This window comes from Macrosteles quadrilineatus, unplaced genomic scaffold (assembly GCF_028750875.1).
Source record: "Macrosteles quadrilineatus isolate MER2022 unplaced genomic scaffold, UCM_ALF_1.0 Scaffold_3__2_contigs__length_128488019, whole genome shotgun sequence".
Lineage (NCBI taxonomy): Eukaryota > Metazoa > Arthropoda > Insecta > Hemiptera > Cicadellidae > Macrosteles > Macrosteles quadrilineatus.
The window spans coordinates 46,984,594-47,101,092 of record NW_026542596.1 but is presented as its reverse complement, the minus strand read 5'-3'; the positions used below and the strand labels follow the sequence as shown (position 1 = coordinate 47,101,092).

The 116,499-nt window shown below is 34.3% G+C and overlaps 4 protein-coding genes and 1 long non-coding RNA gene across 12 annotated transcripts; 3 read left to right on the top strand and 2 right to left on the bottom strand.

The window, feature by feature from the left end:
* The first annotated feature begins 14,947 nt into the window (after window positions 1-14,947).
* On the top strand, window positions 14,948-73,726 carry LOC128988617 (facilitated trehalose transporter Tret1-2 homolog). Of its 5 annotated transcripts, XM_054410074.1 has the most exons (11): window positions 14,948-15,006; window positions 22,799-22,852; window positions 53,950-54,006; window positions 58,556-58,691; window positions 59,556-59,704; window positions 60,964-61,137; window positions 62,066-62,242; window positions 65,565-65,744; window positions 66,399-66,809; window positions 70,958-71,168; window positions 73,150-73,726. In XM_054410074.1, exons 2-11 carry the CDS (start codon window positions 22,799-22,801, stop codon window positions 73,236-73,238), a joined length of 1,638 nt encoding a protein of 545 aa, XP_054266049.1. In that variant the 5' UTR covers window positions 14,948-15,006; the 3' UTR covers window positions 73,239-73,726. The 5 variants fall into 5 exon arrangements, with proteins under 5 accessions (XP_054266049.1, XP_054266047.1, XP_054266048.1 ...); XM_054410072.1 differs by lacking the exon at window positions 14,948-15,006 and having other exon boundaries at window positions 22,671-22,852; XM_054410073.1 differs by lacking the exon at window positions 14,948-15,006 and having other exon boundaries at window positions 22,672-22,852; window positions 62,066-62,233.
* LOC128988619 (gustatory and odorant receptor 63a-like) lies at window positions 67,942-70,951 on the top strand. Its single transcript, XM_054410079.1, has one exon. It carries the CDS (start codon window positions 68,577-68,579, stop codon window positions 69,870-69,872), a length of 1,296 nt encoding a protein of 431 aa, XP_054266054.1. The 5' UTR covers window positions 67,942-68,576; the 3' UTR covers window positions 69,873-70,951.
* LOC128988626 (uncharacterized) lies at window positions 71,060-74,886 on the bottom strand. The gene is made up of 3 exons (XR_008490410.1): window positions 74,782-74,886; window positions 73,137-73,321; window positions 71,060-71,149 (listed from the first exon to the last, which is right to left on the bottom strand). It is a non-coding gene; the product is annotated as an uncharacterized LOC128988626 (long non-coding RNA).
* Window positions 73,859-82,110, top strand: LOC128988618 (facilitated trehalose transporter Tret1-like). Its single transcript, XM_054410078.1, has 7 exons — window positions 73,859-75,006; window positions 76,653-76,788; window positions 78,439-78,615; window positions 79,488-79,636; window positions 79,908-80,240; window positions 80,891-81,202; window positions 81,710-82,110. The coding sequence occupies exons 1-7, from the start codon at window positions 74,959-74,961 to the stop codon at window positions 81,971-81,973; spliced, it is 1,419 nt and encodes a 472-aa protein (XP_054266053.1). The 5' UTR covers window positions 73,859-74,958; the 3' UTR covers window positions 81,974-82,110.
* Window positions 82,111-83,190: 1,080 nt separating this feature from the next.
* On the bottom strand, window positions 83,191-106,227 carry LOC128988616 (neutral ceramidase). Of its 4 annotated transcripts, none has more exons than XM_054410069.1 (15): window positions 106,187-106,227; window positions 96,765-96,865; window positions 94,840-94,983; window positions 94,030-94,206; window positions 93,286-93,413; window positions 92,048-92,246; window positions 90,617-90,823; window positions 89,214-89,342; window positions 88,576-88,770; window positions 87,755-87,979; window positions 86,927-87,022; window positions 86,258-86,425; window positions 85,439-85,551; window positions 83,836-84,004; window positions 83,191-83,253 (listed from the first exon to the last, which is right to left on the bottom strand). In XM_054410069.1, exons 1-15 carry the CDS (start codon window positions 106,203-106,205, stop codon window positions 83,245-83,247), a joined length of 2,079 nt encoding a protein of 692 aa, XP_054266044.1. In that variant the 5' UTR covers window positions 106,206-106,227; the 3' UTR covers window positions 83,191-83,244. The 4 variants fall into 4 exon arrangements, with proteins under 4 accessions (XP_054266044.1, XP_054266043.1, XP_054266045.1 ...); XM_054410068.1 differs by having other exon boundaries at window positions 96,765-96,871; window positions 106,187-106,207; XM_054410070.1 differs by lacking the exon at window positions 106,187-106,227 and adding an exon at window positions 97,739-97,929 and having other exon boundaries at window positions 96,765-96,871.
* Window positions 106,228-116,499: the final 10,272 nt, after the last annotated feature.

Sequence of the window (116,499 nt, the reverse complement as noted above, 5' to 3'; positions counted from 1 at the left end):
CTAGCGGGGCCTTGCTCCAAAGGCCAGTCTCTAAGGAACCATTACGAGAAGGGCCAAGTCATCGTCACAACGTCACATCTGCCAATCCACCTCTGAGGTTGAGGTAGCTTCTCGTTCTCATTGAAGTTACGAACATAGATATTAAGGAGGAGGATGAGACAGAGTTCTCAAACTAGCGATACCACCTTATAATGCTGTGGGAGGAGTCTGTATAAATAAAATGCCTCCGAAACTCACGCTGGATATAGTTATTATGAACTTGAGTCATAATGAAAAACACAAAATGTTTATTCTTGAATTGTAATCATTTTGAAAACTAAGCAAACACGTCCAAGAAAAAAAACCAAAACTGATTATTGAACTATAAAACTTGGAAACATGCTTTTTAAACGCATGTTTCAAATATTAATGTGGGACAAGAATTGGCTTAGGTACATGCCATTAAAACCTGATGATTCTTTTATAAACACCCTGTATTACAGACAAACAGCCAGACATAGCTCGTATTATGATAGGATATACCTATGAACCAATGAGAACGGTGCGGTGTTGCCAAATCTAATAATACCAGCTGATTTGAAAATATAATTGCTTTTATATTTTAAAATTAGTGTTGTCAATGGGCGATGTGGCAACGTCGCACTAGCCTTGTCTTGTGATTGGCTGCCACCAACTGCAAACTAACGTGCTCGTGGTCCCGACAATAACATATTAATTTTTGTTTGGTTGATATTCAATCTATCAATGTAATCTGCAATATATTCTAAGTTTTCTTGTTAATGTCATGTTGGGCCCATGTTTTATAATTCTAGCTTACTTGTGTGTAAACAATTTTGAAATTTTTGTACAATAAATTGGCTGCTTTAGTAAAAATAAATAAATAAACAGGTTTATACATTAAAAATTCGAACAATTTCGGGAAGTGAACTCGCCCTTGAGATAATAAAACCACAATGTGGCAGAAACTGATGCAGCAATAAACATCAGTTGAACCGTTGTGTTGAGCTAAGCTATATCCGATATAGTTAGTTTATCGAATTTTTGGACTTTTCATTATCATAATTATTACGATGGTATTCCATTGGTGTAAAAAAATAAACATTAGAATGAGTTTATTTTAAAGACAAATTCCGTTAAATGTTTAACTCATTTGATGTGCATGAGCATGATGGGATGGATTAGGGCCTAGAACATTTTTTCAGTTTTCATCAGGCTATCAAGGACATCAAATTTCGTTCCAGAGGAAGTCGTTCAAGTTAAAACCCATCGATGCCCCATTTAATCACGCACAAACGAAAAGACGAACAATAAATAAACATTACAAAAACGCCGGTACCGGGAAACACGAACGCAGAGTGCAAGTCTACACTCTATTCCGATAGGCTATTGAGTCTAGACCTGCCCTCCGTCCGCGTATGTGATATTTTACATGAGAAAGATTTTTGTTGAACTAGCAGACACTAGTCTAACTCGGTACGTAGTTTTTCTGCACCAGGATTTTTTTGGATTGTATGCTTGACCGGTGTGCGTTGTCTTTGACAGTTAGTTGTGTCTGACTATTCGGGCGGCAGCTGTCAAAGCAAGAACGGAAAGTAATTTTATCTACTAACTAGCTGTGTACCCGTTCTACGCACGGGGATCTTATAATATTCAGTTGAAACCTTCTTATATAACGAACAGCAGTTGGTTTGCATATTTTAAGATATGCTGGCCAAACTATTATACATAGCTTCATTTTATGTTGTTTTTTGTTGTTCCGGATCGGTATGACAATCAATAAAAGGTTAAATTACCTCTGTGTCTGCCGGTCGATCCTATAACGGTAGGCTTACTTTTATTTTTACTATCTGATCTCGTTTGCATGGCTCAATCACGTCCTGGTTGAAGTTCGTTCGCTACGCTCACTCACCTGTATGTTGGAGCTCGTTCGCTGCGCTCACTTTCCTTCAGGTTAGCTCGTTCGCTACGCTCACTTGCCTTCAGGTTAGCTCGTTCGCTACGCTCACTCGCCTCCAGGTTGCAAATTAGCTGTTGTCATAAATGTAAAAGAAATAATAGTGCTAGTGCTGCACCCTGTTGGTAATCCTTGTAACTTTAATGCTATTGAACATCACAGAACAGAACCAACTTGTTTAATTGAAACAGCTGTTAAGATTCAATAATTTCATTTCTCATAAGGTTAACATGGGCTTCCAGAAATTCCACGTCAAAAATCGACAAAAACTTGATTTTCAAGGGTTTACTGTTAAATATCTAACTGTCTCATATTCGATGAAATACGTCTAAAACCATCTCATATATGTATAGTATTTGGAAAATAAGTTTCAGGCGGGACAGTGCTATAGTTATTGAGGAGTAGTTGTAATAAAGTGCGTATTTTAGCGTTACCAAGAGAATGACAGATAGACAGACAGACAGACAGACAGACAGAAATTGAGATAAGGTTTGATTCGGTTTCTCTGACCTATGAAATGTAAAAATAACCAAAAAGTTCATTATTCTAAGCAATGTACAGACAAAACTCTAATTTTATTTATATAGATACGAAATCAAACAAATACTGATTAAAATTTGAATTGGACCATGGAAAGGGGGAACTCATTATAGACTATGTCATTGAATATGAATAGTACCAGTAGATATTTATCCAATTGTACAATTTGAAGCCTGTTGTAGGAGTATCTTAATCCTATTGTAAAATTTGAAGCCTGTGTAGGGAAGGTTTTTAATTTGAAATGCGAGTCCTATATTGTGGACTGTTTATATCTCATAGACAAATAAAATTAAATATAGACCGTCAGCATCGCTGCGGTTAGCGTAAGCTCTGGCGTCCACCGCTGGGAGCGCCGTGTAGTTGCGTACTACTTTACCTACGACAGTGTTTTAATCCCCCGTTTTGGGATTCCATCATAGTTTTATGACTAAATAAAATATAGAACTCCTTTGTGGTGTCAGACAATACCAAAAATATAATAAATACTAATGATTTAAAATAAAACAAACAGAACCAATACTTCTTGTGGACTTTAAATGACAAAACAATTGTTGTAAATAAACTTATCCTTCATACAGATGGAGTAATAAGATTGGTAGGTACTGAAGTACCACAGACAAAAATAATTAAATGTAGACTCAGTCGTGCTGCGGTTACCATAGTTGCCTTAGTTTCTGGCGCACACCGCTTAGAGCGCCATGTAGCTACGTACGTTGTAGCGCGTACGCCGTAACTACATGGCGCCCCCAGCCAGCAGTGTGCGCCAGAAACTAAGGCAACTATGGTAACCGCAGCACGACTGACAATCTAATACTTTTAAAATTTTAAAATTTTTACTGTATTTAATTCTTTTGTCTATGGTAGTACCAAAAGTAAAGTGAATTACAATTACACTTACAGCTACAAGGGAATAATAAATTGACTGCCAGCCGTTCTCAACAGTTCGTCTATTTACCACTATAATACTTACTTTAATACTTATCAATGATATGGCGACCATACAAAGTAGGTATTACAAACTGGTCTAATTATCAGGATAGTACTGTGGATAGTCGTAGTACTCACTAGTGCGGACGCTAATCCACACCAGGGAGTATCGCATCCACAGTACATCCCTATAAATATCCACAATAGTTAGCACTTACATCGCTGTTAGGTACAGTTCATCCAGTCACCGCTAGATAGCACTTACTTCGTCGTTCTCAACAGTTCGTCTGGTTACCGCTAGGTAGCACTAAAACATAGCTTTTAATGTAATGTAATATAATCGTTAATACAAATTGTATTAAGTACAAAAAACAAATTTGGACTTAGCTAAACACATAGAAAAGTTTTTTATTTAACACCAATTCACTATTGTCTGAAATAAAATTGCAGTACTTCGATAAATAAGCCGTTTTACTTTTTGACACTCGCAGTGATCTTTGTGTAGCTCGCGCATATTTAAAGGTCCAAACTTACCTTTGTTGTATCCTGGACCAACAACTTTATGACAAGTCGAGAGTCGAATAATATTGTGACTACGATTATGGGTTCGACGATTGGCTTAATCGGGCAATTTGCTGTACGTCATATGATTAATAATGGGAGATTTTGTAAACCTTTAAATTAAATTAAAGAAGGCCTGGCCTAATGTTAGTTAGTTGATTTTAAAAATTATTATTCAATCCTTTGTCCATGTTTTTAACATATTTTGTTAGCTATTTTTAAAATCAACATAGGCATATTCATAATTAGAAACCTTGAATAATCTTATAATAGAGGGACACATGATAAGGTTATTTTGGAGTACTTTTTGTCTGAGATAGTTTTGACTCTCTAGCTTCTGGTAGGTGGTTTCCAACTAATCATATTTCTTGTTAGAAGAGAATCTTGAGCAAATGAAGTTAAGGTCAATCCTCACATCATTCTAGTCAAAGTTCCGTCACAGTTCAGTCTCAGTTACATCCGCAATTCCTCAGACAACTGTCCGTCAGTTGGTTTCAGCTTCAGTGAGTCTTTCGTCACTTCGTTTAAGGACTTCACAACCCTTTACTACCACATGTTTTGTTACATTTACATGTAAAAATACATTGTATGCGTTCCGCTTTCACTAACAATTCATGTTATTGCATTTTTTCTTATAACAAACAGCAATGGTTAAACGAAACAATAGATTAAGGACATCCACAATAGATTTATCACACAATATAATAGTTTTACACAAAAGAATAAATCTGAAAAATATTCTAATGTTGGTTGTGTCCGGCTAATGCATAGCCGGTAATTTGTTTGTTTGTTAGGACATTTGATGTTAATTGACCAAATAGTTTACCCAAATAAAAACTATATATATATAAACTATTGCTCGTTTTATAAGGTCACAACTAAATAGTGAAGATAAATTGTAAAAATAGCCTAGCATAATTTAGTCGTCAAAATTTGCACAATAAAAGCAACAAACACGAAACACACATAAAGTAGGCATACGGCTCTTATTTTGTCTACCTCTAAACTCTCCATCATAGTGTTAGTAAAAAAATTGTACATTGCATTACAAACGACATTTTTTTTGTTTATTAGTACAATTAAAAGACTAAATATAAAATAATAAGTCTTGAGGCGAAACGTATTCACCTTACACACTCGTTCAGTACATGACTAAACCATCGATGTATTATTATTCATACCTATGATAAACCAGCCACATTATTCATCAAAGCAATTTATATTTTCAATGGATAATTATATTTTTTGTGTATTTTTTTATTCTGACACTAGCTGTGTACCCGTTCTACGCACGGGGATCTTATAATATTCAGTTGAAACCTTCTTATATAACGAACAGCAGTTGGTTTGCATATTTTAAGATATGCTGGCCAAACTATTATACATAGCTTCATTTTATGTTGTTTTTTGTTGTTCCGGATCGGTATGACAATCAATAAAAGGTTAAATTACCTCTGTGTCTGCCGGTCGATCCTATAACGGTAGGCTTACTTTTATTTTTACTATCTGATCTCGTTTGCATGGCTCAATCACGTCCTGGTTGAAGTTCGTTCGCTACGCTCACTCACCTGTATGTTGGAGCTCGTTCGCTGCGCTCACTTTCCTTCAGGTTAGCTCGTTCGCTACGCTCACTTGCCTTCAGGTTAGCTCGTTCGCTACGCTCACTCGCCTCCAGGTTGCAAATTAGCTGTTGTCATAAATGTAAAAGAAATAATAGTGCTAGTGCTGCACCCTGTTGGTAATCCTTGTAACTTTAATGCTATTGAACATCACAGAACAGAACCAACTTGTTTAATTGAAACAGCTGTTAAGATTCAATAATTTCATTTCTCATAAGGTTAACATGGGCTTCCAGAAATTCCACGTCAAAAATCGACAAAAACTTGATTTTCAAGGGTTTACTGTTAAATATCTAACTGTCTCATATTCGATGAAATACGTCTAAAACCATCTCATATATGTATAGTATTTGGAAAATAAGTTTCAGGCGGGACAGTGCTATAGTTATTGAGGAGTAGTTGTAATAAAGTGCGTATTTTAGCGTTACCAAGAGAATGACAGATAGACAGACAGACAGACAGACAGACAGACAGACAGAAATTGAGATAAGGTTTGATTCGGTTTCTCTGACCTATGAAATGTAAAAATAACCAAAAAGTTCATTATTCTAAGCAATGTACAGACAAAACTCTAATTTTATTTATATAGATAGATTTGAAAATTTCAATACTTGCCCCTTTGCATATACTGTAATAACAAATATTAAAACTAAATAAAACAATCTTTGATATTTTTAGTTTTTACGCTACATTATCTGAATATTAGCGAATTTCCCTATAGGGAAGTAGCTATTACCGTAGGTCTCATGGTAAGACCTAAGCCCAGGACCGATTTACTTTTTCATTTTGATGTCCCCAGAGGCCAAAAACACCATTCGTTCAAATTTTTATATATCTATATATAGAGATATATATATATAAATATATATATATATATATATATATATATATATATATATATATATATATATATATATGTGTCCATCCGCACGATAACTTGAGTAATTTTTGTCCGATTTTGATAAAATTTGGTTTGAAGGTGTAAGGCGGGATAAACTTGAATGAGTTCGCGAACCAGCATGATCGGACTATGGGAACGGGGGTTTATGGGGGGTTTTATGGGGTAAAAATAGGTTTTTCCCATTTTTGACCCTAAAAACACAAAATTTCACAATTTCTTTTAAAACCATTTTGTAGAGCTTAAAAAAACAAATAATTGAGTATATTGAAGCGTTATTATGCGCCTAATTGTTACGGAGAAAATTCAAAAAAATTGTAATTTTAAAATTCCCATGTTATTCTTATGGAGAACAAGTCAACTGTTGTAGTTTGCTTGTTTATGAACATATTTTGATCAAATTTGGAAAATACATTAATTTCTTACTAAACCACAGTACCTTTTAATATTTTACATTAAAAAAAACCGTTTTACCCTCCCTATTGCAGCAAACCTAAGTACTCATTAAATTAATTCTGTTTAAATAGGGAATAAATGTGATATTTTTAAGGAGACATTTTAGTTAAAATCCAATCAGGCAGATGGAAATTCGCTAAGTCTGCAGGTTTGCTGCGGCCGGGGTATTATTGATATTCTTGTTTGATGAATACAGATTGTTGGGGACCTAAATTATTCCGTTGGTAATACTGAAACTTATAAGGAAAAAGAAAGCTCATAATAGAAAATATGTAACAAAATAACTGCCATATTTGACAAATATATTCCTTGGGTAAATTTTAATTTTAGAAACAATTAAGGTGGCTAAGGCACTAGTTGAGATAACAATACCATATACTGTAGTTCAAATAGAAAATGTGTATTACTTACCTTCATTTACAGTAATTTGTTTGCATAACAATCGATACAATGTTAGTGTTACGGAAATCCGTATGTAAAAAAGTAGGAAATTCTGTCAATTCAAAATAATGAAAATTAATAAAATATCTGTATCAAAATATTGTAAATCGAAATTCAAACTTTAGACTTTGAGGATTTTTAAAAAATGTACTCGAATCATCCCAATATGTTATAGGCATTTAGACTTCAACGGCCGTAAAAACATCTTCCGTGAACAGTAAGTTTTCCGAAACACAAACAGAAATGCCAAATCACATGTTCACAAAACAATTTTGGAGCAACGGGACCCAATACACTTCCTTGGGGAACTCCTGCTTGAATTCCGTTCTCTACACATTGTTCACGGCGGTGGTAGGTTAGTTCCGCAGATAATGACCCTAGGGCCATAAATGGGTAGGTTAGTTCCGCATTTGAATCTGGTGGGCCCCTTAAGTAGGTAGGTTAGTTCCGCATTTATATTGACAAAGGTGGGTTACACTTCATTAGACAAACGTAATTAGCCTCACTAAAAGCCGACGTAGAATGAATATTGAACATATTGAAGTTGAATATCCAAAGATTGGATACGCTTGTATCCGATAAGTAATTCGGAATATTGATGATACAAACTCTACAAATTTTAGGTTTGGGATGTAAGGAAATTCACCTGTTTCATAAATGTTAACAAAAATTACCTTAGTAATAATACTGATTTGACTTTTTAGTAATAACGAGTTGTTGGCCCGTCCTACGTCCTAAGCACGGGAATCGAGCAGTCCATTAAAACTGTATATAGTGTATCTATTACTAATTCAGGCATAGTTTAATCAGTTCAAAAATGATAGTAAAGAAAAAGCTTCCAAGATGAGTTAAAACATGTGATCATTGTTATTTCCCCAACCTTTCCTCAAAAAGTCGAATAGTAAAATAATTCTCATACGTTTTTTTTTAAGATTCCTGAGCTTCGATTCGTATACAGCAATGGTTATAGAATCTTACTGATTTTCTATAATCAATGACAAAATCTCAGAGTAAATAAACTAACCTCATAAATCTATAGAATATTTTTTATTCAACCAGCTGTTAGTTATAACTAATTATATTTCACTAAAACAAACTAAATATTTTAAATACTGCTCAAAAAAATAAATTAAAACATCTATTATTTTACTATGTATATTTAAATAAACTTTCATTCTCTTACCGATTACATAAACCTATCAATGGTTATATCATTACACATAGTATAAATAAGTCAATTCTACGTATGTCATTTCATTTTCATCCAAAAGCTGAATTTGTGTCGAAAAACGCGGAATGTTTACCGTGTTGTTATTATACCAAAAGCTAGAGTATAATGTTAGCGTCGGCTGCTAGAATTTTTAAAATTTAAAACTTAATTTCCAAAAAACTGAAACCCTAAACTAAAATTATGGCTTTGACATTCCCTAGTTCTCAAAATTATCTTTCTTTCAACGCAAAAATCATGAAAATCCGTCAAGTGGTTGATTCAGAATCGTGAAATAAAAAAACCCTATCACGTTTTAATATTATAGATAGAAGATACTGCACAGATACCGTACACACTAGGATTAGTTGTGATAATAGCTATGTAAAAAATCTATGAACATCTATTTTATGTCGTTTCAAAAATTAATGTTATTGTAGCAACCAATCGAAGCAAATTAAACTGTGACAGACTGTTAGTGCAGGATATCAGTAATACTTGATGAACAATAATATCTCTTTAAGAAAAATTAAATTTGTAATCAGTATAGGTTTAGGCTATGGGTAAGACGGGAATAATTTTTCGAAAACAGTAAAAACAAGGTCAGATTCTGAAATATGATACAATATTTACAATATTTTACAAGACGTGTTTATTATAACTGTTATTATCAGCGTAGGTCTTTCCATGAGTTGCATACGCTTTTAGTAGGGTCTTTTAAACTCATAGAAAATTAAGACTACTAGTTTTAATATAGCTTCTGTTGTACCGGAACTAGAAAACTGCTCGATTTCGAGCAACAGGTGCAGTAGTTTTGTTTTATATTTTTAATTTGTTATAAGATGCTTACAAAGTTTAAAGTTTTTTTACCCATGACAGGTTTAGTTTACCAGTTATTAGCATTTTGTAACATATAAGTATTTAAGCAACAGCTGGTGTAGTGGGATTTTTAGTTTGAAGATTGTGGCTTCACAGGGCAGGTTGTTGGCAATACACAGTTTAATGGTACATACCGAGTTGATAATGATTTGACTGGCTGGGATCGGTGCAAGAAATATCTGCGTCAGCTTTGATACAAAACTAGAGACACTGAAACATGCTACTTCAACTTTAACTCATTCAGATCTTGCTTATTTTTATGGATTATTTCGGTTGACTGGCTTTTTTGTACGCTTCACTGCTCTTTAGAATTTCAAGAGATCTATTGTTTAAGCCGTCAAATGCGGAACTAACCTACCAGATTATAACCCACCCTACGGGACCCGGATTAGTGTAGGTAGCAAATGCGGAACTAACCTACCCCCTTCACGGCGGACCTTCCTGAAAATCCTAATGTCGAGATTGCAACCTTCGCTGATGATACTGCTATTATAGCCTCTTATGAAATCCCTGCGATAGCATCACAAATGTTGCAGACTGGGCTCGATGATCTCTTAGATTGGCTAAGAAAATGGGGGATCAAAGTGAATGAGAGTAAATCTGTCCATACAACCTTTACAACAAGATCAGACACGTGTCCTCCAGTTACCCTAAACAATGTTCAAATCCCACAGTGCAATGAAGTTAAATACTTGGGAATTACCCTTGACAGAAGGCTTACTTGGAAACCCCATATCTGGAACAAGAGAATTTCGTTAAATTTAAAATTCAGAAACCTTTCTTGGCTATTAAATAAAAACTAGTGTACCTGTTGCTCGAATTCGAGCAATTGCATTACAGGCGACTCAAAGATTATGGAAATACTCAAAATCTACACAACAGTTAGATATAATCAAAACCTTTTGTAAATATCTTAAGTATCTTTTTTCAAAAAGCTGATCTTGTTTTTTTAGTGTTTTCTACCAATTTTTCCCTCTCATAGCCGCATTAGGTTGTATATGATAACGATTATTAATTTAAAAAATAACATTATTTCTATTTCTTCTACTTGGTTGTGTTCTATGACTTTTTCTATGTTTCCATTGTTTGCAAATCGGTTATTTCAATGATTGCTCAAGAAATGTAGAACAGTGTTAATTCAGTTTTATTTTTAGCCTATATCGAATTGTCCAGGATTTCTCACTCTTTTCCATTCTAATAATCACACCAACCCAAGTTTCGTCTACAGATGCAATATGCCAACGAATATCACCTAGGTACAATCTCCAAGAAGTTGTAAAAAGGGCAGAAACCAACCCATACAATAGATATAAGTTAACTCCAAAAGAAATAATTTTAAGAGTTACTGTGATAATAGGATTTTCCACTGATTTGGTAATAGAACATTATATTGCAAAACATGACACGATTCAGAAGAAAATCAATTTTAAAATCAGAAAAATCCTTTTCAAATACTTCATTTTGACAAATTCAATAAATCACAATTTAAACATTTAACAGCTGTTGCATTAAAAAGTGTAGAATTATGCATATGGTCGTAATGTAAACAAATCTGAAGAGGCAAATTTAAAGGCTTCTGGGGCAGAGCCCCAAGGGAATTTACCTCATTCCTCTTTTGATGGCTCATCTACAGACCAAGACCTTTCTTTAGAGACCCCTACCAAGTTTCTACGCCCAGCCGTTCTCTCCAATTAGCTGGGACAAAAACCCAGTTTTTCCTCCATAAGAATAACATGGGATGGGAATTTAAAGGCCACGGGGGCAGAGCCCCAAGGGAATTCACCATGTTTCTCTTTTGATGGCTCATCTACAGACCAAGACCTTTCTTTAGACACCTCTACCGAGTTTCTACGCCCAGCCGTTTTTACAAAATAGCTGTGACAAAGAAAAACAGTTTCAAATTCATATATAGATGGTCGTAATGTAAACAAATCTGAAGAGGCAAATTTAAAGGCTTCTGGGGCAGAGCCCCAAGGGAATTTACCTCATTCCTCTTTTGATGGCTCATCTACAGACCAAGACCTTTCTTTAGAGACCCCTACCAAGTTTCTACGCCCAGCCGTTCTCTCCAATTAGCTGGGACAAAAACCCAGTTTTTCCTCCATAAGAATAACATGGGATGGGAATTTAAAGGCCACGGGGGCAGAGCCCCAAGGGAATTCACCATGTTTCTCTTTTGATGGCTCATCTACAGACCAAGACCTTTCTTTAGACACCTCTACCGAGTTTCTACGCCCAGCCGTTTTTACAAAATAGCTGTGACAAAGAAAAACAGTTTCAAATTAATATATAGATGGTCGTAATGTAAACAAATCTGAAGAGGCAAATTTAAAGGCTTCTGGGGCAGAGCCCCAAGGGAATTTACCTCATTCCTCTTTTGATGGCTCATCTACAGACCAAGACCTTTCTTTAGAGACCCCTACCAAGTTTCTACGCCCAGCCGTTCTCTCCAATTAGCTGGGACAAAAACCCAGTTTTCCCTCCATAAGAATAACATGGGATGGGAATTTAAAGGCCACGGGGGCAGAGCCCCAAGGGAATTCACCATGTTTCTCTTTTGATGGCTCATCTACAGACCAAGACCTTTCTTTAGACACCTCTACCGAGTTTCTACGCCCAGCCGTTTTTACAAAATAGCTGTGACAAAGAAAAACAGTTTCAAATTAATATATAGATTCAAAATTAACAACAGAAAATAAATTGCTATTATATAAAACTATTCTGAAACCAGTGTGGACGTACGGTATCGAACTGTGGGGGACATCCAGTGAATACAATCTGAATTCTGAACATCATCCAAAGATTCCAATCTCTAAATAAGTTACTATACAGCCGCATATGTAACTAAGGGATACAAATTCTAGACCACTGATGAGCTAGAGACTTGAAAGTTTCGGTGGTCGTAGGTCTAGTGCCCAAACCCCCGGGAAAAATCCGAAAAGTCGCATTTTCAAATTTTAACCCTCCCGAAATTTCGAATTTCCCCCCCATGTTATTCTTATGGGAAATAACATTGAGAAATACCGAACTTGGTACGCTCATCTGAACCGCTTAGAAACGTGCTAGAGACTTGAAATTTGGTAGTATTGCAGTATGGGATCCTACATTAACGGTGTAACTCGTAAAAACACAATTTTCAAATTTTAACCCCCCCAAAAATCCAAAATGGCGGACCTCTGAAAACAAAAAAAACACGTTTTTTTCAACTGGATGTAGCTCGAAAACGGTAAGAGCTAGAACAGATTTGAAAGAATTTTAGCGAAAGGAAATTACATTTTCTACAAAACCCTCATCGGCGTTTTCCGAAAATCGCACTCCTTAACCTTCAAAAAACGCCCTACTTTCAAAATTTAGTAAATTTCTTTCAAATTTTTTACGGTTTTTGATATTTTTTCATACTTAAATATTTTTTTTTTGCAAACATTATTATTGCTTTGTAATTTCCTTACTTAACTTTAAATTTTACTCATTACATGTTTTTTCGTTACTTTTCTCCTTGACCCCCAAAACTTAATTTTAATGTCAAAATTTGAAAGTTTTTACAAGCCCCGTGTCATTCTTATGGAGAGTAACATTGAAATTTGATGACTTTGTTATGGTCATCTGAATCGTTTAGAAACGTGCTAGAGACTTGAATCTTCGTAGTATTGCAGTATGGTATCTTACATTAACGGTGAAATTCGTAAAAAAACCATTTTAAAATTTCAACCCCCTAAAAATCCAAAATGGCGGACATGTAAAAACGACAAAACACGTTTTTTTCAAACGAATATAGCTCGAACACGGTAAGAGCTAGAAAGGATTTGAATGAATTTTCATGGTTAGGAATTAAATTTTCTACAAAACCCTCAAGGGCGTTTTCGGAAAATCGCACTCCTTAACCTTCAAAAAACGCCCTACTTTCAAAATTTGGTAAATTTCTTTCAAATTTTTACCGGTTTTCGCTATTTTTTTCATACTTAAATATTTTTTGCAAATATTATTATTGCTTTGTAATTTCCTTACTTAACTTTAAATTTTACTCACTACATGTTTTTTCGTTACTTTTCTCCTTGACCCCCAAAACTTAATTTTAATGTCAAAATTTGAAAGTTTTTACGAGCCCCGTGTCATTCTTATGGAGAGTAACATTGAAATTTGATGACTTTGTTATGGTCATCTGAATCGTTTAGAAACGTGCTAGAGACTTGTAAATTGGCAGTATTGTAGTATGGGATCCTAAGTTAAGGGTAATATTTACAACCCCCCCCCCAATGTTATTCTTACAGGTGTATAAGTCTAAATCACGTTTACCCATTTCTAGATTAACTGGATGTCTGAAATTTGGCACGATTGTAGGTATTGCGCCCATTACGGAAAGGTAAATTTTACAAATACATCCTTCCCCCAAATATTAACCCCCCCCCCCCAGCCACAATGTTATTCTTACAGGTGCACAAGTCAAAATCACGTTTACCCATTTCTAGATTAACTGGATGTCTGAAATTTGGCACGATTGTAGGTATTGCGCCCATTACGGAAAGGTAAATTTTACAAATACATCCTCCCCCCCAAATATTAAACCCCCCGCCCCAATGTTATTCTTACAGGTGCACAAGTCAAAATCACGTTTACCCATTTCTAGATTAACTGGATATCTGAAATTTGGCACGATTGTAGGTATTGCGCCCATTACGGAAAGGTAAATTTTACAAATACATCCTCCCCCCAAATATTAAACCCCTCCCCCACCCCAATGTTATTCTTACAGGTGTATAAGTCAAAATGACGTTTACCCATTTCTAGATTAACTGGATATCTGAAATTTGGCACGATTGTAGGTCTTGCGCCATGGCCTTTTTGTATTAACCCCCAACCAAAAAAGTGGGCCTGGGGGTGGAGCCCCCAGCGAGCCAAAGGCGAGTCTAAAGTTCTAAGACACATTATCCAGGCACCATGGTTCGTCAATAACGAAGTGATTCACAGGGACAGTCGAACCCCAACAGTCAAAGAAGAAATTTCAAAATTAAGTGCCAAATACTTAAAGAAATTAGAGTACCATCCTAACTACCTTGCTTTAAATTTATTGGACAACAGCAACTATACATACAGATTGAAAAGAGTCCATGTTTTGGACTTAAGTAGTCGTTTTTAGACTTTAAACTTTGTACCAAATATGCAAAGTTTGTGTGTTAGATCTATTGTTGGATAAAAACTAACTACTGTGTTTAAATTTTATCAAATTTGCTTATTGTTCTATTTTTTGTTGAACAGATTGTAAATTTTAAAAAATGTAAAAAAAATGGAGCAAAACATTGGTATACCTGCCAAAATCAGCTGTCAGGATCAGGTGTGTGGTAGAAGTTACCATCCGATTGTTGCGTTACATGTACTTATGTAACTATAACGGGCAATGTAACAGGATCCGTATTGTTGACATTATGGCTTCTGGACATTTAGAATTTCTTGGTTTGTTTGGCGGAACTTTATCCGCGAACAGTCGGCCGATCTCCTTGCGTGTGGTTGTAGGCACACACCAGCCGAGGTAAGAATTAGAAGGGTAAAAAGGTGTATAAATCAAATTATAGTGTTCGTTTAATATTTTGTTATTACTATATAATTTTAAGTAAAATTGAACAGAAAATGTGGTATGAGGGGTATAACCTTTTGTGGAATCCTACTGTAAAGGCCCGGTGCAAGTAGGTCGAAAATTAAGGTACAATTAAATAATTTAAGATTTTTGACAGCAATTTTAATTCAAAGTTCAAATGTTTCCCCGTTTGATGTAATCCTGAACATTTAAAACCTGATTTATTTGTGAAAATTCTATAACAATAATATTTAATTAGTTTTTCTAAGACGTGTACTAACCCAAAGGTCATGTTTTAGGGGTTTTTAATGTTTTGTTACACTGTCAAAATTCTGATTGCAATTAATTATCATCTAATGATCTGGCAAGAGGTGTTTATTTATTCTAGCTCTCTATTTAACTTTAATGTGTTATACTGTACTTCCTTTTCTTCCTACTAAGAATCCAAGTTTGTTTCCATTGGTCTCTAGGCAATATCAATGCACAATAAGATTTCACTTTTTCATTTGCATTTTACGCGTTAAAGATATAATACGAATCTATCTCTACGAGTCTATCTTGGACAGTTGTAGTCCAAAACTATTTGATATATTTATCAATCTTGTAACGTTTTACAATACGACAATATATGAAATACATTATTCAAAGGTCATTGACTTCAGGTCCAACCGACCCCGGCCACTTACTGCTGTAGATCTTCGTTTTTAGAGAAATTTGATTTTCGGTTTGCTAATAAAATACGTCAGTATGATAAATATTTTTGGGCATCACTCACTTTATTGAAATCAGGAGAACGCAGTCCTTGTCAAATCACAATCATACACAGTTCATTGCACATAAACATTGATGATAAAAAATATACAAAAATAAAAATAAAACTAAATTTAAAATTTCAGACAGTTTCAGATTTTAAATCTAAAATTTCAGATTTTTTTTTTTTATTTTTTTTGTATATTTTTTGTATCATCAATGTTTATGTGCAATGAACTGTGTATGATTGTGATTTGACAAGGACTGCGTTCTCCTTATTGCAATAAGGTGAGTGAGGCCCAAAAATATTTATCATACTGAAGTATTGACCTCACCTAATATACCATGTCGTTTAGGAATTAAAAAATACGTTAAAAATAATTAATTTTTAACTACACTTATCAGTTTTTTAAAGGCCGTATACAGCTTTAATGTAAATAAAATAATTACTCAAAAGATGCAGTTACTTACTTACATGATCAATCACTGGTACTTTTAACCCATTTTGGTACCAAAAGCTCTTACTTCCTTAATCGGCCTGTGGTAGGTTACATTGAAATCCGCCCTGGTGAGAAGTAGACGTCCTTCCTAAAAAATATTTGAAGCCTGTTTTTTGTGTTTCATGTTGATGACGTTTTTTACACTAATCCAAGAATTTTCACTTATATGTTAGGGTAAATGTTAAGATTTGTGTTTTACTATACTATGAGGACAAGCTATTTAACAATTAGATAGATTCGTTCGGCAAATAATTTTGCACAGGTTAAATAACAAGGAACAAAATAGTAAACAACAAAACGCCCTCTACAAAAAACTGGTTCGGGCTAACCTTAACATGTTTTCAGATAATTTTCATAGGATGATAAATCCTTAGAGGGGATGTTATTTGACCCAATTGGCTTTTATATTTCACACAATAATGCAGAATTATCTTTTGGAAACCAGTTGATTCATGGTGATAACGTTTATGTCAATTTTGTTGATTATTTTTCATTGAGCAGCATAATAATAATATAATAAATTATGCTTGACAACTGAGTTTATTTTCGAATAAAAAGTTGCCTCTTTTATTTCATAAGAGATTATTAAGCTAGTACGTATTTGTCTGCCTTTCTTGAGTTGCCGAGACAGTATGAGCTCCTTCAAGTTGTGGTATACTACGGCAAAACACAACTGTTTTTAGACTGCCGCAGAACAAATTGCAGGCGTTCCATACTCGCTCAATATAAAATGTTATTGTATTTCTCCCTGTAACAAAAAACAACGGTTGAACAAAACAATCGATTAAAGACCCTCCTCATAAATTTTATCATCATCATAAATCAAAAGTATACTCTGTGTATAGTCAATGGTAAAAATTAAACTTGTAGGGCAAAAATAAAACTCCTAATTGAAAATACTTGACAAGATAGCTACGAAGTTTTACAAATATATTTCTTCTTGTTTAAATTTTGGGGAAAATGTTTTTTGTATTGGTTGGTGAAATCATGAATTATTGACACGAATCAATTATTCGGATGTATTCTTTAGCCCCCAAAACATGGGTCATCAGCTGCTTGAACAACAATCAAATTTCAATAACAATACAAATATGAAGGTCGTTGGTTTAATTTCAAGCTGATTACTTCTTGATCAAAATCATTTGTCATTGGGTGATCAATTAGTGATGCTTTATGAGAGGCTATCTAAACAATAGATCGATGTTAGGCTAGGGTTTGGGCTGTTGTCTCACGAAAAGAATAATAAATGTCACTGTCATAGATACATACAAATGAAATACAATAATAAAAAAACAATTGAAATTGGTGTTCCATACCAAAAAGTGTAAAACCAGAGAGAAGGTAATAAAGTACATCTTTCTTGTCTGTTAAACCTGAGTACCTGTAGTTCAATGTTTATTTGGACCGCTTGTTAAGGTGAATTCTGTAGATTTTATAGTTCCTGCTACGTCTAGACATTTTCAGAACTTTCGTACTTATAATGGACAATAGATTTTTAATGTAAATTAGGCTTCTGTCGTGTATATGTAAGTTACATTTAGCGTTAGTTACGTCATATAGTAACATATACATATACATCATATAGTAGTATACATACAGGGTGAAAGAGTAAGAACCCCCTCTTATATTGTTCTAAGTAAATATACAGAGATATCCTTTTGGTGGTCATAGCGGTGGTATAGCGGGATGTTTCACTTTATGATTTAACATTTTTTTGGGGGCAACTCAAAATTTTTAATATGAACCCCCTTCAAGTGACACCTCATTTTGGAGTGTTTACAAGAACTTAAAGAATGGTGAAAATCAGTTCAAAATTCAAAATGGTAGCCAACATTACAGTTGCGAACCAATATTACCATTGATTTTCCATAACATTTGACGGGCTATCATTTTGGATAGAGATGAAATAGCAAACTCTGGTTTTCACCATTCTTAAAGTTTTTATAAACACTTTAAAGTTAGGTGTCATTTGAAAGGGGTTTACATTACAAAATTTTGAGTTGCCCCCTAAATCCCCCCTTTTTGGGGGACATTTAAACATTTCAAAATCATAAAATGAAACTTCATGCCAAGATCGCAAGACCACCAAAATGATATCTCTGTATATTTACTTAGAAAAATATCAGATAGGGGGGGTCTTGACTTCTTATTCAACCTGTATAGTAAATTACATACAGGCAGAGGGCGTTCATGCATTTATGTCTAGCCTATATATTTCAATAAACTATCTATAAGTAAAATGATTTTTTATTTGTTACTTTTTTATGACCTTTGGTATTATAACTAGAAAATTACATGAACAATCTTAATTTTCCATTGGTTAAATGTCTAAAAAAACTAATGGGCTGTTAGTTTACCTTTTCGGAGTTTTGTCTATATCAGCTGTGACAAGTTGCAATAACAGAACAGGTTATCGTTGATTTATCGAGCCGAACCTTGGGTTTGATAAACGTTGCATTTTAAATAAGGAATGTGCAAGGTCAGTAACGTATGGTAAATCATACTGTCCATTGATCGTACTAGTTACAATCAAACCGGTATGAATCAACAACTTAACACAATACTATTTAGTCATTCTAATCTCACTTTCATTTTTTAGTTGTATTTAACTACGCTATTGTAGTCTTAAACGTTTTTTTTATGGGAACAGTCCAAACCATACTCTTGTTGCTATTTAACGTCAAAATGTTGTAACTACTATCATCAATTGATAGCCCAATGAAAATCACCAGTCCAACATCGTATCTGCCTGGAATCGAACCAGTGGCCTTCAGATTTGATAACAAACACTAGAACCACTCGACTGCAAACAGTTCCAATTGTGAAAGCGACCCTGAACTTAAGTTGGAAGTTATTGCGTAACAATGCGATCGCATTTCCGGTTTATAGGATTGTACCTAAACGCATTATGAGTGTCAGTTTCCGGTATGACGCAGGGCAGTACAGTTTAGGTTGTCAGTGCTACCTGGTGGCGGAGGAACTACTTTTTGTCAACATCTCACTCTCACGTGATCTTTGTAAACACAGGCAGGCGTGTCACGTGAACACAGCCCGTCTGTGAACACGTTTTAGTAATTTGACGGATCGTAAATTCCTTTTCCCCTTTGAGTGTCTTATGTAAGTTTAGAAACGGTAATTTTGAAGTTTAGGTTTTGGACCCAGTTACAGTAGGTCGATTTAGTAAACAATTTAATACCTTTTTTTGTGTTTTGTAAAGTTTTGTTTAGTAAGTAAAATAATTGTTTTTTTCCAATAGTAAGTACGTAATTGACTATGTGAATATCCAGTAGGACTAGTTATTTTACTAGGATTTAGCCCGGAATTGTTTTTTTTTCAAATTACTTCAAGCTAGTTCTGAAAAGTCGCTGAATTAAAATTCCTCGATGATTGATGGGATTTGAACTCGGGTACCCGGGGATCGAGGTCTCGTGTCCCGCCTCGTACTACTAGACCAGCTCGATCACCGTAGTTCGGTTGGTTACGAAACTAGTTTATAAAACGAAAGTAAATTAGCTAATGAGAGAATAAATCAAGGTCTAAGTGGAAAAAATTCTAATAAAAAATATCTCTAACCCACAAATTAAATGTACTGAGTACAAACGGATGGATAATAAACAAATTGGAAGTTAATCGATCAACATTGAATCAAATCAATTGCAATACTGATCAACTGTTGCAACATTATAGAAATCATTCTTTCATTCTTTATTTTCATTCTTTCATTTTTTCATTAATTCTTTGAAAAATCATAGGTTATCAACACGATTTCTGAAAAAGTACAGGATGAGTTTCAAAAGTTTCAATTTAATTTGAAACGCAGCCTCCTTTTAGAAATTAGATTACTGGTGCACACTCAAAGCATATTAATAAATTACGCATATCTTGGAAAAATATAAAGTTAAACAATACTTTCTCCATATACTATGGTATGGGGGGAGAAAGTAAAAGTATAAAGGTAGGTTTTTTAATGACTGAATGTTTGAATTATCAAATAGAATATACTCCATGCCTCCATTCACGGTATCCTTATGAACACAATATTCAATTATCCGCCAGTATCATATACAATTATTTCTGAACAAGTTTAAAATTAAATTGTACACCTTTTGGGTTAGGTTAAGGTTATCACTGTCATATTTCACATTTTCATTACTTAATTACACTTACTAGCTATAGTTACTGAGTGAACTTACTAAAAGTTATGTTTTATTAATTTTAATTTAATTTTAAATGTGTTAATTGAACAAATAATCAGTCCACCACACTTATGTAAATTGAGATGAGTTTGTTTAAAGAAAATAAACCACATCTCAAACCCAAACCTCTGGCGTGGATACGAGAAAAAAAAAACCTGTTCAGTTGTCAGGAAAAATTTGGAAACGCACCACCTGCCTTAGCCTTTCATGCACCGGTAAATCGGTATGTTTCTAACACATTTATATATTGAACTTTATTGGTGAATTCTAATCCAACGAAAACGAATAATCCTTCAAAAGAGAAAACTATAAATTTATATGGCATTTCTAAATAACTCTATAAAATAAACTGTTTACCCTCTTTAACTGGTTAAAAAAGTAAACTGAACTTAGATTTTAATAGTTTCTCTAAATATAATTAATTAATTTAAATGGTTTCATACCATCTGGTACCAATAATTTTGAGTCAAATTTGTTACAAGTTTATACTTTAATTACTTTCTTATTAAATTGTGACCATACAAAGTAGGTATTTTAAGACAAGTATAAAATGGAGATGAGTGTAGGATGAGTAGCGCGATCTTGTAGTCTTGTTGGTGACTAAGGCCGACATTCCTTAGACACAGCTGTTAATTAATAGCCCATACAGCCAACTATGGGACCTACAGTTTATTGTGGAATCCAAGCCACATTTTTTCCTTGTAATTGACGAATTGGTCTAATTATCAGGATAGTACCGGTACTGCGGATAGTCGTAGTACTCAATAGTGTTTACGTCAATCCACACCACGAAGCATCGCATCCACAGTGTATTAGAGCTTATTATTGCAAAAGAGCTTTTAAAACCTAAAACATCCATTAAATATTTTAAAGAGATAACTTATTTCGGTTTATAAAGTAAATAGTTTGCTTTTAGCGTATTAATACATTTATCACAAAACGTTTTAACTTAACGAGCTGGTAGTGTTAGTCATAACAATAGGTATCAAACAAGGGCGAAGCTATTAGTTTTATTATATAGTTTTCCTCTTTGCAATACTGCAATTCAATCTTTTCTGCCACTGACGATCCCATATTGGCATATCTAACAAATTTCCAGGTTTTTAAAACTACAAGACAGTTTAAATACTGTAGTTGAGTATCAAAACCATTTACAGTTAAAACTAATACAGTTTTAAAGATTTTTTACGAAATGTGCAAGTGGCTAATAAGCCATTTATGTTGATTAAAACATATAAGCTGGGCATATTACCTCCAAACTAGTAACTAAAATGATAGTATATATAAATAAACAATAGAAAAAATAAACTTCCAGCTTAAAGATGTAAATAATAAATATAGATAAAGATTTAAACAAAATATGTAATTATACATACGCTCATAAAAATCTGTAAAAGGCCATAACGTACAATACAATGTCTCAAACCCTAACTCAAACGGATAAACCGAGTCAAAAATGCCAAGCGTTTAAAGATTTCTCGAATTTGTAACTATTACACCACGATGCAGTGGATGAAATTCTAAAATTAAAGATTTCTTTGATTGGCTACCATTTTTGGCTCGGTTGTCCGTTTGCGTTCGGGTTTGTGACATTGTATTCCACTAATAACCAATAACCACCTTTTATTTAATGTGAATACAAAACTATGTCTTCTGACTCTGCGTGAAGGTCCCTTTATGATGTAGTTATTTACATCGTTGTGCCTAACTGAATAATAAGTTAAAATGTTTTAATGCTTAGTAACTTTGTTTCAAATCTTGTAACTCCTTTATGAGAGGAATTAGAGGTTAACTGTAAGAAAGGACCACGAAGTCCTAAGTTCGCCTCAATAAAGAAGGATTTTCATTTATCTTTATCAATAACTATTAAGCCGCCCGGGACCTTATTCACCCTGTATTGTTATTACTTATTATGTAATTTTGTGTCCCACGAGTCCATTAGCTAAAGACCCACGTCCAGTTTGCTCACACGGGAATCTCTCTTCCATTATCACAGGTTGTGCAACCAAAGTTCAATGGCTTCGTCAATAGAATCACAAAGGAAAATGATCTCAATGGTGAAAATCTTCGAGACAAATAGAATGAATGATAGTGGAAGATTTCATGTTGACATTAGGTTATCAAACCGGTGATAAGCAAAACCTTCTATTTAATCGTAGGTTTGTATGAACGCGGTCTTGTTACAATGTGGCAATGTAAAGAGTGTTAAGTTTGTTTGGGTGCGAAATTTGCCAGATAGCCTGTTATCTGTGTTCGTGCCTTTACACGTGTAAATAGCTCATGTCTGAACCATGTTCGCAGATGTCCCCGGAACCATGCCTGCTTGAGTCCGAGGACCAGACATCGTATGGTACGGTGAGTGTTACGTAATATGGATCTTTTATTTGCTCATTATGTAACCTAAAAGCTATGACCTCTTGAATACAAACGTCATATCACTTTGCGAGGAACCAGTTGTTACGAATTCCGGTGGCAGAAGTGTTTGTATTTGGTAAGTGTTTTTTGCTATTCGACAGTTATGATGTACACTCGAAACATGATATTACTTAGAACTTCCTCTTTGTTCAGTGTAGTGTAAACTAAAGAATGTAAAATTGACTTTTGGGTACTGTAATGAAATTTACGGATCAGCTGTAGCCACGTTTTATAAAAAAAATGACGTAGAATGTGTGTAAATTAAGTCTCGAAACAAATCTGTATTTTTAAAACCGAAATAGATAGAAACATTCTGTTTGTAGAATTGATTCTTAACAAAGGTTCCGCAATTTTTTACACCAAAAACATTGTTTAACCCCCCTAACAGGGTAGTGGGTAGGGGGTGACTTATTTTTTCAAATAGCTACCTATAGTGACCCCTCATTTTGAAGGGAAACGGACAGAGGAGCGCAAGTCGTAAAACTGTCAACCCCTTGGATGAAGAATTCGTCGGGGGTAGGACCAAGGAGCGCAGAGGTGCTTGCGCTCCTTGGTCCGACCCGGGCAAGAAACTAATCCCCTACTTACGAGGGTTGAACAAGACAATGCTTGGGTCGACCCTGTGAGTAAATCCCATTAGTCACGCCTCATTGACTACACCATTGATTCCAGAATATTTTTATAGTGCAACTTATTACCAAACTATTGTTGTATCAACAAATTACCAGGCCACTTTCGAATTTAAATTGCAATATAAAACCTGATCCTTCAGTTGAATAATGAACCACATTTAGGTGGCGTCCCCATCTCAATGATTGATAATTGATAATTGATAATTGTCCAATATCATTTCAAAAAGTGCAAAGGTAGAAAACATGTGAAAAAATCTAAACGAACTATCTCTTTTCGATTCCACCAGAAGTTATGCATTTTACTCGTCCAACATATTTTTATTTGTAAGGTTTTGAGATAGATCTTTATCCGGAGCGTAAACAGAGAAAGTGTAATTCCTAATTATCCTTACAGTGCAAGAAGCTTTGAAAATAAATAATATATCAAATCACTTAAAGTAAATAGGTACACAATCTTTTCGTCATTTATATCAATACTTGGGTCCTAAACTTTACAACCAACTTCCGCTTCAAATTGAAAATACAACAAATTTAAAATATTTTTGTTAAAGAACAGCGGGCAGATACAATATTTGTTATTTGATTCTAGAATCATCAGTGTATTTTTTATTATAAATCAATTTACTTTGCAACTAGTAACAGTACTTGAATAAAGACCAGTTTTAATGTTTCAACAAATATTATAATTGTAGGCCTATACAGTGTTCAGTAATATAGGAAATAAATTAAAACGAAACAGTGTTTTTTTATTTCACGATTCTGAATCAACCACTCGACGGATTTTCATGATTTTTGTGTTGAAAGAAAGATAATTTTGAGAACTAGGGAATGTCGAAGCCATAAATTTAGTTTAGGGTCCCAGTTTTTTAGAAATTAAGTTTTAATTTTAAAAAGTCTAGCAGCCGACGCTAAGATTCTAAACTAGCTTTTGGCATAAAATAATTTGCTTAACATAACAGCTGTAAACATTCAGCTTTTGTGTCACAAATTCAGCATTTGGATAAAAATGTAAAGACATACTTAGGGTTGACTTATTTATATTATGTGTAATGCTAATCATTGATACGTTCAATTCTTCTGTAAGAGGATGACAGATTAATTAAATTATACATAGTAAAATACTAGGATGTTCAAATTATTTTTTAAAGCAATCTTTGTAATCTTCGATTTGTTTTAGAGCAATATAATTATTTGTTTTAACTAACAGCTGGTTAAATATAAACTATGGAACTATGAGGTTATTTTATTTACTCTTATTTTGTCATTGATTATAGGAAATAAGTAAGATTAGTAGAGATAATTAGACCACAGTTTAAAATAGTTTAGACCAAAATTAATTAAACCACAGTACAAATCGAGGCTCTGTACACGAGTCTTAATAAAAAAGGATAAATGCAAATTATTTTACTACTCCACTTTTCAAGGAAAAAATAGAAAAATAACAATGTTTACATGTTTTAATTCTTCATGGTAGCTTTTTGTTTACAATTAATGTTTGTCTGCTTGACTCGACGGATTTTCATGATTTTTGTGTTGAAAGAAAGATAATTTTGAGAACTAGGGAATGTCGAAGCCATAAATTTAGTTTAGGGTCCCAGTTTTTTAGAAATTAAGTTTTAATTTAAAAAAGTCTAGCAGCCGACGCTAAGACAATTGAAGCTAAGAAATATTGATGTCATAAAAAGAAGATCAAGAATAATCAGGAATCACGATTTTAAATTACCTCCACAACCTCAGCCGGGTTTTATACAAAGATAAACAGATGGATGACATAGATGAACACAACGTCAAATTATGTGTACTGTGAATTTTATTGGATATTATCGTTTTATTTTAGGTCGTTTCTATTCAGACCTACTGGAAATTGTGTATGGTAGTTGTATTGTGGTGATAATAATTATGGAAGAGGCAGGTATGCTATGGAAGGCGGTATCGTTGACTAGGTCTATACACTTCTCAATTGACTATTACTCTCTCTACTGTAGGCTACTTATACTCAGTGTGCGTCTGTGCGAATCGGCTGCAAATCTCACTTCAACGCTTTTCACATCGTAAAAATTGCAGAATTGCTGTTTTATTGTAAAATTATCGGATTTAAAATGCATATCGTATAGGCCTATGATGGAATAAAAACATATTTTGGTCACACAACATTTGTTTACAAGATGGTTTTCACATTAAAACTGCAAGAAACTTTGTCTTTATATGTGTAAACTAGCTGATCTGAATTGTACACGGTTTTAACTGACTACTGAATTCCCGTACGTAGGACGGGCTTAGACCTCGTTAATTGATTTAATATTTTTTAATTTGTTAAAACCAAACAACACGTTTAGTATTATGATTGTCTTGTACAGTATAAAAATATTTCATACTCTAAAGTCTAAAGCGACGACTAACTAAGTGAAATAAATTAAAACCACTTTTGTGATTTCGGAAAAATAGTCTAATCATTAGTGGTACCCTAGTTTTATGTGTGTTAAAGAATTTCTCTTTTGCGATTGCCACGTAAAATAAAAGCAAAATTTAAGTTGAAATTGAAGGTCAATTACTCGGGTGAACTGACCGGAGTGACCCGACACCCCAAAAACTGGAATGAGCTGTCGTGAAAGGGAAATCTGAAGAAATTGCAAATTAAATCCATTCGGAGTAACGTAGGGGATTAACGGGACCTCCCTGCACGCTGTTCACTCATGATTCCTTTACATTTCCAAGTATTGACTGTTTACGTTTTGGACCAAACAATAGGTCGAATAGTTTGTACCAGATGCCTACGACTAAAATTTACAACAGGTAGTACGTTCACATTTCCTAGTAATAAATTCATAGTTTGTTCCTCAATTAACAATGAGGCATATTGTGTTATTGTTCTAATACAAATGAGAAAAATTCACCAATTTGTACTGTCCAAACGACAATTTAAAAATCAACCCATGAGAGATCAATACACAGTCTAAAGCCGCGTTTACGCGAGGCAAGTAGAGCAGGCAGGTTTACTTACCTCTAATGTATTTCAACCTACAGCACAGAAAAAACGACGATAATTTAAGATTTATAATTCTCCTTTTTGATTCTAGACTCAAAAGTATTATTATTATTATTTTCTTCATAAATTATTCAATTATATTTTTCATAAATAATTTACTTCGTAACTGGTAACACTACTTGAATTAAAACCAGTCTTAATTTGTATTATAGTTTAATCTTTTTTATCCGGCCAGAGTACGTGCTGGTTATTGTTATTTGAATTTATCATTAAAATATAGTAATTATGAGGCTATAACATCTACCTAAAGTATTCTTAAACCATTACTTTGGAAATAGCCTAGTAAATTCTGATTAAACGAATTTGTGCTTGACTAATAATTTATGAATAAATAATTATAGGAACTTAAGGGTAAAGGTTTTCATTAGATAACATTTTATGTCGGCAATATTACAGTTAAAAAACTAAACGAAACAAAACAATCGATTTACTTTAAGATATTTCCAATAATATACTACTGCGACAATATACTTTCATAAAAACCTAAGTTATTCTTATACAAAAAGTATTTTTAAATTTAAACAAAGCCTATGTAAAAATACACTACTTTTGAAGTAAATTTAGCCCAGGCACATTGTCATTTGGCAAAAATATCACTTTCAGCAATAAGCTCCTCACCCATCTAAGCCGGAAATGCACAACATAATATATTGTTCTTAAGAATAAGTTTCAAGAATGGTATGCATTGATCCTAAATAGTACGAACGTCCGGTACTAGTATTGCGTCATTCAATATCATAACTCAACCACGAGAGAAAATTCCATGTGTTTCCGTAGGACGAAGGGTGAATCACCGGTAGAGGATCAAGACAAATTACGTAGAACCATGCATGTTTTAAGCAATAGTCGTCATGCCTTCAAAGCTATTTTAAAATTATACAAACTATACCTGCAAAACAAAATACTGTACATCATTTGATAATTCTCAGAGAGCAAGTTTAACTGTCTCACATAATCTAATATGATTTTAATCATAATAAAATAATGCATATTTAGTTCCGCACTATTTAGTATTAAATATTTAATTTGTATTAAACTGCACTTAGAAAAATATGCAGTGTGTCTGTATTTAAAATGGGCTGATTAACGTCGGACAAAAACAAATTGTTTTCAAGATAACTACTTCGAATACTTAATACAGTATCTTAATGTTAATGTTTCAAAATTACTCATTACACTTTAATTTTTAAGTGGTGTATTCAGTGAGGTGTGACTAATGGGATTTACTCACAGGGTCGACCAGCCATTGTCACTTTTAATCCGTACAAGTAGGGGATTAGTTCCTTGCTCGCGTAGGACCGAGGAGCGCAAGGTACCTCTGCGCTCCTCGGTCCTACCCCTACGGTTTTTATTTATGACCTCCCATTAGAGGAGGTATTGTGCGCTCCTTGGTCCGCGAATCCATTTTGAAGGGTTTGTCAAAAGAAACACAATGATGCAAACCCAAAGTTAATATATCACCCCTAGCCAAATGGCAGGTATTCCAAAATGGGTGCTTTTTCACATAAATCAAATTTTGGAATACCGGCCATTTAGGCTAGGGATGAAATATCTACTTTTAGTTTGCGTCATTCAACCCCTTCAAAATAAGGGGTCACTCAATCAGGGGTTGTTATTTAAAAAAATAAATCACCCCCACCCCCTACCAAGCCAAAGGGGTTAAAAACTATTGTTGATGTAAAAAATTGCGGAGCCTATGTTAAAAATTATTTCCACAAACAGAATATTTCTATCTATTTTGGTTTTAAAAATACAGATTTGTTTCAAAATTTGTGAATTTGGTGCCTTTTCACATACAGTAAATCAAATTTTGGAATACCTACCATTTTGGCTAGGGTGAGATATCCACCTCGGGTTTGCGTAATTGGGTTTCTTTTGACAAATCCTTCAAAATGGAGGGTCACTCAATAGGGGTTGCTATTTGAAAAAAATAAGTCACCCCCAACCCACTACCCTGTTAGGGGGGTTAAACAATGTTTTTGGTGTAAACAATTGCGGAACCTTTGTTAAGAATCAATGCTACAAACAGAATATTTCTATCTATTTCGGTTTAAAAAATACAGATTTGTTTCAAGACTTAATTTACACACTGTATTTACTTCCTTAGTTTTTGTTACCGTGATAGTTGTTGTGACATTCTATAGTTTACAACGAATCATCCTTTCAAGATTGGTTAAAAAGTCGTTGATAATCGGAAGAAATCAATAATTTAAATCAGCGCATTGTGTTGTTTAATTCAACGTTCATGGGTTTTTTTACTGCCTAGAGTTTTGACAAAAATGGAACGTTTAGTTTTATATGTATAGTTATAATGGAATTTGTAATTTTTATTTGAAAATATTTATGAAGCATCTAAAAATAACACTAAAACAATCAAGGTGGTGAGTGTAAATACTGAATATTGTTTCAATGAAAAATTTCAAAAATTGTTATTTCGTATTCTACTTAGATTATGAAGTACTACGAGATGAAGGTTGACTGAAACACTTGATAATCTGTGGGTTTTAATAAGAGCAGGAATAAAAACTGCGATATTGCCAAGAATATTCCGTCGGAAATGGGAAGTGAGATCCAAATCTGCAACGCACCTGTCAGACTAGCTCGACCGCGAACAGATCTGGAAATAGAGATAAACATTCAGTGACACATTTAGCTCGTGATAACGATTGAAATGTTTAGTTTTACAGCTTAACTGCAATTTCGTTGTACCACGAATTTATGTGTTGACAATGATCCCTGTCGAGTTACGAACATCGATCTCTATTATTACATGGTTACGAACGTTCAAAAGAGCTCTCCTTGGAAATTGTTGCCTTCAATCTGTTTGCTGAAAATTATAACAGTTACTAGTGTATTTAAAACTAAAATCATTAAAGTTAATGTTTACTCGTAGGTGAGTACTTGAGGAAGAATATGAATTTAAGTGTATAAAATAAGAAAATTGTCTAAGATGCCTCACACAGCATTTTTACTGGACATTATTGAGAAGGGGACGTCACCTAGGTGCGAATTTTAATCCAAATATGAGCATAGACTAACCAACACAAGTAGAATTCTCATCCCATTGTAAATTTTGAAGACCGTTTTTCGTGTCTAGTTTATGTCCGGTGACACTGATCGATAGTGTCGACGAAATTTTGTTTCCATTATTAAATGGTTGATTTCATGATTTGTGCTTTACTGTTTGGTATAAGTATGGGACGAGATATTGTTTAGGATTAGATAGTTTTATTTGGTTTAACCAGTTTTCAATTACTGAAATAACAAGAAACAAATTGTAAATACACGACCTCTACAGTGCAGCGGACAGAACTGACGAAAAATTATCCGTAGCTGATCCTTAAAGAATGAGAAATATGCTGAGGGAGTATGATTTTTCTATGATGTGAGTGAAGGATCTGAGATTATCTGTGTAGCTTTGGTACTGACTAAGATCAGCTGTTTTATTTGCCCGGAATTAATTAAATATCGAACAACCGATGACAGTTTTGTTCTTACGAACCTTTTAAGGCGTAACTACACACTTTATTCTAGGGGACCTTCAGCAATACAGTGATCTTGGTACTTTACAAAACTTATTGTATTTTTCACTATTACAGTTTTTAAAGCATGTCAAACAATTATTGTTGTAGTAAACAAACGTTATATACTTATTTCTGAGATATAAAGATCGATACTGTTGTATGTAAAGAATAATTTAATAGACATCCATATGAAAAGTCTAACAATGTTACAGCCATTCATAGTACAATCAAGTTAAAGAAGTTATTTAAAAAGAATAACGGTTTTCAAAGTTAATGAAGCGTGTGACAACAATAGGAATCACACAACAACCTTTACTTTTTTCCAAAGGCAACAATGCTAACTCACTTAATCACAACGATGAGTCAGACAACAAAGCTCACTAATAACATTGGCAGTTATGTAACAATGGTCATTGGTCACTCACTTTTCAGGACAATAGAAGTTATGTAACAATTCTTCTTACTTTTCCACAATAACGAGAACTCAGCATCAATTCTTACTTGTCTAACCACAACAATGATAGCTATGCAACAAACCTTACTGGCGTTGTTGTTTAAAGGTTTATTGCGGACATTTTCAATCGCAATGGTTGTGATGGGAAATGTCCGCAATAAACCTTTGAACAATATTAACTCACCATCACCAACAATGAACTTCAAGCAAAGTTACTGACGTTTTCACAATAATTAGGGGACTTGCGTTCCACAACAACGAAAGCTTTGCAAATTTCCTCTCATCCCTTCAGAACAAGGAAAGTTGTATAACAAACAATGCTCGCCTTCCCCTCCACAACAATGGGAGTTATAAACAAATGTTCTTGCACATTAAACAACAATGACAGCTATACAACAAAGCTCACTTTTCCACAACGCCGCAAGTCAATCAACAACGTTTGCTCACCTCGTAATAACAATGCGAGATAAATGACAGTGATACTAAAGTTTCCACAACAAGGCGATTTCATCATAATTTGCCTCACCTTTTTTGCTATGAACTAACCTGCAACACTACATAATTGTCTTTTTATAAAATTGTCGAATTTGTGTCATTTATATAAGAATGAGTTCATCGCATTGCTAGATTACCGTTTGAGACTAAATACTTTGTCATCTTTACAAAAGCAAAAACGTTGCCTCTTCGTGCTGAATTAGAACCATAGTTTCGTCAGTGATCCTGATAGTCTGTATTATGGAACCTGTCTTCTAACTCTACGTCTACCTGGGACTCGAACTATCGGTCAATCCACAGGTATACTTAATCATGAGACATGTCCCACCCTTCAGACTATAACGTTCCCCGCTCACAAAAGACCAAAACACATCGCATCGGAACTCTGAGGCACACACCCTGGTTGAGGCACATTGTGGTTCTTCCTTCTCTCTCCTACAAAGGTGAAACAACCATGACCTATCCCGATAGCCAATCTGTTCAGCAGCCAATAGCGCGTTGTATGTGCGAGTGTGGAGGGGGGTGTGACAGTCAAACTGACTGGAACGTCACTAGAGTGCCTACTGCCTAGTGAGTCCGCCGGCATCACCACAGGGATACGCAGGTACGTGCCTTATCGCAGTGATAGCCTTATCACTTATCAAATGTCAAGTAATCAACAGCTGTTCATTGTTGTCTGTGAGCGTGATTGTGTGCGTCCAATACGATTACGTTGCGATGGTTTTTCTTTCGTGATTTTGATGGGGTTTCAAGTGTAAACATGTGATAGGTTTGGATTTTAGTGTACCTTTTTCTTTGAGTTTTTTTTTATCCAATTTTATTCAAAGATTGTATGGTGATTTCAGTTTGTGAGTCCCTATGCGAACTTCGTTACGTTAGTTTTACTTTGCAAGTTTTGTTTAATGGTTTCTTTTGAAATTTGAAAAATAAGATGAACTGTTACTAATTGATTTAAATTCTATTGTGTATCGGGCTTTAAATTCTTATTAATTGGCTATTCTTTAATAGACTATTCTAAATTTATCTACCTATTATTGTTACCTACCTTGTAATGGGGTTTTTAGTGGTTTTTGAATAGTTGATATTTCAAGATGAAGCAATGCTGAGTACGGGTATTTAAATTTAGGATATCTTGTATTTTATTAATTTTTTAGGCTGTTCTGTATTCCCCGATTGGTCAAAGACATTCATCGTATTGTTTATTGATTGTGACATAAAATATTGTTATTTAAGTCGCAGTTGGGTTCTTTCATGTTTTAATTATGTCAAATTGGTTTTTTCATCATATTTTTACATTGTTGTTTATCTTGTATTGGCTATAAACTAGCTATTCAAAGTTGGTATACGAACAGTTTAATGATTGAAGTGTAAGATGTCTTGGTTTTCTTTCGTATTGTTGATTAATAGTTTTTTTTCATTTGTGAAAATAAGATGAAGTTTCACTAAATACTTCTGTTCACCTAGAACTATGTGCACTTTTTTGAGGGGGTTTTTATTTAATTGGGTATTTAAAGTAGTTGGTTTACAGTAATAGTTTTTTACTTAACTGTGGGTTATGTGGCAAACATAAGGGGACATCTGATAAAATGAAAACAAGCGCTGTGTATTTTAAGAAATGTATTAACATCCTTTTATAAGACAAACAGTATAATATAATTTTAAATAGTTTCCTGTGTACAGTAATATTATTAACGGTGTAATTATGTTGGCAGGAAAATATCAAATGCGGAAACTTCGTATCAATTAGCGAACAAAATATCTGCTTCGATTTGAGATATGAATTGATTAAGCGTATACTATTTGTTTACTTGTATTGCTTTATCTCAATAGACATTTTATCGGGAAGTAATGGAACAATAATAAACAGTTATCATTATCGTGTATATGAATAATTTTAGTTCCTCTTGGGTCTTCTTTAAAACAAAACAAAAATAATGTAGCCTACTATAATCATTATACTATACTGTTTTTTGTTAACTCAAATACATCTTTGGGCTTAAAGATATTCTTACAATTTATACCTTTATATAAATCGTGATCAGAAACAAATTTGTACAAAGGCATACATTTGTTTCTGATCACGATTTTATTGTTAGATACTGAACCCTTATGGTAAACTATGCTTCTAAATACTTTTATTTATTAGTAGTGTTCAGTTTCGATTATAAAAAAACCTATGATCTATAATTGGCAAAATTAGAATCCGCATCTTAATAATAGTTTTGGACCCGTAATAACTTAACTGACCTAACATATATCAATACAGATTATTTTAACATCGTTAATTTACTAGTGTTACTAACACAATTAGATAAATTAACTCCTATCAAGTTCGTGTTATCAGTAGTTGATTTCCTCTTTGAATCAGTCCCACGTCGTTGACTGATAATAGTATTACGTAATTATCATTGCAATTGTTTATGCCATTGAATATCAAGTAACCTTGTTTTATTTATGGCTTTACGTTAATTGGTCATATACAGGGTATTCAAAAAAAGGCAGGGCCATGGTTTAAGTAGAGATTTGGTCAAAATAAGGAGAAATTCAATAATAAATCGTTTTCCAAGATCGATTCATTAACCAGAAATCCATCATTTTGGATTTTTTTCCCTGAACATTTATATATTTGGATTGTTTTGACCGATATTTATGAAACTTTGTATATGTGTTAAGGTATAATAGACTCATGTTAAAAAAAAAAAATCATCTTGATCTAAATAAATATTTTAAATTGGCGGTCATTATAGTTTTTTAGCGAATTTCCCTATAGGGAAGTAGCTATTACCGTAGGTGGCACGGTAAGACCTAGACCCGGGACCGATTTACTTTTTCATTTTGATGTCCCCAGAGGCCAAAAACACCATTCGTTCAAATTTTTATATATGTATATATATATATAGACTTATATATATATATATATATATATATACGTCCGTGAACGCGATAACTTGAGTAATTTTTGTCCGATTTTGATGAAATTTGGTTTAAAGGTGTAAAGCGGGATAAACTTGAATGAGTTCGCGAACCAGCATGATCGGACAATGGGAACGGGGCTTTACGGGGGGTTTTATGGGGTAAAAATTGGTTTCTCTCACTTTTGACCCTCAAAACACAAAATTTCCCAATTTCTCTTTAGACCTTTTTAAAGAGCTTAAAAAAACAATTAAATTAGTATATAAAAGTATTTTTGTTCGGTTAATAGTAACGGAGAAAATTAACAAAATTGTAAATTTAAAATTCCCATGTTCTTATGGAGAATATTGTAAAATGTTGTAGTTTGCTTGTTTTTGGATATATTTTGTATTTTGATCAAATTTATTTATTTTGTACTAAGCTATCAATAATTTACAAAAAAACACACTTTATTAGTTTCCTTGTAGCAGCAAACCTAGGTACTCGTTACACCTAATGTTATTAAAATATATTTAATTGAAAATCAATTAAGACAAATGGAAATTCGCTTAGTCGGCAGGTTTGCTGCGGCGGGGGTATTTTTATTTAAATTACTAAAACAATTACAGATTTGATGGAAAATATTCAAGAACACTTTTATTTTGCATTTAACATTTCCTATCAAACGATACCAAGTTCAAAAATATCGAATAAAAACAGCTGAAATATTACTATGTTTTGTTGTAAAATGAGGTAGAATAAGGCCCAGGCTGCACTTCATCTTGCCTTATTATACAAATAAAAATCGTAATATTTAAGCTAGAACAGGTTCGTAGTAATCCTAGTTCCTAGCTGTAATCGTGACAGGTTCCTGAAAGGACATCGGCCAACTAGCCATCATCTCTATTTTTGAATGCATACAAAGTTATATTACTAGTCTGGTAAAATATTTTATTTGTAAAGACTTTCCAACACAATTCTCACAAATTCTTTCACAACAGTTCTTTAAAATATATTCCAATAGCAGCACAGAGTCTAAATTGCAAATTTAGCTTAAAATAGTTATCAAAGCTCATCAATGAATTATTGATCAGTCTAATATTAGCCTAGCCAGTGACTGAATTACAGTATCGCGACCCAAGGCACGACTGCGAACCTAATCATCATTCAAGGAAGAGCAGTGTTCGCATGCACACGAGTTTGTACAAATGCAAATTTGGACATGGGGAGACTACGAAGAATTTTCAATGGCCGTAGGTTAAGGACTTGAGGCACTTGACCAAGCTCGAATCGTATGCAGTAGTCTAATATGTGATCTAATAATCGAATCTTGTACTCTAATCCAATATCAAGGATGATCCACAGCCATTGGAAAGAGCCATTGAGTATAAATAAACTAAGATAGGGAAATTGAGATCAAAACATTAAACACAGCTGAATTACTTACCTCGATTTACTTTAAGTAAAAATTTCGTTTAGCTGTAGAGACTAGAGAATGGGGGTTTAAATCGAATAGATGTTTTTCCCAATCAATAATATTCAAAACAATTTGAATTAAACTATTAACGACCTGATTGAAAGTGTTTTGCCCCTTGTGTTACTGAAGTAAAGTAATTTAATCACTTACTTATACAGTTACAGTAGCACCAAGAGTAAACATGTTGCCTACTCTTTAATCGGCGATGATCGTCAGTCGGGGTCAACTAGCAAATGTTAAAAGCATTTGTATGGATAAATTAGGGAAACACTGTTAACCAATAAACAAAAAAATGATAGTAGGCCTACAATTTTTTAATTACGTTGTCATGGTTGCTAAGCAACTAAAACCATACAAATTGTCCCTAAGGTTTGAAAGCTATTGAACTTGTTTGTGTGTAGAGATAAATTCACGTTAAAAACAAATAAATTATCAATGGATTTTCAACAAGGACTGGAAGCAGTTTTTATCAGTACTAAATACGACGAACCATCAATTATAATTCGAAAATGGCAAAAACATTATGTGGTAGGTAAATCATAAATATTTGTGTGCTAAATATCCGAATTTTATTTTTGTTTTCAGTAGGTAAAACATAGTCCGCAAACAACCGATTAACGTTCAATAAATTGCTGAAATCATCGTAGTGTAGTAAAAAAAAAATTAAGGGTTTGAAGTATTACATTCCGAATTTGGTACAGCACTAGCACAATACAAGCAAATCCAAACTTGTGTTTTAAAATGAGTTATAGTTTTTTTTTTATGAATCTCATTCCTTTAGAGGTGGGAGTAGGCCTACTTAAATTAGCTACCTGTATTTTTAATGGGAAATTTTGATCAATTTTACAACTCAACAGTTTGACAATTAATTGTTTCTTGAAAATAATCATCACCTAAACGTAATACTGAATTTTATACACAAAGAAATTATTAGCTTACAGAATTTCTGCTAACACTCCCTACATCGAAGGTGTTTAATGTTAATGCGTCAGTAAGAAATGTGAGTAGTTTCACTTATCTCTTCTAAACTCAAGAATGCTAAAACTTGATACGACGAGGGGTTGCCCACCGATTTGCGGTGTGAGATTTCCTTTGGTCCTGGCCCATGCCGCGTGACAGGATCGGTAAGGATACGGGTATCAGGCGCGCAGGATCGGGTAGCGTCCAGCGGTGGTCCTGCGTATCCTTCGTCCTGCGCGGTGGGCAGAGGGCAAAGACATCGTTCGGAGAGAGACTGACCATTCAATGTAGACATGTTACCATGGTAGTCTGTCACGGTGTAAGAACAAGGAGGAAACGCTGTGCTTTAACAGTGCTTATTTATTTAATTGCTAGTAAAAAAATCGTAGAAACAAAAATTAAAATCTCTATATGGTTATCAGAAAATTAATAGTATATTTCATTACCCTAATTTGAATTTTTCCATACGCAATTTCTAGTTGAAATAAGCTGAGTGCAGGTTAAACTTTTAAGATTAATTCAATAACTTGTTCCCACGGAAACAGTCGGAAGTTACAATGTGTACGTACATACATAAGAGGTTCTCATCGGTTTTTGACCAGTCCCCTGTCATGTGACACTAGTTAAGCATTTTTAAGTTAATTCTATTTTACACAAGTGATTGATACAAATTAGGTAGAATATATTGTGCAAATAAGACTTGGTACGAGTACAATTAGTACAAAGTGATGTAGACCTACCCTTGTTGGATTTGAACAGATAACCTATTTAGTGTAGACCTACTTTCTTTTAAAACCCTACATGTATTTGAAGTCAATAGAGCCAAAAAAATCTAACCCCGTTGTGTTGCAATAAAATCGATCACATGATATGATTTTTCATAAGTTACAGACGTTTTACAACAATTCTTCGGTGTTAGTTAAGCCTCTTTTTCTGTAGCTCAGTACATACATTTCACAGAAAACTATAAGCAAATTCTAAAACAAACCATTTCTTTATCGAAACATAACCCTATTACTAAACAACTCACAAATTTAAACAATGTAAATAACTCCTCCCCATAACAAAATTCCAAAAGCTGTTATATATACTATCTGGACGCTGTTTTATCAATCGTCAAAGATACTAGTTCTAATTGTAAGTGTATTCATTAGAATATCAGGACAACTTTGAAAACCAGTGGGGTGGAACCCTAGGAAAGTAGCGAAATAAAAAAGACCTAAGAGAATCTGTTGCATATTTTCTCTATTCCTACAAAGTTTCTGCTCAATTGGTTCAGCAGTTTCACTGAAGTAATAGGTGACATACTCTCTCGCAAATATCCAAACTTTTGCATTAGTAAGATATGATATTGTTATTGATTATAGATAGGCAATAGGGCTGTACCAACTAAAACTATTGCTTTATTCATGTCTACCATAGTAAACGCCAAAATTGTTTTGTTATTAGTTCTGGAACAAAAATTGGCTACCAACTGCAGATTTTATAAGACTTGTGTAACAAAATGCAGGTTTGCACCTGATATTCCGGGGGGGTAAACTTCCATATCTGTTGGCACAAACAACCGAATGAAAATATCGATTATTCGATTGTTTCGTTCGATATATCGTTTTGTTAGTTAGGTTAGGTTAATCTTACCCAACTAACCAAACGATATATCGAATAAACGATAGGTATATCGATCGATATTTTCATTCAGTTGTTTTGCCAACAGATACGGAAGTCTACCCATTCCGGGAAGATGAGCTGCCTTCCTAGTACATAGAAAAAACTGTTCAACCACTTGAATCCTAATCGCTGTTATGTAGTAATTTGTCGAGTTTCGTAAAAACTTGCCAGTCCACAATCCACCTCAAGTACTTACACTTGCACTGTAATACTGTAACTTGCACGTGCAGTTTTTGCTAACCAACAGCGTGAAGAATTGCGTTATTATATCGTGCTTAGTTGAGTTCAGTTCGTGCTCATTATGTGGCATTCGTGTCTTACACCACACTTGTATAATCTGTATAATGGAACCTGCCCCTCCTCTACTTCGGGACTAACAAGTGGTTTAAAGACTGAGCCAGTCCCAGGTAGACGAAGGGTCAGAAGACAGGTTCCATCATACAGACTATAATTTAGATAAATCTCACTGAAACAACCCGACGTCAGGAAATGCCACTTTACGATATACAACTTACCGTAAATGTCCTTAAGACAGTGTTTTCAAAAGGACACAAAAATATACTTACTGTCGTTGGATGTAAATTAAATATCCGTGTGTTCAGTAGTTTAAATACATCGACGTAAAGCAAATGAAGCCAATTTACAAAAAATATTTTAGTGTACTGCTAGGCACACTCGATGACGGAATCGTTACCGTAATGCACGTGGTAACGAAATAACGGTTGCATTTGGTGACAATTGTAGCCTATATTGATTTTTGCTAAGAAATGTAAGTGTTTTTTGAATACTAAACAAAATTGCAGCCTGACAACCTTATCTTTATCGCCAAATAATTCATCAGATAATAAAAGGTCCACAAGGCTTTTTAAAGATTGCATTACACACTAAAGATAGCGACTCAAACTAATTTAGGCCTATTTATTTGAACCTGTATAGGTTTCTAAGTGTTTAGAAGTTAGTTTAGAATGGAGTAATATGAGTTGTGTGGCTTCGTTACGAACAAGGATCAACCTTTTATTAAGACAATACAATTTTAAAGCCAACGATGAAGGATTCTGGCTTCAGTTTCGAACGACCAAAAAGCTGCTGACTTTTTTCAGCATTGAACAGACACTCTTTAATTCTCATGCGATCACTACAATCACCGAAACTTCATGCTCTCTAGATGGGTCGAGGTTGTAACCAGAAAATAATTTCATCCAACATATTAAATCCCTTTTGATTTCGTCATTTACCTAATAAAATCTTGAATAAATCAATCTTGGCACTTAAGAATGAAGATTCGTTTACTCAAACAATGAATGACTTGTTTATTGATTCGTCTTCATTCATCATTGATAAAGACCAGTAGAAGCTTTCAGCTCAATTTGAACGTAAATGCGAAAAATCAATCACCAAAGCATAAAACTCCTCTAATCCAGCGGTGTCAGCCACGGCACAGCTGATATAATTAGTGTGATTACTCCTCTGAAGAACCGGTTGTGCTGGTACCGAGCCAACGGCAGCGAGGCTCCTATTATGCCATTGTGGCTCACTTCTTTGAGGCTTAAAGCCAAGCTATCATCACATATTTTTTAATAAAAAAAAGTTGAGATTATTTAGATAAAAATCGTGAAACAAAACAAGATACTTGGTTTGTTTTGTGGTTGTTTGCGTTAATTCTTGAATTGTGTTGTATTAACTTTATTTTTTATAATAGAGAGTAGATTTTTTTTCATCCATAAAATAAAATCAAAACACTATAATATGACCTTATGAATGATTCCAAAACTGGGCTGCTGAAATATGTATTTTCATACATAGGTAATTATTATCTTACACTAAATTATAATTATTAATATTTTTAGGTGTTGAAATTGTTGAAAATTTACATTCCATGTTAAAATGAAATGTTCTTAGCGTGTTTAAAAGTTATTTTAACATTAGTTTAATTGTTAATATTTTTTTTGCTACCGGTACCGTAAGTCAAAATCGAAAAAATGTTGGTTGTGGGGTTTGTGCAATAAACGGTTCATTTATTGTTAGTTTAATTGACTAACTCTGCTAGTGCCGGTAAAAATACCGGCTTAAAAAAAATCCCCTACCTCTAAAATATGCAAAAATAATTGGAGAAGCCCCAATAAGCTAAGTGAAGAGTCTTATACATAAATACACGTATTAGTAAATTGTAAAAAAATTATGTTACAATAATTATTGTTGACATTTATGGTGTAAATCCTGTTTTGAGATAAGTCACAAATTACTTAAACCTGTTTTAAAAGAATGGTTCTATCGTTTGTAATATACTCCCCGCAAACTTTCGTGGCGGCTGAGGGATTAGGACGGCCGAGAGGTGGCCCAGCCCCTAATTAGCCCTCGCTCGGCTGCACTGGGTTTTGACCATGAGTCAGGCACTAGGCGTAATGCATAGTTGATAGAGTTTTTGTATATCACCATAAAGTGTATTAAATAACGTCATTTTTGTAACCTGTATCAAATAACAAGAACATTGAGCCCAAACACGAAATAATTACGACGATTTTAAGTATAATTATTGGTTTTAAAATAAGAGACAGTTATTAGAACAAGGTTACTGTTCTGTTAATATATTTAAGGTTACTGTATTTACAAACTATTTACACTACTGTTCACTAACTATATGCAATTTACAATTATGTACGGTACAGAGAATATTGTCCAAATCACGCCGGAGATGAATGTGAAACAAAAGGATAATTACGATATTATTAAATACAGGCCTACACTTTGTTTTAGTATAAAATCATAGAATAAATTATATACATTTTAGACAATTTAAAAACTATTCACAATACTGTTCAAAATCAATTTACCGTTATGTTATCCAGATCCACTCATGAGCTGAATGTGTTACAAAATATTTTCTATATTAACAGTACAAACCTACACGTTTTTAAAGGATAATTCACAGTTTTCAGATCAAGATATACATATATCTAAGAGTATTTACAAATTATTTACATTACTGTTCACTAACTATTTACAATTATATACATAGAATTGTTGCTTCTATATTCTTGTTGTAAATATATATCTTCATCTAAAAACGATATATTATTCTCAAACAAAGTGTAGGCCTGTACTTAATAATATCACAATTATTTGGTATCACATTCAGCTCCTGCGTGACTTTGGACGACATTCTCTGAACATAATTGTAAATAGTAAATAGTTAGTGAACAGTAGTGTAAATAGTTTGTAAATACAGTAACCTTAAATATATACCTTGTTCTAAAAACTGTCTCTTATTTTAAAACCAAGTATATACTTAAAATCATCGTAATTATTTCGTGTTTGGGCTCAATGTTCTTGTTATTTGACGCAGGTTACAAAAATGACGTTATTTAATACACTTTATGGTGATATACAAAAACTCTATCAACTATGCATTACGCCTAGTGCCTGACTCATGGTCAAAACTCAGTGCAGCCGAGCGAGGGCTAATTAGGGGCCGGGCCACCACCCGGCCGTCCTAATCCCTCAGCCGCCACGAAAGTTTGCGGGGAGTATAGTTGTTCAACCAGTAAGATCTTTAGATCAAGCGCGACCTAACCACAGAATGTGAAGGGGACATGTACACCTTGGGTTATGTTTTAGTGGTTTTAGATGTTACTTGTGGTTTCTTTATCTCATTGTTTAAGGAGTTGTAGTTGTGTTGTGTTTTACCGAAGTAAACCACTGATGGGAATACTGACATAACTGTTCCAAATATTCACAGAAATATTAATACCTTGGAATCTTGGAATACAGTAATACATTTAAGAATATTCAGTTGTAATCGAAACGTAGTAAATATTTTGACAGCTCGTAATAAAACAATGATGACATTTGTAGCTGTAGGATGTCCCGAAACTTCCTGGTACCTTGTTTCGGGGTTATTTTTTTTGCATTAATAAGGACTTTAAGTGTCTAGTTATCTCCCTGTATGTGATTTTTTACTAAGCTTGAAAACCTAAGATAAATTTTCGTTACAAACATAAAACTCAGCATGTTTACCAAATAGGTTAATACTGCAGGTATGATATTTTTTCATACTTTGCCGTGAAAAAATTGCGGTTTCAAATTAAAATGTTTGTATCTGGCTTTAGCTATCCATACTGATATCTTGAAACGGCAAAAGCGTAAAAGCTCGTTCCTCAAGGTGTACATAATTACCTTATGCTAATAATCATAGACTTATCACCTTCATATGGTTATTATTGTTATCTTAAACAACTAATTTATAAATACGATCGCAAGGAAAAGGGGTTTTTTAAGATAAAGTGTGTTAAAAGATTTCCGGAACGGCTTTAGATTTTTTTACCAACATAGATACGGTGGTACAGTTTTGTATCTTGATATTTATCATAAAAAAAATATACCTTTCTAAGCAATTATAAATTTTTCTCTCCTCCAGGGGGACGACCCACAAGGAGTAAGAAGAATTTTTTTAATGTAAGCATAGGTACATCCAAATATTGTATGTAGCACAGGTAAGGATATGCACATAAAATTAAAGGCCTTTACTAGTAAAATAATTCTGCAAACCAGAAATTTCCTTTCCGGGACTTTTTTTTAACTTTATATTATCTTTAAATATGAGATAAATTAGGGTTTTTATTAAATGTTGTTTTTGAAGAATTGCGTTTCAATTGTTTAGTCAAATCTTTTATATTTATATCAATTACCGCATATCAAAATTTGTTATGCATTCCAATTAACAAATTACTATTCCGTACCGCGACCGGTTAGTAGTACAGTAGGCAGACACTAAGGTAGTAAAGTAGACAGTAGGTCTACTTTCTTTAATCATGTTTAAATGTTTTTTCGTCCGTTGTTATGTTTGTGTGTACTTTTTAAAAGTAATTGACGAATCTATTCTACGATTAAACATTAGAAAGGATATCACCTGCTAAATAGGAAAATTCTTAAATATGCGAAACATGTTCGACTAACGTGTAGGTCGACATTTGTTAATGTGTGTTAACATGTGTCGACGAACAAAGTAGTTTGACCACTACTTTGTTGCACTAATTGACATCAAGGTATGTACATAATAAAAGTCCAACAAATTACCGTGGACAAAATAATTACGATAATTTTCCGCTCTACTACAACATAACCCAGGGCAAGGTAAGGTTCTTTGTTCCCTTCTCACCTACCCACTCAATGGCCTTCTCTCTTGTGTACTAAGCCTAAGTGGCTATATGCAAAATCAATGCGGCTGTGCTGGAAGGCTATCTGGTTTTAGAATTACGTCCCTATATAATATTTATTTTCAAGCAAGTCTTTAAAATTTTTCACCCGCATATATTTTCACCACGGTTGAATAAAGTGGCAGACAATGAGTAAACAAGAAAGGAGAAAAAAATCCAATTTGTCATTCATATAAATTAAACATAATAATGAATTAACTTAATTTTCTTCAATATAAATATTAAATATTTCTTGTTTAACCTCAGCATTAGGGCAAGACTAAGGAGCTAAAATGCTTGATTAATTTGAGTAAATAATAGAAAATAAGTATAAAATGGTTACAATGAACCTTAAGGTATGTACATCATCATCATATATATTAAAACGTGACAGGGTTTTTTTATTTAACGATTCAGAATCAACCACTTGACGGATTTTCATGATTTTTGTGTTGAAAGAAAGTTTTTAGGAATAGGGAATGTCGAAGCCATAATTTTAGTCTAGGGTTTCAGTTTTTATAAATTAAGTTTAAAATTTTAAAAAGTCTAGCAGCCGACGCTAACTTTCTACTTCTGCTTTTAGTATTTTGCTTAACGTAAGCTTAAACATTCAGCGTTTTCAACACAAATTCAGCATTTGGATGAAAATAAAATGACAAATGTAAAATTGACTTATTTATACTAGGTATGGTATTTTTCTAGTAATCGTGCTATGTGTAATGCTATAAACATTGATACGTTCATTTATTCGGTAAGAGGATGAGAGATTATTTAAATGTACATAGTAAAATACTTCCAATTCATGTTCTAATTCATTTTGTTGAGCAGTTTTTAAAATAATATTTTAACTAAATATTATTTAGTTTGTTCGTTTGTTTTAGTGCAATATAATTTGTTGTAACTAACAGCACAGAAAACATACTACTTTATAGTAGTATGTTTTCTGTGCTAACAGCTGGTTGAATGACAAAATATTCTATAGAACTATGAGGTTAGTTTATTTACTCTTTGATTTTGTCATTGATTATAGGAAATAAGTAAGATTCTATATTCATTGCTTTATACGAATCGAAGCTCACGAAACTTTAAAAGAAAGCTTTTTATGAAAATTATTTTACTACTCGACTTTTTGTGGAAAGGTTGGGAAATACGTGACCATTGTGATCACATGTTTTAATTCATCTTGGTAGGGTTTTCTTTACTATAAATTTTGAACTGCTCAATCTATGCTTGAATTGGTAATAGACACACTACAATTTTAATGGACTACTCCATTCCCGTACGTAGGACGGGCCAACAGCTCGTATGCATTAAATCTTGACACGATTGTTTAAAGGAAGGAGCGTGGAAAACGGGCTCTACATTGAAAGAGGAATATAACACTTCTGTTCGTTACGTTACGTGTACGTACGAAATTTCATTTTGATTGAGAGTTTGATTCAATTAAGTGTGTAGTCAATAAATGTATTATTGATAAATTGAAAACCGCCTTAAATAAACAACGCTTGAATGCATTAATAGAAAATTGTAAATATTCAATAACATTATCGCGTGCCATCTCTAACATCATTGACTTTGAACAGAACAAGCTAACTTATCATCCTATTGTAAAAATATGAAGCATGTTTGGGTATTTATTTGGTTAAATAGTTTTTAAATTGGTTCAGTAACAATAAACAAATATTAAACATCACTATTGCTACACAGGTCTTGCAATGACATTTTCTTCAACTGACCCATGGATGATGAATTATATAAGGCCATGTTTAATCCACTCTACACATGCTGCTGATGATGATGGCTATCTGCAGTGCAGCTGCTAAACAAGGCCGTAACGTCAGCACATGTTAGTGACGGTACACGGTTTTGTCATATGTAGTGACTGAACGAAGAAGCCGCATTTCTGGTGCTCCAGTAAACACAATAACTCTAGTCTAATTGTGTACAGTAGTAGGCCCACTGTTGAGTTTGACATACATTCAATGCTTGTGGTAAAAATTTCAATAAAACATGTTTTGTATGCACTTATTTGACTACAACTGGACATCAATATATAGTTCTCACCTAGTGATCAACAAACGGCCTCAGAATCAATCCAAAGCAAAACCAGTAGCTTGTTAAAGGTTTTAAACTGGACGCAGCTGTTCTTCATTATTTGGCTTTGGATAAATATAACAGCTGATCGTAAGAAGGCTAATTATGGCATCTCACATCATTTCACCTCTTTCGATTATACTTGATTTAAATTTGGCCTACTATAATCCTAAGTATACATTCCCTTTTTAAAAATTATAATTTTGTAAGGGATGTGTTGTCGGAAATAAGACGTGTATGCAGTACTGTGGTTAGGTAGGCTATACCAATTTTCAGGTTAAGTTAGGTAGATTTGTGGATGTACTTGACATTTTTACAGTATATCTTCAGTCCCCAGATTGAAAATCGATTTAATATTTTTAATCTCTTGTCTGCTTCTTGTTTTGGGCATTGTGTAAAACACATAACTTAGGCCAATATTAATGCAATCAATTAATTATCAAAAAGACCGTAATTTTCTATGTCATCCAAATCATATGTTTTGTTTGTTTATGCATATTTAAAACAACATTATAATTATTACAGTCCACTGTTACCTTCAATAAACGTACTAAACATTTTCTATTATTTGTTTTACAATTCAAATCAATTTTACTTTACAGACATAGTCCGTCTGTCTTTGACTACGTTAGACAAGTGAGATTCAGTCAGCCTACGAGAACAGCTGCTCTGTTAGGCCCCTCGCCCACTATACGATTTCGGTCGTACGACACTGTGTCGGAACGACAACATTTCCACAGTGAACCATTGGATCTTATGAGAGCTCGCCCACTGTACGATAATCTCACGACTACGACAAACTGTCGTGAAGCAGTCGTCCACTGCCACTGTGATCCACGACTGTCGTACGACTGTTTCACTCGCAGTGGCGTACACAATCAAATGGGCGCTCGCCCACTATACGATTTTTATCGTATGTCGTGCGTTCTCCCCAGTAGTCTTATATATACTTTTTGCAATTAACTCATACTTAGTCATTATTATAGTTGTTATATCACTTTGCGTATTTCTTATCGTGAATAAATATTTTTTACAATTCATTCATACTTTTTTATTATAATGTTTGATATATTACTTGGTCTTATTTTTCAACCATTATTTTGCGTAATTTTGATCTTCCTATTTATTTTTTACAATTTGGTTATATTTTTCCTTATATTATGTTTAAATACTGCATCACTTATGAGTAAATATACCAAAATAATTATTGAAAAATGCGAGTTTGGCTATTATTATTGTATAATCTTAGTTATTAATTAAATTGTGTAAAAAAGTTTCACTAAAACATATAAGTATATTTTTTTGTAGATTATATTGATAAAATTAAATATATTTAAAAACTAATCCAAAAACAATTAACATACATACTTTTTACCAGACTATCCCAAAACCCTATGATAGTTAAGGTAAATTTAAAAACTTGTAAAATGCATGGACTAATATAATTTGAAAATTTCTTTCAATACATTAACTTAAAAAATAATTTACACATAAAAATAAATGTTTCTTTAATGCTGTAGGCCTACATTGGCCACTATCGCTTAATCTACGCCACAGCAGCCACATTGCAACAACACGTAACGGAATTATTGTTTTACTGTTTGATACAGAACCACTGTTTTAAGACACACCCACACCTTACTCTTCCAGGGCTACCGAGCAACTGGCCATTTATCCGACAAAGTGTCGTAAAGTGGGCGAGGACCACACATATGATAAGAATATCGTACGACACAGTGTCGTACGACCGAAATCGTATAGTGGGCGAGAGGCCTAGCTTTGTTATGATCGTAGCGGAAACAGCTGTTCATTATTATGTTATCGGAGTGTTTGGGAATACGTTCAGGGGCCCATTTCATAATAAGCTACAAGTTACAAGTTACAACTTGTAACTTGTAATTTCCATTAGATTTGCATTGGGCGATCAGCTGATTTACTAATAATATTAGTTTGTACTTTATTATGAAATGGGCCCCTGGTCATACTCATATCTACTTTCATATTTATGAAAGTATGTACTGTACTATATTATAGAGAATATTCAATTACGGAAAGTAAATAAAAGAAACGTCTTACAACACTTAAAACATATATTTACGCTTATACTGTTACTCACAAGACGGTAAGTATACAAAAAAGATGGTAAGATCACCACTTACCATCTTTTTAGCGAATTTCCCATATAGGGAATAAGCTATTACCGTAGTACTCATGGTAAGACCTGGACGCGGGACCGATTTTTTTTTTCGTTTTGATGTCCCTAGAGGCCAAAAACACCATCCGTTCAAATTCATATATATATATATATATATATATTTATATATATATTTTGATAGTTCTGTTCACTTTTTAGGGCTACTTTTTCAATTAATAAGCGAAATAATAAAAACCAGAGTACCCTGAAATTCATTTTTATATATATATGTGTCCGTCAGCACGATAACTCGAGCAAAAATGATCCGATTTTGATGAAATTTGGTACAAACGTGTAAACGTACGTTTATTCGAACGAGTTCGCGATCCAGCATGATCGGACCATGGGAACGGGGGTTTACGGGGGGTTTTATGGGGTAAAAATAGGTTTTTCCCACTTTTGACCCAAAAAACATAAAATTTAGCAATTTCTTTCCAAACCATTTTGTAGAGCTTAAAAAAACAAATAATTTAGTATATTGAAGCGTTATTATGCGCCTAATGGTTACGGAGAAAATTCCAAAAAATTGTAAATTTAAACTTCCCATGTTATTCTTATGGAGAATAAGTAAACTGTTGTAGTTTGCTTGTTTGTGAACATATTTTGATCAAATTTGGAAAATGTTTTTATTTCTTACTAACTATTAACATTTTACAAAAAAAAACTGTTTTACCCTCCCTGATGCAGCAAACCTAAGTACTTGTTAAACTAATTCTATTTAAATCAAGAATAAATGTTATATTTTTAAGTAGACATTTCAGTGTAAATCCAATCAGTCAAATGGAAATTCGCTTAGTCTGCAGGTTTGCTGCGGCGGGGGTATTTGTATATTTACCGTCTTGTGAGTAACAGTATAAGCGTAAATATATGTTTTAAGTGTTGTAAGACGTTTCTTTTATTTACTTTCCATAAATTTAATAACACGTACAATGCTGATCAAGAAGTTATTTAATATTCAATTAAAATCAGTATATAAAGAATATCATTCAATCCTAGCTAATGAAACGCACTTCCTCTATGTAAACTCAATCAACAAAAAGGTTGTCAAAATGTAGGTATCCAAAATGTTAAAATACGGAACTTATATAACAGTTCAATAAATTGGCAGTGATCAGTATGCAGATCGAGAGTGTGGATGAAAGGAAATGTTGTTTTTGGTGCCAAAGTGCCAAAGCAGAAGTGCCAAGTGTGCCAGGCTGTCAACGCCACAACTGTCAACTGCCATAGATCATATCTGCGATCTGTGAGGAGTTAGCTCCCATAACGGAAACCATAAATAATTTTACTGGAATCGTAAATAAAAAAAAATACTATAACTTACAAACATTGTATATCGTATCCAGGTATTGGTTTCGCCGTTTTTGGCAGCTTTTGATGTACCATTATCAGCATGTAGACCAACATAGGTACGTCTTAGTTTTGTCATCCTTATGAATCAGCTGATCATCATTTTAGCGAATTTCCCTATAGGGAAGTAGCTATTACCGTAGGTCTCATGGTAAGACTTAGGCCCGGGACCGATTTACTTTTTCATTTTGATGTCCCCAGAGGCCAAAAACACCATTCGTTCAAATTTTTATATATGTATATGTATATATATATATAGATTTATACAGGGTGAATTTTAAATGAGTTCCCCCCCTACTTTTTTTTACATTTCTTAAGATATCATCTCCGGACCACTTCAGATCATTGTTGAGTAGTAAGTACTTCATTTTAACTGGGTATACATTTTTGGCCGCCATCTTGGATCCGCCATATTGGATACAAAGTTTTTTTTTTCAAATGTAAAGGTAGGGTTGTGACCCATTATTTTAAACTAAAATTTTACGCTGATTACAATGCCGCAATTAGTTTTTAAAAATCTTAATCCGTTCTAAAGTTATGAGGAATCTTTATAACTTTATTTTTAGCCCATTTTAACATTGTGCATTAACAAACTAAGCCCATAATCTCAAAATAGTGCTAGATAAAGATAAGTATACACCACCATTCATTGTTGTCATATTTTCACTTGGTTATGACGGATGTATTTTTTTCAGCCGCCATCTTGGATCCGCCATTTTGAAATGTGATCAATTAATTTAAATATGAAGGTGGTGTTGTGACCCATCATTTTGAACTACTTTTTTATGCTGAACTCAATGCCGCAATTCGTTTTTCATTTGCATCTTTGGATTTTGAAATATTGAAATTTTAAATAAGAGTATTTTAATATTTGATCAAGTAAGCTTGATAACCAAAAACGGATTAAGGCATTGAGTCCAGTATAAAAAAGTAGTTCAAAATGATGGGTCACAACACCACCTTCATATTTAAATTAATTGATCACATTTCAAAATGGCGGATCCAAGATGGCGGCTGAAAAAACTACATCCGTCATAACCAAGTGAAAATATGACAACAATGAATGGTGGTGTATACTTATCTTTATCTAGCACTATTTTGAGATTATGGTCTTAGTTTGTTAATGCACAATGTTAAAATGGGCTAAAAATAAAGTTATAAAAATTCCTCATAACTTTAGAACGGATGAAGATTTTTAAAAACTAATTGCGGCATTGTAATCAGCGTAAAATTCTAGTTTGAAATAATGGGTCACAACCCCACCTTTACATTTGAAAAAAAAACTTTGTATCCAATATGGCGGATCCAAGATGGCGGCCAAAAATGTATACCCAGTCAAAATGAAGTACTTACTACTCAACAATGATCTGACGTGGTCCGGAGATGATATCTTAAGAAATGTAGAAAAAAGTAGGGGGGGGACTCATTTAAAATTCACCCTGTATATATGTGTGTCCGTGAACACGATAACTTGAGTAATTTTTATCCGATTTTGATGAAATTTGGTTTGAAGGTGTAAGGCGGAATAAACTTGAATGAGTTCGCGATCCAGCATGATCGGACCATGGGAACAGGGGTTTATGGGGGGTTTTATGAGGTAAAAATTGGTTTTTCTCACTTTTGACCCTCAAAACACAAAATTTCCCAATTTTTCTCTAAGCCTTCTTAAAGAGCTTAAAAAAAACAAACAATTCAGTATATCAAAGTCGTTTTGTACGGTTATTGGTTACGGAGAAAACTAAAAAAATTGTAAATTTAAAATTCCCATGTTATTCTTATGGAGAATATTATAAAATGTTGTAGTTTGCTTGTTTATGGATATCTTTTGTTCAAACTTGGCAAATATATTAATTTCTACTAAGCAATAATTATTTTACTTAAAACACACACTTTATTAGTTTCCTTGAAGCAGCAAACCTAGGTACTCGTTAAACCTAATGATAATTAAATATAGATCGATTGAAAATCAATTCAGCCAAATGGAAATTCGCTTAGACGGCAGGTTTGCTGCGGCGGGGGTATTAAAGGTTTTTTTCCGATTCAGATAGAGGGTGACTAGTGGGGCCTTGGCTATAACCTTTGACTATCAACAAAACTGTGACTATCAACGCTATAACTTTAAACTATAACTTATTACATTAACTACCTTTAACTATAACACACACTTTAAATTTAACAATGGGATGAGAGTTTACTTGATATATTCAAACTAAATGGCTTAACACCCCTTGTACATTTACCATTCTCATAATCTAAGCACAATTATAGGGTTATTCTGTCCGGTTAGTGTGTTGTTAATTTTTTATTTCTTAGGAAGATTCTAAGGAAGATCTTAGAAATAAGGATCTTTACTTAAACAAAATTTTGGACTATTTCAACTGAAAGAGATAAACAATCTTAGCAGAAATCTCATACAGATTAAAAAAATGTCTTTTGTAAACGTTGAAAAACTAACTTAAGACCAAGTTTTCAGCGTTTTGGAGACAAGAGTTGTGAGATGATTACAAGAATAATATGGGGGCGTTCACCCAGCGAGAGGAGATAAGAATACCTGAAAACGTAAACAAAGCTTCAAGTTCAAGTGTTATCAAGTCGTAAACTACACTGTCATATAACAAAATCGTTAGTTTGTATAAACAGCTCGTTAGGATGAACCATAATTTCGTAATTTATTCAATTTATACTAGGTACAGATAGATCATTCAGGGGCCCAACAAAGATATTCACTGGGGACCTCCGAATTCTTTACATACTGATCTAAAACATCTTTAAAGTTTAATTTTTGAAAATAGTTAACACTGATAGTAAAAGCTCAGTGCATTTTATTTCACAACTTTTCACTAAATGTGTTGGCTCTATTACATTTACCTCTTTCTAAGTTCTAAAAGCATAGAAGGATTACGATTATTCAAATTTGTGCGGAACGTTTATCATATATATATAAACAGTCATATTAATCCACGTCACACCGCCTCTCTCCCATATGTTGGTAACACTGGGCAGCCGCGGCCAACATGTTTATAACTTCCTGTGTGAACGCTTTGCTTAGTTTCAACGCTTTAATTTAGAGTTTTCTTTCCACTCGGTTTCCAAAGTTAGTCGTGTGGATTCCATCAATGATTTGTATAGGGCTTATACTTGCACTAAGTAAAACTATTTTAGGTGATATTTCTTAAAAGTATACACTTGCAATAGTCATCTACTTAAATTGGGCTTTTGATCTGTTCTACTACAGGATATTTAATCACACAGAATTATGTCCCTTACTCAATGTAATGATAATGTTTATATAAGATTGACTCAGTTGGATGCTGCAGTGTTTTTATCATTAGGGTCAGAAACACAGGTCATTGCTTACAAAACAAATGTATCTTTCTTTTGTAAAAGAAATCCTCACATTTCCCACAATTCAGAGATATGAATAATGGTTTGTTTAGCGAAAGTAACAAAAACCTTTTACAACCTAACCTGATTAAAAATTGTTAATAAATTGGTATGGTTGCCCAAAAATTTAGGTCAATTACCCTTTAATTTTTAGTGTAGATTCATGACTACACATTGACTAGGAAAAAAACACTTTCAATGATATGTTTCATCTACATAAAAAAAAACCCACCAAAAACACAATAAATTGGCACAGTTCATTTTTGAGCTTGTTGAACATTTTAAAGGAATGAAAAATATTTTACGAACCACCAAATCCATCTACAGTATAGCTATTTGGTGACGGCGTAAAAAATACATGTGTGCTTTACTTGACATTTTTCTCAAAATATGTGCAGGCTAAAAAAAATGTAAAGAACCATTTTATCATTGTATAACCATGCTCCAAAAGCTCTACCACAAAATTTACAAAATATTTTATTCCCATTTTAGCATTTCAAGATTAATATGAGGTGAAAATACAACATTAGCAAGATTTCGAAGTTTAAATCACAAAGTAAACACTCTACAGTAGTCTGGGTCTAAAACGCTGGTAAGTTATGTAATCTGTTGAATGATGAATCTAGGCATTACACGTGCTGAAACTTACATGTTGATTACATAGACAAGCTAAAGCAAAGAAGACAGTGACTCAACATTGAACAACACACACACTTACAACTCAAGGTCAATATTGAGCACACTGAGACAACACAAAACAACCTGTTTTTAGACTGACAGCAGACAGAGGCTGTATGTGTATGTCTATCAATCATTAACAATAACATCACATAGATGAGGTTGGATAAGATTATTTTCTTAGATTTAATTCCATTATAGTCTGCTTGAAGGAACTTGTATCCTGACCCTCGAGGGGACTGGTCAATGGTTTAAGGCCCGAGCTAGTCCCAGGTCACGAGACAGGTTCCATCATACAAACAAGTATACTGTCATTGACTTTTGGGTACTGGTATTGAAGATGACATCTCTATATGGACCGGCTGTCTTAGTTTAATGAGCAAGGTGGTTATAGTGCTTACCTGGTAATCAGAAGGTTGCAAGTTTTTAGTGGATGACACACATTTTTCTCTCTTTGTAATTAAATTGATATTTTTCCCGATTGATTAATTTTAGTGTTCCTATCCCCTAAAATTCTTATCCCTTCAATTTAACATCCGGGAACCATATTAGACCAATGAGAAATCTTGCTGGTGGCTAAGAGAAAGTGAAGAGTAATAAAAATACTTGTCAGCTGTTGGATAACTCTTTAGATGCTGGTCAGCACAAGGTAGTGTGGGTGGGTTAGTGTGGGGACCTAGCAGTGATGCAGTGCTAGCCCAGCTTGAAGATATATTTTAAAAGTGAAATTTTTAATTTATCAGTGGGATTGCACTAATATGAGTTAATGATATATCAATAGGGTCAATATGTATTTCCAGATGTCAACTGTATGGTCCACATTTTCATAAACCAAAGATTTAACAAGTTTTCTTTTTTTCAAAATACATTCTGTCACAATGGTGTATAGAATACAAATTGTTGGACAAATTACTTCCTTGATATATAACTTGGCATTCAAAAGTTGTTTCTCAAGAAGGTTGCCACTTGCAGTATTTGTAATTTAGATATCTTTTTACAGATCAGCCGGCCTGCGAAGGAGGGGAGGGAGATGATGAAGAAATCGAAAAGCAATCAGGTAATCTTAAGAACACTTGGAAAAACGATTAATTTGTCATTCCATTTGATAACATATTCAATTCAATGTAGAAATCATATAAAAAGTATGTTTGTAACCAACTGCTTAAGAATTATTCAAACAGAAGAGCTTCATTATTTGAAGCAAATTGTATTTATTATCCAGTTTTTCTAATTCTTTTTTACCAATAAAAACTTTGAAAAGTGTAAAAATTTACTATTTTAGGATTGTTATTGACTTCTATTGGTATATAACATGTTAAAACCGGGTTTTCCTAGGCGTGGAAATGGAGAGCAGAGAGAGGAACGCGGAGAGTGGACTCAACTTGTCTTAGGTAATTTAATATTACTGTTTTCCTAGAAGCGGAGTGGAACACCATGTTAATCTCTTTTCCGCTCTCTGCGTTCCTCTCTCCGCTCTCCGCTTCCACGCCTAGGAAAACCCAGCTTAATTTCTTAAACTACGGTACTTCATATATGGTCTATTGCACTATTACTTATTTGTTTCCTTGAATTATATAAGTCAGATGAGTAATAGACAAATAGAGTAATTTGTCTATGATAATAGAGTGTGTATGAGTGAAACATCTGTTGATAAACCGGGTAAAGCAGTTGTTGGAAATACTTTTAATACTTTTCATTGAAATGGCGACGATACAAAGTAGGTATTTTAAGCCAAGTATGAATGGAGATGAGTGTAGGATGAGTGGCGTGATCTTGTAGTCTTGTTAGTGACTAAGGCCATCATATTCCTTAGACACAGCTGTTAATTAATAGCCCATATAGCTAATGGCAACTAAGGGACCTACAGTTTATAGTGGAATCCGAACCAGATTTTTGACCTTGGTATTAACAAATTGGTCTTATTATCAGGATAGTACTGCAGATAAGTCGTTGTAGACTACTCACTAGTGCAGACGTTAATCCACACCAGGGAGTTTCGCATCCACAGTGCATGCCTATAAATATCCGCAGTTCGTGACCTTCTGGTAGCTGGATTACGACGACACCACCGTCCAAATCATCATACAACTTTAAGGATTGTGTTGAAGATAAATTCCTTGGGTTAAGATGAAGAATTTGAGCTGAGATTTAATGTATATCTGTGAGTCACATTCAGTCATGTCCAAGTGCTCAAACGATATTACATGAGCAATTGAGCAGATCAATTTAAGTTGATGAAACTGAGTCATTTGACCCAACAATTTAGACACTCTATGATGACCTTACATCTAGTTTGGTGTGAAATGCGCTATCTAGCAGTGTTCTTCATCTATTCACAAGAAGATGGATTGACATTGGGAAGAAATACTGATAACTCGTCTGTTGAAACCTGTGAAAAATGTATTGACAAATCTGCTGTACATTTGCTTTAGATTTATTTAGATTAAAATGATTGACTCATAATTTCTTTTTTCTCTCAGCCTAAAAAATTAACATTTTTTTCTAATTTTAATTATTTTGACACTAAAAATATAAATGAAAAATACCTCTTAAGGTATAAAAGTAAAAAAGTGGACTAAAAATGTTACATACTCTCTCTGAGTAAAATCCTAAAATGTATATCAATGAATATGAATTACAACAAAAATTAACTGCATGTTTAATGTTCTTAATAAACCGTGAATTTACCTTTGTATGTCATTAAAAAAAAATTCTAACTATTTTTGCATTTAATTTTATAAAACAATTGTATCTGGTTAGCATGTTGAACAAGTAGGTATTTAAAAAAAAAATTAATAGTATATTATCATGAAACAATATTTCTGCTGTCAATAATCATTCTGGTATTAATATTGCAGCTTGGAATGAATCTTCATTCTTTGTTACGTTCATTCACCTAAGGTATCATTCAATACAACTTATTAATGAAAATGGAACATTGCAACTTTTGCATATTTAGAAATGATCTACAGTACTTCACTGTAAAATAAACTCAATCCAAGTGTAAACATTGATACAGTCGTAACTTTGACTGCATGCCAAAACGTGGATACTGTTATAATTTTAGTTATTTTATTTATAAACCCCTAATTTTAATCTTCATTCATCATGGCTAATTTATCTCCATCTCAGTACTTTTACGATTAGTGTTCGCCAAAAGACTTGCAGCTTTTCTTAATGACAGTAAAATAACTTCAGGATGCAAGAGTTTATGCAGAATATAATTAATGGATAAATTTTAACCGTCCATTCAATATATTCAATGGAAACATTCAGTTTAATCTAAAATAAGTATTTAAAATAAGATGTAGGCCTAAAAATAACCCTTTACCATTACATTGTCAGTTCTTACCTTACCTTACCGTGCGTCCATTTAAATTTAAATAGGTCTCAACTCAACAAATATGCACCTCCATACTTCTCGGTCTCCTGAGGTATTTCTCCACTTGATCTTTCCATCCTAGTTTAGGTCTTCCCTTTCTAGCAGTCTGGTACCTGCAGGTCTTCCCTTTCTAGCAGTCTGGTATCTGCAGGTCTTGATCCCTTTCTAGCGGTCTGGCACCTGCAGGTCTCCCCTTTCTAGCGGTCTGGCACCTGCAGGACTCCCCTTTTCTAGCAGTCTGGCACCTGCAGGTCTCCCCTTTCTAGCGGTCTGGTACCTGCAGGTCTCCCCTTTTTAGCGGTCTGGCCCCTGCAGGACTCCCCTTTTCTAGCAGTCTGGCACCTGCAGGTCTCCCCTTTCTAGCGGTCTGGTACCTGCAGGTCTCCCCTTTCTAGCAGTCTGGTACCTGCAGGTCTCCCCCTTCTAGCAGTCTGGTATTTGCAGGTCTTCCCTTCCTAGCGGTCTGGTACCTGCAGGTCTCCCCTCAAATATTTTATAAAGGTGTTTTTGAGTCCCCTAGGCCTTAATCTTCTGCTTTTAGCGAATTTCCCTATAGGGAAGTAGCTATTACCGTAGGTCTCATGGTAAGACTTAGGCCCGGGACCGATTTACTTTTTCATTTTGATGTCCCCAGAGGCCAAAAACACCATTCGTTCAAATTTTTATATATGTATATATATATATATATATAGATTTATATATATATGTGTCCGTGAACACGATAACTTGAGTAATTTTTATCCGATTTTGATGAAATTTGGTTTGAAGGTGTAAGGCGGGATAAACTTGAATGAGTTCGCAATCCAGCATGATCGGACCATGGGAACAGGGTTTTATGGGGGGTTTTATGGGGTAAAAATTGGTTTTTCTCACTTTTGACCCTCAAAACACAAAATTTCCCAATTTTTCTCTAAACCTTCTTAAAGAGCTTAAAATAACAAACAATTCAGTATATTAAAGTGTTTTTGTACGGTTATTGGTTACGGAGAAAACTAAAAAAATTGTAAATTTAAAATTCCCATGTTATTTTTATGGAGAATATTGTAAAATGTTGTAGTTTGCTTGTTTATGGATACCTTTTGATCAAACTTGGCAAATATATTCGTTTTCTACTAAGCAATAATTATTTTACTTAAAACACACACTTTATTAGTTTCCTTGTAGCAGCAAACCTAGGTACTTGTTAAACCTAATGTTATTTAAATATATCGATTGAAAATCAATTCAGCCAAATGGAAATTCGCTTAGACGGCAGGTTTGCTGCGGCGGGGGTATTTATATATAGGCTAGCTACTATGTCTGGATGCTGGTAGAGGTTTCTTAATTTTTGATTCCCTCTAATTCTCCATTCACCATTTTCATTTATTGGACCATATTTGATATACCGTATTGACCATATTGATTTCAAAAGCTATACATTTATTTTCTGAGTTTTTGGCCTAGAGATAAATTTTCTTTTCCATAAAGCAGGACTAGTTGAATTAGCATTTTGAAACATTCACAGTTTAGTAAGAATGACTCTTTTCTTTCCTACTATAAGTCTACTTCGTCTTTGTTACTTAGGGAAAATTTTACCCCAAAGAATTAAAATTCTCCGTCTCCAGTGAACTCTCTAGGGAATACCTTGAAGATTATTCTTTGCAATTAGTCCTGTTTATGAGATGAAGAGATATTTAGATTTTTTTTGTTGATTCAAATTTATACAATATTAGTAGCTATAAGTACTTAAAAATTATAACATACATTGGATTGTTTTTCCAATAGGATTTTAAAAGAACTACTAAATCACCAAGCAGTCCTTGACATTTTTTCCTCATCTCTTACCTTCTCAACGAATTATTGATCTGTCACTTTGCAATTAAATGCCCTTATCAACTGTTGAATGGGCAACTTCCCGAACCAATTAAATTCACATTTGCCGCCTACTTTGGGGCCTTGAACTGTATATGTTGACCTGGGCTAACAGAATGAGTACTTAAATGTGAAGTAGTACTGTTCTAAAAATTGGACAGGAAAACAGAAAATATTCGGATTTTTAGTAGATAACTGCAGGTTTGTTTATCAACTTGCTTTGTTGTCCAATTAATGTATTCCTAAGGCCAGTACTCTTTTTCCACCAATAAACTAAACTTCTTTTTCTATTGTGCCATCCAAGATTATTGTGTTAGCACATTAGTAGGAATGTTTTTCTCAATTTTCTGATGTTTATTCCTGGGTGTGTCAGGTCCTGCTATGCTGTTTGGCCAACTCCGCACTGCTGGGCTCTGGCATGTCCCTGGGCTTCACAGCAGTAGCTCTCCCCTACATGTTGATGCCTGACAGCACACTCCCCATAGACCAGGATGAGGCCTCTTGGATTGGTGAGTGATGTTTGGGTATAGAAAAGTATTTAGGTATTAAGTATAGAAAAGCAAGTTTTGATTATTTTACATGAACTCAGCAATCTTACTTTGAAATAGTGTTATTTGCCAAAACAAGAAAATTCTCCTTTTTTTAACAGAGGACCAGGCTTATAAGTAGACCATAGGATTGCATTGCAGCTGTAACAGCTTATTGTGCACCCTCATTTACAGGTCCTCCTTTGATTCTCCTCAAATTCTCCTTTGATCAACTTGTAAATAAACAAATAAAAAAAACTTTGGCCTTGTATACAAATTAGTAACAACATTAATTAAAATTCTTACAAGATCTAAGATCTTATCCAGCCCTAATTGTGTTAAGATTTCATAAATCAGTTCACGATTATTTTGAAAATCTAAATTGAATCAAGCACATCTCCTACAATAGACTTTTAATTATGCGAAAAAATGTAGGATAATACAAATTAAGTTTCAATCACAATACCATGCTTGTGAGAAAAGTCTTTGCAAGACAATATTTGGAGCTATCCTGAAATTAATATTGTAGTAACTTGGAAATCAAGTTTAGTTACCCATTTATATGCACCTAAGTGGCGTCTCCATCCCATAATGATAATAATAATGTACTTTGTTTCATAAATAGTTTCCCTCAGCTCTGCGGTTGGAAGGTGATAAGCTATGGGTCTGAGAGATGATTGCGCCCCTCTCCACCTACATTGAGAATAGATATTTTTCTTCCTTGCTCCCTCAACAAAACTGAAACCCCTTGCGCCTCTAGGTCCGGGCCCATTTATAACAGCATCCCTGAAGAATATTGCTCAACTTATCAGTTCGCTTGGTGATGCCTATATTGTGTGTTGCCAGCCAGTTTGGCCTCCATAGCCACACCTGTGGGTTGTCTGCTGAGTGGACATCTGCTGGACAGGTTCGGACGACGCACGGCTCTCCTGGTCATCTCAGCTCCCCTCATACTAGGCTGGCTCCTCATTGGACTCAGTCCCTCACTCATACAGGTGTGTACTTACTGACATCCACTTCCTTACTTTATACCCAAAGTGGTATTTTTCCTCCCTCACCATCAATTTGCCACGTCATCAGGCAAACAACATTTTCTTTCCAACTTTCATTTTGGTTATATCATTATCATCACTTTCAATACTTCAAGAGAAAATGCACACCTAGGTGCATTTTTTAAGTTGAAATATGAATGAAAGTGAATGTAGAACGGAGTGAGTTAATCTGTGTGTAGTTTTGTTATAAGATCAGCTGTTTTTTTTACTGATACTGATGATACCTGGGAAGATTACACTGTAACCTGTAAGATCTACCGTGTCCCCCAAACAAGTCTCCAGTCTTTGCCTATAGAACCACCTACAATCCAAACCCCTGTACATTGTACACCTCCAATTCAAACCCCAGCGACAGATCCTTGTAACTGCGGAAAATCTCCAACTGCTACCTATGGTGGCTGTAGGTAGAGCTTCTCCGTGCCCAAGCTCTTGGCTCTGTTTTACCCAACCGCAACACATCCAGCCAATATATTCCCCTGATCCAATTGGCTTCCCCTGATTGGCTGAATCGGCAGTCACTTTCCTGAACGATGTTAATTTTTCTCAGATGACCTCTAAGAAACAGCCGTTTCTTTAGCCGAGATGATTTATTGAAAGTCAAATGATCATGGAATGCTCTGCTCAGTTTTTACCTAGGTATCAAAAAGCTTCCTACTTTTTTCAGGATCAAAAGACAAATCAGTGTTGCTGGTATTCAGGGTACAAAGGTTGAGCTGGATTGTGAGAAATGTCTCACAGTAAATATTGTCACAACTGAGATAGTGACTCTGACAAAAACCATGAGACAAAGCGAGAAGATGGGTAGAGCCTAGCTTGAACCATCCTATCTTCTTGTGCAGGCAGACATTGTGTTAGCCAACAATTTTCAGTATTCGTAATAATTGTTGTTTTATTTCAGGGTTTTTTTTCTTAATTATTGTTTTGACTACCATACAGTTATCTGTGTGGTGTTTAATCTTTTGTGATTTCCAGCTGTGAAACTCAGTCAGGTTTATGTACTAATATTGTTACGATTTAGGTACTTTTCTTACATGAGGACGTGATCAGATCGCAGATCCTAAAATGAAGTTGAGAAAACTAGTTTTCTCAAATCTATAGCACATGTCCGCAACAATCTTTCAAATAACATAAACAGAATCAAAATGGAATCTTAAAGATCTCAACTGTTTTTCCTACTATATACAAAGTATGAATGTCTGCAGATGTACCTGGGCCGGATCAGCACAGGTATCGGCACGGGCTTGTGCAGTATCCCGGCCACGGTGTATGCTGCCGAGGTGGCTGACAGTAGTATCCGAGGATGGTTGGTCACCGGGACTTCAGTATCCATCGCAATGGGAGTCGTCATTGTTTACACCCTCGGAGCTCTTCTCAAGGTATGAACAAATCTTACTGGTTTCCCTATTTTTAATAATTGTAATTTTGTTAGCTTGGTTAAACTTTTGAAGGTAAAAACTAGTAATACACTACAAACTCTTCTGAAAAACTATTTCATTTTTATAATACAATTCATCATTGGGCTATCAATTCATGATGCTCTCTAACAAAAGTCAAAGTCAGATGGTTACAAAACTAGGATTATTACAATTCCCTTACCAAAAAGTGAAACATGCCAAAACACCAAATCCTTATATATAATACATGAAGGCAATTTCTACTGAACACTACTCCTCTGTTAATAATGGACGGATTTTTCAAACGATGTGTCAAAATGAAGACAAAATCTTCTGCTCTCTGTGTTTGTGTAGATGTCCCCTTTCACCAACTCCTGTAATAAAGGTCCTCGGGCTTTGCCCCACATGCCATCAAAATCCCAATGTATTTCTTACGGATTAAAGATTTTGTTTACTTAAACGGACGAATAATTTGTATTAATTACATCTGTTTATAGTAAACACATGATACACAAGAGCATTCGTTTTCAGTTTTCTATAACTGGAGTGGAGTGATTGATTACATTATCTTTGAGTTGACTCTTTTAAGTAATCGAAAATTATGACTGTTACTCGTTTTGAAATAACGCCCATAATACTTTGCAATTGCTCGAATTCGAGCAAAAGGTGCGCTAGTAATATATATTGGTTGACTTATACCATAAACCTTTCAAACTGTTCTAATTTATTTTCTTGAAAACACAATGGCTATCAGCGCAAATTTAGAAATAAGAACATGAAACAGATATCTAATGGTACAATTTTAAGTGATGGTCCAGGAGTAGCAAAATTATTAGTTTACAAAATTCTTGTTTGATACTTAAAATACTAATACTACCGGTAATATAGATAGTGGTCATGGTGTTTTTAGTCGCAATGGCAGCTGGTCGCCCTGATATGTGCTGCGTTCCCTGTGCTGACCACAGTTCTTGTCTTCTTCTTCCTCCCAGAGAGTCCAGTCTGGCTCGTCGCCAAGAACAGATTGGAGGATGCGTCTCACGCACTCATGCGTATCAACAGAGCCAACACACCTGCTCAGGTATTGCAGGTGCTGCTAATATTTAATGAAATAGGGATATTTAAAAAAAGTTTAAGGGAGATTTGTTACAAAAGTTGCAGTGTAATTGGGGCTCCAAAGTCATAAATATTTTGAGTAATACTGTTCCTACCTAAATTTGGAGGACAAATGACAAATTACAATTCTTTACTAGTGGCTTGTAGGGACATAAGTCCCTAAAAAGCTCAAATGTAAAACAACTTTTTGCAATACCGGTATTTAAACAAACTCAGAATAACATTATCTATGTGTCAGAAATAGGCATCCCTACACCATATCTTTTGTGTAAAAACCAGTTTGTTGTTCTTCTTTGTTTGCTTTTGTTGATGTCATTTTCAATAAATAATTTCAATCACTCCAGTGGTTTAACATGAAAAGGCAGCAAACATATCATTGGCAAACAACTGGTTTACTAAGGTAGCTTTGGTCTTGTGGTTAATTAGGATACCCTAAATAAAAGCTTCCCTGTTTGGAATTTTAAAAATTCATTTGGAGGTTCGCCTTCAGATGAATTGAAGACGCCTGCAATTTCATCTGCAGTAGGCTTATTATACCTACGACGATCCATATTTATCCTTTCTACAAACCTAAGTTCTAATTCACTGTCACCTTGTACAACCATTTCTTCCTAAGTCCTTTTGTAAATTTGTGCAAAATGATTTTCTAATAGAATTTCAGCTAGTTTTGACAATATTTCAGGTTTTAAGTCACTATTTTCTCGACGCCTTTGACGAATTTCTGTTGCTGTTAATGTGTCAATAATGTACAATTGGCCATACACGGGGTCTTCATCATGTTGAGGCAGCAAATCTGAGATTGAACGATAAATCTGTCCTTGAATTTTGAAACAGTATGGTCCTTAACTCAGCTGCTTGGACGAAATTACGTCAGCAGAAGGTTTAACTGAGAAACGGGAGTTAAACCAGGACCTTTTCCTGGAATATCTTTCTTACTGGCTGAAAAATAAGCAAAAGCCATCGCACTGTTGCATTGTCGAATGAATTTATACAGTTGTGGGCTCTCTTCAAACAAACTTTTAAGTTCTACATTAGTTTTTGACTGAGGAAGGTTAATAAGTCCGTTATGGCAACATGTCATAAAATGATTATTCGTTAGTTCTTCTCTAAAATGAAGAGCACTACATTGAATGCACTCTTGGTCCAGAAATCCTGCATCATGGATCTTTACATTTCTCTCGTCTACCATGGGTCTCCTAAAAAGGGGTTGTAACATATCTTGATTAAGTTCGTCATTATCTACTCTTGCTCTCCTACGCGCACTGTCATTCCTATGAACAGTTCCCCGCCTTTGTGGTATTCCCCTGGCGTTCATATTAATTACAGTACTTATAATGAAAAGAATATATATCCAGCAGCCTACATACCAAAACATCTTGAATCCCTGGTGATTTTATAAAAGTATGATCGAATATGATTACTCTACGTTGTATATTCACTGCACTAAAAAGATTTACTTACGAAGGAATGCAAATACACCATTTTAGAACCAATAACATTTATAGGTTATTTTAGTTGTATATATTTACACAACCTTAACCTTAAAATGTGTAGAAATATAAAGAAAACAACATCATTTAAAATAAACTTGAACATATGATTTAAAAATAAAAACAAAACAGAAGTTAGATTTAATTTTGACTCTTTGATTATTTATACAAAATATTTATTCTATGTCGTTTATTCCTTTAACACGACAATAACGTAAAAGCATGAAAAAATGAAACTTGAGTATATGATTTAAATATAAACAAAGAATTTTCCGTCTAATCTTCAATATTTCAGTTTTATTATAGTATACATTTCATAGTTGACTGGCTAAAAGTAAACCAAATGCGTGTATTGATCACTGTTTTCAAATCTGTGGCACAGCTGTTTTAATTTCAAAAGATGTAAACAAATTAAATCCCATGTTGTTTTAATGGGAAAAGTTTTATTCTGTTGCGAATTTATGGTAAAAAAATAAGAAAAATGAATAGTTTTCCCTCAAAATTCACGTCAAGACCTTTAAAATAAGACCCCTCCCATCCTTCTACGGCCATCCAGTCACTCACAATTTCTTTACAAAAATTTGACTTACGGAATTATATATATAGATTGTACATAATATCTGTTAAAGTTATTACAAACGTAATACACAGACAGGTACATTGTCAAGATTTCTAATAAATAAGGAATTCTAAATATATAAAAAACCTAAGATTTAGCCAGTAAGTTACCCCTAAAAAAGCTACAGCATGGTGGAACTGTTTATGTTAGGAGAGGTTGATGAGAGATTGGGTGTCTGTTACCCAACTGGATGTCTGAGGACACATAACTTTCTTTCTGGTTGAAACATGGCCAGAATAACTCTTCATAAGGCCTGGTCAGGATAACTTAACTAATTTGATAACCAATAACCATAGGTACTTAGCTAAATTAAACCAATAAAAATCAACAACTAATCCGCGCTTGCCCTTAACATCATAAGGGATATTAAGCATGAAATTATGAAATCAGACCTTGGCAATAATAGACTACCAGGAGAAGAAGATAAAGTAAAAAACCATAGGGACTTATATTTCAACTCAGTACAAAAATGGCAGCCATTCAAAATTTGTACCTAACATTTGCCAGGCTAAGCGTAGTACACCCTGTAAATGTTTCTATGAGTTATCACAGACATCCCAAATTCAAAATAAGCCCTTAAAACTTAATTTTTTTCAGTAAACAGGGTATTTTTGCTTTTCAAGCTTGGACAGTTGGTAGCTCAAAAAATTATCAGTGATAGGGTTATTTATTTTAACTACATAGCTTACATACATTTGGGGAGCAAGCTGGTCTAGTGGAAGAGCGTGGGACTTCCTGAAAGAATATTACCTTAACCGGATGGCCGTGGCGTGGCGGGATGGCGTGCATTAGGCCTGGGTGCAGCAGAGGGTGTATGTGTGTGTGATTGTGTGTTAGGGAAATGCATTTATGTAATGTTACACCTATTTGTTTATTTCAATCTTAATTGTTTTATTTTGTTAATGTTTATCAGTATTGTTAGTTTTCTAGAGGTTAACTGTAAGAAAGGACCGTGAGGTCCTAAGTTCGCCTCAATAAAGAAGGATTTTCATTTCATTTCATTTCATTTCCCTACCAACCTGCAGGTTCAAATCCTGCCAATCACAAATGTGTTTAATCTAATTAATAATATGATAACCCTTAGGCCTAGCCTGAAGTAATTTGAAAAACGGTCCCGGGCTAAAGCCCAAGTGTCCTAGGACAAAAAAAATTGCTACTTAAAAAGAGTTACAACTTGTCCGTTTTAGGTGAATGAAGAATTGCAGTTGCTGGAGGACCGAGCTAGAAAGAACACTCGACGATCTCTCTCTCTCACTACTACACTCAAGGCTCTGAGTCGTCCAGAAGCTTGGAAGCCTCTCATCATAATGAACACCTTCTTCTTCTTCCAGCAGTTCACTGGCACTTTTGTTGTTATTTTTTATGCTGTGAGTACGCTAGTGTATCTTTTGACTCTTGTCAAAATACCATTACATAACACAAATCTGGAAGGAATTGGTGAATTCGTAAGCACCATGGAATATCACATTGCTAATCATGGTAGCCGGATTGTTGTTTGTTTTAATTTGTGTTTATCTATGCCGTAGGAATTTTTTAATCGGCACAAAAGTAATCCAAAGGGTTAAAATTATCCAAGCAGCTTTCTTATTTTCTTCTCTAAATGTTTGAGAATATTATTATAGATTTTATACTAACAGCATCACTGAATAATGAATACTAAAGAAGACCAGCTTTAGAAAACATTTAAAAAAAAATAGTTAAATGATCCACTCAAACAGTGAGCTACATTCCAAAAATACATTTTCTACCTTAGTTTTTTTCTTACTGTGATAGTTGATGTAACTTGAAACATGCCATAGTTTACAATAAGTTGTGCATTTGGTTTGGCTTTTAGCGTATCCAACCGAAATCAATAATTTACATCAACACACAGTCAGTGGTTCAAAACAACTACGGTAATTTTATTCTAAAACTTGCAACAGCTTTAACAAGGGAGTGGAATCTAGTTTCATCCATAGTAGCTATGACTCATTTGAATCAATACTATTTCACATTTCTGACTCCTAACATATTGTCCTCAGGTGGATGTTGTGCAAGAAGCTGGTGTCAAAACAGATCCGTTCCTGGTCACGGTGCTGATTGGTCTAACCCGTCTTGTATTCACCTTCCTGGCCGCGTATCTGTCCAAGAAGTTCGGTCGTCGGCCGACAGCCATCTTGTCTGGGGTCGGAATGACTCTCTCCCTTATCACTCTTGCCACTCATCTTTACCTTCTCTCTCCCACTCCTTCTGTCACTAAGCTCTCTACTAGTAACCTCTCTGACATTCTCAACACTACAGATGTTTTCAACTCTACAGCTGTGGAGACAGTTGAGTCTGTATCATTTCTTCCTGTGACAATGCTTCTTCTTTACATCCTCGCGAGTACCATTGGCTTTCTCACGCTGCCGTGGTCCATGATAGGAGAGGTTTACCCTGCTCAAGTTAGAGGGGTTAGTTGAGATTTTATTTGGAATGTACTTGAATATTTTTTTCTGAAATGGTAACCATACAAAGGTAGGTACTTTAAGCCAAGTATGAATAGATATTAGTTTAGGATGAGTGGTGCAATCTTTTAGTTTTGTTAGTGACTAAGGCTGACATGTTCCTTATTCCTTACACACAGCTGTATATAACAGCCCATACAGCCAATGGCAACTAAGGGTCCGACAGTTTATGGTGTAAGTTAATCCGAACCACGTTTTTAACCTGTAATTAATGGATTGGTTTAATTATCAGGATACTGTGGATAGTCGTAAATACTCACTAGTGCAGACGTTAATCCACACCAGGGAGTATCGCAACCACAGATTATGCCTGTAAATATCCACAATTTGTGACCTCCAAGTAGTTGGATTACAAGACGATGACACTGTCCCATTCAGTTGCTTTGTTGAATATTTACTTCTTTTAAATCCGCTAATTGTTTTAGTGATAAGTTTTGTTCAAGGAAAGGCTCTAGGTTAGGATTATGATTTGTAGATTAAAAGGATAGAAAGCTAGCTTACCTTCGCTGATCTAGCAATTATCATTATTTATGTTTAAGTAGATAATTAGGTGTGTTTCTATGATGAAGAAATATATTTAATAAACATGTTTTATCGATTGGTTAAATTGACAAAAGGGCTTGTGATTCTTGATTGTTACCATTGACTAGTCAAAGTTTTTACTTAAATAGTTGTATAAAATCAAAGTGTAGCCTAAATTTTTTAATTGATTTAATTTATTGATCATATGCTGTATTTTTGGCAGAACGTATATCATAGTTCAGTCCCAATATAAACTATCCAGGAGGCTAAGTAAAAATGAATTAATTTTCCTCCTCATCCCAATTTAGGGAACGGTATTCACCGTCACGTTTTATTATAGTTTAAACAATACTTTTCATTAATCTTATAGTCAATTTACCCTATTGAATAGCAAGCATTTATCGCTATTTGATTTTCACATTTTCATGTACATCCATAAGTAAGATTCAAGATTTATATTTGTTGTTAGGCATATAGGCCTACAATGATGCATTTGACATTGGCAGATATAATAACTAAATATACATCTTTCTATAAAACTAAATATCATGAGGGACAGAGTGCAAAACTATCCTAGTTGGAAGAATGAAAGGAAAGTTATTTTTTTGTGGGATAACTTCTGGATCAAGATAATGCAAGATTTAAAATGTTTAGATTACCTTTTGTGTAATTTTATCCTTGTGTTTATGAAATAACTACTTTGTTATTTTAATGATCAATTGACGCATCCGGTAATCCAAACCTTTTAAATCTTAATATTTGTACAGAACATTCGTTCTATCATTATATTTTAACCATAGATTCATATAAAATGTAAGGCGTGTAAAGGTTAGAGTCAGTTGCATGCTTTGTTGATCTCCCTAGAGGGTAAAACGTTGAGCAAATACGTTGGGTAAACACCCACTGGCATGCAACTGCCTAAGGGACCCAGCAAACATGAAAACATCATAATAATTAACATTTATGTTGACACAAGCTTTTTGCCACTGTTGTCACTAGGGAAGTTGAGTTCAGTTTTCAAAAGACTGCCAGTTAGAATAGTTAGTTATTGTTAATGAGTCAATTGTGAGTTTTAGTGGCCGAGTGTTCCTGTACTTAATTGATCCAAACCAAGCAATGATTCACACATTTAATTATTTATAGCCATTAAATTTTATGTTTGGTTTATTGAAGTTATAAAATATTACCAACATGAAGACGATATCTAGATCAACTGTTACATATCTAGATGGGATGACCTTCCATGAGGACAATCCACCATGGATTAAAACTCCTGTGAAAGGCTCAGTGGACGAAACTCCGATAGCAAATCTAAAACCTAACTTAAGAAAAAATATTTACTACGAGTCATTGAAACTTATTTTTCTTGTTTTGACTATGACCGGCACTCTGCCAGTTTTCAGACTTAAAATAGCCAGCCACAAGATTCAAGTTTTGGTGTGCGGTGGTATTTGTTTGTCTGTATATGTATTATTTGCATATCTGTCTTACTCAGTGACTGTACACATTCTTAGACTCATCTTGCACGACGATGACTTCAGCTCAGTCACAATCCAAGTGACATTGATGATGCTGCTTACTCAACACGTATTTTACTTCTTGCTGACTTGGCCAGAGTCTATAGCTGTTAACAGGTACCTTGTGCGATGGAGGGAGTTTGAGACTCAGTTTAAACTCGTGGTTGGTAGTGAGCTCAAGCTGAACTGCAGGAATAAAATAGCTTTGATGCTCATGGGGTCGACGTTTCTCGCTGCTATCTACCCTCACTTTTTAGACCGAATCGATGACAAAAGCATCAAAAGCAAGACGGATTACCTCGTCATCTCCTATCATATTTTTATTCAGTTGTGCTTTTACACTTTATGGTTTTCTAACGGTTCAGCCATAATGCAAGCGTCTCGTCAATATTACCAACACCTCGCCAGGGAGTGTGCAGCAGACATAACAGCTGATCGACTTGAGGATTATCGACTTGTCTGGATGCGACTTACCCAGCTGGTGCGGGACGGTAGCTCTATGCTGTCGTACACAATGGCGTTTATGGTCACAACTCCGTTCGCATACGAGGTGATTGCCGCTTACAACCTGACCATCTACGTTATCCAGAGTATTCAAAGCGGCGACCCTGGGGATTCTGCTGAAGCGATCGCTACAGGTCTAACGTTCCTCTTCTACGGTAGTCTCCTCTACATGTTCTGCAACTCTGGACATTGTATGACGACTGAATGTGAAAGGGTTCAAGAAATTCTTTTTGTTCACAATCCCAAGTCTCATCTGACCCAGGGAAGAGTTAACAATGAGTTGCGGTTGTTTCTACGCTGCGTCAGGTCTGTACCACCTCTCGCTACACTCAGTGGATACGTCACCATCAACAGGAAAGTGTTTCTTCATCTGACCGGAGTGTTGGTTACATACCTCATCATCTTGGTTCAGTTCAACATCAGCTCAATACACAACGGGAAGAAAAGTGTGACAGAACAGATTTAAAAATTAATCATTACCATACCTAAGATGGTTTTATTAGTGTAGACTGTAAAGTTGTTAGGTTACAATATGATGAGTAAATAAAAAGAGTTTGCACACCACACAGGGACTGAATTGTAGGACTATATTGGTGACACAAACTTATTTAGCAGCAATTTTTATAAATATTATAGTCGGCCCCCATGTAAAGTAAAATGGAACCTGTTAATTGAGTAGGTACTATAATAGCTATTTACCTTACAAGTGTATTAAGAGCGTTTTTACATCACACAGGTGAATGTTGTGCAATGAGCGGAAGGGAGTTGCATAATTCGCCGAAGTGATGTAAACACGCTCTTGCATAACGTGTAACGTACAAGATTTTACCTGACCCGACAAATACCGGGGGTTACATAAAATATTTTTCATTATCCATTTCACTCATCTTCTAACAGTAATGTTCTTTTACAAACAAAAGCTAGGTTAGGAAAATACTTTAAAGCATAACGATAAAATTCAAGCACACACAGCTGATTTCTAGCGCTGAACGTCGCTGGCTCCATAGAGGTATATTTTTTTAAGTTGAGCACTCAATGTTATTTAAATGGGTTTCATTACTTCACCGAGTGAGTTTTTGAAACTTTACTTCACCAAGTGAAGTAAAGAAATTGTTTACATCATGCTTGGGATAGGGAAGTTTAACATGGCGGGTTAGGTAAAGAAATGAAATAACATTTTAATTTGTAATATACATTTTTAATTCTCGTATTATTGTTTGTCATAACAACATTTTTTTAAAGACCTATTTGTGATATAGAGAAGATCTTACAGTACCTACTTCATATATTGTAGCAAAGTGATATACAATGTGTTGTTTTGCTCTGAACCATTTTCATTATTCATACCATCATATTCAGATTTTTGTATAAAATTTCAACATTTCTCCCATTCAAATAGTAACATATAGTAAGTAATAATGAATGTTTGCTCACACTTACAATAGATTAAGTGACCTACAAAAAAATACTGACTCTGTAAAGAGATTATTTTAAAGCTATTGACACTTGGTACCAATTACTATCAAATGAAACATTCACTTTGTTATACAGGTAGCCAGTGGGCTGACAACATGTACTGCCTACGGAATCAGTTTCCTGGTACTTAAGATGTACCCTCACATGAAGAAAGTACTTGACAAGCACGGGGTGTTTTACTTCTTCGGCATTATGGCTCTTCTGGGTACTATATTTGTTGTCTTTTTCCTACCAGAGACTGAAGGAAAAACACTTCAAGAGATTGAGCTGCAATTCATGAACAAAGGTAATAAACATTAAAATTGAGCGAATGTTTAAAAAAATCCACTATATTTTACATGAACCCTAGAAATTAACCGCAGATTTGAATATCGATTGTTACAGTAGAACCTCCTTAATCCGAACTAATTGGGTGGGGGGTAGTTTGGATTATTGAATAGTTTGGATTACACAACATATTGTTGTTTTTACATAAGAATAGCTAAAATGTGGCTAAAATGGCTCTTAATTGTTACAGGAAGAGTGAAAAAATGCTTTATAAAGTATAATACCGGTACAGTGTTTATTTAATACAGTAGTAAACATAATAAATAAACAGTACTGTAAATTACAATAAAAACAATTACGGTGCATACGTATACAATAAATAACTACTGTACTGTGTGTAGAGTACAGTTCAATGAGGCGTTCGGATTACGGGGGTTGGGAATAAAGAGGTTCTACTGTAATAAGAATAGTTCTTGTTAATAATCATAGACTGTACATGTCAAGCTCTTGAAAACTACTTCATTTTACTAAGTTGAGATTTATTTTAGTAAAAACTAAACGGACATCTGTATACAAGGTTAGAGTACATATTGGTTCGTTCATGAAAATCCTTATGTCAAAACCCTCAAAACTTGACATAATTATAAATTATACAGTAGTATCAAGTAAATCAAAGTCAAGATAAATAAAAATAATAATGGTTTAATTTACCTCTGTCAATATGGTCCTTGCGTAGTTTGTCACTACTGCAGTTTCGTGCTCGTGGAGCATATCTTCAGGTGAAGGTAAAAAAGTTATAACATTTTCCTCACGTGAAGGCCGTCAATTTTTGAAAACACACCGAAAAACACATACACATGAACGGTACGAAAAAACATTTATGAACTTGGCCAATACACATTAAAAACGTTACTCACGGGGTCCGGCGCCAGTAGAAGACAAGTCATGACTCAATGTATTGGTTTTAATGTATTGGTCAAGTTCATAAATGTTTTTTAGTACCGTTCGTGTGTATGTGTTTTTCGGTGTGTTTTCAAAAATTGACGACCTTCACGTGAGGAAAATGTTTTAACTTTTTGACCTTCACCTGAAGATGTGCTCCACGAGCACGAAACTGCAATAGTGACAAACTACGCAAGGACCATATTGACAGAGGTAAATTAAACCATTATTATTGTTGCAGTATGGTCCAGAGGCTACCCATCAAGAAATAAAAAGTATATTAATATGAAAAAATATCCCTTTACAACAGTATAGATGGACGAATTGTCTTTAAAAATTTCAGTTTACTCTTGAAAAGTTTTAAAGGTAGATCCTAGTGTGTATATTACTTTATTATTAAATAATAAATAAATTAATTGATCAAAGTACTGTTGCACTTTGTTGGTTATGCGGTTTAATCACTTCCATTATTTTCAACCCCACACATTTTTCTTAAGAATAAGATCACCTATTCAATTGTAATATTTAAAATATGTATTGTAAAATTTCTCATTTTATGTAGTTAGCTATATTGTATTTTACTGTATTTATTAACTGACTATGCTATAAACCTTAGCAGGTGTATGACTTTGTCAATAATTTGTGAAAATTCTAAGGACAATAAACATATTTCATTTCATTTCATTATATCTTTGGAACTACTTTTTGTTGTAAAGGCTGTTAGATGCAGTGATTTGTACAAATTTAGTGCTAGAAATTACTAGAATTATAAAACTATATAAAGCAATTTGATTTACCAACGTACAAAAACCATAACCATATAGTATTTATTTTACCGGTACCAAACGTTTTAATAATTTTGTAATTTATATATGGGGAGTAATTGATCGTCGTTCTACTGCATTTCACAAAAATTTATTTTTTGTGCTGATTACAAAGCATATTTGAAAAAGTAGGCCTCATTTCACCTCAAATCGAGACGTGGTTATATCAATAATCAATATAAATCTATCAAAGTATGGTGTAGTTTTGATAATCTACTTACAAATTTCTTGCAGGAGCAAGACGAAGTATTCAGCAGGAAGAAGAGGAAGTGGCTTTACAAAAGTCGAAGAAAGCAACCATAGTGAAGTCTACGATGCGGTGATCATGTTCCTAGTTGGTCCAAGTGTTATTGCGCAAAACTACGATCTCAACACCTTGATGTTGCTCTGCTTTACTTAGTAGTTGCTGAAGTAGAACTGTGTGTTAACGTTCAAATAGAATAGAGTCGGATTAATGTACGACATTGCTTCGATACATCAAGGAACAAAAATGGAAAACTTAATTTGTGTGTTGAATAGCTCTATGAAAAAGCATTCAAAACATTTCTATTTAGTGATTCTAGATCACTACATTTTTAATATTGTGTTGTTGCAATTTTTAAGACTTGTGAACAGTTTACTTAAAATACTCATGTAAAAGAGTGACCAATGTTTCTGTGTATGAGAAACGACAAACGTACTGTTATTTATTTTTAGTTTTATTGGAAGACTGTTTTTAAATTATCTGAATCAAATAAGATTGGATTCCTCACTGATAATTAAAATGTATGATAATTATGGTACATATATAAGAAAAGAGCTTTAAGTGAGAGAGTTTGATTAATGTGAAATCCTTGACAATCCTTTGGCAAATTTAAAATAAAAAAATAAAACAAAAAATTAAATTTGAATAAACTCAATATTACCAGCTCTTGATAAAGATAAGAATCCTTTGACATTTGAAATAGCACAGTGGTACCGGTACACTAAAAATGAGAAATGGGACCGGTCTTACATATATACTCTGGTTTACATACTTAGAGATAAGATTAAAATTCTTAGCTTTGTTCCTCCCAAGTAAAAACCTGAATGTACCTCCAATATAACATACATACTTTGGCGACTTTCAAGAAACTATATCTTAATTTTTAGTCACCACCTCTGATTATTGTTTAAACTAAATTCAGAAAGCCATTGATTATTTTTTAAATAATTTATCTCAAAAAGTTTGGTACCGGTACCCTAGTTGTGGCTAGAGTTCAAACAGTTTGAGGTCTGCTGTACTTGAAATGTTTTATTTTGCTAAAGGTATCTAAAGGTGTCTAAAGGTATCTAAAGGTGTACAGATCATGCGATTAAACCTTGCTAGTGAGTGTTTTTTTAGACTCCAACAACAAAAAACCTTATGCGTGGTACGGTACCTACCAAACAATAACCAATCAACTAACTGTGAAATAATAAAAACCAAAACAGAGTATGATTTTTGTCGTCATGTTACAGTACAAAATAAAATTACTTCTAGACCTATAAAAATTACACTAATATTATTCTTCTTTGAAATTTTCCAAATTAACGGGTCCAGTGAAATGATTTAATAGCATGATCTCTTTGGACTTTGGTACTTTTGTATTAACGACTTTAAGTTGTAGTGATAGCCTAAATTAAATATTTAAACAGTGTGTGCTTTATTTCTCATCCTATCCTTTAGTTTTTGCAGTTGATGAACATAAAGTATTTGCAATTGTAGTAAATTTTACCTCTTAAGGTCTATGGCTAAGTCCAACAATTCTTTTTGACAACAGATTTTTTGTAAGTTACACAATCATTTAAATGGGCTTCGTCTTAACTTATACAACCTGTCATAAAGTTAAATGTGAGAAAAGCTACCTATATTGACCTTGTTGATAAAACACCATTTATGTAATATGACTTTTCTCCACCTCAATAAACCACAGTTTAGTCCGACTTACGACTGTTGACTGATTCTAGTGATACACATTGATCTTAATCTGTAGTGTGGCCAAATCAATCGATTGGTTCAACAAATAAAAGTGTTTTCAAATAATGGTGTTAATGAGATGTTCCACTGGTTTAAAATCTACTTTAGTTCAGGTATTGTTTGAATTAAATAACTGATTAAATAATTACAGTAATAACAATTTTTACTCTGAAGAAGTAAATCATTTCTAAAGCAAATTACAGGTATAGCACTAATCAGAACTGTTTACCAAATGCAAATTCATGTTACGGTATAAGTTGAGTGAAAAATAATATTTTACCTTATACAAAAGACAAAACATTTGCAAATTTGGAGTAGCCTACTTTTATTTAAAAAAAAATTTGGTTTGATATTGACATTGACTTTTGGAATAGTCAAAGATATTGATCACACCACATCAATGGGTTGGTTGCCATTTCAAAGTAATAAAATCACTAATTTTCTAAATATAATGAATTAAACTAGCAAACAAAATTTTAATATGAATTGTTTGGCTTACTAAATCCCATTTACACTTAATGTTATGTTGTGCAACAAGTTTGTTTTGTTTATTAAAGAAAGGAAATCTGTTTAATTTAAATTAATGTAACTGTATTTTTTGTGTATAAATAGTGAATTTCAGTTTGTATTTTTGTTATCACAACTATCAAATTTGTATCACTTCACTAGACACAGTAATGGGAAAAAATTCATATTCAACAAGCATATTATGATAAAATTTGTAACGCAAACTGTTAAACATGTTAGCAGATTTTTCTGTAAGTATTCTATGGACAAGCTCTAATACTTCCTTCTATTTGCCAGAAAATGTGTTTTTTCTAATAGTTTTGGCCTTGAATTTAATTGTAAAAGATTAGGATGAAACATTTTGTCAGGGTAACTTTTAACTCCATTAGCATCAACACCCGTTTGGGAATTTGGGTGATTTCCTTTTATTGTATTTACAACATTAACTTTTGAATATTAAAGTACACATCCTATATACATGCATTAGTTGTAGCTAATTGTTTATTCCAACAGAACACATTTGAATGAGCCACTTAACATAAAGTGTGCTACTGTCATAAATCTATTTTCTCGTTCAAGGATTTAAGATACTTAACTTATTGGTAGTTGGTTGTAACAGAAAATATGCTATAGTTTGCAAAAAGTTGTGCTTACGGTGTGGCACGGTGAAAAATTAAGCATACTAGAAGGGAATAGGTTAAATGGTCATCAGCGCACTCTGTAAATATCTCAATTCAAATACGTTCAATTTGTTATAAAACTATAGCTACTCCAGTACAACTTTAACAAGGGTAGAATATGTTTATACCCGTTCAGAAAATTTGGGCAGTTTGAGGGGAAGCGATCCATACCCTCAACTTCACCATAACTATAAAACAACAGCTGACAACTGATCAGCTGATACATTAAGCTAAATAAAGTGGCGGGGGAACCTAGAAAACATTCCCCTTAAACTGCCTAAATTTTGTGAACAAACCATAGTTTCGACCACTGTCAAAAATTTACCAGACATATAGTTTTTTAGTCAAACAAAGTTTCAATGACCATGGAATTCAAAATTGTTTTTGTTTAAATCTCTCAAGCCTGAATTTGTCTGAAAATATAGTCAATGAACTAATGTGTACTATGATTAGGATAATTAAAATTCCCAACCTAAATTATTTATTTCAACTAATATTGTTCCCATTTCAAATTTATAAAGCAAGCAGGTGATTTAAAGAGCAAAATTGTTATGTTATCAATATTGATTCAGTTGGCAGCCTCCGTGTTGGCTAACCTGGGGATACTCAATAGTGGGATTGTGCTGGGATTTCCCTCTGCCGTGTTGCCGCCCCTGCTAGGATCTGGACCTGGACTTCATGCTACCCTGGAACAAGCCTCTTGGGTGGGTATGTGTATAACATGTAGCAGGGAACTGTTGCAGTACACATTCTGTAATAAAATATACTAAAACCTTCATTGGACTCTTGTCTTACTGGGATGGTGGCTCAGTCCCGAGGCAAATTATGGATCCTCGGCAGCGATGTCATTGGTTCGCATCCGGTGCCACAAAATTTTGTACTGTTTACTCTTGCAGGCTTTGCGAGAACAGGCAAAATTCTAAAATTCAAGATCCTTAAACAACTGCCAATTTTTAAACTCGGGTGTAGTTTTGGGTTCAAGTTTGCAGCATTGTATTCTAATCATAAAGAACTTTTATTTGATGTGCATATAAACCTATGCTAACATTTAAGATTTTCTTCTGACTCCTAGTGGGCCCCTTTTGCAAATTCAAGATATCTTTGAATGGCTAACATTTTTGGCTCGGTCATCCCAATGAGTTTGGGTTTGTGCCAGTGTATTTTACTAATAAAAAGAACTTATATTTCGTGTGCATTATACAGGGTGACACAAAGGAACCGGACGTTTTTTAAACAGCTGTTCTATTGTTGTCGCACGTGGTAGGAAGATTGAAGTCATGTCATTACCTTCAGTGAGGCTTGCCATTTTTGTTGAAATGGCTCAGTGGACCCTAGACCATCGCGATTTCACATACGATACTTTAGTCTAAAAAGGCGAATCCGTCGTCAAATCCATTGGTAATTTAGTCGACATGTTAATATTGAATGCTATGGAACGGTTCCAAGCCGAAATACGCTATTAGGACGGGTTTCAGGGTTCCGAACAATTGGGAATATAACAAGAAAGAAACCACCAGGCCTTGTCAGAACTTCAAGAACACCATAAAACATCGCCAGAGTGAGAGCAGTATTGAATTAATGTTTCCTAACAAGGTGATTTCTCGCTTTGGTGACATACCGTGGCCGCCAAGGTAACCTGACTTGTCCACTAATGATTACTTCCTTTTGGGGTTTCTTAAGGAGCGTGTTTATGCTCACTAACCACGCACTCTAGAGGATTTGAAGTTAGCAATCTCAGAAGATACAATGGCATTGAACAAGACCTCCTGACCCGAGTTTCAGATGATTTTCAGACCAGAATGAACATATGTAGAAAATTACATGGCCGCCATATGCATGACGTCATTTTCAAAAAATAACTGTTTTGTAACAAATGGCAATTGTTTACCTCACTATGTACAGTATTAAAACTATTTGATTCCGTTTAACTACTGTGTACTACTTATTTAAAAAACGTATGGTTCCTTTGTGTCACCCTGTATATACTTACATTTAAGATCTGATTCTAGTCTCCCTGAGGAGGCAGTGTATTTTTTCCACCCTGTATAGGTAATGTAGCTTATATCTTCTTTTTGATGATGACAATGTCGATTACAATATTTTATTGTTCCCAAGACTGTATAAATGACTACCGGTATTTATTGACTATATATTGTAGTTTCCTAGTCATAAAATTTATCAGAAATCCGTAATTAACACCAGCAAACTCATTCGGTGGTTCAATTCAGTTAATTTCTCTTCTAAAACTGGTGACCACTTAAACATGGGAACTTGATGTCTATTTTCATCTTTCAAAAGTTAAAGGTATCATTATATTTGTCAATACTATATTATCAATGACTCATGTTACTATCGCAGCCGGCCTCATGTTCATCTCAGCGCCAGCTGGTTGTCTGGTCGCTGGTCCCCTGGTAGACTGGCTTGGTCGTCGTAGAGGCTTGATGCTTCTCAACCTGTCATTCGCTAGTGGCTGGTTGGTGATTGCAGTGTTTCCTAGTTCACTTATCGCCCTTTACGCTGGCAGGCTTTTAACAGGTACATAATTTCTATATCTTCTTACGGTTTGATTACAAAAGTATAGACGATTTTTTCCAATTTCCTGAAATTTGATTTTTGATAATAACACACACAATATTCTCTGTAAGTAGTTTTAAGTTTAATATTGTGTTTTTATAACTGACTCCATTCTGTATAAAATGTGCAATATGAATAAAGTTATTTTGATTGATTGAATGATTTGTTAAAAGTTGATTTGATCTTATGTAATGGTAAGTTTATGTTATTTATGAGATTGTTGAGGTTACTTTCCGATCCATTATGTGGTAAAAATCAAAGTTTTCATGATGTTTTTGGGTTCTAGCCCTATGGTTAGAATGTAAAATATAACCGGATTAATACACAAATACAAAATCAAGCCAAAGCTGGAACTCACAAATAAAAACTGCACACAGAACTATATGGTAGTCAAACAAACAAAAACCCTTAGATAAAACAATAGTAACAAAACAGATTAGTAGAACACCATGAACACGTCTGCACAAGATGGTGGCTCTAGGAAGATGCAAAATCGAGAATTTTGACAATGGTATTTACGTAGTTTTGAGGTGCCTCTAAAATGCCTTGCTACAATTTAAAACCGTGTTTGATTTTTGAAACCATTTTGCAATTTTCCTATCTCTAATAGTTTTTCATATCCTTTCTTGAACAGTTTTAGTGTCTTCACAATTCATTCTATGACTTTCAAAACAGCAGAAATGAGCAATTTTTCGCTACCAAACCTTTCTTGTGTTTAAACCAAATATCAAAACGTGTGGAAACTTTTGTTTATCATGATACAAAAAGTCTGCAATAATCTCCTAAATGATAAATGAACTAGGAATGTGAAAAAGTGTTTTGCTTGATTCTAGGATTTGGCCTTGGTTTATCGAGCTGCGCAAGTATCACTTACACTGCTGAAGTTGTCTCAGCATCACTTCGCACCACCTTGGTGGTTCTCACACCCTTTATGATGTCCATTGGCACAGCTGTCATCTATACCTGGGCATTGTTTTACAGGGTAGGTTTAATTTTCCACTTCTTCACACTGTCTTCCCATTACTCTTTCCAAACCAAGAGTTCTGTGTTCTAATCCCATAGTTAAAGTTTGTTTACCAATCTCTTCAGCCTCTGGTGATCCGGAGATTATAGCATATTTATATTTTTTGTGAGAACAAAAAACACAATATACACAAATTGGCAGGCAAACCTATCCAAAACTATGTAAATCTACATTGCCATCTAAATCAACCCATCTAAAAAAACTTACTGAACTGCATTAATAATTCTAGGCGTCCTGGAAGGAAGCTACCTATTTTTCGCTCGGTCTGACAATACTGTCGATGCTGCTGACTCCGTTACTGCCTGAGAGTCCGATGTGGTTGCTGACCAAAGGACACACGGAGCGAGCTGCAGAGGCGCTGCAAAAACTACGGGCTGCTGCAGAAGTGGAAGATATCTCGGCAGAGCTGGCCACATTCCGCAGTAGGGTAAAAGAGAAGGGAGATTCCGCATCAACACTACGTCTCCTGTCTCAGCCTCAGGCTTACAAGCCTTTGATCATCATGAACCTGTTCTTCCTCTTCCAACAGATGAGTGGTGTTACAATTGTGATTGTGTTTGCAGTAAGTACAACAATTGATGGACACATCTAGACATTTCATTCATATGTTAAAGCTGTTGCCAGTATTAGAATAAAATGTCAAATTGGTTCAGCCCATCACAGAGTCCACCACTGTCTAAAATTCTATTTTCATCCTTTTCCTTTTACAGTGATGCATCCTGTTTGTTGATGCAACTTAAAAAGGTGCTAAAGTTTGAAATGATATTTCCTTTCAGTTTGGCTTGGTTAAAAAGTTTGCATATTTTACACAAATCAGTAATTTATATCAGTGCACCCATTTGGCTTCATTCATGGTTCATTTGGCCCATAAACTACATAGTGCTTGCCTTCAAACCTGAAGGTTGCTGTTTTCATTTAAAGCAAGATTGTAACGAAGCAAATACCATATTTTGTAATTGGGCTATCAATTAATGATGCTATTTAACAAAAGGTCAGCGTTTGATGTTAATTTGACCAGACTGTGTACCTTACAAAAAACATAAAAAGTGCCACAGGCTTGGATGTACACAAAAATATACATTAACTTTTGTTCCAAAACTAGCTACAAAATTAACAAGGGAATGGAAGCTCTATTTCATTTTGCCAACCAATAGAATAATTAAATTTTATTTATTTTCTTCTGTACGGTACTTACCCTGTTTCCATTGTCAGGTAGAGTTCTCCAAGAACGTAGGCTCGGAGGCAGATCCCTATCTCATTGCTCTGGGTATCAGCTTGACCCGCACACTCGCCGCCGTCATCACTAGTGGTGCCTGTAGCCACTACGGCAGACGACGCCCTGCCATCTGGTCTGGTATTGTTATGACTGCCACTCTCCTAGGACTCACTCTCAATTCCTTCCTTCCCCTCCCATCCTGGCTGTCAGAGCCTCTTATTCTTCTTTTTGTCCTGTCCTCATCTATTGGATTTTCCTCGCTACCTTGGTCCATGCTGGGAGAGCTCTTCCCAACTGACGTCCGAGGGGTAGGTACAAACAACTTAAATAGTAGAATTAAGCTAAAATGTTAACTTATTGACTACTTCAATTACTACTATCGATCACTTCAACTAGAAATAATATTTAATCATATTTCTAATCACTGTGCTTTTGTGCTATATAGAAATTCTTTTTGATTTAGTTTGAAACTAAATGCCATTGAATTTGCTTCACTATTAGAAAAATTACTTAGCAATAAAATCTTAAACGGTTCTGTTACAGTTCGTTATACATTCATTGCTCAAATTTAACTTTTATCATTGGTATAAATTATTAAAATGGCCATAAAATAACTTACTATACCAAGAATTTTATTTATACTACATATCCAACAAACACAAACACCCAAAAGTCTTGAAATCCGATGTAAGTTTTGTGGGGAGCAAATCCTAAGTATATTTACGTTTTAGTTGAATTATAGTTACACAACTGTTAAGTTAGTACCATTTCATAAATAAAATTATAACTAAAACAATGTTCGATTATTGTTTCAGATTGCCAGTGGCATGACAGCCTGTGTGGTTTATCTTGAATCCTTCATCTCTGTCAAGCTTTACCCAGGACTTGTAGTCTCTTTCGGAGTGCTTCCTACATTCATATTTTTTGCTGTCTCAGGACTTTTAGGTACCATTTACTTGTTTATTTTCCTTCCAGAAACTCATGGAAAAACATTGTTAGAAATCGAAGAATATTTTAGTAGAGGTAGTAATTTTAATACATCTCCTACAAAAAAGGTAAGTTTAGAAAGAACCCCTTGACCAACTCAGACAACATGATCTCTGTGCACTACAAAGGAAATATTCAGAGTTTTAAGATGTCCAAATGTAACAACAATTATTAGTGGTAAACACATTTTTTAATTGCTTTCCTTGATTTGTTAGCTATCTTGTAAAGGTTTTTAAACATGAATATAAAAATAAAGCATGATATTTTTTAGTCATTGATCCAACAACTTTAAATGTAATGTCTTGTAATTTAATGACCTGTATGATAATGAATCAATTATATGTTTAAGTTTGGTTGGATTGGGTTCGGGTTAAAGAACTTGAACAGACAATTGACTTTGCACCTTTTATTTTACTTTAGGATACATAGCTTTTGAGATGTTAGAAAAATATACATTCTATAAAATTATTTATCGTTATTGTAATAATGTACAGATCTACGGGGTTTCTAATAAAGTACCTAGCATAAATGATCCGATAAGAACCTAAATCAATATGAAATTTGTATATACCTAATTCAATAACTTACAATCAGCTACCGGTATTATAATTTCAAATTTCAATCAAACTGTTTATGTGCAACTTAGTACTGTATACTCCAGTCAGTTTTATTATTATTTTATTAAAAGTACGTTCTGCCCAAGTGATAAGTTACATAGCCGCAGTATACTACTCACTAAATTACTCAATAAGTTTTAAGTTTTTCTGAAAGTTTTATGTATTCTAATTTTCTGCTCAACTTAGATCAATTGTAAAAATTATAATTGAAAGTACATTTCTGGAGTATTTTAACATTTACTACCTAATACGTAAGATTAAAGACAATAATTCTATTGTGTGAATTCAAATAAAAATAGACAACTAAAGGAGCATAAAAAATGGCATAGGAGCTATAAAATCAATAGATCCATTTGATATGAATTCTCCATTCAAAGCACACTAAAATGTGTTGACTTTGAATATGAAACACAAAAAATTCATGTTGATTTTTCCTCAGCTAAAAACTGAGATCATAGTCAGTGGTCGCTGATCCGATAGTCCGAAAAGTAAACTATCCCAAGGCTGGATATAAGAGGGTCTACTGTACTAATATTATAATAAAAATAAAAAGTACAGGGTTTCTTTAAAGCTGACAAGTAAAAAGTAAGAATCAAAATATTCATTAAATAATACATAAGTGAAAAATTATTAAAAATAATTAATTAAATAATCAATAAACATCACATAGTTAACTGAATACGTTGAACTGAATCGTTTGGCTAAAATATTATAATACTGAGAATTATTAATTAATACTACCATGTTTACACCACCTGAAAAAGAATATTAGAATAATTAATTAATAAAAAAAATATTGTTTATGCAAAATATGTTTCTATACAATTTTTGTTTTGACATAACAACGACCTTTTATGGGCATTAAATACGTAAAACACATTGAACTTTTTTATTATAATAAGAGAACATTCAATCCAGAACAATTAAGATTATAGTTATTATCATTATTTTAATGTCTTTGGTAATGACTGGATGCAAATTATTGATGCAACCATTATGCTTATTATAGTTATCTTAAAACTAACATGCTGAGTTTGATTTTTAAGGAATAATTTCTTGATCAGCATTGTATGTGCTATTAAATTTATTGAAAGTACATAAATATAGGTCTAATAACACTTGTAACATATTATAATATTTACACTTGTGCGAATTTGCCTTATGGGTCTGATGATGATTGGAGTGTCCAATCAAAATCGATCACTACTTACCTTCTTTTATATTTGTTTAAGTGTAAAAATACATATTACGAGTGTTATTAGATGTAATTTTACGTCCATTCAGTATTTTTCAGTATTTAAGAATCTTGATTAAGAGACACATACACTACTACTTACTTCAAAATTCTTTGTCGTTCCAACGAAGTTTTCAATCTTGCCATTGAGATATTTGAAGTGGCCCGAGTAACGTATCCTGTAGATACCTCGAGGAATATCCCGAGGTACGGCCCAACGGACCTCGACCTGTGATGTTCCGAGGATATCAGAGAGCCGAGTCCACCTAAACCTAATAATACAAACTGATCACTTAAATATCTTTTAGCAGAACTCAGTTGTAAAAAAGAAACACTGTTACATTAGCTGACAGTTAATTGATTCTGTACCGTATGGATGCACTAGGTGAACATAACTTAGGCAGGCTGTCCAAAAATTGTGTTTGACAAATTTTAAAGCTAATACTGTTAACGGTTAACTCATGGCCGTTGTTAAAGCAGTTGGTCATTTTGTCCGATTGTTGACCAAAAGGCCAAAGGTTTTGTCTCCCTGCCTTTCAAGAGGAAGAATAATTTTGACGGATACCTCTTAACAAAACTGAAAAAAAGATCATCTAAACACAAAGATACATATAAGGGTAGTTATTTTAAACGGAAAAAAGCAACTTGGCTTTAGAATTGTTGTTAAGGAGAAAGGAAGGATACACAACTAACTCACCTGAATAAAGAGTCCCAGGAGGTTAATAGAACACTTAAAAGTCACACATTAAACAGATATTTTGCTCCTTTCAGGGGCTTCTTCAGAGGTAGAATGATTCTACCTTCTACCTCTGAAGAAGCCCCTGAAAGGGGCGAAATATCTGTTTAATGTGTGACTTTTAAGTGTTCTATTAACCTCCTGGGACTCTTTATTCAGGTGAGTTAGTTGTGTATCCTTCCTTTCTCCTTAACAAAGATACATATAAATAATTTCATGGAATCTAAAGTTGAGATTTCATAACAAAAATTACAAAGGACCTAATAAAGTTTTTGGATTGTTCTACACGGGTAACTTAACCTCTGGGCTACGGGCTACCCTTTGGAGCAGGGCGGGGTCTATAACAACAAGTAAGCTACACCACTGCGCCCATGTATTAATTTTCATTCTGAAACTAGGGCTATGTGCCTACTGCTATAGAGGTTCTTATGAGAATCTAATGAGTACATTGTTTCCAATATTTTTAAATTTTACATAAAAATGAAGGTTTTACTTGCTTTCTTTCATGTTCACCGTGCAGTGTACAGGTCATATGGGAGATTGTTTTGCTATTAAATTTACTGGAAAAATCATGATTATTGTCATGCGTGTTACTTCAACTACCTTCACAACTCTAGTGAAAGCACTAGGTACCGCTAAAGTATATTTAATTTATTTCCGTGACTTGATGCTTTGATTAGATTGGTATTTTGACCTTGATATATTTTAGTACTACAGTAATATTAAATATATCAATGTCAAAATACCGATCTATTCAAAGCATTAAGTCACAGAAATAAATCAAATATGTATTGAGTATTTTGAGTATTTTGGTGGTCCTGATGTTTTGATTTGGATAGTGTGACTGAAACTGCCATTTGAAACACAAAGGCCTAAGCCTATGAACACTTTGTACTGCACAGATAATGTGGAATGTAGTATTACAGTTTTTGTTTTTGTATTGTGTGTTGTGAAGTATGATAACTCTTACTGAGTCTCCCAGTTGGCATCGGTAGCTATCACGTTCCATGAACTGCCCTGTAAATGATCCACTGTGAGGTAGCTGCCTTCGTGTTGGAGATGGTTCCTGGGATTCGCCCCTACCTGGTAACAAAGGGGATTCAATTTTCAATTCAGTTTATTTGATTCATTATAGAATTTCATGATACTGCATATTGTAACTGTGATATAAAAAAAAAAAAAACATTATATAAAACACAAGTGATTTATTACAAGATTTGTAAATTAAACATCTATCTTGATTAAACTTTACTTTTATCTAACTAATAAATTATGTGGTGTGGCACATAATAAACCTGTTTAGTGGCAATCCAGGTGGATCTAGATGGGAGCCACTTTAGTAAAAAGGCCCAGGGGTGCAAGAGGTTTAAAAAAAGTTCTTCCGTGAGGAAGGAGGGAAGCGGTGCAATTATCACTTGGGCCCGTAGCGCGGCACATGCAAATCGGGGGCCTGGTTTAGATATCAGCAGAAAGTTAGTTTCAGCTCATAAATTAGAGCCATCTTCATTCTGTTCAAGGAAACGGCTTTGCCATCTTATACTGCCAGTGTGTTACATGCAAGTTACAAAAAGCACTAACAACTTAAAAAGAAGGAGTTATTAAGAAATAAAAAGTGTTTAAGTTCAAGATTTTCTTAGAAATAGTTGTTTCTCTAGTGAACCGTCTTTTAATTACACTGATTCCCTGAATCACACTTGACAAAAAATTTTACATAATGTAAAATCTATCACTAAAACCAGTTATGTTTCCCAAATAAAAACCATAAGTTCTGCACATTTTTGTCACTTACAAATTTCACAGTTACAACTGCTCCCGGAGACACCCTGGATGGAGCCTCTTGTAGGACTTGGCCGAAGTTCTGGGACCATCCAGCGTTGTCAAAGAGGACTGGAGTGTTTAGGGATATAAGGTCATTGAAGAAGTCCAGAGGAGGTTCGTTTCTGGCAAGTGTGGTCTCCTAAAACAAATAAAGCTGGTTAGCTAAATAATCAAAGTCTGATGATTCGGACCTGAGAAAAGCCTGTACTAGTATCTGATGGTTTGAAACTGGACCCAACTGTCCGTAGTCATCAGGCTTCCAATAGTTTGTCCTGGAAGGTGACCCATCCACTCTGCAATCATACTGAGCTTAAAATATTTACACTAAGTGTGTTGATGTTCTATAACAGTGAGTAATTTAAATATAAGAGTCAAAACACCAGATTGGAACTCTCTTTAAACCGTTAAAGCACGAGAATACCGAATCCCTTTCTTTGCTAAATCAATCCCTGGCCAAGCAATAACTTTTCATTGGGTGTTGTTGTACTACAAAGTTAAAAAAATATTTTAGTAGTTTTCAAAACAGTAAATTATGAGGTGTATTACAATTAACTGTCATGGATGTTTTCCAACAATAGATATCATGTAGCAATTTAAGTAAATGAGTTTAAAACCCCTAAGCTTAAACTATGGAACATACACCTGTTGCTGCCTGAGCCAGTTTCCGATAGATGTCGAGGTATAGAGGAAGTGTATGTGGGCCGAAGATGGTAGAAGCACCTTCATACCTCTGTATCTGAAACACCAATGTTTGTTTTAGAATACAGAAGAAACATTACCAAACTTATGTGTATGTTTTCTGATAAATAATATCATCGTGTGAGTTGTATTTCTGAAGTATTTTAATAGTTAAAATGTGTCCAGTGATATCATTACAGTTATCGGACTGAATGAATTATTTCCTCATTAGATAATTTTTAGATATATCCTAATTTTTTAAACAAAATCTTTCGTATTACATTTTGTAACAACGCTGCATTACTTTTTAGCCGTAATGTTTACAGCAATAGGTGTTTTACCATTTTGTTTAGAGTTAAAAGGACTATAACACACTAAATTTGAATCAAAATCGTACAAGTAGTTTTTATGTAATCATATTTTTCTGTTATTTATGGGAAATCACCATTAAAAATCAAAATTTCAAAAAATATTTATAAAAGGCCAGGGGATACCATGGATTTGTAGTACCCATATAAAAAATTCATTGAAATCAGACCAGAGGAGTCCGTAGCTCAACACAGATTTTTCAATACTCTCTATGTCAATTTAACAGCAATCAATTTAATTTTGGTGTAACATGCTGCTTCAAAATGTTATACAGAAACTGATAATAGAAGGTTCTTCACCATAATGATAAACCAACAAAGTTGCTTACTAATCCTCTTAATCAACATTTCAATTTAATTTGTATTCTTCAATGTACTGATGTCATTAAATCAAGCAATTTTCAACAAAACCATCTAGAAACCTGGTATTCTTCAGGAGTTGTGATGTAGTCAGCATATGTATTGCAGAGACCCGTGATCAGCACATTCTTGTTGGATCCGAGTTTAAGACTTTGTCTGAGAACATCCCGTAGTCTCCGACCGGCCATGGTTGTGAACTCTCCAGGGACACACGCCAAGACCAGGTTGTCCAGCACACTTAACTGTGTTGGGACTACTGACGGCTGCCACTCAAACGGAAACGTCATCTGGGAACAATGAGAGTGAAGATTTCATTAAAATAATGTCAGTTCTGCCAGGCTTAAGGATTCCGGGAAACTGAAGGAGGATACCAAGGATTCAAGGAACCGCAAGTGATACCGTACCAAAGGTCATCATTCTACAAAGTTGCAAAAATCTTATGTCTTTAAACATTTTTTTTATTAAATAACATCTTACAAAACTCAAGATTCAAAGCTATCACTCAAATCTTGTGGAATGAATACAAATTCCAATAATTTTAACAAAACTATTTTGTATTATTTTACAATTTCCTATTCTTAGTGATACTCTACTGGACTTCTGCCTATCATTACTGAAAAAAAAAACATTTGACTGCAATATTTAAGTTTAATATTGCCAATGGTAGCGCAAAAGTCACTGCAGACTTCAGGGCTACGACCCCCGGGCTAAAGGGAATTGGGAAAGTTTGAGAGAATTTTCAAACTGAACCCCCTTCTTGTTAGCACTGTCACTTTTGCTCCAATTTTATACTATCTTTACCAGATGGTTCAGAAATTTATGGAGAAAAATCCAAAACAAGTCTAACATGTATATGAATAGATTTTGAACATTTTTAATATACCTCGCCAGTCGTAAGCATGATGGGTTTGGGGTAGTGACACATCTTCTGTTTCTCAGAAGGTCCGTAGATCAAGTTGCGTATGGAGTTCCAAAGCGGGTTCGGAGTCACGATTTGTTGAGAGAACGGAAATACTCCCGGCCCATCCGTCGTACCAGCTGCGAAACTGTAACCCATAGCCGGAGGACAGCCATTCACCTGAAGTGATTTACAAATCATAAATTGTTATCAAAACTAAAACAATATTCAACTAACTAATCCGTAGATTCTCTAAATATGTTTTCTCATTTTTGTTTACTTCACACTTATTTCTGATTAGAATGGAATTGAAACTGAAAGAAAAGTCAGTCTATGTTAGCAGCATACATTTATACATTTTTGGAGGACAACTCGCAAGGGTTTTCAAAATATTTACCACTTTACGTCTTTTCAAGTTTCCTCATTGACAACTTCTGTAAGTTGTGTTCCAATACAGCCTGACGATATCACTAATTTGGTGTCACTAATTCGGTGCCGGAACTAGTTGCTTGATGCAATTTTAAGGTTAGCCATAAGCAGGTTACTATGAACAAAAATGTTTATTGTAAGCTAAATGTATTCTTTAAAAACGTTTTAATAAACTAAAACAAGGCAAAACTTACTGGTATATACTGAGACGATGTTGGGTCCCAATAAGAAGTACTGTATTTGGACATGTCATTGTACTGATGGACTACTCTCAAACCTCTGTTTAGGTAACGTCTCCCAGAGTTACCCAGCCTTAACAACTCCTGGCAGAACATTTATCAATGTGAACACAAATGATTACAAAAATGTTTATAGATTAAACTACTAAAATGAAAGAATAAATCAGTTATCTCACACAAAAAGAGGTTGTAAATGTAATATATCAAAATCGCAGCACATATGTCAAGCACAGTTATTAGGATATCTTCAACTCTGATTGAAAACTATATTCGCAGTTTAAAGTGGACATTTTTATATCTCTTTTCTTGTTCAATGTCTGAGCCTTTGGAATTAAAAGGGGATATCTTCTCCTAACGGTCTTTTAAACCTGTCTTGCTATCAATGCCCAAGTTTAGCACAGGTCTTTAAAGTGAGAAAATAAATACATATAGGTCTTTAAAGTGAGAAAATAAATACATATATACAAAGGGTTTTTAAACTTGATCCCTCGTGGTTTGTAAAAAATGTCAGTAGCTAGAACTACCACAGGAGAGCCACATTGTTCCCTCTTTGTTTTTACAAGGAATCAATATCACATTTCACAAAATGAACTATAAGCATTGACTATTGAATACTGAAGTATACATCCCATCTATATAGAACAGCTGTTGCCAATAAAAAAAAAATAGAACACAGTTATGTGAGCCAGTCACAGAAAGCGCTAGGGTCTAAAGTTCTATTTTCTACCTTATTTTTTATTGCTGACCTATTTGATGGGTCATAACAGTTGCTGTTGCTATAGCTCACAGTAAGTTATTCTATTCGTTTGACATCGTTAAAAAGTCTGTGTATTTGATAGAAAGTGATTTAGATCAGCGTTATCTGTCTTTCGCTCACATCAACTACTACGATTTTGATAAAAAAATCTGGCGACAACTTTAACAATATGTGGATGGAATGACTTGTTGTACCGTGGTATTAATATAGTCAAAGCTATAAGCTTCGGCTATCTGTCAATGCGATAGAAGTACGCATTGCACTCACATCCTAAAGTTGAAGCCAGGTTTACAAAAGTAATGAACGTATTTGAATTGAGCTACCGGTACCGACAGAGTGTCAATTACTAATACCAGTTGAATACGCCAACTTTTTAACCAAGCCAAACTTAAAGGAAAACTTACCTTTAATGTAAACTAGCATCTTTTAAGTCATATCAACCATACAGTACCACAACCTAAGGGAGAAAATATAATTTAAAACTATGCTCTGTGAGTGGAGCATTAAACTAAGTTCTCTAGCTTAAAACAAAGTTTGCTCCAGATACTAATAGATGTTGGGGTGTTTGTTTCAGCATCCAAAGGTTAATGCTTTAATTTACCAATGCCTTGTTGTAGAGCCGTTTGCCAATGATCCGTGTACTCTCCATCATGTTGCGACCAGGTCCCAACGCAATACATTCATCTTTCTCCCCACAGGAGCTGGTGTGAAGGTCACATGGGAGACCTGAGCCTATACATCTCGGCCCGGCCAGGTTGGGCGACACGTCTCCCAAGTTGCTGGAAACAAAGGCACCCACGAACGGTCCCTAGTGGTGAGGCAAATTACATTGAAGCAGATGAAGGTGAAAGGTGTTACTATAACTTTTATGTTGATAAAATGAACTCATGAAGTTACTATGAAAATGGACACATTACTGCGAACATAATAGTGGCAGTTTAGTCTTAGATTGTAGCTTAACATTGCTCATTGCTGGTTTAAGACTGACTGCCTGCAATATCTTAGTTGTATATGGTGTCAGCACTAGCTTGCCTAAAGGTATTTTTTCTATCCAAGGAAATGGCATTTTTTGGTCCAAAGGTCCAAACCCTGGTATTTAACGTTGTCCTTCTGTTACATAGCACCAATAATTTATAGCCAAATGACAATCGGCATCTGGGCTCAGTAACGATCTCGCTTGGGATCGAACCAGAGATCGACGGATTTGAAGACGAGCACTATGACCACTGCTCGTCTGCCCAGACAATTATTATATTGTTGTTGCAATATAATGGTTGCAATACAGACAAGTGCTGAGGTTATCTTAGTAACTAACTTGATATTGCTTGCATGGTTATCAGAAGGTAGCTGGCTCAATTATAAGAGAAAACCAAATCTTTTTTATTTTAAATTGGACCCCTTGTCCTTTAACATTTTTCTTTCAATAAATTATCAAGGCTAACGAACCAGCTGATCTTAGCTTGTAACAAAGCTGCGATCTCATTAATTTAACACACATCAATCACTCCTCTTCGCTTTTAAATCACCTCGTCCTGCTGTGCTGGCATCGTACAAATTTAATCTAATCTTATCTATATTGTTCACCTTCAAACCTGAAGTTCACTGGTTTGATTCAAAGCAAGATTGGTTCTGATAAATGCTATTTGTTATAGGTCTATTAATGGATGATGTTATCTAACAAAATCTCAATGCTACGTGGTAATAAAACCAGCGGGTTTGCACAGTTCCTCCACCAAAACGTAAAAAAAATTCCAATAATGATGCCACTCCACACGATTAACACAAAAATGGTAAGTACACCGTCTTTAGATCACCTACTAGTCTATCAATTATTATAGTATCAATTAGTCTGTGGCACAGACTCTCAAGATTTTTTTTTAAAGATTAGAAAAATAAGTAGGCCTAACCAACCAATACAAACTTATAACAAAGAGAGAGAGAGAGAGAGAAATACTTTATTAAACAACCGACAAGATTGAAAATGGCATCAAAAAATTTATTTTGTTTGATTGTGTCAAAAGTGTGTTTGTACCTTGCCAGGAAGAAATCCTTGATTCACTGTTTGCTCGAGCAGCAAGGCAGCCACCCCTAGGTTGTCTGATGATACGAGGGTGTTAGTGTTGTTCATGCTGGTTGGGTGCACGGCAAACCAGGTGAATGCTCCCACTACTTTATTATTAGGCCGCTCAAACCGCAGCTGCACCATTGTTTTGTCTACATCGTGAGTGTACCTGAAGTGTTAAACGACATTTAAAAAAGTATAAACATGACCATATGTTTATTTTTATTTTATGAAAGTTGTAATCAGTGTTTGATTCGTGGGGGAACGCGGCCGAACGGAGTTCCAGTACCTACCTTTACCTCCTTAACACCTCCTTTTCAGAAAGATATAAATATTGGCATAATTTGGTACATTCATAGGTACAAGTTACATTAAATAGGTTAAATTTCTGGCACCTATTCTTTTTACAAATCAAATTCTGGTTGTAAAAATCAACATTGTGTTGGTTATCAATAGATACAAATTAGAGGGATTTAGACTGTTTTCTATAAAAACCATTTGTACTTTTTACATACAAATCTTCAGAGGGTGTAGAATGAGATCTTACTTAGTTGATCAGTTTACACTTTGATATAGGGATGAGCATAAACCTAAATCAGGTCAACCATCCATCTTCACCAATGTTCACCATCTTGTCTGCTCTCTGTATTACAACAGCTAATTAACCTAAACTAATACAATTTAGTCATGAAAAACACCGATATTTCAATGCTTGGGCCAAAAACATCGGTAATCTACCATCAATGTAAAAAACATCAAACATTGATAGAAAAACATCGATGTTTTGAAAACATTGACCATCGATTAATATTGTAGGGATGCTCATCCCTACTTCAAGATACTACTTCTAGATTGATCCTTTGACAGTAAAAACAAAAACACAAATCAAGTAGAAATCCCAGTTCCAGTAAGCTCATGGCTTGTTTTATTTCTCATGAATCGTTTAATTTATGAAGAAAATGTCTTTTTTTTATAATAGGTAGTCTTTATGAGATGCTCATTGAACTATGCGATCTTTAAAATTTAAATGAAATAAACTGGCAAAATCTCTTGCTTGTAGATGGATGGGACTTAATTTTTATTTTCTCACTTGTGGAAAAGTTGTTAACAATTTATTTTATCGCAATAGTGTTTTTTCAGACAAACCTATATACCCTAAAATATTACATAACAAATTTATGTAGCTTATCATTACTATCACCAATCACCGAGCTCTCTCGTTCTGTGGGTTCTGTTGGTAAGCCGTTGGACTACGGTTGATGCTGGCTTCTAATAGCTCACCATGATTCACCGAGATTCTACCGTCGGCCAAGTTGTCATGAGCTCTGACTATACTCTGTTGAAACAAGGTTAAAATGAATAAAATGAGAATATAGGTAGGTTACAAGGAACATCAATCATGCCATCACCACATAAATATCAAGTTTCAAGGTATATGATTCAATTTAGTCAAATCTCTTCTGTTTAAAGAGCTGTCAATCTAACCTGATCTTAAATTAGACAACAACTATCTGCTTTCCACTTTCCTCAAAAACATCTACCAGATGTGTTCACTACTGATAGATGTCCAAGCTCTTGAATTCTCAGTTTAGTTACAAAAATTAATCTCAATGTCAAAAATCAATATGGAAACTAGGTGATAACCTTAACAAAAACAGCTGTTTACTGCAGCTGTTTATTTAGAAGCCTGCCAAGTTCTACATTGGTTTGTCTGATATCAACGTTTCTTTCATTTAGTATTTTTGATTTTCTGTTATATACACAGGGTGTTAATAACATACCCAATTCTTCAGCCACAAGCATTTACAAAAAAAAATATTTTCAACACGATTTTTACAAACATTTATGCTAAGGCTGTAAACCACAACTAAATTAAAGGCTCTAATTATAGCGTAGTATTATAGTGAATTGATATGAATAAACTACGGTGATGGGTTGGTATTTTGTTTTACCAGTACAATACCCGAGGCAAGAGCGTTGAAAGTTTCGTAAACAAAGCCGAGAGTTGTCAGATCAAACAGCATATTCATGAGAAACCCTCCCGGAGCAGAGTGGGTGTGGGTCCCCGACAACATCACGTTCTCTTCTGTGTAGAGAGATCCGTAGCGCTTGCCTAGCCTCTGTAGCACCTGATAGAATAAAAACATGGAAGCAATGACTGCGGGTGTGTTGATAATAAAGTAACACCATTTAGATTCTCTTAATATTAGTGATGTGTAGGTAGGCCTACCTCTTATAAATTCAGTGCCAGTACCAGTTACAACGTCGATTCTCGTTTCTTTCTTGGAACTTTTCCCAAAAAAACAGGTGTACCAAAAATTGCTTTTATAGCTAAATATATCACTGCTTATAATTAGTTATCGTACACTAATTGTAATAACCATGCTTTTAATTTTCTTACATTTAATTTATTTTCAATGGTAAACACCATTTTTCAACGCATGCTTTGCTGCAGCATGCCTTTAAAAAGAAAGAAAAATTATATATAATATGAAGGAGTTTACTGCTGTATTTTGATTATGTTTGAGCGATAGGAAGCTCATACTGTCTTTTAATAAGCTGGTCTTAGTTGGTAACAAGTTACACCATATATAACTCAATTCTACTCATAATAAATCCAGTTGTGTGGATCTCAATTAGTTAGTAACAATACAAATTGCTATCAAGACTACAAATTTTAAAAGTTGAGCTGCTTTCAACAGTAGTCTATTACAATCTTACACAGGTGTTCATTGTACTCATAGGTTTTGCTTTGTCCTCACCTCCATCCGCAGCCCATGTCCGATCATGCCACACTCTACACTAGCCAGCACCAGTCTGCGACCACCCTCCTCTATGACGAAGGCTCTAGAGAACTGCCGCAGGTGAATACCCGTCCCCTTCTGTCCCATCTTGCCATATCCCATCTGGGGCCCATTTCATAATAAAGTACAAACTAATATTATTAGTAAATCAGCTGATCACCCAATGCAAATCTAATGGAAATTACAAGTTACAAGTTGTAACTTGTAACTTGTAGTTTATTATGAAATGGGCCCCTGGAAACAGCACAATATCTCAACAAGTGTTCAAGGCAACAAGTCACATTATAGAGACAGAATTGATAATACCAACCTTGGAAACAAAAAAATCATTTAGTATCCAAACTCAACTTGATGTTAAACAATTTTTGTTCTACATATCAATATTATGTTCTATTATGTTCTATAATAGAATAATATATGTTCTACATAAGGTATTTGAGTTTTTCTCAACGGCATTAGCTTTTTAACTTTTTTGGCGAGGGCAAACAGTGACATCTAGGTCCAAAATTACTCCCTCTTTAGTACGAACCAGCATCCTTCAGATTTAAAGACTAGCACTCACTACTATGGTGAGCGGCAAAACATTCCTTTTTATTTTTTAAAGTTGTAATGGAGCAAAAAAGTTGCAAACTACCTCGTCCAATGCAAACTGCTGGATGATTAAAAAATATTATTAAGCGATAATTCTTTATGAAAATTAATTTTATCAATGTCCCATATGGATCTCACATATGGATAAATATTCTACATTTGCGTTTTTCCCCAGTTGGAGCACATAGCTCCGTCCAAACTCTATAATGGTGCTTGTGTCACTTAATTATACACAGCATTTGTCTGCAATATCGAATGCTGTGTTTTTAAAGTATACTTGAACACTATCCCACATTATAATAAAAACCTTCTGTCACTTCACTTGACGCATTATAGAAATCTATGGTAGAATGGTAGAATCAAAAGGTTAACTCAAGGAAAAGAAAAAGAAACAATCTAAAAAAAAACAAATCTAACAGCTGACTTATATTCAAAATATTCCCTTTATTTATTAAAGGGGTGCTCAAAAACAACCCTTTAATTGAGATTCCTGCCCTTAGGAGAGGGTTTATTAAAAACTTTATGGCTAATGGTTTTCTCAAAAGTTCAAATCATTCAGATTTTGATTTCATTTGAGCTGGATCATGTAACATGTACTGGTCTTGCATGTCGAGGACAAAAACTTATCCAACAAAGTTATTTTTCTAAGACTTTTTTCCAAGTTAGAGATACAAAGGGTGATAATATCCATATAGTATTTTTAAAGATTTAGAAAGATTCATAGTTTGACACAAACCACCTAATTTAAATGTCTAACCGTGCTGGAAGGTTAAATCATAGGTGTTACCTTATTTTTTATTGTTTATTGGTTCTAGAGGAACATTATCAAAATTTTTTGTGAACTTTTGGAAACAATATGATTTGGACAGATCCTTTTTGAAAATTATTATTCATGAAACATTAAGAGGTTCATTGACCATAATGAGAAATCATCTATATGGCAAACATCAAAATTAATCAGTCTTATAGCTGTATAACCCTTCGATATTTAATGTGTACTATTTTTCTGTGTCTTTGGCAACCTTATTTTTTAAGGCAGAGGTATTTATTTTTACAAATAAATTCTTTTCTCTCTGTTTTGATTGGATTGTTATTGTTTTTATAATTTTTTCTGAATAGTGAAATGGCATTTCCAATCTGGGTGACGTCAGCCTATGACGGGAGTATCAAACCAATGTTTTATCCTTCCACCATGATGTCTATACCTCATTATCATTCGTCAACCTCAACCACAGTCATTCTGTATGGTGATTAGCAGGGAAATAGCTATATGACTAGAGATGACGACTTACGAATGATATCTCAACAGGTGGTCCAGTCACATCAGCGCGGCCGAGGCCAAACTTGTAACTATCAGCAACTGATAGTATCAGCATCAGCATCAGTCCATGTACTGCAACTGTTGATTTTTTTTTATTTTTTAAAATTATTTCAAGGTTTATTTTTCAACTATAATAAATACTATGCAAGGACATTGTCACAAATTAATATGAAAACTCTTAGTCAGTATTCTGTGATGTTACAAAACATACATCTAGAAAGTTTGGATACCATTTTGAACCATTTTGATTTGTTTCTAACAAACAACTGTAAACTTTGATATTGTTAAATGTTTGAAGACTTTTTTTAAAGTTTTTAGAAAATTTCAAGAAAGTATCGATCCTTTCTATAAATATCACATTAAAAGTATTAAAGTGTTATTCTACATAAATACAATAAATACATAAATGTACAGTGAAATTACAGATAATATTTTGCTTTTTGCACAGCATGTGTGTTAAAAATATTAAGGCAGACAAGATTTTAAAAAGACAAAAATTAGTAGACTTAATGTGGATTGATTTACACAAACAGTGTAATGGTTTAAATTACTATGTAACACATTTTTTTAAAGTCTGTTGAAAAGTAGTTAATGAAATGAAAAGAGAAATATCGCAATCTGAAATATGTTTCATGGTAGTAAAACAGATTTCACAGTTAGACCTACCTTAGATAATACAATAATACAAGGTATATAACTTTAAAACTTTTCATAAGAAGGGTAGTAAAGATTTTTTTGCATGTATGTATATTGACCAAATCCCCCAAAAGGGTTAATAATAAAATACAATTACGAAAACACTCGACGTATCACAATTCAAAGAGTTTTAAATTAAAAACCTACTTTTTATTTTGCTCCACGCATAAGTAGTTTTTGAGAGTATTAACAATTAAATATATTCACTAATCCAGTTTATTTTAGTTTAGAAATAAAATGTTTACTTACACATTTTTTTACAACAATAATCAGTTGATACCAGCACACACAATTATTAGACCATATTAATCAGTAAAGACCTATTTTCCATTTCAAGGAAGTCTCAAACTTTACACAATAAATACTTGGGAATATTTACTTGTTTGAAAAACACTAGACACAATCATAGAATAAAGACATTTATTCTCTCTTGCAACTACTTTTTATCACTAACTACCATGAGAATCAACTATCTTGGCTGACTAAGGCATGAATCAGTGCAAGAGACAAACAAATCCTTTGTTCATTGAAACAAAGTATTTCAAAGTACAGAACACTAACTTCAATTCTGATATATTTTCGATTTGTGTGTTTTAATTTAATTGGAATTATTCAAGTTTTTTCTAAGTGATCTGTCCAAACCATGGTATTTTTTAATTCTGGGCCTTTTCTTAGGTAGCACATTGATCAAGTGATATACCAATGAAAATTGCATATTGGCTACCTGGTATTATTTATAAATTTCATTCTATTTACTGTAGTTAATGTGGACAATTATTTAAAGTTTTATGAGTTGCAAAACTTTTGTCAACTAACTTATAGAAAATAGTTATTAGCCATATGCCTTAGGTGGTATACAAAATAGAACATTTTTTTCGGGGAACCTCAAATATTTAAAACAGCATTCTTAAAATTTATGCTTATACGTTAAATGAAGGTAAACATCAGTTAGTTCAAATAAGAAACAAAATATTTCAAGAAAATCTGTATGTTGAAATAATGGTTTTTACCGTAGTTCACAGAAATGTTGTATTTCATAAAAATAACGTTTTGCCATAACAAGTTAATTTTTGTCTTAACAGATTGATGGAGCACAAACAACAGTGTTAGGAACATTTCAGCCATATATTAAGAACCAACCCATCGTTACTTAAAAATATATATATATATGTGTATATATATATATCAATTTAATGCCTTGTAGAATATAATGAAGTTAATGTATTTCTTAATTCTTAAATATTGTGATATCAAAATTTTTCAAAAAATAAAATAGGTACGGTACCATTATAATACTGACTAAATAAATAACACGTTTTATATCTTGTTGTTTTGTTAAGTTTTTAAAAACATAGATTAAACATTTAAAGTCAAAGTTTGGTAATAATAGCAGATTTAGCTTTTCACTGGTCGAGTTTGCAAAATAATACAATAGGTTGTTAATGTTTTAGGATACAAATCATGGATTTAGATTGCCAATGATTTTAGATTTTTTCTATAATAAATGACACGATCTTCTTAAATATCCATACCATTTAGCTTTACAATACTGTATTTTATTTAGATTTCTATTTTTGGTGTGCAATAGTGCATTGCATGGGGACTACTTTTGCTCCATTACAGTGAAATTATAACAAATTAATCAACTGGTTAAAATTACCATAGTATAGTCAATTTCAATTATTTTCATTGCCATATGGAGACTAGTCAACATATGCCTTTAAAAGCTCCGCCCCTACATATAATTTTTTTTTTTAGAAATAGCCCTTAATTATTATAGGTAGCCTACTTGTCTAGAGTATATTATTTTTAGTCTGCGAGTGAGGTGAAGGATCTTTAGTCCATTAAAGTCGACTAGTCAGCCGGACAGAAACCATCTGCTAATACAGTCAACAGCTGTAGCTGTTGATACCTTGAAGGAAGGAATGACATTCTGACTATTGAAAACAGCTCAGCTGTGCTGTGGTCGAAAGATTCTTACTGTTTGTAGTGCAGTAAAAATAAGAGAAAAATTCCATAAACCTAAAAAAAATTAGCACAACCTGGGAATTTGGTACAGATGTTGGGTATACCTTCCTTTTGAACATACTAAAAGTCCCCTAAAATTGAAGCTGTGCTACGGCCGCCATATTGGAAAATGGCGGCATATTTCTGTATTTTCGGCTATAGTGGCTTTATTATTAGAGATAGAGGAAAAAGTTAAATATACAAAATGTAGTCCATTAAAAAATACACATTTTTTGTATTTACCATTTTTCTCTAAACCCAATGGTTTTTGAGTAATTCACGATTAAGTATAATAATTTTTTTTTATTAATCAAAATTGTCAGAAAAATTTTTTGTTTTATGACATTTTAAGGGGTTTTTAAAAGGAATATACACTCACTTTTAATGAATGATATTATTCTGAGTCCCTGTAAGCTATTCCCAGTCTGAAAATGCTTTTCATCCCTATTTAGAATATTACCCTTTATTTTAATTGCAGTGTTTTAGTGTTACTAATTTACTCTTAGCAAACCTGGTTTCTTTATTGCTTGCAGACTGTCTAATAAAACAGCTGCTAAAATAAAACATATTGTCATTGTTGTTAAAATTTTGAAGTGTAATTAATCATTTGATGTTTACGTTTATGTTTACTGTTCACAGTGATAACTGTTCATGTTTTAAGATGTGTACAAGCTGTAATAAGTCATGATAACATCGTGATTGTGCGCCATATGATAGTGTTTTATTTTCAGTATATCTTTAGACTAGGAAGATAAATCATGGCCGAAGGAGTATGTTTACTTTGCTGTAAAAGCCTTCAGGAAGGGGAGATAGTCGTTGTCCGAAATGGGATAACCACACTAATTCAAGCAAGCCAGGAAAGAAAAGATGGAAAACATGAAACCATGGTTAAAACCGACTTACTTACAGTCCACACGTTGTGTAGGAAAAACTATACGAGGCATAGTTCCATTAAGGCAAGTAAAGTAAGTAGTGATTCAAGTAGGCAAGAGGTTGGTGAACCTGCCCCTAAAGTGCCATGTTTAAGACCACGAGAATTCCGATTTGATTATAAGAGACATTGCTTATTTTGTAGTGAAGTTGTAGAGAGCCCTAATTTTAAGCTGCCTAAAAACAGAAGAAGACTAGTACGAACCGTAGATACTAAAGAAATAACAGATTCTATTCTTAAAGCTTGTGAAAGTAGAAATGATGAGTTTGGGGAAAAAATTAGGACTCGAGTAACAACATTTACAAATCTTGTATCAGAGGAAGCAAAATATCATTTAGATTGTTATTGGGAATTTCGAAAAATTAAAATATATGAAAAGAGTGGAAGACCAGAAGAAAAAGCACTAGACAACATTTTTGATTTGCTTTTCAATTACCTTGAGGAGAACAATGAGTGCCAATATACTTCAGTAGAACTTAAAGACATTATTAAAACCCTCCCTGGAGGAGAGGACAAAGAAATCAGTGACTACCTTCTGAAATCACGGCTAAAAACAAAGTATGAAAAAGCTATAATTTTTACTGATATAATAGGAAAGCCAACAGTAATAAGTTTCCTTGGAACTGCACATAACATTTTATGTCAACAATGGTATGATAACAGAGAGAAATCGGAACTAAATGAGAGACTCAGAATAGTTAAAACTGCCGCAGCCATCATAAAAGAAGATATACGGGCTAAAGTTTACGATACCAAACATTATCCAGCATTCAAAGACATGGAAGATGGTGGCAAAGACATCATTCCTGAATCTCTCAACCTGTTCATGAAATGTGTGTTATCAGAAAATAATAAACCTACAGATAAAGGGAACCGCAGACAAGTTGCTATTAACCATGCTATAATTTCGACATGCAGACCAAGATCTTTTATCTCCCCTATTCATCTGGGACTTTCAGTACACCTGCAAGCAAAATATGCATCAAGATACCTTATAGACACGTTGAACTCTCTTGGTGTTTGTTGTTCATATAGCGAAACGTTGAAATACATGAACTGTGCAGGATCATTCGCACAGCCTACCATTGATAACAGTGCATTTGTTCAGTATGTCTTTGACAATGCTGATGTAAATACAAACACACTTGATGGATTTGGAACAGTTCACATTTTAGGTGGTATCAGATGTGTCACACCTAAAGACTTAGTTGAAGTCCCTGATGCTATTCCTAGGAAAAACGTAAACACAGTCCAAGCCCAGGTTATACCTATCAAACCGTATACAAAACAACTGAAATCAGGTTTAAAAAAGGTGATCATCAAAGACCTTTCAGATCTTTCAAAGGATGTTGAGTCTGTAAAACAAGAGTTAAAATTAGATCTACTGTGGATGACCGGATTCGTTCATTCTAAAGACAATCTGCCAAGTTGGAATGGATATATGCAAAAAGCAACACAAGAATCAGGCAGCTTTCAAACATCCAAAGTAATGCCTCTTCCTTTTGTCAACCTACAAGCAACTAACTTAACAACTCTACATTCAGCCCTTTCATTTGCATCATCTGAGTGTGCTAAAAGGAATCAAAAATGTATTGTGACATTTGACCAGCCCTTGTTTTTGAAATCATCAGAAATAGTGGCTGCAGCTGATGAAAACGACCCTTTATCTTCCATTATTGTACGTTTAGGAGGCTTTCACTGTCTTATGTCATTCTTAGGTTGTATTGGGCAAAATATGACAGGTAGTGGCCTGGAGCAGTTGTGGGAAACTGTGTATGCCAAAAATACGATACCACATATGATTACAGGACGTGCATATGCCCGTAGTCTTAGAGCGCATATTCTTACTTTAAGCTCATTGTACAGTACAATGGCTACCCAATTTCCTATTTTAAATGATTTAGAAAACATAATTAAGCTGTGTGAAGAACTGTTATCAAACCAGATATCCCCAGAAGAGGTAAAGCAGTCCAACGATGTTACACAGTTTTGTGAAGAATTTGAATCAAAGTGTGAGGAGATTAAAAGTATGGGAAGAACACCAAGATTGTGGATAAAATATTTCAAGCAAGTAGTACTTGTTCTTCAGTTTATAAGAGCTGAGAGAACAGGCAACTGGGACCTACATATATCTACTGTTGCCAAGATGTTACCATATTTTCACTCAGCAGGACATGTATTATATGCTAAATCTACTCATTTATATGTTCAGAAGATGATGGAGCTCGAGTCCCAACTGTCTCCAAGAGAGTTTACGCAGTTTACTTCAGAAGGGTTTTTCACTATAAGGAGATCGGAGACTTTTTGGAATGGAACATGGAGTGACATGATCATTGAGCAATGTCTGATGCGAAGCATGAAATCGATTGGGGGACTCACACATGGACGGGGCATCACAGACAAAACTCTGATGCGATAGGTTAATTGTGTGCCAGTTTCTGTTGAAGTTGCCTTGGCGTTTCAAAAATTCTCTGGTGTCACTTCCTGCACTTCAGAACAACATGTCGAAGAAAGGTCAAGTCGCCAAGCTAGAGACACACTGGACAAAGAAACCTTCATTAACTGGATGAAACAGCACGACCCATTTGCCCAGCGAAGTGAAGAATTGGTTAGTTTAACTTCAGGATTAGTTGCCGATTCCACAATTGATTGTGATCAAGCACTTGAGAAGGGTCTAACTTCAATGTTGAGTATGGTTGGGAAAAACTTCGAAGAGCTTGTGATCCCCAGAAGTAATAAAGTAAAAAGTATGTCTTCAATGAACACTTCAAAGTACGGGGAAATGAAATTGATGTGAATTCACAACAGCTATTTAATCGAATTGTATGTGTGGTTAAAGGAGAAAAGGACCTAAAAGAATGTTTCAGGTATGAATTGGCACCAACTCCACCATCCCTTTTTGATGAGGTGTCTATGAGGAAAGGCAAGAAATCATCAATTGTTACAGCATTTGTAATGGAGGAAGTAACGAATGTAAACCAATGCACTTACGTTTTAGATGGTGGACACATTCTCCACAGTATCGTCTGGCCTAGGCCGGCAACCTATACAGATGTCATAAATAATTACACCTCACATGTCATACGCCGGTTTGGCGATAATTGCACAATAGTATTTGATGGATATCCTGATCATCCAACAACAAAGGTAAATGAGCAGGAAAGAAGAGCAAGTAGAAGAACATCAGCAGACATAAATATCAGTGAAAATACAGTCACCAGTACAACCCAAGCGGAATTTCTCTCTAACAGCAAAAACAAGAAACTTCTCATAAAACTACTTTCTGCACAGTTCAGACATCAAGGAGTAAATGTAGTTGAAGCAGAGGCTGATGCTGATGTATCAATTGTAGCAGCAGCTTTAGAGAAGGCAAGAGATGGTTCTCGAGTGGTCGTTGTAGGTCAAGACACAGATTTGCTAATTCTCCTAACCACATCTTCAACTGATGAGATGAATATATGGTTCCTTCGCCCTGGCTCACAGAAGAAATGAAGTTCAATCTTTTTTATACCAAAACAACGACAAGTCCATAGAAATATACTCAACTGTTTGCTATTTTTGCATGCAATCACAGGTTGTGATACAACCTCAGCACTATTTAGAAAGAGTAAGATTAAAGGCTTACACATTCTAAAAAAAGATCCTACTCTCCGTCAGATAGTCGCTGTGTTTACTGAGGTTAGTGTAGGTCATGAAGCCATTTCAGCTGCAGGTGAAAAGCTTTTACTGAGCTTATATGGCGGAAAAACTTCCCATTCACTTGATGAATACAGGTATTTTAACTACAACCATTTAATCAGCAAGCAGCAACTGTACTCAAAGTTTCAGTTGGCAGTGTTACCTCCTACAAGTACTGCAGCGGCTAACCACTCATACTGCACCTACTTACAAGTTCAGCAGTGGATGGGTAACAAATTGGAACCAACTGATTGGGGTTGGGAGTTACGTCACGGGAAATTAAAGCCAGTCACAACACACCAGGACCCTGCTCCTAGCAAGCTTCTGAATCTAGTTTCATGTGGCTGCAAATCAGGGTGCAGTAAACGTTGCGAGTGTAAAAGAGCAGGTTTGAAGTGTTCAGCCATGTGTGGATGGTGCCAGGGACTGTCTTGTAGCAATGCTGAAGAATTTTTAAATGATGATGACATGGATTAGGGGATTCGATGTTTCAATGTCAAGTTTCATTCATGTATTTTTACCAAAGTAAACTATATTATTTTATCATATTTCTCTATGATGTTTTTATTTGTAATCCCATAATATGCTATATATTACTTAATACACTTAAATTTCAAAACTGTTATATAGTTAAGTAAGATAAAAAACAAATCTTACAAGGACTTTTGATGTTTTTGCATTTTGAAAACCCCTTAAAATGTCATAAAACAAAAAATTTTTCTAACAATTTTGATTAATTAAAAAAAATTATTATACTTAATCGTGAATTACTCAAAAACCATTGGGTTTAGAGAAAAATGGTAAATACAAAAAATGTGTATTTTTTAATGGACTACATTTTGTATATTTAACTTTTTCCTCTATCTCTAATAATAAAGCCACTATAGCCGAAAATACAGAAATATGCCGCCATTTTCCAATATGGCGGCCGTAGCACAGCTTCAATTTTAGGGGACTTTTAGTATGTTCAAAAGGAAGGTATACCCAACATCTGTACCAAATTCCCCGGTTGTGCTAATTTTTTTTGGGTCAAAACATATTTTTATTGTACTATTGTTACTTTTAAGGCATTACTTACAAAACGCTTTAAAAAATTCTATTTTAAAATTATTTATGTTAGTCAATTTCAAGCCTAGTTTACAACTAATGAAGTTTAATTGTGTTCTACAGTTCTATTATAATATGATCTCTGGATCACGTGCAGTGTTTCACAGATTGAAAAACTGTTACTGAAGTGTTGTTTTGAATTTTATCATAGTGTAAATTAATATCCATGCAAATGGCAAGGACTTTACAAAACGCCCAGTTTAACATTATCATTATGCAGTCATATTCCTAAGCAATAAACCCTTGAAATGAATTTGGTTTATTGTGACTAGTATTTGTTTAACACCAGGCTGACGGCAAGGCTTGAATCAACAATCAATATAGGCAGTAATTAATTGCATCAAATTCACAAAAAAGGTTATTTTAGTCTATGACAACACTGACTGATAAATAGCAATAGTAGTCACCAATTGACAATATAATAGCCATAACAAAAGAAACGTGTAAAAACATATATAATGGCTAGCTAATACAATTTTTTGAAACCGCCGTATTAAACCAGAGTACTAAAAGATATAACGAGAGTATACAGTAAAACACTAGAAACAAATTTTATTGACTAACGTAACAGAATTCTTGTTTATGAATAATTTTGACAAAATAAATTATTTAGTTTACCATCAAACAAAAAAAAATACTCCAAGCTTAGTTTAAAAATTACATATTTAATCCAATGCAGTGTGCTTCAGCTGGCAAACGTTTAAACATCTTTAACCCTTTTTAATTCACACTGAAAATGAGCAGTCAAGATTCATATTTGTATTTATTCCTTTGTTCATCGAGGGTGTAAGATTGATCTTAAAAGTACAATCCAATACCTGCTTTTATATTTACTAGGCATAAACAATTAATATATTTTTCTGCCTGAAAAAGGCAGTGAACTGGTTTTGGAACAAATAATTAACATCAAACAAAGAGTAAATAAGTGTTATTGCCAACTGATTGGGGAAAGTACAGTAGAGAGGTATACTCACGCCAGGATGGTGTTGCCATGGTTGCAATGACACTGGGAGATACATGCTATCTCTCGGGCGATCAACACGCTACAAACGGAAGTCTGATACTTCACAAGGTGATCAGATGGCTACATTATTATTACATTATTTTATTATTATTTAGTCATACACATACATTTATTATGTTACACATTAAAATTTGTTTCCAGTTTTTTTTTCACAAATATGTACATATAAATATACAAATCTATATTTATAAAAGAGGAAGTTTGTATGTATGTATATATATATCTAAATATATAAAAGGCAAAGCCCTCACTCACTCACTCACTCATCACTAATTCTCCCACTTCCCATTTACCTAGGAGGCTGAAATTCGGTACACAGATTCTTTGGGCATTAAATAGGAAAACTAAGTAATTTTTATTCTGATCGGGCTTTCGGGCTCCGCCCCAGTGGCTCTGGAGTTTCCCATGTTAAACTTATGATTTTTCATATTTAAAAGGAATTAATGAATCTCAACAGCTGTTTCAATTAAACAAGTTGGTTATGTTCTATGATGTTTAATAGCATTAAAGCTACAAGGATTACCAACAGGGTGCAGCACTATTATTTTTTTTTAATTTATGACAACAGCTAATCTGCAACCAAAAGGTGAGTGAGCGAAGCGAACGAACTTCAACCAGGACGTGATTGAGCCATGCGAACGAGCTCATCTTGAAAATGAACGAGATTTTAGCAACATATCTCATTATCCTAACCTAACCTAACCTAACCTAACCTGAAGGCAAGTGAGCGCAGCGAACGAGCTCCAACCTAAAGGTGAGTGAGCGTAGCGAACCAACTTCAACCAGGATGTGATTGAGCCATGCGAATACTTATGAAGTTAAACGGGGCAAAGCCCGCGGGTACAGCTAGTATAAATATATATGTATTTGAACATTATGGACTCCGAAACCGCTTGACAGATAGTAATGAAACTTTCAAGCATTATTAAGCATTATTCAAGGATGGTTTGTGTGAAGTTTGGTGCAGATCCGTCAAAAGGGCTCCGCCCCAGTGGCTCTGGACTGGAGTTTCCCATGTCAACCTTATATGAGTACTCATATTTAAATGGAATTAAAGAATCTTAACAGCTGTTTCAACTAAACAATTTGATTCTGTGATGATCAATAGCATCAAATGATCAAAAGGTTACAAAATGTACCAACAGGGTGCAGCACTATTAATTGTCTAATTTGTTGCATTATTACATATTTATATTTATAAAAGAGGAAGTTTGTTTAGTAAATAATTTTTGATAGTGTGTGAATAAGGAGTTTTATTTTTTAAGTGCGTAATTCATTAACTTATTGACTTTCTTTTTTTTAATGTTTATAAAAACTGATTGTATTTGTATAGTTTATTTCCCCAAAAATAATGTCTGGGAAACAAAAGTTGACAGTTAATATTTTAAGTTTATACTTTTAGTGATCAGAGGAGATAAAGCGTGTTTATTTACTTCACTCTCATTCATCATCAACTTACACACATACACACACTAACAACTGTGTGCGAAGCAATTGTTGAAAATGTGAGGAACTGGGACTACTTCTCAATCTTATTCTATACGACAGTCATGGGAATAATTAGGCCTACCTCAATTCCAAGGAATACTTCTATTAAATGTCTAAGCTGTTTACCTTTGGTAGGATGTAGCTTCACAACTATTCAAATTTGTTTTCGAGGTTTATTGGAATAGTGTGAATTATATGTCAAGTTTGGTAATGAACGTAATCCCGTGAAAAGACTCAAATTGACACAATCCCTGTCTAGCGGACACTTCGACGTTTTAGAGCCACAAAAGAGCCTGTTTCTCCCAATCGTCAGCCGATTCCGGAATCTCAACAAAATACATCAAGGCGTAAACGGCGTAGCAGGTGCACAGACAAACAAAGGAAAAAACAGGCAAAGAACGCAAGCAAAAGGTGTAAACCAACTCATCCTGAAATACATTTGCCAAAGATTCAATGGATGGCGAAACATCTATCAACAATGACGCATAATCCGAAAATAGACTATGAAGGAGATAGCTCGGTGGCGATAGGTACCATGACGTTCAAATAACGTAAGTAGGCCTACTGCGAGGTCTTAAAATGGAAAGAATAAACACTGGGCATGTACTGCAATGGTGGTAAAGTGCAGCTACTACCTTTGCAGCACCTACCTAAACCTTTATGCAGGCTGGTCATGGGCAACCACCCTGAGCATACACAGTTTATGGACCGGGTGAGACATTATAATAGCTGCTTTAATATGACATTGATTGGAGCAAAACAGGCTGTAGCTGAATTGTTGACAAAAGGCTGTTGGAACTTAAACACTAATTTATTAAAAATGTCGAAGTCACACATTTTTAATAAATTAGTGTTTAAGTTCCAACAGCCTTAATCCGACGTGATGTCGCTGCCGACGCAGAAAGGACTAAGCAAGAGACAGACCCTCGTCACACACGGCCACCAACCTGCAGAGCGACGGCTTTGGTCCAGAAAGAGCTTTTTATCACGGACATGAGTCCTGGATGCATCACTCTCAAGCAATCGGGTGGCAAGGTCTGAGGCCACATTGACTAACCCTCCCATACCAGCCAGGGAGGAACTGGCTCCTGATGGAGGCCTTCATTACACGGTGTGGAAGACCCTAAATCGAATTAGGGTCGAGGTACCAAAATGCAAGACAAACATGCAGAAATGGGGTCTCTTACCAGACGAAGAAAACGTCTTGTGCGCGTGTGGTGCTGTTCAGGATCCTGGCCATCTGCTGATCTGCCCACGCCTAGACCAGTCTTGCACATTAGATGATCTTTTACATGCGAATGACAATGCCATATCGGTAGCTAATTTTTGGAAAAGCAAAGTCTGATTTCCGGACACGGAAAGTAAGTATTAAAAATGTCAACCAATCTAAAAATTTCCGTAGCGAAGCACGGGTATGTCGCTAGTATATACATAAATGGCCAGTATGGATCATAAAAATAAACAAATAAACTGGCCTGAACGTAAACATGATTTAATATTGCTTTAATGAAACTGTCCAAACCATGTTAATTAGTATAGGATTCGGGCCAGTTACGTGATTATTTTATGTTTATGATCCAAAACTGCTTTTTGCTCTAATGAAAATAGGTTTAAACATATCACAACAAAGTTTTTCAGCTTGTCACAAATTATTGAGCTCAAAAATACTATCATACATCACCAAACTCAATATATAAGAACATCATCAGACCATTTCTCCTGTATGGTTCAAAAATTAAGTAAAAAAAAACAAATAAAAAAACAAAAAGGATAATTATAGTATTTGAAGAAAAGGTAGTATTTGAAGTAGTTGTAGAAGAGTGTACGGGCCGTTTGAAGATGGAAGACTTTTGACGATGGAAAATGGAGATTAAAGCATAATTGGGTTGGGAACTGAGAGAATTATTTCAAAATCCGGATATTGTCGCTGAGGAGTAAATGTGGATATTGTACGGAGTGGAAGGATAAGATGGACAGGACATATCATAAGAAAAGAAGACAACTCTTTACCAAAGATAGTACTGGAGAACATCCCAGAAGGAAGAAGACCCCTTGGTAGACCGAAACTGAGATGGTGGGACCAAGTAGAAAAGGACATACAAAAACTGGGTAGAAAAGGATATACAAAAACTGGGATGAAGCAAGGAGGACACAAGGTGCAGAGATGTGTAGAGGCAGTGTGGAGAGGCCAAGTACCATTTAGGGTACTATAGTGGCCACAGCAGTAAGTTAGTATGTATTTGTGATTGTTCATGGATATTCTCGTTGTAGCCTATCTCGTGTACTTTTACTCCCCCCCCTATAGGGACGTATACGTAGTATATATGGAAAAAGTATTGTTTACATCAATTTTTTTGAGTTTGAGTGGATATATCCGTTTTGAAAAATTAGTTTTCGAAGTGATGTCTGTGCGTGCGTGTGTGTGTATGTGTGGATGTGTACAGAGCTACAGACTAGACCTGTGGTCCAAATTTGATGAAATTTGGTATGTACATACTAATCAATGGTATCTCCAAGCATTTTATTTTTATTTTATAGAAATTTTAATTTTTAATGGTGATGAGTAAAAGTCGCCCCGATCTAGCAAGGGTACTTTTGGTGTGTTGTGTGTTGCCTAGGGGTGGTTTTAAGGGGCAGATTTAGGGGTGGTTTTTGTGTTAGGGGTTGATTTAGGTGTGGATTTTGTGTTAGGGGGTGGTTTTAGTGTTTGAGGGTTGACAGTGGTGGACTGTGGCCTTATGTCAATATATATTTAATAAATATAATTATTTCGTGCCTCCTGGGTGTTCCTCTACCTATGGGATAGGGTATGGTAGGGAGAGTAATTGATTAGTCAATATTTAGACTATTTATATACTAGCTGTTGTACCCGTGCTTTGCAACGGGAAGAGGACACAAAATAGAAACATTTTAATCTTAACATCTGTTGCATATAATAGTTACACATCCACCAACGCTTTTAGAAACAAAATTCAACTTTTATGGCCTTAATAGAAACGTTTAAGTTATGACTTTTAAACCTGGTAAGTAGTGGATACCACCATTTTGCTTTTGATTAATTTTAAATCTTGTGTAGGCTGATATGAGAAAAACTGAAATCTTAGAATAAAACTTTGACATACATGATTTACCTTCATCTCCCTTAATTACATATCTTTTAATTTATTATTGACATTTTAAATTTCAATTTTGAAGTTTCAAAAATACTAATTATTAAGTTTAAATAACATTTTTTTTTAAATTTATCTCTTCTATATATTAAATCACAAATCCTTACCATCTTTAGTTTCTTCACTCACAATAAATAATTAGCAAAACTAAGTCATCTGTTATAAACTTTAGAAATATTGCTGTGCCTTATCAATACAGTCTTTTGAAATATTAAAGAAACTATATCTATAGGTACTATAAAAAATGTAAAACAAATAATTTAGTATTAAGGACAGCGGAAAAAACTAGTATGATTATCAAAGCATCAAGGACTAAAAAATGTAATAGCAAATACAGTATATGTTTCATTAGACGCTTTAAAAATCCAAAGCAGGGCCTGAGTTGATACAGCAATGGTTATAGAATCTTTTGTTTTTCTATAATCATTGACATAGTTTTAGAATAAATAATCCATGATAAAAGGTTAGATTAAAATAAGCCTACCTCATAGTTATGGAAAATATTATATTTAATTTCTTTGTATCAGCTGTCTGAAATTGTGAAATATGCAGTTTAGCAGTTCTTCTTGTTTACATTTAAATGTCAAAGCAAATGTAAACAAACATTGTTAGTGTTCTCATAGCAGCCATGGAGACCAATCAATATTTACTTTTAAAATGTTCACCTCAGAACTTTTAAAGCCAAAGGGGCAAAGCCTACGGTCAGTAGGTATCGAAATGTGAATAATACAATAATGGTCCTTGATATGGTAGCTTTATTTTTGTAAAATTTAAGCCCAGTTGGTTCAGTAGTTTTTGCACCTATTAGTAACACACATACAGACAGACACCATTAGATTTTAGCGAATTTCCCATATAGGGAATAAGCTATTACCGTAGTACTCATGGTAAGACCTGGACCCGGGGCCGATTTTTTTTTCGTTTTGAGGTCCCTAGAGGCCAAAAACACCATCCGTTCAAATTCATATATATATATTTAAATTTATATATATATGTGTCCGTTAGCGCGATAACTCGAGTAAAAATGATCCGATTTTGATGAAATTTGGTACAAGTGTGTAAACCTACGTTTATTCGAACGAGTTCGCGAACCAGCATGATCGGACCATGGGAACGGGGGTTTATGGGGGGTTTTATGGGGTAAAAATGGGTTTTTCCCATTTTTGACTCAAAAAACATCAAATTTTGTAATTTCTTTCTAAACTATTTTGTAGAGCTTAAAAAAACAAATAATTTAGTATATTAATGCGCCTAATGGTTACGGAGAAAATTCCAAAAAATTGTAAATTTAAAATTCCCATGTTATTCTTATGGAGAATAAGTAAACTGTTGTAGTTTGCTTGTTTATTAACATATTTTGCCCAAATTTGGAAAATGTTTTTATTTCTTACTAACAATTAACATTTTACATAAAAAACACTTTTACCCTCCCTGTTGCAGCAAACCTAAGTATGTGTTAAACTGATTCTATTTAAATAGGGATAAATGTGATATTTTTAAGGAGACATTTTAGTGTAAATCAAATCAGGCAAATAGAAATTCGCTTAGTCTGCAGGTTTGCTGCGGCTGGGGTATTTATATAATAGTATAGATTTTATATTTTAATTGATAGCTCTATTTTAATAAACGATTAATACAATTGTGAATCAAATTAAGAATAAAATGACAAATATAAAATAAAATGGCAAGAAGCAATTGAAAGATATGATAATTGATTGATAAATAAAATTTTATTAACAAGAATAACGGTTTACATATAAAGAAAGTTTACCCTAATAAAATAATGTTTTAATATAGAAATTCTAGCCATCAAAATATAGCCGTTTTCTAACGGTTACTGTCCTTCGACAGAATGGGCAAACGTAAAGTCTGATGGCGCAGGCTGGACACAGTGTGTGATGGCACGGTTGGATGACTACCGTTGGTAGAGCGTCCAAACAGATTTGGCAGGTGATGGTACGTTGAAGCTCTGTGTCGGTTTCCTGACCTCAAACGATGTTATCGTCCATCTGTTGCCCGGTCATCACGAGGATCCGCTCCAAGGACGTCCAGATCTCATTCCAGATGACTGGAGCAACTTCTGCCATCTCTACTCGGCTTGCCATCCCAATTACGGAATCTGCCAATGTCAGCACCTCCCTCAGTTCTGTTCTTGTGGTGTTGAGGTGGCCGATAGCCCTCCACGATGCTCTGTCATCGTTGTTGGCATCGTTATCCTGAAAAAAATCAAGTTTTATTTTTCTGTTGACGTTTAGGTATGGTTGTGAAGGAGTAAGAGAAATAACATTAAGGGATGAAAACCCACCCTTAGAAAAATTCCATCCTTTGGCGAAGAATTCTTTCTTCCCGTTGACAGTTCCGGCAGAGAGGGTGAGCTTTGGCCTGTGGTGGTGTGTGGGAAGAATAGGAGGTCCCTGGCAAAGGACTACGATGTGGAGATGGTTGTAGTACTTCGTCAGAGAGAAGCTCGTTCCCCTGTGCCTGCGATGGGTCGAAGTCATCCATGGGCTAAAAAAATTGTATTATATAAAATATATCAATATTCTATTTGACATATACTATAGATGTTTACTAAAGATGTATTCTAATCTTAACAAATGATTTATTCTATTCTTACCAAAGGATTTATTAAATGCATACAAATTAATACGGTAAATTAACAAATATAGGTTTTTTTTAAACACACTCTATTATTATTTACTTACCCGGGAAATGTGAATATATCCGTCCAGAGGAAATAAGTTGAGGGTAGGGTCGTCATTTAAGCGGTGTCAATACATCCCCTCTACCATTACTGAAAAACACCTCCCCTGCGACGTTATTGTTAAACGGTACTACCAGGTCCATTATTCCGTTCTGAAAATAAAAACCTACTTTTATATACAGTAAAAACTATTTCTTTTGTGTTGATTAGTATGGATTTTGAACAGTTTATAAGAGTGCTTATTTGAAATAGTAATAAGGTAATTAGATAGGTAAGTAGGATAGAAATTATAATACACACAAAGCATTTGTCAGGCCCCGGCAGACCGCTGGTGCTGCGGCTTAACACTAAACACTCACGCACATTCGGTAGTTGTCTTGCACCTTTTAAAGAGTGCTGCAACCGAATTAACACTTACAAGTAGTGGCACTAAACAATTTAACTCCATACAAAGCATTTGTCAGGCCCCGGCTGACCGCTGGTACTGCGGCTTAACACTAGACAAGCGTCATTAGGCACATTTGGTAGTTGTCAGGCACCTTATTTTAAGAGGGTTCCCTACCTCGGACTGTTTTCAATTTTCTGCGACCCTGGTGAGTTTAGTTGGAACTACAAGACAACAAAATAATCCCTAGGATTGCTGTCTGCTGGTCGTGTCACCGCCAGGACGCCTCCGCAGTGGAAGTAGGCCCATCATAGTAAACCCGCCCCATATATTTATTTATACTGCTTAACTGGTTTATAATAATTAATATAATGTTATTATGTGTCATGGATAAATCTTGGGGGAAATATTATGAATGAAGAATGTGTAAAATTGGTATCCCTTCGCGAGAGAGTAGTTTCGATAAAGGCCGCTAGAGTCCGTCAGAATCATAGCACTTTTCGCCGTGCAAGGTTTTACGCGGTTTCATTTTGCACATACAAAAAATAATCTTTTCTTGAAACTAAAAGTGACTTGATATTTTTTGTTAAATTTCGCACTAATATTGCTTTATTAAAAATCGATAATTTCAAAAAGGATATTATTATTCAACTGTAAAGTTCACTAACTTTGACAAGTCGTTGCCCTTGATTGCGTAAGCATAGACATTTTTTAAAAAGCAAACTTAGTAGAACCACTCTTTATATACAAAATGGTGTATGGTTCACAATTTAAATGTTTAAACTGGAATCGCTATATGATACCGCGCGAAGCGCTTTTCTGACGTTTTTCGGCGGGGGTAGGGAACCCTCTTAAGAGTGCTGCGACCAAATAACACTTACACATAGTGGCTCTGTATAACTTAACATTATATCTCACGTTTCACACATTCTGCAGTTAGGATAAAATCAGTCACCTGGCAAAGAACCCATCCCTGAGAAACTTTGATAAAAATACAAATAAAATAGATACAGTTAAATGAAATTCAGACTTAAGTCATTGAGAGGTTACAAGAGTAAACTTATTAATAACTTACACGTCTCCATTGAATCAGATCAAGGTTTTCCACAGTGTTGTCCTGAAAAACAGCACAGTGTGACAAATCAATGTAATTTAAAAACAATTTTATGTCATAACATATGTAAAATTCCTGTAACTTAAAACATATTGATTTATTATCAAACAGGTCTTTAAAAGATAAAGAAATACATCTTACTAATATTATAAACTGGAGTCTAAACCTTCGCTAACTCATCAAGATGTTGTCCCCTGGCACTGCGGAGTGGGGGAAGCACAGCATTCTATTGGCTGAGGGAACACCATTACCACAACAACACGGTATGGCCTCGATGGTCTAATGGATAACGTGCCGGGCTGACAATGTAAAGGTACCAGGTTCGAATCCTCTCGGTAGCACTAACTTTTTGTCTAAGATTTTTGCATGATCAGCAAGTTTGGTTAGTTTGGTTAGGTTATGACAGTTTAATTTGTTAATTAAAACACTATACAATTCAATTTGAGCTATTATAGTTTTAGTTTAGAACTATTTTTTTTCTATTAGTAAACCTTCGTTCGATTTTTTTATTATCAGCAAGTTTGGTTGGTTTTGTTAGGTTATGACAGTTTAATTTTATAGTTAATAAATTATAAAATTGAATTTAAGGCATTTATAATTTTATTTTATGAACAGAACTATTTTTTCGATTAGTAAACCTTCATTCGCTTTTTTTATTTTAAATATTTTTTTATATAATCTGCAAGTTTGGTTGGTTAGGTTAGTTTATGACAGTTTAATTTTATAAATATTCATTTTTTAACTTATTGAAAAACTGCAGCATAGGTTTATGCATGTAAAACAACGCGGGCTTGTTTGGACGCCGTCTAGAGGGGAGGTGGAGGGAGAATCATTTCCCCCACTCCGCAGCACCAGGGGACAACATCGTGATGAGTTAGCGAAGGTTTAGACTCCAGTATATTATAAATGTGAAAGTTTGTGTGTATGTTTGTTTGTTTGGAGTTCAATCACGCATTAACTACTGGACAGGTTAGGCTGAAATTTTGCATGATGATAGCTTACATTCCCGATTAACATATATAGGCATATTCTCATCTCAAAGATCCTTTCGGGCTCTGCCCCAGTGGCTCTGTAGTTAGTTTCCCCATGTTAACCTTATGAGTATTCATATTTAAAGGGAATAAGAGAATTTAGTCAGCTGTTTCAAATAACAAGGTTTGTTCTATGATTTGCAAAAAAAATCAAAAAGTTATAAGATTTACTAACAGGGTGCAGCACTATTTATTTCCATTTATGAAAACAGCTAATATAATTTGCACAAAGCAGAAACAAAAAAACTTTTATACGCAATTAAATGAAAACTGTCAAAGAAGGATTGATAACAGTTATGTTTATGTTTTTAATTTCCCAAATAATCTGTGATATTTTGCGAGTTATTAATAATTTGAGTGGTAGAACATTA

What these genes read in the sequence shown, in the direction of transcription:
- LOC128988617 (XM_054410072.1), top strand. Translation starts at nt 22,778, where the DNA reads ATGTCTGAACCATGTTCGCAGATGTCCCCGGAACCATGCCTGCTTGAG. An exon ending in TTGTTGTTATTTTTTATGCT is followed by an intron (nt 65,745 to 66,398) that starts GTGAGTACGCTA and finishes TATTGTCCTCAG; the next exon opens with GTGGATGTTGTGCAAGAAGC. An exon ending in GCTGCAATTCATGAACAAAG is followed by an intron (nt 71,169 to 73,149) that starts GTAATAAACATT and finishes AATTTCTTGCAG; the next exon opens with GAGCAAGACGAAGTATTCAG.
- LOC128988618 (XM_054410078.1), top strand. Translation starts at nt 74,959, where the DNA reads ATGGTGTTAATGAGATGTTCCACTGGTTTAAAATCTACTTTAGTTCAG. An exon ending in GGAACAAGCCTCTTGGGTGG is followed by an intron (nt 76,789 to 78,438) that starts GTATGTGTATAA and finishes TTACTATCGCAG; the next exon opens with CCGGCCTCATGTTCATCTCA. An exon ending in TCCCAACTGACGTCCGAGGG is followed by an intron (nt 81,203 to 81,709) that starts GTAGGTACAAAC and finishes TTATTGTTTCAG; the next exon opens with ATTGCCAGTGGCATGACAGC.
- LOC128988619 (XM_054410079.1), top strand. Translation starts at nt 68,577, where the DNA reads ATGAAGACGATATCTAGATCAACTGTTACATATCTAGATGGGATGACC.
- LOC128988616 (XM_054410068.1), bottom strand. An exon ending in CCACAGAACGAGAGAGCTCG is followed by an intron (nt 92,247 to 93,285) that starts GTGATTGGTGAT and finishes TTAACACTTCAG; the next exon opens with GTACACTCACGATGTAGACA. An exon ending in CAGTTGTAACTGTGAAATTT is followed by an intron (nt 85,552 to 86,257) that starts GTAAGTGACAAA and finishes CTTTGTTACCAG; the next exon opens with GTAGGGGCGAATCCCAGGAA.